General features: G+C 43.7%; 5 protein-coding genes and 1 pseudogene across 5 annotated transcripts; all 6 read left to right on the top strand.

Moving 5' to 3' along the window:
* Positions 1 to 73,238: 73,238 nt before the first annotated feature.
* LOC146050041 (C-reactive protein-like) lies at positions 73,239 to 78,043 on the top strand. The gene is made up of 3 exons (XM_083166819.1): positions 73,239 to 73,334; positions 74,592 to 74,650; positions 76,548 to 78,043. Exons 2-3 carry the CDS (start codon positions 74,596 to 74,598, stop codon positions 77,216 to 77,218), a joined length of 726 nt encoding a protein of 241 aa, XP_083022945.1. The 5' UTR covers positions 73,239 to 73,334; positions 74,592 to 74,595; the 3' UTR covers positions 77,219 to 78,043.
* A 3,745-nt stretch (positions 78,044 to 81,788) lies between these two features.
* Positions 81,789 to 95,590, top strand: LOC146050039 (C-reactive protein-like). Its single transcript, XM_083166817.1, has 3 exons — positions 81,789 to 81,843; positions 90,408 to 90,466; positions 94,472 to 95,590. Exons 2-3 carry the CDS (start codon positions 90,412 to 90,414, stop codon positions 95,140 to 95,142), a joined length of 726 nt encoding a protein of 241 aa, XP_083022943.1. The 5' UTR covers positions 81,789 to 81,843; positions 90,408 to 90,411; the 3' UTR covers positions 95,143 to 95,590.
* Positions 95,591 to 97,149: 1,559 nt separating this feature from the next.
* On the top strand, positions 97,150 to 102,770 carry LOC146050042 (C-reactive protein-like). Its single transcript, XM_083166820.1, has 3 exons — positions 97,150 to 97,305; positions 99,150 to 99,208; positions 101,661 to 102,770. The coding sequence occupies exons 2-3, from the start codon at positions 99,154 to 99,156 to the stop codon at positions 102,323 to 102,325; spliced, it is 720 nt and encodes a 239-aa protein (XP_083022946.1). The 5' UTR covers positions 97,150 to 97,305; positions 99,150 to 99,153; the 3' UTR covers positions 102,326 to 102,770.
* A 1,279-nt stretch (positions 102,771 to 104,049) lies between these two features.
* Positions 104,050 to 108,518, top strand: LOC146050040 (C-reactive protein-like). Its single transcript, XM_083166818.1, has 3 exons — positions 104,050 to 104,124; positions 106,140 to 106,198; positions 107,765 to 108,518. Exons 2-3 carry the CDS (start codon positions 106,144 to 106,146, stop codon positions 108,433 to 108,435), a joined length of 726 nt encoding a protein of 241 aa, XP_083022944.1. The 5' UTR covers positions 104,050 to 104,124; positions 106,140 to 106,143; the 3' UTR covers positions 108,436 to 108,518.
* Positions 108,519 to 127,801: 19,283 nt separating this feature from the next.
* On the top strand, positions 127,802 to 128,767 carry LOC146049522 (olfactory receptor 6N2-like). Its single transcript, XM_083166059.1, has one exon. It carries the CDS (start codon positions 127,802 to 127,804, stop codon positions 128,765 to 128,767), a length of 966 nt encoding a protein of 321 aa, XP_083022185.1.
* A 13,602-nt stretch (positions 128,768 to 142,369) lies between these two features.
* Positions 142,370 to 144,179, top strand: part of LOC146049521 (olfactory receptor 5AR1-like) — a 6,068-nt pseudogene continuing 4,258 nt past the window's right edge.

Raw genomic sequence — 144,179 nt, 5'->3', positions numbered from 1 at the left:
CCCACGTAGTATAAACCACATGGACAAGACAAAACATATACCACGTACCTTGTGTCGCAGATCTTTCTAGTGTGTGGGCACCTTGAGAATGGCGTCTTCCTCTACAACCCAGCTACATATAAAATGAACTACATACAGTATATGAAATAAAAAAATAACCCCCCCCCCCCCCCAACAAAAGCTCTATATTTCATGTCAGAATATATTTTAATATCACAGCAAACTTTTTGGTTAGCATTATACAGTACTATACAATTTAGCTGAGAACTTATACAGCAGATGCAGTGGAAAGTATGACATACTGTATTAAGCAGTGTGTCCTGAAGCTGAAGGGTCCCTTAAGGTTTTGGGCTGTTCTTTATACTTTTCTCAGCAACCTTCGCCAATCAGCCAATGGATCTTTGAGCTCCTCATCATGTGTCTTCAGCCGTTGCTCTTTCATGTATTTCTGAAAGACAGTAAATCTATCAAGTAAAGTCTCTAGATTCCATTGGGAACAGTAGAACCATTGGTGTATCCCACAGCAAACAGACATTTATACATAAAGACTACTCAAAGGGCATTATTCTGCTCGGAGCGGCCAAACGTGCGTACGTTCGCCATTACCGCACGCTAGCCGTACGCGGCCGTTAGGGTTAAGTCCACCCACAAATCAGCCGCTTACGTACGGGCAGAAATAACGTAGAAGGGGAGTGGCGTACAAATGAGCGTACGGCAACGTACGCGGCCGGCCCAGCCCTTACACTCCGACAACTGGCGTACAACTGAGCGTACGGCGCCGTCTACGGCCATCTTTCCTCCGTCTCCCCACCGACTTCTTGCGGAGATCTGAGCGTACGCCAGTTTGCACGGACGGGACCCTATTGTTTTCAATGGAAAACTCAGCTTATGTCACCGCTCGTGAGAGTGAGCGTACGTCCGTGCACGCTGGCATACCCTTCACATATATGGACCTGCAAATCTTGCCTCTCAACTACTAATCTGACAATTGATTAATTAATCTATTTGTTATTCAATTATTGTTTTCTATTAACTCAATTGTCTACCTTAATAAAGACCTAATAAAACTACATTTTAAACCACATTACATGTATATTTGTGATGTTCTAATGTGGCATTTTAATCACTATCTATGTGTCCCCATATTGCTGTTATTTTTACATCAAGTAATGTTGGTGTTTCTGTATATGTACAAAATTATGTCCATAATTACTTTGTCCACAATGTGTAACATGTATACCTACCCTGATGTTATGTGTGATGTTGTAATCGAAAAACATTAAAAATTCATGCATTTTATTCAAAAACACACACATTCACACATCAATCATTACCCCTCACCTCAAATTACAAGTATAACTTACAGTACACATCTGTATGTACCTACCCTTACAAGCCCTCTAACATATTTCTGATTAAAAACAAAGGCAATTTCGAACTGTACATAAACGTTTATTTGGCACAAAAATAATAAGGGGGGGGGGGATAAAAAAAAATTAAATTCGGGCCTCCAGAAGGCCAAACAGGATCTGGAGGTACAGGAGGGTGAGGACAATCTCCCGCATTAGGGCTGCCACCTCCTCCTGCTGCTGTCCAGTGTCTGTAGGGAAGGGATAAAAATAAAAAAATAATATATAACATACACAAATGTTTGTTGTATTTGTACCTAAAAATAAGTTGAGAGTTATGTGTGAAGGCCACATACATTTTTAAACTACATTGAAGATGGGTCTGCTGTAAACACAGTACTACAAAATAATATACTTAATTAACTGCAGGGGATATATATATATATATATATATATATATATATATATATATATATACATACACACACACACACCACATGAAAAGCCTGTGTTTGTCCCTCTGCCCCTTACTCTGGTGGAGACCTCACAGTCCTAGTGCTGCCTCTGATTAAAATCCCTCCCATGACTAAGCTGCTGCTGCTGTTCTCCATGGACCTGAGAAGCATGTAATGAGCTCCACCAATCAGAGCTCAGCACAAACTTCTCAGCCTCTGTCCTCTGGTGCAAAGTGTCATGGGACTTAGTCAACTCCCAGAAATGCACTGCACACTTGTGCAATCAGTGTGCCTTGGCTCCCGATGCTCAGCACCATAAATCATTGTCACATTGGCAGATAGGTGAAGCTGCAGCACTACCCCACCCATGCACAAAACATTTAGCTAAAAAAGAAAAAAAACAACTTACACATTTTTTTGGTCAAAAATACATGACAACCACAGGGGGCCCCTAGCTAGAGGGGGGCCCAGGGGCACTGACCCCTTGTGCCTCCATTATAATCCGGCCCTGTGTTGCACATCATGCTGGGAACTGGAGTTACCCAACACCTGGAGCCACATAACTACCACACCACTAATGTCGGATATCTCATTGGATGTACTGTTATGTCAATTATTCAAGGGGTGAGGCATGGCCACACTCCAAAAAACCACCAAGGGGACCCTTGTTCCTGGAGAAGGACAGGACACACCTCATGGTCGCCCTGCAGTGATATGTTGCAACTAATGTTGATGTTGGATACACATATGTGGTTGTTGTGATTGTTGATGTGTAGAAATGTGTAGGTAAACATTAGACAAATTATTTACTTACGGCTACTTGAGCCATCCTCGTCACCGCTGGTTGGCTGTGCGGTGGTTGGGGGGGTCTGGAGCAACGACAATGATGGTCCCGGAGTCTGGACCACGGTAGTGGCTGTTACTGGGGAGTGGAGAGGTTTGGGGGTGGGTGGTGGAGAGGTATAGGGGGGTTGGAAATGGGGTGGGGAGGGGGGGGGGGGGTTGGGGAGGTGGTGGGGGTTGTGGAGGGGGAAGGGGATGGGGAAATTGTGTGGGTCCAAACAGCACCCTGTGTCTCTTCCTCTTCCTCCTCCTCCTCTTCCTCCTCCTCCTCCTCTTCCTCCTCTTCCTCTTCCTCTGGCTGCTCTGGGGCTGCCTTGTCCCGGCGTGCCTGCTCCCGGGCTTCTCTGGCGGCTCTTGCCCGTGCTGCAATGTTCATGTTGATGGCATAGAAATCGAAGATTGGGATTCATAAAAAAGGGGGAAAGAAAAATTCACATTAGTCATGCTCATAACCTTCCAAATGATCATTGCTGTGATATTTCAGACATTTATCATGCTAACTATTTGATATCCTACACCAAAAAACTGAGCAACTACTTAAACCCCCCCCTATACCCCCCATATACACCCATATACACCCCCCTATACCCCCCATATACACCCCCATATACACCCCCCTATACCACCCATATACACCCATATACACCCCCCTATACCCCCCATATACACCCATATACATCCCCCTATACCCCCCATATACACCCATATACACCCACATACTCAGCAACCTATTTTTAAAAAGTACACACAACATTGCTAAAAAACGCAGACATACTAGTAATCAAAACTTACATCGGGCAATATGGCGGCGAAGGCTGCACAGTAGAACGGGCTGCCGCCGGCGCAGGTCTGACCAGCGCCGCTCAACCTGCCCCAGGCTTCTGCGGACGCCGGTCGTGGAAAATATCAGGCGGCGGGCAGCATTATACGCCCGCCGCTTGTCCGCATTTGAAACATATGGGCCCCTGGGCCCCAGGTGACGGTCCATGACGTGGACCAGGGCCAACAGCTCAGAGTTCGAGAATGGCCTAGCTCTGTTTGCTGTCATGGTGGCAATGGCGCAGTTATTAATTGCAGGTACATATATCACTTTTGGTGCTTGCTGATTGGTTGAAAAAATGGTTTGTTTGGTATTAACTTTATTAATCCCTCTTACATTAACAAACTGGATGCGAATAGAAACTTACGCGGACCGTTCCGATATACACACCACAACCAACAGCATGCATTCAATGTATAGAGAGGAACTGTATATATACAGTGTGCGGAAAATAATACACGCACCCCATCTACTCATAACTACGCTGCTTAAAGGGGGCTCAATACACCGATTGCCATGAAGAGAAAAGTACTGTATATATAGTATGCGGAAATTAATACACGCAACCGTCTACTTAGAACTACGCTGCTTAAAGGGCCACAATGCAACATGTTGCTGTATGACAATTGCATAGACATTACATATGCAAGGCAAGCATTATAACGTGATGTTTTGAAATGTGACTCACAAAGCATACACGAACTCCAACAGATACCAGCTGACAACACTCATCATTGGAATGACAGGTGCACACATTTCACGATGTAGCCCACAATGCTCCACAACCTGTGTATATACATATACGGGTGATTGATCAGGTGCATTGAGACCTGCGTAATTTAAGCGGCAATTATCGGCGGGAAATATCGGCGTAAATTTGCATCTACCTTGCGGGGAAAAATATACGCCCCCTTGTTCGTGGCGGGAGATTAACATATAAATATTCAGTCAGATGCAGCCCACAATTGCTGCAAACATGTCTGACTCTGACGATTCAGCAGCAGAGGACGCTCTGCAGAGAGCACAAGCAGAATCCCTGCTTGAAGCATTACAGAAGAGGGAACAGGAGCGGAGAAGGAGGGCCCAAGAGAGGAGTAGCCTGCAAGATCAAGCGGGCCCCTCAGTAACAGGCCCTGGTGAACCTCCACCAGCTCCACAAGGGCCAAGCAACCAGCCAGAACAAGAGGTTGCATCTCTCCAAACAGGTGTGACCCAGCAGGTGCATGGTGAGAGAACTGGGGCCACCAGAAAACGAGCTGCAACATCTAGGGTGAGGACTGAGCAGGATACCACCTCCAAAAGGAGAAACCCTGCATTTGTAGAGGCCGAAATGCGAATTCTAGTGCCCAGGGCACGCAAATGGATTGAATTGGCAACCAGGAAGCCGGGTGCCAGTGCAAGGAGAAACCTTTGGGAGATCACAGAGGAAGTGAACCAGGTGTCACCAGTGGTCAGAACTTGGGACGCGGTGAAGAAAAGGTTAGTGTGTTTGTCAGGGCAATTTTTCAGCAGTCTCCAGCAGGAACTGAGGCCCTTATTCTAGTTCACTCTTTCTGCCCAAATATTTCTTAGATGGACAAAACCATGTGCACTGCAGGTGAGGCAGGTGTTACTTGTGCAGAGATAATCAGATTTGGGTGGGGTTTTACACCTGCCTCACCTGCAGTGCACATGGTTTTGTCCATCAAAGAAATATTTTGCCACACATGGCAAAAAAACATAAGATCACCCACACTAGGAAATGTCACGTAGCTAGGGGTACCACATAGTCCCTTTAATTCCGGACACATATTAATTACACAGGTTCTGTGGCTGGCTGACTTCAAGACTCCACTTCACCTAATTTTAAACTGCCACAGAACCTGTGTAAGTAACATGTGTCCGGAATTAAAGGGACTAGGTGGTAACCCTACACGTAGCACAGTGGTGCACATATCTCATGGTGATATTTGTATTTTTAAACTTGTAGGTGGACTGACTTCAAAAGTGCCCTGAAGAGGAAGATGACTGACCGGTACAACCACAGCATGTCCACCGGGAGCGGTCCTATGCCTGACCATTTGGAGTATACCCCCCTGGAGCTGGACTCCTGTGACGTCATCGATGTGGGGGAGATCAGGGGGATCTCCAATATGGACAGTGAGCTCCCGGCGGAGGTCTTTGCTGCTGCTTTTGATGGTAAGTCACAGTAATGCATTGTATTTAGAAAGATAATTTTTATTGCGTATGTGATGGTGACATTGTTTTCAATTCTTATCCTAGCAGAAGCAGAAAGTCAGGATGTACCGGCAGCATCTTCCTCTGCAGAGCCACAGGTGGAGCAGGTGGTCCAGCCTCCACCAAGACGTCGCCCCCAGCCCCAGCCACAGGAGACATTGAGTGAGAGCCTGTTGGTGACGCTGGACAGGATCGAGCAGCAAGGGGTGGATGCTGCGATCCGTCAGCAGCAGGTGGCGGATTTTCTGGCGGAGTGGAAGGCCACAAACCAGCTGCAGGTTGAGGCGTTGAACCGCATTAATGAAACTCTGGCGGCTGGCATGCTAAGCATTGGCCAACACCTCAGCCGCCAGAATGAACTTATTGCGGAGCAGCTGTCCACCGCCAGGTCCCAACGGGACAATCCCCCATCTGCTGCCCAACCTTCCACCTCGGCTGACCCTCCTGTGTCGACTAGGGGAAGACGCCGAAAGCCAGCTGAGCCAAAGGCCCCTGTCCCCAAGGCCCCATCTAAAAGGGGCAAAAAAGGGCCCAAATGAGACCTGGTTCACTTCCTCTGTGGTTGGAGGCCAAAGGTTTAAATTGCACTGGACATCCGCTTCCTGAGTTGCCCATCGATCCATTTGCGTGCCATGGGCATGAAAGTTCGTATTTTGACCTCTACAAATGCAGGATTTTTTTTTTGGTGGTGTGTATCTTGCTTAGTATTCACCCTGGTTGTTGCAGTACGTATTCTGGTGTCCCCATTTCTTTCACCATTGCATTTGCAGGGTAACACATGTTTGGAGATATGCAACCTCTTGTTCTGGCTGTTTTATTATTTGTGTGTCTATTTTATTTGTTTATTTGATTTCTCACATTAAAGTGTCAAGCTGTGATGCTGAACAGCAAATAAATTTATTTTACAAATTAAAAGAAAATTGTGTTATGTGTAATTTCTTGTGTGAAACAAATACTAGATTTATGTGTACTTACTGACCAGGGTATTTTTGAACATTTGTTGAAGTATGGTGGAAGTTTCCCATGTGTAACCCTCTCCATGGCCATTCCCATGTTCCTATCCAACTTTTCCCTGCTAATTAGTTTGTGTCAGCACATGTGCAGAGCAACCTAATAGGTGAGAAAGCAGTTTGTGTGCAGGTGAGGTAGCTCCTACAGTAGTAGGTAAAAGCAGGTCCAGAACAATGCTTTCCTCATGGAGTGGGTGAGGCAGACAAACAAGGGTGAAAAGGTAAATTTCTGTAGGAATGCATATGTGTCCTCCCTAAAAAAAGATGTGTGAATGGGCCAAACATGATAAATTAGCTTGTGAACAAACATGCATAACTTTTAAAATATATATGATTTGACAGTGTCATAAGCAGATGTAGGAATCCTTTGTTAGAGAGATGAGAGTGCAATAATGTGATTGGTGGCATCTTACATCCAGAGTGTAGTGAAATCCAAATCATAGCAGATGAGATAGTGGTACAGGTCATAATTTTGGGTACTATACAAAGATTGTGTGGAAAATAGTGGTCATGGGCTTCAAACATTGCTGAAACATCCTTTGTAGGTGTTAGATGTGGTTTATGTTATTGTATCCTAAATACAAAACCTATGTTAGTATTAGAGTGAACACGTTGACACATGTCGACTTGTGTAGATTGAGTGTGCTACTGCGTAAAGTCTATGAAAGCACGTAGTGAATGTGTCTGTTTATCAAATACCTACCTTAGCGTATAAAAAGATTCTTACCTTAAATTAAACAAACCTTTAAATGTGGAGAAGTATAGAAACATAAGCTTCCAATGTGTTTGCGTGCTGCATGTGTGGCTTGCAGGCAGTGAAATCATGGTTTGGAGTTAATAGACTGCAGCATTGCTTATTACATTCAGGTGTATGTGTTTTGAGTAGTAATCAGCGTTAATTAGCCAACTCAGGCGCACGCTGGCATGCGGTATCTGTAGGGGTGGTTTTAGCTGGCGGTTGGCGGCCGCCTGTTTGGTGTCCGAAACGAACGGTGCCTTAGTCGATCGTGCGGTAGTAGCACCGCTCATTTTTGGTGCACACCCCCGTGTACGCCCATATTTACGCCCATTTTCCCTCATTATTTCGGCCGCTCCCATCAACACGCCCCTATGCCGCCCCATTACCCGTACGCTCGCGTACAGGTTTTTTCGCACGTTGAGACACCGGCCGTAAGCGTTGTGGAGTGTTCGCGCCGGCGCATTAGCGTATCTGCACATGCGCAGATCGTAAAAAACCCCGGGACGTACGCGTCTGGCCCGGACGCTCCAACCAGAATAAGGCTCAGAGTAACAGCTGTAATCTGTATGGGTACTGTAGAAGCAAGACATGTACCTCCCCATTGGCCATTTTAAAATGGAAATCCCAAACCACAAGCTGCCTTCAATATAGTAACTTAAATGCTTGTATGAGCACCTTCATCATGTCTCATGTATCAAGAGAAGCTGCAGGACAGAGCCAACAAAATCTAAAATCGAATAAATAAATAAAAAAACAAAATGCTAAACCCCCCCAACACCTTTGCTTAACTTAAACCGGGAATACAATTATAAAGGGTGGAAGTCAGTTCTGCCCCAGTGCAGTCATAGAAAATATTTAATGCACATTCCACAACCAAACAACTGGGGGACACTGGCAGTGGAAGCTCCTACCTTACAGTAAGAGGGAGCTGTCCACGACGCTGGCACATGCCCCCGCTGTTCCTCCTCCTCATCCCCACGAATAGACTCCAGCCGCTGCAGTAGCAGCTTCTGTACGACAGGCACCAAGATTAGCGCATGCTAAGTACCAACCTCTGTACTGCACATGCGGCCCGCTTCTATGGGCTGCTTTGGTAGCGACCCATAGAAGTAAAAATCATTGTCCCGGAGCCTGTACAATACAGATAACGGGCACTGGGACATGTGCAGTACTGACATAGCTACTGTGCATGTACATGCATCAGGTTCATAGAAGCATCCTGGGAGGGACGGATTACTTCCCAATGGGACTGGCAGGTGGAGAAGGAAGTCACTGCCAGTCACAGTAAAGCCAGTCTCACAGACTGCACCTGGCTTCACTTAGGCAGAGCAGTGTGGTGGATTTTACCTGGACAGGGGGCTTCAGTCCACAAGTAAAAACAGACACTGGGCCATTACAAGGAAGTTGGCCCATCCTCTGGAGGGGGGGTGTTTGTACACTTACAGAGTGGCGGAGAATTACAGGATCAACTGGAATAGTAAACGCCACTTTTACGTTTAAGTTGTTCAAATTGACATAATCAAAATTAAAGTGACAAACTGTAATTACCAGACTAGTATCTCACCTCCCAGATTCCTCTCCTTTGATAACTAGCCGAGCATTGCGCTTATGAGCACCACAAGTTTGAGACCAATGAAGCCAGAATTTCCATAAACATCTATATCTAGAAATAAATAAATATAAAATACATAAAAAAGGAGGACATGTAATCTCATTATTTACCTTCATTAATGGCTATTTGGTATCGGCAGATACTGTGCTAATTGTAAATTAACGCCAACCCCTATCAGTTTCTGGAAAGTGACAGGGTGGGATGCGCTAAAGGAAAATGCCTTAAAATCTGCAAAAGCTGGTGTTACCCTATAGAATCCTAGGGGCTTCACTGCATCACGGATCCCCCCAGCATCCCAGTGACGGGGCTCTAAAGTACAGCTCTTATTGGAAGAGCGGGTTTTGCATTAATAATCATGTTAGTACATATACGATTATTAACAATGCGAAACCCTGCAATGTTTGACGGCATGCACAGGTCAAGTTCAGTGCATTCTGCCCACAATGTTTGAGATTCTGGATTTTACAGTTTTGGGAGATGGGCAAATGCAGCATGGCAAACTGACCACCGCCATATAAGAGCAGCATCAAGTAGGTAAAACAAATAATGGTACTTGTTTAGATTCACGGCAGCAGATATATCGCATGCGATTCGATTTTGTACCGGTTCATAACCCCACTATCCACTACGCATGGAGTTTATTTTATAAAGTGTGGCGAGCGCAGCGAGCCCCGCGAGGGGACGCGGATTACTTTACATGTATTCCGTGCCAAGCGCAGTGAGCCCCGCAAGGGGATGCGGAATACATGTAAAGTAATCTGCGGCCGCTCGCCACACTATATAAAATCAACTCCATGCGTGGTACAAAATCGCATCCGATCACATCGCATGCCATTTATCTGCCGTCGTGAAACTAAACAAGTACCCAAATAGTAAATATAAATGCGAGTAGAGAGCCAGCCCAAATGGCACCAAGTCCCTGCAGGATGAGGGCACAGAGGAATGAGAATCTTTAGAGGTTTGATTTTATTTAAGTAACACCAATGTTCAGCATCTCTGAAAGAATTCGTCATATGTGAATGGCCACACCTTGATCACACCAGAATATACACCATTATATTTAGCTTTGCAGCACAGCTAACTGTAAGCTATTGTTATCAGCTGCCTCACTCCCAATAGTGAAGAGGCGGTTGGCTACATAGTCCTCCCTTTCAATCAAAGTTTGCTCAGTGTAAGCAAAACAAACAACAAAAAACATGAAGTTCTAGATTTCTTCTAGCAATAATGATTTTACAGTATTTGCCAAATATCACATCACAACCATAGCAACAGTCACGTGACATGAGGCAGAAAGCAAAGCGGCTTTATCAACATCCTATATCCAGGTTGCATGTACCAGACACAATTCTCCTCCTAATCATACAACCACTCGGTAACATCCTGTGCAACTCAGATTTCGGATACTTACTCACAAAGGACATACAAGCTTACATGATCCGGATGAGGGACTGGATCATGCCTTATGCTTTGGAGTAGAGGGAGGAATGGGTTAATGTGAGGGTGTAGATGTGTGCAAATCAAATTAACTCACGGACACCTGTGCAGCTTCAAACAGGTGCGTCTTTATTCAAGCTCCGGCTAACACTGACTGCCCGGCCAGCCGTGTGACTGGAAGTTACATCACAAACTTGGTACTACAATTACAGAGGACACAACATGCATAGACAATACAGGTTTCAAACAATAATAAAGAAGAATGCAGGGAAAGACTACATAGCAAAGTCTTGAAACTTGGGATTGGGCTTGGACACCCGCCCGGACCTGGTAATGGTGTGCTGAGAGTCCATGGGATTGTCCTCTACAGTTTGTGAGGGCTCTGACACTGGTAAAGTCTCTGGAATGGGATTGTCCAGATGATGTGAACCATCACTAGCATTGGTTGCAGCAGTGGCAGTAACTGATGGACCCGACTGTGCAGAGTCCTCTTCAGCTGTACTTAGCAGGTGCCGGCAGTTGCGCTCATATAGGGCATCATCAGACTGCACCACATAATGATTGGGACGCTCTGCTGTTCTGTCAAAACCTTGCTCAGTCTGTATGCAAACATGTTGGCCTGGAGAAAGTGGTGGCAGGCGATGTGCAGATCTGTTGTAGGACACCTTGGAGCCTGCTCTGCGTCTGTTGATGCAAATCACTCACTTGGGATTCCACTCTGGGCTGCAGGAGCGGTTTTGCCATGGGGAGCACTGTACGGGTGCGCCGTGCCAACAAACACTGTGCAGGGGAGGGTAACCCGTCTCTGGGTGTATTTCTCAGGTTGAGCAGGGCTAGGTTTATGTCTGAGCCATCTCGTGCACACTTCTCCATCAAGTGCTTTGCTGAGCGCACTGCTCGCTCTGCCAACCCGTTGGATTGTGGATAGTGAGGACTACTGGTGACATGCTGAAAGTCCCAAGTGTTGGCAAACTCTGCAAATTCTCTGCTTTTGAATTGCATGGCATTGTCGGTGATTAGCTGCTACGGAGTGCCATGTGCTGCAAAGTGTCTTTTTAATTTCAATATTACCATCAAGCTTGTGGTGGTGGTGAGGTAATTGATTTCGAACCAGCCTGAGTAAGAGTCCACAAGTACCATGTACTCCTTCTCCCTCCATTCAAATAGGTCAGCGACCAGGATGGACCAAGGAAGGTCCGGGATGTCGTGGAGCAGCATGGGCTCCCGTGGCTGATGTGGGCGCAGAGCATTGCAGGGGGCACAGAGAGATATGGCTTGTTCAATGTCACCATACATAGAGGGCCAGAATGCAGTTTCTCGGGCCCTGCGCTTGGTGGCTTCCAGGCCTGCATGGCCTTGGTGCAGTTGCTGGGTGTAGGAGGACTGTAGAGCGGCTGGGATCACGAAGCGGTGACCTCGCATAATGACACCATCAACTATGGTGAGTTCATCCCTCATGCAGAAGAAGGGACGTAAGCAGTGAGGCAAGTCTCTGGATGAAGGTGGCCAGCCATTGAGGATGACGTCAGCAAGATGCTGGGAGAGCTCATCTGTGCTGGTGGCTGCACGCAGCTCCTCCATCCGTTTGGTGGGAAGGACATCTATAGCCATGACCTCAAACTCGTCCTCAGGGCTGCTCAAGCCAGTGGAAGGCAGGAATGCCCTGGACAATGCGTCAGCAACATGCATTTCTTTACCTGGCTTGTAGACAACGTCCAAATTGTACTTTTGTAGCTTAACCCCTTCCCGACATTGGACGTACATTTACGTCATGGTCGGGAAGTACTTCCCGACACATGGCATAAATGTACGTCATGTGTTTAAACTGTCACTGCGTCTAGAGACGCAGTGACAGTTAGGTGATGTCTGCTGTCCCTGACAGCAGACATCCCCCCTCGTCGCCCAGGGGGGGCAGGGGTGCCCCCCCCGGTCGGCGTTCGCTGTGATTGGCTGTTCAAATGTGAACAGCCAATCACAGCTATTTCCGTGTTACCGGCGGCTATGCCGCTCGGTAACACAGAAATCGGTGGTGATCGGTGCAGCACCGATCACCACCGATCCGCAGACACCCCCTCCCACCCCCCCGGCAGCTCACCGTCCAGGGCAGCAGCACCCGGCAGTCGCAGCCGGAGCGCACGCAGCGTGCGCTCCCCCCGCCCACCCCCGTACCCACAGCAGCAGCAGCAGCAGCAGCATGAGCTGCTAAAAATAAAATAAAATGAAATCAGCTGAATTTTATATATATATATATATATATATATATATATATATATATATATATATATATATATATATATATATATATATATATATATATATATATACACACACATATATACACATATATACATATACATACACACACACACATATATATACATAGATATTCCCGACATATGACGTATATATACGTCATGGTCGGGAGGTACTTCCCGACCGAAGACGTATATATACGTCATGGTTTTACTGTCACCGCGTCTATAGACGCGGTGACAGTTTGGAGATGTCTGCTGTCCCTGACAGCAGACATCCCCCCTCGCGGCGATCGCTGCGATTGGCTGTTCAAATGTGAACAGCCAATTGCAGCGTTTTCTGTGTTACCGGCGGCTAAGCCGCTCGGTAACACAGTGATCGGTGCTGTACAGCACCGATCACCACCGATCGCCAGCCCCCCCCCCCCTCCCACCCGCCAGCCCCCCTCCCTCCCACCCACCCGGCTGCCGCAGCGCCAGCACCGCTCCCACCCCCCCGCCAGCCGCAGCGCCAGCCCCCATCCCAAAGCTGGTGACCAAAATGGGGTCACTTGTGGGGGGGTTCCACTGTATTGGTGCTTCGGGGGTCTTGCTAATGCGACATAGCACCCACCATTCATTCCACCACCAAAAATCACTCCTTCCCTTCTGAGTCCTGCCATGCACCCAACTGGCATTTTTTGGTCACATGTGAGGCATTGCCGTACTCGGGAGAAATTGGGGCACAGATTTTGGGGTGCTTTGTCTCCTTCATTCCTTGTGAAAATTAAAAATTTTGAGCCAGAACTGCATTTTTCTGTAAAAAATTACATTTTTTTACAGAAAAATGCAGTTCTGGCTCAAAATTTTTAATTTTTACACCGTCCAGGGCAGCAGCACCCGGCAGTCGCAGCCGGAGCGCACGCAGCGTGCGCTCCCCCCGCCCACCCCCGTACCCACAGCAGCAGCAGCAGCAGCAGCAGCAGCAGCAGCAGCATGAGCTGCTAAAAATAAAATAAAATGAAATCAGCTGAATTTTATATATATATATATATATATATATATATATATATATATATATACACACACATATATACACATATATACATATACATACACACACACACACACACACACACATATATATACATAGATATTCCCGACATATGACGTATATATACGTCATGGTCGGGAGGTACTTCCCGACCGAAGACGTATATATACGTCATGGTTTTACTGTCACCGCGTCTATAGACGCGGTGACAGTTTGGAGATGTCTGCTGTCCCTGACAGCAGACATCCCCCCTCGCGGCGATCGCTGCGATTGGCTGTTCAAATGTGAACAGCCAATTGCAGCGTTTTCTGTGTTACCGGCGGCTAAGCCGCTCGGTAACACAGTGATCGGTGCTGTACAGCACCGATCACCACCGATCGCCAGCCCCCCCCCCCCTCCCACCCGGCAGCCCCCCTCCCTCCCACCCACCCGGCTGCCGCAGCGCCAGCACCGCTCCCACCCCCCCGCCAGCCGCAGCGCCAGCCCCCATCCCAAAGCTGGTGACCAAAATGGGGTCACTTGTGGGGGGGTTCCACTGTATTGGTGCTTCGGGGGTCTTGCTAATGCGACATAGCACCCACCATTCATTCCACCACCAAAAATCACTCCTTCCCTTCTGAGTCCTGCCATGCACCCAACTGGCATTTTTTGGTCACATGTGAGGCATTGCCGTACTCGGGAGAAATTGGGGCACAGATTTTGGGGTGCTTTGTCTCCTTCATTCCTTGTGAAAATTAAAAATTTTGAGCCAGAACTGCATTTTTCTGTAAAAAATTACATTTTTTTACAGAAAAATGCAGTTCTGGCTCAAAATTTTTAATTTTTACAAGGTATGAAGGAGAAAAAGCACCCCAAAATCTGTGCCCCAATTTCTGCCGAGTACGGCAATGCCTCACATGTGACCAAAAAATACCAGTTGGGTGCATGGCAGGACTCAGAAGGGAAGGAGTGATTTTTGGATTTTGCAGCACAGATTCTGGTTGAATGACCCCCGAAACACCCATACAGTGGAACCCCCCCACAAGTGACCCCATTTTGCTTACTACACCCTTCAGGGAATTCATCAAGGGGTATAGTGTACATTTCAAACCCCCCGGGGTTTCAACAATTTTGATACAACTGAGCTGTGAAAATGAAAAATTTATTTTTTTCATTTTCACTGCCCAGTTGTACCACAATTGGTGAAACCCCTGGGGGTTTGAAATGTACACTATACCCCTTGATGAATTCCCTGAAGGGTGTAGTTTGCAAAATGGGGTCACTTGTGGGGGGGTACCTAACTTTTAGCATTTTATGGTGCCTAGAAACCTACATGGTGCCTAAAAAATAATCTCATAAAAAGGAGGCTCCAAAATCAAGTAGGTGCTCCTTCTATTATGAAGCCTGTGGTTTGGTCACCGTGCATACTAGGGCCACATATAGGATATTTATGAAAACCAAAGAATTGGGGGAATCAATTTTTAGTCACATTTCTCTAGTAAAATCTACTGTGTTCCTTAGAAAAATGTATTAAAATTGAAAATCCGAAAAAAAAATGAAATTTTGAAATTTCACCTACACTTTGTTTTAATTCCTGTGAAACACCTAAAGGGTTAACAAACTTCCAAAATGCTGTTTTGAATACTGTGAGGGGTGCAGTTTTTGAAATGGCATCATTTATGGGGGTGTCTCACATACAAGTCCCTCAAAGTCACATCATAACTGACCTGGTCCCTAAAAAAATCAGTGTTTGAAATTTTCTTGAAAATTTGAGAATTTGCTATTCATATTTTAAGCCTCCTAGTGTCCAAAAAAATGAAAATGAGGTTGAAATAATGATGGCAACATAAAGTAGACATATGGTCTATGTTAGTTATTCACTATTTTGAGTGGTAAGATTATTTGTCTCACAAGCAGAAAATTTAACATTTTGCAAATCGCAAAATTTTCCATTTTTTCACGATATTTTGGTATTTTTCACAAAAAAACACAGACTGTATCGACGAAAATTTACCACTAACTTGAAGTACAATGTGTCACGAAAAAACAATCTCAAAATCACTGGGATAAGTAAAAGCAAAAAAAAGTTATCCCCACTTAAGTGAGACATGTCAGAATTGAAAAAAAGGGCTCTGTCAGGAAGGCAAAAACAGGCTCTGTCGGGAAGGGGTTAAGCATCATACTTTGTATGCGGGAGGAAGCAGAGTGGATGGGTTTCTTCAGGATGGTGATTAGAGGTTGATGATCTGTTTCAATCACGACAGGACGGCCATAGATGAAGTCATGAAAACGTGTGCAAGCAAAGACAAGCGCCAACAGTTCTTTTTCTATTTGTGCATATCTTGTCTCCGTGTCAGTGAGGGCGCTGGATGCATATGCCACCGGCCTGCAGAGTTGAAGGCAAACAGCCCCGAGGCCACTCTGCGAAGCGTCAGTAGCAAGGACAACAGGATCATGCATGTTAAAGTGCCCCAAAACTGGCGGTTTTGTGAGCAAAGACTTCAGTTGGTTGACAGCAGCCGTGTGTGTGTCTAACCAACACCATTCAGAGTTCTGAAGCAGCAGCAGGTGTAGTGGTAGTGCTGTAAAGCGGAAGAAACTTGGCTAGGTGATCGGTCATCCCCAGGAAGCGCTGGAGTGCCAATTTGTCTGCCGGGAGGGGCATCTGCAGGACGGCAGAGACCTTGACGGTGTCTGGCAGGACGCTCTTGTCGGTGAGAAGGTGGCCCACGTATGCCACCTCTGTGATTCTGAACCTGCACTTGTCAGGGTTGAGCTTGAGGTTGAGGGCGCGAGCCCGTAGGAGTACCTTGTGCTGTTAAAGATGTGTCTGTACATAATGACATTCTTTACCGGCATACAAATCTCCTCAAACTTGGCAAGCAGGACCTCCGGATCCTCTCTGCTCTCCATATTCGCGTAGATAAATGCCTCTGATTTGTCCACGGCGTCTGTGCCTGCGAGGTTCAGCAGTGTATATGCCTGTACCTTCTTTGACTTGTCTGATAAGCCCGCGATGCAGTACACGTGCCACTCTTTTGAAGCGGAGCCAGTTGTCAGCGATGTGTTTGTCGAAAACCAGCGGGTCAATCTTCCTCAGCCCATGTGCCATGTTGATCCCGCTTCTGACACCATGTAGATGTGTGCGAATCAAATGAACTAACGGACACCTGTGCAGCTTTAAACAGGTGCGTCTTTATTCAAGCTCCGGCTAACACTGACTGCCCGGCCAGCCGTGTGACCGGAAGTGACATCACAAACTTGGTACTACAATTACCAAGATGCATCTACAGAGGGCATCCTGGAAATCTGACCATCAGCTTCATGCTACAAAGTTTGCCTGAGCTTCTGATCAGTTTATCCATCCCACCATGTGCTCACAGTCATGGAGTGGTTCCTCGCCTCTATAGCATGCCATATAAGATGCTACCTTTAACCACTCTGGACATTTTATTGACCACTTGTCTCATGTCCGCTTCAGTCTGGTGCTCAACAAGTTGCAGCCTAAGGAGATAGAAGAACATCTGAGTAGAAGTCTTTACCAAGCATCCACTGAGTTTCTCTGACAGGACAAGTATTACTGTTCAAATTGTATGGATCTTTGTCAATAGCTATATAATTAAAATGTAGTCCATCAATCCCCAACAAATAGGAACATTATGCCCACAAACGTTTCCATCTAAAAAATTGGCCCAACTGAAAGCTTAAACTCAAGAAGCAACTCCTCACAACATTGGTCAGATTTGGTGTTCAATTTTGGGACAAGCAGTCAACCATTAGCCAGACCAGACAGTGGCACAAACCAGCCACAACAGTCATCTTCTTACAGCCTACACCAACATGCCCCGGCGGGAAACGGTCATCTATTAGACCACACTAAAGGCCCCCTTACATTTGTCCGACTTGTCATAACGACAAGTCGGACCCGATTGTCCCAGCAGCTCCCCGGGAGGGATCACATGCGATGGCACTTCATGTGCCAAGTTTTGCATGTGATAAATCGCATGCATGCAGGGAGCCGGGCAGGAAGCCGCTGGGCAGGGAGCAAGGGGGGCGGCGGCACAGAGTACCAGGGAGCCAGGCAGGAGAAGACGCTGCAGCAGCAGCACTTCAAAAAAAAAAGGGCCATACAAACGAATAGGAAGCCATTGATTGGCTGAGACCTCTCTCAGCCAATGAGCGATTGGCTGAGAGAGGTCTCAGCCAATCGCTCTTTGGCTGAGAGAGGTCTCAGCCAATGTATGGCTTCCTATGCGTTTGTATGGCCCTTTTTTTTTGAAGTGCTGCTGCTGCAGCGTCTTCTCCTGCCTGGCTCCCTGGTACTCTGCGCCGCCCCCCCTGCTCCCGCTGATGCTGCCCGGCTCCCTGCGCCTGACTCTGGTAGGTCCCCTGTTGTGGGGGAGCACGGCTCCGGGCAGCACATAAGATTTAGCAAATGTTATGTGCAGCCCGTCCGACCTCCCATCTCCGATCCGATGCGCACGGGGCCGCGCATCGGGTCGGAGGGGATGTCACAATATGCGATTTGGGACGATTTCACGGCCCGATTCATCCGAATCGGGCAAAATCGTGCCCAAATCGCATAATGTAAGGGGGCCTTTAGGTCGACAGTCATTAGGTCGACCACGTTGGGTCGACATGGGGCAAGGTCGACAGGTGTTTAGGTTGACATGGGCTTTTCACAGTTTTTTGAGCCAACATGTGCCGACAGGCGGAATTTCATGCCCTACCATCCACTAGGGCGTGGTGGGAGAATAAAATAGTGTGCCGAGCGCAGCGAGGCACCGTGCCCAAAGCATCGCGAGCAATGCCAGCCTCCAACTGTGTCCATGTCGACTGTCGACATTCGGGTCAAAAAACAGTGAAAAACCCATGTCGACCTAACGACTGTCAACCTAACGACTGTCGACCTAAGTGTGGTCTAATAGATGATCCACACCCACCCCGGCAATCCCCACAGCTGTATAGATTAGTTATGAATGATTGAGACATTTAGTTGCATGTTGTTAGGAGTTGCTAGGACAGCACGACAGAAATATAATTGCTGGAGGCACAGACGGACAGAGGCAGGCTGGATGGAACTCACTGCTTTACTCAGGAACAGGATGCATACAGAAACGAAATCAAAAGCAAGATAACTGACTCAGGAACTCAGGATACATGGACTCAGGATACAAGGATTCAGGATACAAGGATTCAGGATAATGGCAAAAGAAGCTCTTAGCAAACAAACATGAAGCTCACAAACCAAAAGCTATCAAAGGCCCTGAGCTCAGGGCCAATGCCTCTTTTAAAGCAGCTCAGACCAATAGCTGCAGCACATGGAGACAGGCCCACAATTACTCACATGTGCTGCAGCTGGGTATAGCACTCCGAGAACAGCCCAGCTGATTACACCAGCTGGGACTGTCCTCAGAAAGCACAACCCTGCATGCAGGGCCCAACAGCAGCACCTCTGGCCACACAGAGGTACTGCAGGATGCAAAAACCAGCAGCAGCACCTCTGAGTAACCAGAGGCACCGCACACAGACCAAAATGGCAATGCTGCCATAACATAATGCCCCCCTTGATAAGGCGGATTCCAGACGCCTTAGGAAAGTTCATGACGATGCCTCTTTTAATGATTTTGTTCAGTTCCCAAAATTTTTTTTCCGGAATGACGGCCACCGTGACGGCTCTCCAGAGAGACGGGATCTCGTGCCCGTAGGCAAGAGCAGAAAGAACCCCTCCTGGGTCAACGATGCAAGGACCCCCTTCTGGGGCTGGATCATCACAGACCTCTGGCACATCGGGTGGACCCTCACGGACCTCTGGCACTTCGGGTGGACCCTCACGGACCTCTGGCACTTCGGGTGGACCCTCACGGACCTCTGGCACTTCGGAAGGACCCTCACGGACCTCTGGCACTTCGGAAGGACCCTCACGGACCTCTGGCACTTTGGAAGGACCCTCACGGACCTCTGGCATGGCAAGTGATAGTGTACTAAAAGAAAGGACATTGCGACTGACAGCCGACACGGCGGCTCTCAATTTATGCTCCATAACATGGGCATTAACGGACTCAGGCCCGGAGGCCACGGAGGCCACAGACTCAGGCCCGGAGGCCACGGAGGCCACAGACTCAGGCCCGGAGGCCACGGAGGCCACAGACTCAGGCCCGGAGGCCACGGAGGCCACAGACTCAGGCCCGGAGGCCACGGAGGCCACAGACTCAGGCCCGGAGGCCACGGAGGCCACAGACTCAGGCCCGGAGGCCACAGACTCAGGCCCGGAGGCCACAGACTCAGGCCCGGAGGCCACAGACTCAGGCCCGGAGGCCACAGACTCAGGCCCGGAGGCCACAGACTCAGGCCCGGAGGCCACAGACTCAGGCCCGGAGGCCACAGACTCAGGCCCGGAGGCCACAGACTCAGGCCCGGAGGCCACAGACTCAGGCCCGGAGGCCACAGACTCAGGCCCGGAGGCCACAGACTCAGGCCCGGAGGCCACAGACTCAGGCCCGGAGGCCACAGACTCAGGCCCGGAGGCCACGGAGGCCACAGACTCAGGCCCGGAGGCCACAGACTCAGGCCCGGAGGCCACGGAGGCCACAGACTCAGGCCCGGAGGCCACAGCGTCCTCCTCCTGCGGCTGGACAGACGGAACCCCCTCCTGGGGCTAGACAGACGGAACCCCCTCCTGGGGCTAGACAGACGGAACCCCCTCCTGGGGCTAGACAGACGGAACCCCCTCCTGGGGCTAGACAGACGGAACCCCCTCCTGGGGCTAGACAGACGGAACCCCCTCCTGGGGCTAGACAGACGGAACCCCCTCCTGGGGCTAGACAGACGGAACCCCCTCCTGGGGCTAGACAGACGGAACCCCCTCCTGGGGCTAGACAGACGGAACCCCCTCCTGGGGCTAGACAGACGGAACCCCCTCCTGGGGCTAGACAGACGGAACCCCCTCCTGGGGCTAGAACATCGGGCTCCTTGGCGGGGACCAGAACATCGGGCTCCTTGGCGGGGACCGGATCATCGGGCTCCTTGGCGGGGACCGGATCATCGGGCTCCTTGGCGGGGACCGGATCATCGGGCTCCTTGGCGGGGACCGGATCATCGGGCTCCTTGGCGGGGACCGGATCATCGGGCTCCTTGGCGGGGACCGGATCATCGGGCTCCTTGGCGGGGACCGGATCATCGGGCTCCTTGGCGGGGACCGGATCATCGGGCTCCGTGGCGGGGACCGGATCATCGGGCTCCGTGGCGGGGACCGGATCATCGGGCTCCTTGGCGGGGACCGGATCATCGGGCTCCTTGGCGGGGACCGGATCATCGGGCTCCTTGGCGGGGACCGGATCATCGGGCTCCTTGGCGGGGACCGGATCATCGGGCTCCTTGGCGGGGACCGGATCATCGGACCCTCTGGCGGAGACCGGAACATCGGACCCTCTGGCGGAGACCGGAACATCGGACCCTCTGGCGGAGACCGGAACATCGGACCCTCTGGCGGAAGCCCGGACATCGGACTCACTGGCGGAGACCTGGACATCGGACTCACTGGCGGAGACCTGGACATCGGACTCACTGGCGGAGACCTGGACATCGGACTCACTGGCGGAGACCTGGACATCGGACCCTCTGGCGGAGACCGGAACATCGGACCCTCTGGCGGAGACCGGAACATCGGACCCTCTGGCGGAGACCGGAACATCGGACTCACTGTGATACACGACATCGGCCACCTCTCCTGGGAACACCCCATCAGCTACGGGATCGGCCACCTCTCCTGGGGGCACACCATCGGCTGAGGCATCGGATGCAGCTTTGCGGAAGTGCACATTGGACACCGCTCTGGGGGGCTGCACCCTCCGACACAAGTCCGACAGGGCACGAGTCAAGGCCATGATCTGATCTGCCAGGACTTGATTGCGGTTAACAGGCTCCATAACAAGATAGGGCAAAAGTTACACTGTTCCCCCTCCAGCAATTCGGTATGGCCTTTGATAATGTTAGGAGTTGCTAGGACAGCACGACAGAAATATAATTGCTGGAGGCACAGACGGACAGAGGCAGGCTGGATGGAACTCACTGCTTTACTCAGGAACAGGTACAGGATGCATACAGAAACGAAATCAAAAGCAAGATAACAGAACTCTAGATACAAGGACTCGGGTTACAAGGAACCAGGATATGGCATAAGAAGTTCTCAGTAAACAAACATGAGGTTCACAAACCAAGGACTATCAAAGGCCCTGAGCTCAGGGCCAATGCCTCTTTTAAAGCAGATCAGACCAATAGCTGCAGCACATGGAGACAGGCCCACAAGTGCTGCAGCTGGGTATAGCACTCCGAGAACAGCCCAGCTGATTACACCAGCTGGGACTGTCCTCAGAAAGCACAACCCTGCATGCAGGGCCAAACAGCAGCACCTCTGGCCACACAGAGGTACTGCAGGATGCAAAAACCAGCAGCAGCACCTCTGAGTAACCAGAGGCACCGCACACAGACCAAAATGGCAATGCTGCCATAACACATGTTTCATATTGGACCAACTTAACCATTCATAACGGGAATATAATGCACAGTGATCCCCTTCTAGCCTCCACCCCTACAAGACCTACTAAAATGTATAGCTAGGTGACGACAGAACATAACAGCAGAACATAATCCCTCACTTTCTGCTCTATTTGAAGTACAATTGATCCCCTATTAGATGCATTCTCTCCATACTCACTCCACTGGGCTTTGAGGGTCCTTCATGGCTTCTTTAAGACTTATTAATGTCAGATTCCAACAAGTGGTGATGTTTCTCCAAAGACGATGTCCGTGGTCCATCTCTTATTCGAATCAGCTTCCTGAGAGCAATACACAGGTCAGATGGTAAAATATGGTCTCCCTGCACCTGGCATATTAGGGCTGGAGCTTCAGCTTTTCTTTCTGAAGAAAGAGCTCACCCATCCTCTTTGCCTCCAACTTTGACTTCTATTTTATCATTATTCTCTGCAATTAGAGAGTGATAACCCCCCCCCCCCCCCACACACACACACACACACACACACACACACACACACATTACCTTTACTAGAAGGTATGATCACATTGCTGTACAATTAATGTTTTCAGTTAGTCATAATGCCCTCGGTGATTACACTGTGCACTGCATACATTGAGCTGTACAGCTAAGGGTACTGCTAAGTACATTTTGCAGCCTGGGATTCATGGTCAAAACCAAATTAAATGGTACTTGTGTATTAGCACGGCGCCCACTAAGCAAATAGCTGAGTGGGCTATTCTGCATAAGAAAATCGCATAATCATCCGATTATTGTGTGGCATGCGATGCGATTTTCCTATGTAATTTATTCACTGCTCTCTGTCAGCGTGGAGTAGATTTTATATAGTGTGGCAAGCGCAGTGAGCCACGGAGCCCGAAGCGTGGCGAATGCGCGTGTAATACATGTGAGGTAATCATCGTTGCCACTCTTCGGGCTCGGTGGCTCGCTGCACTCGCCACACTATATAAAATCAACTCCATGATGACGTGGATAGTGGGGGTATGAAAAGGTCAGGAGGACGCATTCCACCGCCCCTCGCGGGGCTTGCTGCGCTCGCCACGCTTCGGGTGGCGTGGATAGTGGGCGGGGTGCATAAGTCACATTAATAAATGACATTGTAGGTCATCTCATTGTACAGTACATTAAATGCCATAAAACCATGTAAAATCGGTTCCGATATTGGATACGATTTTTGTAATGTATTCACTGACAGAGCAGTGAATAAATTACTACGGAAAATCGCATGCCATACAATAATCGGATGCAATGCGATGCGATTTCACTACGTTAGCGTACGTAGAAAATCTAGGCGCTGTGAGAATACACAGGTACCAAATAAATAAATTGTGCGATTGTACTGTTGGATGAGGTGGGTGCATCCAAACTAAGGGAATATTCTGTTCAGAATGCCACAAAGAGTCTATGTGCGCAAGGGTGAACCAAAGATTCATGGGTCAAAAAGGTGATTAAGATTTGGGAAAAAAAGGGGGGGGGGGGGGACTATAGTATACATACACTGAACTGTCAAGTGCTGCTTCATCACTTTCAGGGGTATTGGGTAGTCACCTTAAAACTCAGATGACTGCGAAGTTGGTGCACTTAAACAATGTGCAGGTGGAACCCGGATAATAAAACAGATGATAACGGTAGAGATTCCATCAATGATTCAAATACTTTAAACGTGACAATGGCAGAGATCTTATCAAGGTTTCCAATATTTAATCACCCGGGTGCTGCCTGCATGTTGGTCTATCTAGGATCCCCTGGTGATTCTTAAGAGGGCGCCAGAGCTACTGTACTGCATTAATCACAGGTGTAATGTTCATTTTGATCTATATCTATCTTACAGTATGTTGGTGGCTCTTCCCTACACAACATATACTCAACATTGGTGCAGATCTTGGTTTCAGATATAAGCATATACCCCAGTTCTCGAACAATCTGGGTATTTCTTCTTAATCTTAGAGCCTGGAATCGCAGAGTCTGGGCAGAGAAAGCTGTAGATGACTGAAGATCTTCAGGAAGTCCTTATTGGAGGGGACCAGTAAGGCCTTCACCGTGAGGGTTTGTGAGTAACCCTTCTCATTCAGAAACTGCAGGGGACAAAGCGGTCAGTCAGCAACGCAGATGGACCACACATAAGATGCCAGTTTATAATATCCCTGAGCACAATGAGGAATGTGAGATCTGGGCAGGACGCACCTCATACAGATGGCAGATACACTGCTAGATAAAGGCTTTGTCATGTAGAGGTCGGGGGTCTTATCTTTTCAGAAACCCCAAATCAGTGGGGTCAAACTCATGGCGCTCCAGCTGTTGTGGAACTACACATCCCAGCATTCCCTCCCACAGTTTTAGCAATCCATTATATAAAACCTGTGGGATGTGTAGTTCCACAGCAGCTGGAGGGCCACGAGTTTGACACCACTGTTTCAAATACTTCACAGAGCGCTCCTGGCACTGCAGGAAAAAGTGAGACATTAAAATAAGTGCATATGTTTGGGTGATTGGTCAATAACTGCAGTTGCTCACTTTTCAACAGAGTGGAGCAGGCCACTATGTGAGGGGTACTAGTCTATCTCTCTCCCTAGGAACCAGTGACCTCACAGAAGTGCAGCCTATCCCCTGCATAGGAACCAGTGACCTCACAGACGTGCAGCCTATCCTCTGCCTAGGAACCAGTGACCTCACACACGTGCAGCCTTTCCCCTGCAGCTGCGCCCCTGGATAATGGATCTCGAGGTTACTGACACCACTTCGGCAGTAGTGACCCTGGCTACACCCCGAATCCATCCTAAAAATAGAATTTTGCAATCGATTATACACCCGAAAGATCAACCAATAGTAAGACAAGCCAATAAAATCTGGCAGGAGGTAGTTAAACTGACCAAAACGCAGGGGATCGACCCATCACATCCAATAGACGACCCTGTAACTTTTAAGGAATTAACAACAATCCAGGTCCGAGAAGTCTGGAATAGTTACTCAATTACAACTATTGGACAAGTGTACTCCTCTGGTCGTATAAAAACCTTTATAGAATTGAGGGATGAATTAAATCTCCCCAAAACATACTTCTATCAGTACCTTCAACTGAAAGCAGCACTGGAGGCTCAATTGTTAAGTGGTTATCTGGAGCTCCGTGAGTCCCCAATTAAAATAATAAGAGCTGGAGATAAAAGAAAGTTAACTAGCCGAATCGATAAAAGACTTAATCAAGAAAAAGGCGGCGACACAATGGAGCTGTTAAGGAATAAATTGGTGCAAGATCTAGGGCCAATAGAGGAAGAGGAATGGTGGCACGTGGTTGCTTCTATTGCTCAATCCACAAGCGCTTTACGGATACAACAGGTCCAATTTTTTATACTACACAGATCATATATGACAGCAACATGCCTGGTTAAATTTAAGGGGTGAGCAACGGCAGCATGCCCAAAATGTAGTATCAATATTGGCACGTTTTTCCCTCTCCTATGGCAATGCCAATGTGTTGCCGATTTCTGGGGGGGGGAATTATCCAAATATTAGTGGACTCTGGCATTCCTAGAGAAATTCTTAATGCAAGAGGTTGTCTTCTGAATATTGTAGAAACCAGGAAGTTAAAACCCGGAGATCGTCAATTCATTAATAATCTGTGCTCCTTAGCAAAAGTTATCATTGCGAGAAGTTGGATGGCAAACAACGGTCCTAGTTTAGCATGCTGGAAACGGTTGGTAAATTACACATGTAAGCACGAGAATATATATATATATATATATATATATATATATATATATATATATATATATATATATATTAGGGCGGAGTGAAAAAACTGAAATTGAGAAATTCAAAATCGGCTAGTGTGGAAAAGTTGTGACTTGACTTGAATAAGAAACGTGCAAAAGCGTTTTGATCTGAGTCAACATCTTCTGTTCTGGCAAGAGGCCTGAAGTTTCACTTTTTTGGTGAAAATGACGAAAACTATGAAGATGCTCCGATCTAGTTAAAATTATGTCAGGATGTCTTAGAGTGGTTCATTAATATACTTTAGCATAGTAAAAGAGAGTACGAGCTTGTCCTAGTGCAAAGTGAATGACTTTGGTGGGAGAAAAAATCCCTAATAATTGACCCATTTTCATGGTCACAATTGTGAATATTGTGTGTTTTCTCCTGAACGTGTTTATAATAGAAGAAGCACAAATACTCTAAATGGAATTTCGGTGACACTGTGTGAAATATAACACTGCATAATAGCCCTTAATCAGACCTGATCCCAGTACAAATTTGTTCTCAAAATGGGCAAAACAAATGCTGCATTGCAGGTGGGGCAGATGTAACGTGCTGAGAGAGTTAAATTTGGGTGGGGTGTGTTGAAACTGAAATCTAAATTACAGTGTAAAAATATTGCAGCCGGTATTTACCTTGCACAGAAACAAAATAACTCACACAAATCTAAAGGTGGCCATACATCTACAGATCGATTGTCAGATTGGGCCGGTTGGAACAAACAGCTGGTAATATCTGAATGACAGTTTTTCAGCATTTCAAAGCAAATGGTCAACTGTCATTTGCTCTCTTTTTTTACCAGGATTTTGTTCCAACCAGACAGATCGGACAATAAATCTGTAGATGTATGGCCACCTTAAATCTCTCTGCACATGTTACATCTGCCCCACCTGCAGTCCAGCATTTTTTTGCCCATTTTGAGAACAAATTTGTACTGCGATCAGGTCTGATTAAGGGCCATTATGCAGTGTTATATTTCACAGTGTCACTGAAATACATGAAATTGGATTTATGCTGCTCTCTTTGCAGTGCATATACAAAGATAGACAATCCTGTGTATATAAATAAGAAATAACTGTTGCAGTCTGTTATTGAAAAACAGTAACTGTTACAATAAGTATTACAAGTAAGTGTAAATTGTCTAATGTATCATTTTACATATCACTTCTGTTTATTGACAGAAAAACAGTGTTGCATCCCCTATACTGGGAACATGATTGGGCTGCATTACAGCATATAATTATGCCAAAGATAAGCCAATATATTAACTGTTAAATACGTTGAAGTGTATTATGATGTAATAAATTGTAAGCTTGCAGCAGGGCCCTCTAACCCCCAAGTCTGTCTGTCATTATCCAGTTTGTTTTATCACTGTCTACTATTGTAAAGCGTAAAGGAATCTGCTGAGATATATAAGAAACTGTAAATAAATAAATAAACAAATACATCTAATGTTTAGGGGAAAAAAAACAAGAACATTGATTAAAAAAATAACAGGTTAATCATTCTATGAGTGGTGTCCAGCAGTACATATATGCCAATCACTGTGTTCATTTCTAGGCAGCAGGGCCATCTTAACAGCAGTGTGGGCACCTGGGCAAAGCAATGCACTGGGGCCCTTACCCATTCTCCCCTCCTAGGGGTGGGGGGTGGTATCAGCAGCAGCTTTGATGTCCCACGGGTGGCAGGGGGTGCTCTATCTTCCATTCAACATGTAGGACCTGGAGCAGTAACTTCTGCTAATTACTCCTTTACTGCACAGGTGGTAGGAGGGTGAACACTAACGTGTGGAAGGGGGCACTGAGCTGTATAAAGGGTCCCTTGTAAATGACTTCCAGGGAGGAAGGGGGTGTTTTATACACAGAGGACGGTTGGATAAGGGAGTGGGCTTAATATTCGTCATTTTCCGGAGGAAGGCCAGCTTGTTTGACTGCAGATATCGCCATTATCTCGAAATAGATTTCTTAGCCTAGTATAAAAACCTAGAGTCCCAACTTTCAGGAGGTGCTGGGAACTTGGGGATCAGAGATCAGGAGCCAGTGCAATCCATTGACAAAAATATAAAACTACACCAGACGTTTGGAGCTGGAGCAGGGACCGGCTGCTTGAAGGCTGATATCTCTGGTTCTGGGCATGATAGAGACAAGCCGCTAGTGTCAGAGAGAACCTGAGAAATATGACTGGAAATTGTAATTAACAGGTCGGATGTGGACTGCTGCTTTGAAGTTGGATATCTGCAGTTCCCCAGGGCCGATTTTCTAAATTTTGGTATCCCTGGAAAAAGGGGATCCTCAGCTATCAACATACAGCCCTTATACGCCGGGGGCCCCTGGGCAAGTGCCCATTAAGCCCATAAAAAAAGACAGCCCTGCTAGGCAGGATTGGTCAGCAATACTTATTACAGCATAATGCACTTTAATGTATTTAACTGTTAATATATTGGCTTATCTTTGGCATAATTATATGCTGTAATGCAGCTGCAGGTGGGGCAGATGTAACATGTGCAGAGGGAGTTAATGTGGCCATACATCTACAGATTTATTATCCGATCTGTCTGTTTGGAACAAAATACTGGTAATGGATGAGAGCACTTTGCTTTGAAATACTGGAAAACTGCCAAAAACTGTCATTCAGATATTACCAGGTATTTGTTCCAACCAGCCAGATCTGACAATCGATCTGTAGATGTATGGCCTGGCCACCTTTAGATTTGTGTTGAGTTATTTTGTTTCTGTGCAGGGTAAATACCTGCTGCAATTTAGATTTCAGTTTCAACACACCCCACCCAAATTTAACTCTCTCAGCACGTTACATCTGCCCCACCTGCAATGCAGCATTTGTTTTGCCCATTTTGAGAACAAATTTGTACTGGGATCAGGTCTGATTAAGGGCTATTATGCAGTGTTATATTTCACACAGTGTCAATGAAATTCCATTTAGAGTATTTGTGCTTCTTCTATTATAAACACGTTCAGGAGAAAACACACAATATTCACAATTGTGACCATGAAAATGGATCAATTATTAGGGATTTTTTCTCCCGCCAGTCAGTCACTTTGCACTAGGACAAGCTCATACTGTTTTTTACTATGCTAAAGTATATTAATGAACCACTCTAAGACATCCTGACATAATTATAACTAGATTGGAGCATCTTCATAGGTTTCGTCATTTTCACCTAAAAAGTGAAACTTTAGGCCTCTTGCCAGAACAGAAGATGTTGACTCAGATCAAAATGCTTTTGCACGTTTCTTATTCAGGTCAAGTCACAACTTTCCCACACTAGCCGATTTTGAATTTCTCAATTTCAGTTTTTTCACTCCGCCCTAATATATATATATATATATATATATATATATATATATATATATATATATATATATATATATATATATATATATATATAAATTCACAATTTCAGTTTTTTCACTCCGCCCTAATATATATATATATATATATATATATATATATATATATATATATATACAAAAACAAGAAGAGGTGCGCCTCATAGTGTAAAACCGTATTTATTTTAAAACACAGACAAGTGCAGGTACTCAGATCAATAAAGACTCGTACCAGGCGGATAACCGCTGTGGGCTGGTTACCACAAGGTTTGACATAAAACTCCCAGGCAATAACTCCTACCACCTTCCAAGGCGCCGCTGGATCTCGAACAGACTGCTGGCTAGCCACCAAGACAAGCAGCGTATCAGCGTGTAGGCGAACGTGGATGGAGCAGGAGAAGCCGGGTGCAAGGAAAGCTGTCGTCACTAGCCCTGCCCTAATGCATTTCGTATCCAAACTTCATCAGAGGGCGTGGCTAGTGACAGACAGCACAGGACTTAAAAATGCACAGTGACCAATCAGATTTAACTGGGGTGCGGCAACATAATTGATCTACAATTCAGCAACATGTGCAACTTTAAAGATACATTTAAAGACACAGAATATTTTTTTCAAAAGGTAACATAGTAAGCCGATTTGGACAATGAAAGTGACATATGTCGACATGATGTGTTACATACAAGAACATACACAGATATACAGTTCATAGTACATAGAAATAAAGGCAATTTGTTTGAGTAAATTAAACAAACAATATATTGCAGATAAAAAAACATTTTAAAACGGCGTATCAAACAAAGTGCCGTGGAGACTGTATATACAGAAGGCTTTTTCAGGTAGATACAGATTCCATTATACGTGACCTAAAAAGTATATATATATATATATAAAAGAGACAAAAATGGATATGAATAAAAGGACATAATACAAGTACAACAAATTGGCATAATTAGAACATTTTTAGAGCATTTTTAAAGCATCTTTAAGGCAAAAGAGAGCATAAATACAGATACAGGCACATATATAAAAGTGTCAGAGCCGACAAATAAAAGATATGATGGTACTTCAACGGTTAATGAAGGGGGTGATCTCGTACCCTTCATTAAGCCCCAAAGGGGTGAGGCTATTCATGGTGAGGATCCAGTAGGTCTCGCGCCTTAGAAGCGCTCGATCCCTATCACCGCCCCTTTTGTTGGCAGGTACCAACTCCAGGGCCTTGATCTTAGTACCAGCAGGATTACAACCATGGGTGTCCTTATAGTGCCTCGGTACACTATGGTTCAAGACACCATTTTTTATGTTCCTGAGGTGTTCAAGAATCCTCACCTTCAGGGGACGTTTAGTCTTTCCGATGTAATTATAGCCACAGGGGCAAGTTAACAAGTAAACAATATAAGGAGTATTACAATTAATATATTGATTAATTCTATGTGATGTACCATCAGGTGACAAGAAAGAGGAACCTTTCTGAATATAGGGGCAAACTTTGCATCTGCCACATGCATAGCAGCCTTTTATGCTATGCATGTGGCAGATGCAAAGTTTACTTGTTAACTTGTTAACTTGCCCCTGTGGCTATAATTACATCGGAAAGACTAAACGTCCCCTGAAGGTGAGGATTCTTGAACACCTCAGGAACATAAAAAATGGTGTCTTGAACCATAGTGTACCGAGGCACTATAAGGACACCCATGGTTGTAATCCTGCTGGTACTAAGATCAAGGCCCTGGAGTTGGTACCTGCCAACAAAAGGGGCGGTGATAGGGATCGAGCGCTTCTAAGGCGCGAGACCTACTGGATCCTCACCATGAATAGCCTCACCCCTTTGGGGCTTAATGAAGGGTACGAGATCACCCCCTTCATTAACCGTTGAAGTACCATCATATCTTTTATTTGTCGGCTCTGACACTTTTATATATGTGCCTGTATCTGTATTTATGCTCTCTTTTGCCTTAAAGATGCTTTAAAAATGCTCTAAAAATGTTCTAATTATGCCAATTTGTTGTACTTGTATTATGTCCTTTTATTCATATCCATTTTTGTCTCTTTTATATATATATATATATACTTTTTAGGTCACGTATAATGTAATCTGTATCTACCTGAAAAAGCCTTCTGTATATACAGTCTCCACGGCACTTTGTTTGATACGCCGTTTTAAAATGTTTTTTTATCTGCAATATATTGTTTGTTTAATTTACTCAAACAAATTGCCTTTATTTCTATGTACTATGAACTGTATATCTGTGTATGTTCTTGTATGTAACACATCATGTCGACATATGTCACTTTCATTGTCCAAATCGGCTTACTATGTTACCTTTTGAAAAAAAGATTCTGTGTCTTTAAATGTATCTTTAAAGTTGCACATGTTGCTGAATTGTAGATCAATTATGTTGCCGCACCCCAGTTAAATCTGATTGGTCACTGTGCATTTTTAAGTCCTGTGCTGTCTGTCACTAGCCACGCCCTCTGATGAAGTTTGGATACGAAATGCATTAGGGCAGGGCTAGTGACGACAGCTTTCCTTGCACCCGGCTTCTCCTGCTCCATCCACGTTCGCCTACACGCTGATACGCTGCTTGTCTTGGTGGCTAGCCAGCAGTCTGTTCGAGATCCAGCGGCGCCTTGGAAGGTGGTAGGAGTTATTGCCTGGGAGTTTTATGTCAAACCTTGTGGTAACCAGCCCACAGCGGTTATCCGCCTGGTACGAGTCTTTATTGATCTGAGTACCTGCACTTGTCTGTGTTTTAAAATAAATACGGTTTTACACTATGAGGCGCACCTCTTCTTGTTTTTGAACAGATTACCCCTTTCACTCCCGGAGTCCGGAGTGCTTCTTGGAGGTTGCTGCAGTCTCACCACAGACTTAGTGTTTTCTACAATCAGTGGACTGTCTGATTAGTTACAGCTGGTGGTTGGCTATACACTAGCGCAGGTTTACCTATACCTTTGTGCTTATATATATATATATATATATATATATATATATATATATATATATATATATATATATATATATATATATATATATATATATATATATATATATATATATACACACACACACACATATACATACATACATACATACATACACACTATCCAAACACCAAAAAATTTGACACCGTTGGACAGAGCAACACCCTAATTTAGAAAGTTAAAATGTATTTATGTAAGATAACACTGGTTGTAATCACGATTTGTTTGTATACACCAAATTCGTCGGAGTATTTACAGTAATAAATCCTAATTTAGAGAGGAATTAGTCATAAAATAAGGTAAATAAATAAATAAATACTTACCTGCACCTTGCACAGAAGAAAATGGCACCTCTTTATGACTAACAATAATTGAAGCACTTTACTTTACAAGATAATTTAGCATAAGAAAGAGCACTTTAGAAAAAGGTAGCCACCCTACAGTATCCAATAAGACGTAAATAGACTATAAAATCTAAAATAAATAATGAAGACCTGAAGTTTGCCATAAAACTAGGAGTAGCTCTAAGGCACAGGGATGATTTTGGGATGCGATAAAACAAAAGTAGAACATATACTGGAATAGAATAGACTAACCAAGCGGCGGGAGGGGGGGGTGGAGGGTCGGGGGTGATTTATATGTGTTAGCTCCTTATTTGTGTATTCATGTTTGATATAAATGTTTTTGATATATCCTGAAATGAAATGAAGGAAAATGGATGTTATGTGAAAATTGAATAAAGATTATACTAAAAAAAGAAAGCAGTGTGGGTTTTTTTCTTTCAGAGGGGGAGGGGGGATTTTGCCTAGGGTGTTGAGAAGCCCTCACAAGGGCACAGAGTATTTGCCCAGCACTATTTGTTTACTTGCCTACATTACAAAAACTACTTTCACTGAGATTCTGAATAGTATAAGAGTTTGCACAGCGTTATGCTAAGAGGCGTGGCATTATAGTTACCCACAGCAGATATATAGGGACAGATTCAGTGAAGGACAAAGTTATGCCCCAGTCTTTGTTCTCCTGGGTAAGGTACCCTGAAAGAACCAGATAACCCTGTGACGACACCTCATCTCGCACAGTGTTCGACGACTGCGGCTACTTTCATAGTCCTGGTCTCGCTCATGGACTCCACTTAAATATAATAGGTTATTAGTTATATTCTGTATAATATTATATTGTATAGCTATATTTTACCTGTTATATTTGGAATATGTACTTTAATTGGTTATACTGTGCTTAATGTAATTGTTAATATGAATAAGTCCATTGTTCCAAGTCCCCTGACTATCGGATGTGATTAACATAAGTAGTAACCAGTGTGTTGGAGCTACAGGTAATCTGATCGTGTACACTCCATTGTATGCAGGAACCCAGACAGTTCGTCTCTGCATCTCATCAAACTCTAACATCCTGATTGAACTGCCTGGGTTATGAATAGACATGGCTGGGTACAACAACAGGAGTGAGTTCTACTTGGGGAAATTAGCACAGGAGGTGCAGAGAGAGGAGTTGGACATCTGATGTACAGAAGCAGACTAGGCATTGCGGTGCCATCAGTGCGGACAATTCAGGGTGAAGGGCGCTGTGTGAGCTGGTATCCCAAGCCAGGGGACACAGAAATACTGCCAGCTTGTAGTAGCAAAGGAACGCAAGCACCGGTAATCATATACTACTGTGGGGACTTAGTAAGTAAGATACCTTCCTGGCTGGTAATTGTTACTGTTATAGTGCACTGTGTGTATATATTTACAATAAAGGACTTTTGCCATGTTACTAAACGGTTTACCTGAGTGATCAGAGAATCCATATAGTCACAAATGGTGGCAGCGGTGGGATCACTCAGTCCCAGTTTACCCTGGGTAAGGTTGTGAGAGGGGTCAGCGAAGGACACCCAAGAGCCTTGTAAACAGTTTGGCATACAGTAGCCAGGTATCTTGCAGAAAAAACATTGGGAAGAATGCCACAGTATGTTTGGAATGCCAGCAGTATGGAGGCAGGAACAGAAGCCTACAAAAGCCTGAAGAAGCGTGCCCTACATGTAATCTGTCGAGTGAGAGGCAATAAGTGGAAGGCAACGGATTTAAGGGGATCCCTAATTGCAAAATTGGTGCTATGGGATCGAGAACACCCTTATAATGATGAGGACTCTGAGGATTTGGACAAGGAGGAACATGTGACGGAATGGTTGAGACCTGCAGCCGGGACATTCGATGCCAAGAACCGCAAGAGCGGAGGATCAGAGGAGAGATCCCGAGGGTCAGTGCAACTCCACCTGAAAGCCCTTGGAGAAGGAAAGGTTGATGAACAGTTTAAAAGGACCCCAGAGGTATCACATGCCTGTCTAGAGGTGCTGGGAGATGACGCAACACCTGATCAAATGCGGGTAATAAAAGAGGTCCTGTGATTACCAGACAACACATACACAGTGCAAACTGTTGCACCAGCAGCTACCATTCTACAAACCCGCCTGGCCCACCAGAAAGTACGTCAGGGAAGCTGCCAGCAAAGCACTATGGCATCTGAAGTTTCCTACAGAGGAGAGGCGCAAGGCCAGCGACTGGGTCAGAGGATGGAGAGCTTGAGCAGTCGGCTGATGGAATCTACTCTAAGGTGGCATGAACAGACCATGAAGCTGGTTATGTTGGACCCCCACAGGAGACAGGTGTCTGGGTCCTACAGTACAGATAAGTGCAGAAAATGCTTCCCTTCACAAGGAATTTCTGAGGAGCAGATGAGTTGTGCATCTGCCATGCCCTCGGCTATACCGAATATAGTTGAGTCGCTGCCAGTAGGACCGGTGGACCAACTGGAGAGGATGAACCTGGAAGAGTGGTTTCAGAGTGTGAGCTGCGAGGTATCGCTTGCCAACAGCTAGCATGGGATGAAATAATTATTTGCCTCATCCAGGATCAAGAGAATCCCCTCCATGCTCTCAGTCAGTACAGGAGCTGGGTGCTGCTCCGGGGATACCAGGAACAGCTGGAGTGTCTGGAGGAGTACTTTGGTTTTGCATCGGAAAAAGCAATGGACCAGGGGTTGTTTGATACTCTGGAGTGGCTAGACCAGTGTTACCAGGTGAATATGGAAATGCAACACCTAAAGCAGCTTCTCCAACCTCCAAGGTTAGCAGCTGTCCAGTGTACTTTACTGGGGGAGACTACTGAAACTGAGAAGGTGGGAGCTGTCATTCAGATACCCCATGAGGATATGCACTACGTCTTCCCATTTGTAGATGTAGGAGATGAGGAAATGGTGAATGAATGTAAGTACCAAGAAGAGGTCAGTGTTATGGGTACCAAGGAGTCTGTAAGGGTTGGGGGTTCTTACCCCTGCAGGGGGTACCTCTCTAATATCCTGATTGAACTGCCTGGGTTATGAATAGACAAGGCTAGGTATACCAAGAGGAGTGAGCTCTACTGGGGGAGATTAGCAACATAGGTGAATCTAGGGGGTGGTCCAGGGGTGCACAGGATGGAGCTTTCTAACGAGCCCAGCCCTGTGTCTCTAGCCCCCTGGGAACCGGAGATACGGCCAGGCAAAGCTGGAACGTTTTCCCTATAGGATAACATAGGACCCGATAATTCCGACCCCCACCCAGTTCAACGGCTGCCAGTTCCCCCTTTGGCATCACTGAAGCTCGAGGTTGATCTCAGTCGAACCCAAATCGCTGGGCCTTCAATCTGATACCAGACTGGATCCATATGGGTTAATTGGTTCCAGGGATATTGAGGTTAAACCGTTTTTTTTTTTTTTCCTCATTTCTTAAATGTAATTTCATGACTGTTTATGTTCTTTGAGGGCAGATTTCTCTGGAACCAAACAGCCCAGTTTCACGGGACCAAAATCATTCGAAGCTAACTCAAAAGTTCTTTAATATGATACTGGTCATATGTAAATGGGTCAGTTGGTTCCGAAGATATAGCTGGTTGGTTAAAGGGGGGTAGGGAGAGGGGAGTGGTTGTGTCTACCCCTCACACCAGAAAATGCAGGGACTAGGCTGGTGTATAAGGGGTCAGCCTGGGAATGTCCCTGCATGATCCTGGGACCATATTCCCGAGTAAATCCCTGCATTTTCTGTTGTGAAAGGGGTATTATTTCAAACAGCCGTGACCTGCAGTGCTCTGAATACAGCCGGGCACCCCCCTGCTCTCTGCCCAGCTGTCAATGACTGTCTCCCCTGCAGCTTCCGCTCCAATTCTTCTCCCCGCTTTCACCTCAGCCCACCCCCCCTTTAATCATGTGGTGCCGGCGCCCGGCGTGCTCCCCCGACGTCACGCACAACAACAGCGCGCACAATATTTCAAATGTCCACTCGGCTAGAGGGGACACCTGAAGGGGAGTGGGAGCGTGCTCTGCGCTGCGCTCTGCTCCTCTCCCCATAGAAGCAGCTGCACCGCTCTCCATCTCTCCCTGCAGCAGCAGCGAAGGCTCATATAAAAATTTACAGTAAGTGGCACTTTTGGGGGCATTGCTTAAGGGACGCTACAAGTGGCGGTATGTGGGGGCATTACGCATAATGTGTGGCTTAATGTGTAAGGGGAATTACGGTGTGCAGCATCATGTGTAAGGGGCATTATGTGTGCAGCATCACGTGTAAGGGGCATTATGTGTGCAGCATCACGTATAAGGGACATTATGTGTGCAGAATCACGTGTAAGGGACATTATGTGTGCAGCATCACGTGTAAGGGACATTATGTGTGCAGCATCACGTGTAAGGGACATTATGTGTGCAGCATCATGTGTAATGGGTACTATGGTGCACGGCATCATGTGTAATGGGTACTATGGTGTGCGGCATCATGTGTAATGGGTACTTTGGTGCCATCAAGCAAGAACCCCCTAGCAATGAGCACGTAGGTAAGCAGCACTTATGTGGCAAATATGTAATGGGCATTACGGTTTGTTATATAGTGTGTAATGGGCATCATGATGTGTGGCCCAATGTGTAATGGGCATTATGTTGTGTGGCCTTATGTGTAATTGGCATTACGGCGTGTGGCTTTATGTGTTAGGTATTACGGAGTTTGCTAAAATGTGTAATGGGCATTACTGTGTATGGCCTAAAGTGTAATACCACACCCCTTTTTGTGATGCCACACCTCCTTCCCATGAGGCCATGCCCCCTTTTGCAGCGAGTATTGTGTCTAGATCTGGGACCTCCCATTAAAATAATTCTAGATTCGCCTCTGATTAGCACAGGAGGTTCAGAGACAGGAATTGGACTTCTGATGTACAGAAGCAGACTAGGCATTGCCGTGCAGTCAGTGCGGACAATTCATGGTGAAGGGAGCTGTGTGAGCTGGTATCCCAAGCCAGGGGACACAGAAATTCTACCAGCTTGTAGTAGCGAAGGAACGCAAGCATCTGTAATCATATACTACTGTGGGGACTGAGCAAGTAAGATACCTTCCTTGCTGGTAATTGTTACTGTTATAGTGCACTGTGTGTATATATGTACAATAAAGGGCTTTGGCCATGTTACTTAACTGTTTACCTGAGTGATCATAGAATCCGTATCTTCGCAGACCCCACAAGTGCCGATCGCTGCTTGCATCCACTGAGGATTATTTATCACTGTGGGCAATCATACATTCTCAATAAGAGTGACAGAAGAGATCTACCATGGAAAGGGTCCAGCCGTTGACTGGAAGTGCATGCTGGTGCTTGTGGTTCAGTGAGAGTCACATCAGCTATCTGTGCGGACCACTGCCTGACATTTCCAGGATAGAAGGATTTAACCCTTTGAGTGCCAACCTTTGTGAAAAAAAAAAAAAGGAAGGAAGAATAAGAAGAATGTAGTGTAAAAATAGATTTCCTATATAAGGTAACATTACAGGTCGTGATGATGAAAACAAACGTTTGTTCGGCAATTTCCACACTTATTTTCACAAAATTCCTTAGCACTCAAAGGGTTACGCCCTTGCGGTTGATTTTGACATCAGTTTCCAGCACTTGTATTTTTAGCCTGTATGTTCTGCATTTAATCACTTGCGGAGTCATCGATGGTAGAGAACCATCAATTGCAAAACCACACATTAGTTGCTAATACTTTATCTCTCTCAAAGGCTTAGTATATACAGACAAGATCATTAGAATGATGTTACTTTCATGCCTTCTCCCCCCCCCCCCCAAAGCCACAGATACAAGATACACATAGATATTGTATATTCAGCAGGAGAGGTGCAGAGCCTATTAAAGTAGATGCAGAGCCCCACACGTGCTTCCTTCACTCCATTACCTGGACCCATACAGTCCATGCACATCAGAGGTGTGGGAGCACCCAGCCCTCACTCACCTGTGCAGTGTAGGGATATACATACTTCCCAACTGTCCTGTTTATAATGAAACTCTCCTGCTGTCCAACCAAGGACCAGAATAAGCCTTGGTGATCGCCAGGACACAGTGGAAGGTTGTGCATCCCTCCTAAAATGACCTATACCAGGAGAGCCAAATGCTCCCCCCTGACTTCACTCCTAATATATGATTGCAATCACCTGTCTTAAATTATTTAATTGATAAGAAAGGTGTTTCACCACAGGTGATGGCAATCATACATTACCAGGGAAGCCCAGGAGCAGAGCATTATGTTCCTCCTGGAATGGGTTATGTTGGGAGGTACAGTGTTGTATGCATACCTCCCAACACGACCCTCTCCAGGAGGGACACAATGCTCTGCTCCTGGACTTTACTCTTAATGTATGATTACCATCATCTGTTTCACACAGGTTAATGATAAGAAAGGTGCTTCAACACAGGTGATGGCAATCATTAATTAAGGGAAGTCCAGAAACAGAGCAATGTGTCCCTCCTGGAGAGGGTCATCTTGGGAGGAATGTTGTATAGGATTGTATATATTCAATTTAAACTAATGGTGTATATTCAATTTAAAGCATTAGTCTTGTAATGCCCAGACCCAAGCGGGGAGGAGGAAAACACCTAAAATAGGTCGACATGGCTAAGGTCGACAGGGTTGGAAAATTGACACAAGCATTAGGTCAACAATGGCAAGGTCGACAGTCAAAATGTCGACATGAGTTTTTCATGTTTATTTTGAGCCAACTTATGCCGACAGGCGGTATTTCATGCCCTGCTATCCACTACAGCACAGTGGGAATAGTGTGCCGAGGACAAAAAAAAACATTAAAATTGCATGTCGACCTTGCCATTGTCAACCTAATGCTTGTGTCGACCTTACAACCCTGTCGACCTTAGCCATGTGACCTAAATTGGGTTGACCCACTGACCCATATTCCCGAGGAAAAGCGGGATCCCTGTGTCACTTACAGCTTTCTCCACCCTCCTATCTCTCCTGTGGTGAGGAAACTCTGGGGGTGATTCAGGTCCATTCAGAACGGGGGGAATTTATCCCAGTTCCGATGGTGGTGTGGGGCTGCACATTCGCTTTTTGTGCATATGCATAAGCAGACCCCCCCCCCCATTTTTTTTTTACCCTTATGTCCTAGTGCAGTGGTAGCCAACCCTAGCCCTCGAGAGCTACCAACAGTGCACATTTTCCAGACAACCTAGCTGCTGCACAGCTGCACTCATTACTCACTGAAACATTTTAAAAGATCCACAGGTGGAGCTAATTAGCTCACTTGTGATTCTGTGAGGAGACCTGCAAAACATGCACTGTTGGTAGCTCTCGAGGACTAGGGTTGGCTACCCCAGTCCTAGTGGATGGTAGGGCATGAAATACTGCCTGTCGGCACATGTTGTGTCGACATGGACATCAAAATATACCACTACGTCCCCTCTCATAAATCGCTGCTCTCACCATGTTTCGGGCACACTATTTAATTCTCCCAACACGCCCTAGTGGATGGTAGGGCATGAAATACCGGCTGTCGGCACATGTCGGCACAAAAAAACAGAAAAAAAACCCATGTCGACCTAATGAACCTGTTGACCTAACCCCTGTCAACCTAATGACCCTATTGACCTAACCCATGTCGACTTAATGACCCTGTCGACCTAACCCATGTCGAACTAAAGTCATGTCGACCTAAACTCATGTGGACCTATCTGCATGTCGACCTAGTGCTTGTCGACCTACTTGGTGGTGACCCAATGACCATATCCTGTTCCACCCATGGTCCACATTGTTCCATGGTGGTGGGGAAGTTGGGAGACTTGTGACTTGGGGCTCTGCATGTGGGCAGGTGGTGCTGGCCAGGAGGCTTGCATATTCTTTGCCACCTAATTTTAATTACACAAGTATGGAATGGGGGAATACCAGCAGCTCAGAGAGCACTGGGGACTCCCCCACATTGATGAGAAGGAGAGATGTGGCTCATAATCGTGGCACTTCCATGAAGCCAAACCCTTTTTGCAGAGGTCACACCCCCAGACACTTATGATGCAACTCCCAGGCCAGACACACAGCACTTAACCCAGGAACTCCCAGCATGCAGCTCCCAAGCCAGACACACAGCGCTTACCCCAGGAACTCCCAGCATGCAGCTCCCAAGTCAGACACACAGTGCTTACCCCAGGAACTCCCAGAATACAACTCCCAGATCAGGTACACAGCGCTTACCCCAGGAATTTCCAGCATGCAACTCCCAAGCCAGAAACACAGCGCTTACCACAGGAACTCCCAGCATGCAGCTCCCAGGCCAGACACACAGCGCTTTCCCCAGGAACTCCCTGCATGCAGCTCCCAGGCCAGACACACAGCGCTTATCCCAGGAACTCCCAGAATGCAACTCCCAGATCAGGTACACAGTGCTTACCCCAGGAACTCCTGGCATGCAACTCCCAAGCCAGAAACACAGCGCTTACCCCAGGAACTCCCAGCATGCAGCTCCCAAGTCAGAAACACAGTGCTTACCCCAGGAACTCCCAGCATGCAGCTCCCAAGCCAGACACACAGCGATCCATCATCGCAGTATGGCCTTGCAAATGCATACTGTGACACATACGTATTTGCAATCAATCAATAATCGATACTGTGTGAATTCGCAGCCATGCAATCAGGTCTAAATTACTCCCAGTGGTAGGAGTTGGGTGATTCTTTGTAACATTCCATGTAGCACCTGGCACCTGTCGCTGTGTAGAAGCTGGCACTGCCCCTGCAGCACTGCCAAGAGCCATTCTCCCTCCGACCAGCCTCGCACCTTCCTATGAAGCCACGTCAGGTGTCAGTCTGTCACACATGCGGCAACCTAATTAATTTACTGTGCACCATGACTCTGGGCACCCTTACTGGGAAATCCCCCCCAGTATGGTGATCTGTCTGAATCTTGTTTGGTCTACAAGCCTATTCTGCCACAGGTCCTTAGAAACGGATCCATGTCCAAGAGCTGCCTCAGAAGGGAAGCACACTGAATGCTGCTGTACATGAACCCAGTCTCTGGGCTCCAAGCTTTTTCTGCCATAAATCCATTATTGGGCTCCATGACCCTGGGCAGCCCTGCATCAATATCCATCTTCCAATTACCTAATGCAAGCTATTACTCACCACCCTCTAATATGGAGAACCATACCTCTGAGGGAAGCCTGGCATCATGCATGTTTGAAACCTAATCACTACATTATCTATAAAAATTGTAATTAAATAAAATCTCCTTTATCAGAGGTGGCCAAACTGATCCTCAAGATCTACCAACTGTGATAAGGATCTACCAGGACCAAGGAGCCTGGTCTAAGGATCTGATTGATGCTGCCACATGGTCTATGCTATGGCATTTCCTTTTTTTTATTTATGTTATTGCTGTCGATCTTTGACTTTCCGCTAGATTTTGTTTAGGACATGTCTTCTTTAAATATGGCAAAAACTATTAATTCATCTATTCTGTGCATAAGGTGAGGGAATGAGTTGTTTGTAGTAATATTTTTTTTTTTGTATTGTAGATTCAAAGCAAGATTACTAAGTCTCTCTGTGCGCACTATAAACTAGATGCAGCTAAACAATCACTGGTTACAGGTGATATCCAAAGACACCTTGAAGAAGAGCAAGTAGTAGTGAAAAAACAGGACAGTTCAGCGCTTCTAGCGTTCCCTTTTAGAAGATGTTTTTATGCACCATGTGTTTAATTATAGACAATAAAGTCACCACTCATCCAATGGCAAAAAAATGGTGCAGTGGTCCTTTAAGGATTGCCTCGGTCAATGATACAGCAGGGGTACAGGTCGCTCTCCTCCTCCAATAATGTTATACATGTATATATGGAGAAAAGAGAAACAAAAAATAGTGCATAACATTTAAAAAGATTAGCTTTAATAAAGGATTGCACTTACAATAAACATGAATTGGAAAGTATAGATCCATGGGGCGAAATGTAATAGGGTGCGATTTTTAGACTAAAAAAAAATCGCACCAAATCGCACCTTTAAAAATCGCGTTTTTTGCCGCGAATTCGCATATGTAATGAGATGCGAATTAGCGGCAAAAAATGCGATTTGCCGCGATTTGCCGCGATTTTTAGTCATGAAAATGTGCGCATTTTCAGTCATGAAAATGTGCGCATTTTCATAAATGCGATTTTGTTCCAAAAAAAAAAAGTTAAAAAAAAAACGGCGTGGGGTCCCCCCTCCTAAGCATAACCAGCCCCGGGCTCATTGAGCCGGACCTGGTTCCAAAAATACGGGGGGACAAAAAGCATAGGGGTCCCCCGTATTTCTGAAACCAGCCCCGGACTCTTGGACCGGTCCTGGTTCCAAAAATACGGGGGACAAAAAATCTGGGGGTCCCCCGTATTTTGAAACCAGCACCGGGCTCCAACAGCCCGCGGTGTCATGCCACAGCCGGGGGACACTTTTTATACAAGGTCCCCCGGCCAAAACATGAGCACCGTGGCTGGTCAGCCTTGGACGGGGTACCTGGAGGAGTGGGGACCCCCCCAATAAAGGGGTCCCCCCCCCCCAGGCTTCACCCGTCCAGGGCTGAAGCCCGGGGCTGTCACCGGCGTCCGTGGCCAGTGGACGCCGGCCTGATAGGGTTAAATTCATCATACATATCATTACATTGCTTTTTACCGGCGAACTACAAGTGCCAGCAGACCTCCCCCGCATGCTGGGACTTGGAGAACCACAAGTCCCAGCATGCGGGGCATTAATGGGCCCGCTGGGACTTGTAGTCCACCTGTAAAAAGAATGTTTATAAAAAACACACACACAGAGAAGTACAAGTTTATTACACACACACACCTCAATTTTACACCAGCGTTACTTACCATTCCTGGATCCAGCGCTGGTCTGGCTGCTTTACAGTCGGCTCCCCCCGAACTGACAGGCAGCGGGGAGAAGCGGCTGTCTCCGTCGCTTCTAACAGCCTCTGTAGCGCTGTCCGAGTGCTACAGAGGCTGAGAGCGTGATTGGCTGAGCTACAGTATGCGTCTCCATGGAGACGCATAGCTCAGTCCTGATTGGCTGAGCTATGCGTCTCCATGGAGACGCATACTGTAGCTCAGCCAATCACGCTCTCAGCCTCTGTAGCACTCGGACAGCGCTACAGAGGCTGTTAGAAGCGACGGAGACAGCCGCTTCTCCCCGCTGCCTGTCAGTTCGGGGGGAGCCGGCTGTAAAGCAGCCAGACCAGCGCTGGATCCAGGAATGGTAAGTAACGCTGGTGTAAAATTGAGGTGTGTGTGTGTGTGTAATAAACTTGTACTTCTCTGTGTGTGTTTTTTATAAACATTCTTTTTACAGGTGGACTACAAGTCCCAGCGGGCCCATTAATGCCCCGCATGCTGGGACTTGTGGTTCTCCAAGTCCCAGCATGCGGGGGAGGTCTGCTGGCACTTGTAGTTCGCCGGTAAAAAGCAATGTAATGATATGTATGATGAATTTAACCCTATCAGGCCGGCGTCCACTGGCCACGGACGCCGGTGACAGCCCCGGGCTTCAGCCCTGGACGGGTGAAGCCTGGGGGGGGGGGACCCCTTTATTGGGGGGGTCCCCACTCCTCCAGGTACCCCGTCCAAGGCTGACCAGCCACGGTGCTCATGTTTTGGCCGGGGGACCTTGTATAAAAAGTGTCCCCCGGCTGTGGCATGACACCGCGGGCTGTTGGAGCCCGGTGCTGGTTTCAAAATACGGGGGACCCCCAGATTTTTTGTCCCCCGTATTTTTGGAACCAGGACCGGTCCAAGAGTCCGGGGCTGGTTTCAGAAATACGGGGGACCCCTATGCTTTTTGTCCCCCCGTATTTTTGGAACCAGGTCCGGCTCAATGAGCCCGGGGCTGGTTATGCTTAGGAGGGGGGACCCCACGCCGTTTTTTTTTTATAAAAACACTTTTACACATTTTTATTAACAGAACCATGCACAGATCTCAATGATCTGTGCATGGTTCTGTCAAAATCGCCTGTCAGAACCTGGTCTATTTTTTTTGCGATTTTTGGTAACATTGACCAAAAATCGCACCCTATTACATTTGCGAGTTGTATACTTTATAATGGGAAAACATCTGGATGCGAATTGAAATGTGACTAAAAATCGCACTTAGAAAAGTGCGATTTCGCGGTAAAAAGTGCGATTTTTTACCGCGATTTTCAACCTATTAAATGTGCGATTTTCGGAAAATGTGCGATTTCGGCCGTTTTTGACCAAAAATCGCACATGTCTAAAAAATCACACCCTATTACATTTCGCCCATAGACTTCTTGTCCTACGGAGAACCACTTGGATTAGCTTTAGCCCTAGCAGCCATTGTTCTGTCCATCATTACAGCATTCATTCTGGGGATATTTATTAAATACAGAGACAGCCCTATAGTAAAAGCCAATAACCAGGAGCTTAGTTATATTGTACTTGTGTCTCTCATGCTGTCTCCCTTCTGTATATTACTGTTTATTGGCCGTCCTATGAAGGGGACATGCCTACTAAGGCAGGTGGCTTTTGGTACCATTTTTGCTATTATTATATCATCAATGCTCGGAAAAACAATCACTGTTGTGTTTGCATTTAATGCTATAAAACCCGGAAGCAGATTAAAGAAATGGATCGGATACAAGATTCCAAGATACGTTGTTCTCATTGGGAGAAATTCTAATATGTTCTGTATGGTTACTTTAATCTCCCCCATACCCGGACCGTGACACTAACTCTCAACCATCTGTGATGATATTAAAGTGCAATGAGGGATTTGCCCCTGCATTTTACATAGTGATTGGATACAACGCCTTATTGGCATCGGTTTTCTTTGTTGTAGCTTATTTTGCCCGGAAGCTGCCAGACATGTTTAATGAAGCTCAGCACATCACCTTCAGTATGTTGGTGTTCTGCTCTGTCTGGGTATCTTTCATACCGACCTATCTGAGCACAAAGGGAAAATACATGGTAGCCGTTTAAATATTTGCCATCCTGGCTTCCAGTTCTGGACTATTGGGCTGCATATTTATCTCCAAGTGTTACATTTTGTTTATATTTTTCCTGATTTGCAAAAAAATTGTGAATTAAAAGATAAGCAAATTTGCTAGATTCTCACCAGTTTGGCAAAATCGCAACCTATTACTTTTCCCAAAAAATTATTTATACACTGGTTTGGTTAAATTATTTTACAAAAATATGTTTTGACAAAATGATTCATAATGTTCTCCCAACTCTACATGAGCACTATCATTTTAAATTAACTCTAATAAAATCCCAATAACATTATTATGCCAGAGATTACAGATCAAATGCATATTTTATGCCAGGATAGAGCACACAGAATGATGAAACTGATTTATTTTTTAAATTATAACTCTACTACAGGTTGAGTATCCCTTATCTGAAATGCTCGGGACCACGAGCATTTTGGGTAAGGGAATTTTGCGGATTTCTGATTTTTTTCATACTTACCTGGTCCCTTGGCATTGCCCCAATGGTCCCCCTGCGGTGCCCTTATGGTTCCTCGACATCCACAGTGTCCCCTGGCATCCACGGAGGCCTTGGGATTCCTCTTCAGTGGCATCCCTTGTCCCAAGGATGCATTGCGTGGGTGCACAATGCATCTTTGTGACCGGCGATGCTGCTCTGAAGAGGAGTCAGATGGCCGCCATGGACACCGGAGGACAAGATATGTATACAAAAAGGTGCGGGGGGAGAAAAAACAACAACAACAAAAAAAGAAATATTCTGAAAAGTTACGGCTTTCAGAATATTTCGAATATGGGATATCCAGAGAATGGATACCCAACCTGTAATGGAATTCAAAGTATTTTTAAATTCATATAATTATATTAAAGTTTTATAGAAAACAAGGTAACCATTTGTGCTTCTTGGGGAAAAGCAGCTCTATTAATATACTAGAATTCGGTTTAAACTGAAGAGCACTAAATATAAAAAACCCCACAAAGAAAATAAATATAAATAAAATAAATTAAATAAAAACCCCACAAAGAAAATAAATATAAATAAAATAAATTAAATAGGGCAAGTGCAGTATCTCCAAATTCTCCAAAAAAAGCTGTAAACATCTGTGCCATGTATTTCATTTTATTTCATTTAATTTTGTTATTTTAATCTTATTTTCATTGTGTTGTTTTTTTTACATTTATTCTTTTTTTTATTAATTGTATTTTATATTATCTGTATTGTCTTTATCTATACCTATTTATTATATTATCTTTTAGTGCTCTTCAATTTAAACCTAATAATAAAGATTCAGTTATCTCAGCCATGAAACATAAAAAAGAAACAAAGGTATTTAATGCCAGTAACAAATGTTCAATTTGTACTATCAAATCTTCATTAATGTACTATCCTATTTATATGATTTGTTTTACATTTTTTGTAATGCTTTTTTAATATTTATCTCTATAATTATTTGCTATTGTTGTTTTATTAAATGACTTAATTTATATTCACAATTTTTGCATCAAACTTTTAGATTGTTTGTTTAAGTGCTAATAATACAGATTATTAGCTTGCCAAGATCATTTTTGGAATGTGCAGTCCACATTTCAGCTTTATTGTGAAATACCGGGCAAACATAAGAGACTTTACTGATGGCACAATCATTGCATATGTTGTACAATAACTGACACTTCAACACTGCAGCCAGCAGTTCATCATAATAATGTTGTAGAGGGGGTTACAATCAAATAAACTGGCCAGGCATTTAGATTTGACTGTGTTCTGGGAACATACTGTACAAATTATTACCATTGTATGCAATAAAAAAGCTTTTGTTGCGCTTCTCTGTTGTTTAACCTGAATATTAATATTAAGTAGGTTTTTACCTGTAGACAAAAAATGGTGTCTGCTAAGCCAAAAATATATTTTCGATCTTCTGACACCCCATCTTGTCACACACAAACTTTAACTTAATTGTAAGTGCACCCCAAAGTAGTCTTGGGCAAGACGATTCGTTGGAATGAGTTGAGCCGCACGGCTCAGCTCAGCTCAGTGTGTTGAGACAGTGACTCGGCTCTCGAGTCACTACTCATATGTAATTACAGGCACAGGGAGACAGTGCACAGCTCACAGCACACTCAGGGAGTAGCAGAGTCTCTGTCCCTCAGCGTGTGCTGTGTGCCGGCACACAGGAAGTTAGTCAGTGGCTGGGCTCATGAGTAGTGTAGAATTGCAGGCACAGGGAGACAGTGCACGGCTCCCAGCATAGACTTAACTTGGACTCAGCTGTTACTGCACTCTCCTTTCTCCTGCAGAGCCTGACGATTCAGAGAGGAGGGGCTGAGCTTACTATGCTATAATGCTGCTGCTGCTGTCTCGGCTCTTGCCACAGTGACTAACTCGAATCATGTATTCAGCTTAATGGTTCGAGTCACTGAGTCGAGGCAGCGATTCACTAGCCATCTCTACCCCAAAGATCATTTCATTATCCTAAAAAAAAAACAAATGTTTCATAAACATTTACTATTTGTGTTATGTTTGTGAATTAAATAGTCTCAGGTACAGTTTCTTTCTATGTACTGTGTTAGTGCTAGGGAACTCATAATATTATTGGGTGTTGAACAAATCTTTGCCTCACAAAATCTTACTCTACACAAAATAGGAATTATCCACTTATTGCACTATTAGCCAATAGCTACCATGCAAATATAATGTAAAAACACCTATGTTTCATTAAAAAACAAAACAAAAAAACAGCAGATCCAAATATTTTCTAAGAAATAATACTGGTTCCAGTGGCTTGGAAGCCAATCTTGCCAATGGTAAAGGATGTGGTGGGACCAAAACCACCCCAAACCTTTTTCTTAACCCATTGAGTGACACATGGCAGCTGATTGGCTGGAGCACCATTTATCATATGCAACAAGTGTTATCACTCACAATTAGTGTACGTACTGGTTGATAGATCTTGAGAATTGGCCCAACAAAAAGATACAAGAGTTATCGGTCTACTCCAGTTTTTGGGAGCACTACTGGTAGAAACAATTTCGATAAATATTGGGTCATACATGAACCAATAGTATTTATACCATTAAATTATCTATATATTACAATCCTTATACTCGGCACTCAGTCCTTAGTAAATAATTTATATTCCAGGTGCCCTCCCAATGGTTAGATAGATAATTGGTGTTATAGACGGCACTCACGGTCTTTCTGATGATTAACCCACACAAGGCATAGATAAGTTCAATGTTTCAGTTTTATTCAAACCTTTGTTGTTTCCAAACGAAAGTTTGAATAAAACCGAAATGTTAAACTTATCTATGCCTTGTGTGGCTTAATCATCAGAAAGACCATGAGTGCCACCTATAACACCAATAACACCTGTGACGTCATTAGCAGCCAGGCGTGAGGGCTGAGCGGGACACCATTACAAATGTGGATTGTTATATAAGGTATGTCTGCATTTGTAATTTTTGTATCCTGACGATAGTGCTAGTAAAGAGCACTGAAACATTGATCACCTATCACACTGTACTGTCGCTATTTCGATTGATTGAACCGAGTGCCGCACCTTCCTATTGTTTATACTGCTTTACCTCTAGAGCTGTGAAGGCACCGGACAAGCTGTTCCTGTCTACTGGGAGTGCCGGTCCCCCACCTTGCTATGTACTAACTGCTTTTCTAAAGTACCGACAGGGCACCCATTGTTGAAAGATTGACACCATTGTGGTCGGATTACCATCACCTATGCACCTTTGCCTCACTTGGGACATTCACCCTGCACCTGAGACTGGATATCAAAGCACCTGCATTGCCAAATCATCATGGCTAAAAATGCTACGGTCGATGCTGACATTCCGTTTCAATCCTCCTCTCTTTCTGGTGGGTGACATTTTTAGTTACACAGACACCGATGCTGAAGGCATACTTGAAAAGGATTGCCTTGAGGAATTACCTGAATCTGCTGCATTGGATATTGTATATAGAGATTTATAACGTTTAGAAAAACGTGAAATAGACTTTGAACTACATGGCATTTGTTTAATTTTCTCTAATATTTAAAACAGTGCTGTGAAACAATTGACTGTTTTTGCTTTTCAGTGTTCATAGCGTTAGCAAGCCCTTTTCATTTCACTTTCAACCTGTTTTCTGTTTATTGAGCTGCTATCCTCTGAGAGGCATCCAAATGGATCACTCCCAGCACCCCAATGGCAAGTGCATCACTTTCCGCATGCACAGATAGGACACCTGGCCCTATACCCAGAGGTCCAATTTCGTCAAAGGACAGCTCATGTATATGGTGGTAATGAACACCAATATGCATGGGGTGAGTGGTGGGATGCATCCCTCCCACGGTATGTACAGATCAGTGATATCAATGGGTAGTATTACAGCCAGTATAGAAAAGATGGGACCCACGCTTCCTATTAGGGAATGTATGATGAATTCCAAAATGTCCAAACATGGCTTAAATTCTGAATGTCCAATGAAATTCACTGATCCATAAAGATGTACCTCAAAAACAAAAATAGAAATAACTCATGGTGCAGAACTAGATACTTATATGGTAAATACATAAGGTGGGAAAATGATTGAGCTTCCATACTGTACCTCTTTAAGGCCTCACTTAATCCAAGTCAAGCAGCGTAGAATGGGCGTCATTTTTATTCAAAGAGATACAAACTGACATAATAATAAAAAGACTGGTACAGTACCTGGCCGTTTAAACATAAAGGCTTGTGTGTTGGCATATAGGAGATAGATGTAAAGCCTGGGTATTGCTCCATATAGGCCTCCAAACTTCCTAGTCCTAATGTTAAGTTCAGATAATTAAATGGCTGGAGGTACCTTATACCTGCTTATCTGGACCATTAAAACCTCATCTTTAGGCAGCCTAATGGCCCCCATACATTATGCTGACTTGTCCGATGGACAAGTCGGACCTAATTTCCCCTGAGATCCCCCAGCAGCTGCGCAGGAGAGCTCACTATGATTTGACACTTGATGTGTCAGTTTTTACATGGGATGAATCGCATGCGGGGAGCAGCGGGGGCAGGATAAACAAAATACCTGGGCAGGGTGGGGTCCAGGTTGCGTGAAGCGTCTGGGGGCTGTGGGTGCAGGGGTAGGCATTTCCTACTGTCTGGGAAGTGCGGAGTGAGCTGAAACTGCGGACAGTGGCGGCAGAGTTTTAAAAATTTTAATATAGGACGGCCGCTGATTGGCTGAAAGTGTTCTCTCTCTCCACCAGCCAATCAGCGGCTGGCCTATCTTTTGAATTTTCAAATTCTGCTGCCGCTATCCACAGAGTCCGCTCACTCAGCACTTCTCAGACACTGAGGACTTCCCGTTCCCCCTCTGCAACCACAGCCCCCAGGCGCTTCAAGCAGCCCGGACACCACGTTGCCCAGGTATCTTTTTTTTCCAAGCAGACTGCCCGCCCTACCACTGCACCCACAGCCCCTGGGCGTTTTGTACTGCCCACCCCTTCACATAGGTGTGTGCCAGTGGTGCATCCTCCGACAGATTGAACCTGCAGCAGGTTCAATCTGTAGGGTTAGACCCAATGCACAATACCGATGGGATTGAAACACATTCCTGTCAGATCTGTCAGAATTGGGCAAAATCAGCCCAAATCAGATATGGGTATGCGCATCTTTATCTTCTGATCTCTCTGGACCTTGTCTTTGGGCTCAAAGATTAAACTGCTTCAGATTCTTAGACCAGGCTCCATGGGCCTCCTCAGAAAAGAAAAAAAAGCAGTGTTGGTCCTTATGACAGTTGGTAGATCTTGAGGACCAGTTTGGCCATGCTTGAAATAGGAGATTGTATTAAATCACAATTTTTTTAGATAGTTTAATGATTAGCTTACCAACATGGAATGCATGGTGCCAGGCTTCCCTCAGAGTTATGGTTCTCCCTGTAAGAGGTTAGTGGGTAATATCCTGCATTAGGTAATAGGAAGATGGATATGGACCACGGGAGGATGGATGTTGCCAAGTGGTCCAGGCTCTCGTGTCTCCTTTTTCATAATTATCTTATGGCTTTCTATCTTTCACTTTCCACTAGATCTTGTTTATAATGGTTTTTCTTTAACGGATTTACATATGGCAAAAAAAGCTTTATTCATCTTTTCTTTGCATAAGGTTAGGGAATGAGTTGCTATATATAGTATAGCTGTTTTTGTGTATAGTATAATTTTTATGCTTAACCATTTATGTTAAGCCATACTAATATTTTGTATGGTTATAAAAGCCTTTTTGCTTATATTTATGAACTGTATATTACCTATTTTACACATTATTTATTATATATTTTTTGTTTTCATGTATAATTTGCAATTTTCTTTATTTATAATAATAATAATAATAATAATAATAATAATAATAATAATAATAAAAAGTAGGAGACGTTGGTTTACCAATAGGAGGCAGAAATGAGCTTACATATATGTGAAAATTTCCAAATTTCTTCTTTAAATTTTAGTTACCTATACAAATGTATACCTGCTATAAAAGAAGATGGTTGTGGTGCAATAATTTTCAACGGAAGGTGGAATTGTTTTTGACACATATGTAAAATTCCAAAAGTTTTGCAATTTCTACCTGAAATTTAGTTACCTATCCAAATCATCCAAATCATATCACTGTATCGTATGATAGGCATTTGAATTAAACAACATGAACAATAATATTAGTAGAAATGCATAAAGAAAAATACGTGAAACAGATGTTCCCCTTGGTGCAGGAAAGCATGTTTCTCATATTTTCTGTTAATAAACTCTGCTCTTTCATTTACACACGTGAAAATTATTGTTTATCATGACCGTAAATATAGTTTTTGCTCTCTCTACTGTATTCTCTATAAATGCAGACACTAGATACTGGTTTAACAGAGCACATTCTGTTCCTTGTGTGTGTAGCTGGCAGCAATTTCACTTCTAGACAGAAGAGGCACAGAGTTTCCGTTGTAGGGTATATCCACCTAGCTCGATGTTTTTGTCAGTATTTTGTTATATTGCACTCTGCATTTTATTTATCAATATCATTGGTAGGTCATGCTTTAATACAGTGGTTTCCAAACTCAGTCTTCATAACAGTCCATGTTTTAAGGATATCCATGCTTAAGCACAGGTGGGTTAATTTGTACCTCATGCTCTGGGACCCCATCAGTGAGAGGCAGAGGGAAGCATAGGATGAGGGGGAGGCAGATGCTAGCATGGGGAGGCAGTGAGTGATGGGGATGGCAGAGGTTGACTAGGGGTGGCAGTGGGTGGCATGGTGCTGTATAGGATGGCAGTGGGGGAAAGGTTAAGGCAGTGGCTGCATGGAAAAGCTGAGAATGACAGGGAGAGGCAGAGCGTGACAAAGGGAGTTATAATGTAGGTTGGAAGGGGGACTTTTCAGACTGCTTAGCTCACTGACTGAGAGACAAGAAAAATCATCAGCCTCACGGCCAGCAACATGGAGTCGTGACCTCATGCTGAGACGGTTGTGACCCATGCTGGAGTTAGAACCCACAGTTTTAGAACCACTGGATTATTCAATTTTATTAAAAGACTAAAGGCCCATACACACTGGGTGACTTTGAGCTGAAAGTCGCTCAAAACAGCAGGTTTGGGCGGCTTTCAGCTCAAAGCCGCCCAGTGTGTATGGTCTGGCGGTGAGCGCTGCTGCGCGCTCCCACAACATCGGTGGGAAAGTCGTTCATCTGCTAGTTATACCAGCAGATGAGCGGCTTTCAGGACGGCTTTGCATAGTGCTCTGCTATGCAACGCCATCCTCCCCCCTTCCGTCGACGCTGGGCAGGGAGAAAGCCGCTCAGTGTGTATGGACCTTAAGGAAAGGATAAAAAAAGCAGCACAATTTATTTATCTATCTATCTAGAATCCTTGCAATAATGTTTTTATAATTTATAATATATCGCTGGTCACCAATGAATATGTATTTTATGTTTCATGTCTCAATTGCTGAAAGTTTAGATTATTTTCCTAGCAAGACTTTTATATACTTTTAAGTAACACCTTTATTTCGTCAATGTTTTACCATTATGTTCCTTATTCCATTTTGTATATTTTATTAGTATTGCTTATTAGCACTTTGCACTTTTTCCCATAACCCCTTTACAGAGGGGTGGGATGACGGCTAACCTTAGACTTTTCTTTAAAGTGCCAATCATTTATGTTTTGCCACTTTAAAAAAACATTAGAGATCGACCTAAGACCCCATTATACTGTATATGCCCCTACATATCAATCTTGACCAGATTAAATTGGAGATTTAAAAGTAATGTGCACAAGGAATACACTTAAACATTCTATCAGCAGATGTGAGACCCATAGCATGTAAACGGTGTGCTTAAACTCTAAATAAACTTATCTAAAATAATGACTCGGAGACATAGGTTTGGCAGAATTGTTAGCTGAATTTTATTTAAGATGTTTAAACTAATTTTGATTTTGAATATTAATTAATTATTTTAATGGTGGCCAGAAAGAACGGCTTAAAGGGCAAATGAATGGCCTACTACCCACACCTTTAGATTATCGCTGCCAATACCTGAAGGGAAAAAATTGTGTAGAGGAATTAATATTGATCTTTCAAAAAGGGGGGACAGGTAAGTACATTTTTGGGGAGGATCTGCCAAAAGAAAAAATGTATATGTTGCACAAATTTGGTGCGTTAGAACTGCTTCAATGCCAATTGAAGCCACTCCTAGACACAGAAGGAAAGGCTACTTACAGGGGGAGGGAAGGGGAGTTGGAAGGGTATCGGTAAGAAAGGGATTACTCGGCCGGAGAAAAAACATCTGAACCTGCTGAGGGACTCTTAATTGGAGCCAAATTAGCCGAATTACATAAGCCGAATTCAGTCCGTCAGGTCAGGCAAAAAAGCGTGAAAACTCCGGACGCTGGCCCAACAACAGAGCGTAGCTAATCCCCGAGTAGGAAACAGGCGGTATGGGGGTAACACAGGAATACAACCAAACAGCTGGAAACCAAACACGCACAGACTAACAGGGCAGGAGATGTGGACGAATGTACTTTTTGTAACTCGCTGAGCGCCATCTGCCTAAGGCTTTAATGTCCCTAATAGGCCAACCTGCTCTAGCCGCAGATGTTGCAGCGCCAATTCTGAAGGAATGGGTGCCAAAGTCGCCCGGTGCCAGGCCTAAACCTTCCAAGCAATGCCGGAGCATCCAACAAAATTGGTACCTAGTCAGAGGTAACCCATTATAGTGCAAAAGCCACGATCCATCAGAGTCTGGTCTGACCAGAGCATACTGCCTTGCGAGAGCCACTGGGCAGATCGACACAGGCACCACAGCAGACATTGACACCCAAGTTCCTTTTGCAACCTGATCCATTTTTGAGCGCCGTATCCTACACCAAAGCACCTGAGCGTCCACACGAATGTCTGAAACCAGCATACTAGAATCTCTATGTTTAGAAGGGGCAACCAGCTCTAATACTCTCAGGGCCCCATGAAAAGCGACAGTGAAAGCCAAGCGGAATAACAAAGTCTCAAACGCAGACTCAGCCAAACTATGAACCTTATCTAATAACGCAGGAAGAATTGACGCATCAATGGGACGCCTACTATCGGGAGCTGCCGGAGCTTTGCGCGACCAGCCTTTCATAGCCCTCCGCACAAGGAACCCTTTGGTGAAATCCGTTTGTCCCTTTAGCTGTGCAAAGAACGCTATGCCGGCTAAATAACTAGCTGCTACCGCCCTGGATTTGCCTGCGTTGTAAAGTTTCCAGAGAAAAGATAGCAGAAGTTTTTGTCCTCGCCTACCTTGCTGCGCAGACCCTCCAGCAAAAGCTTCCCACTCCGACCAAGCTTGGCGATACTTCCCCAACGTAGCTGGCGCCACCGACAATTCCGCTAGCCCCTCCATTCCGGCCTGATGACCTGCCAAACATAAAGAGGGCACGAAACCCCAACAGCGTCAGCCCCCGGAGCTAGCCTCCTGAAACGTTCCCACTGAAAGCGAGAGAGCGCGTCAGCCACCTCATTCTGCACGCCTGGAACATGCTTTGCCCTAAATAAGATGTTAAATCGCAAGCACTGTAATGACAGTTGCCCCAGAACATGCAGAACTATCAGAGATTTCGCCTTCTGATTGTTGATTGCATGAACAGCGCTATAATTATCGCACCAAAAGAGGACGCTGCGATTCGCCAGGTGGGAGCCCCAGATCTCCATAGCAACCATGATAGGGAAAAGCTCGAGAAGTAGCATGTCCCTGTTCAGGCCTCCCCGAGTCCACTCTTCCGGCCATGCTTCTGCGCACCAACTCCCTTCCAAGAAGCACCCGAAACCAGTAGAACCCGCTGCATCGGTGTAAAGTTGCAACCCAGAGTTATCCACCACCGGAGCCAACCAAATCCGAATGCCATTGAAATCCTCAAGGAAAGAGGACCATATGACAAGATCACGCCTAACTTCGGCTGAGAAGCGCACCAAATGATGAGCTCTCTTGACTCCAGCAGTGGACCGCTCCAGCTTGCGACAAAACAACCGCCCCATTGGTATAACCTTGCAAGCAAAGTTAAGCTGTCCCAGAAGCGATTGAGACTGACGCAATGTCACCTTCCGTACCGTAATGCAGTGTGCAATGGATTCCCTAAGCTTTTGAACCTTCTCAGGGGGCAAGCAACAACAACCAGCTTCCGTATCAATCTGGATCCCCAGAAAAGATAGGCAGGTAGTTGGACCCTCAGTCTTCTCCTCCGCAATGGGTACACCAAACTTTGAAAACAGAGACCGCACGCTGGACAAGATGCGCTCACATTGATCCGAGTCAGCCGGCCCCACACAAAGGAAGTCATCAAGGTAGTGAGCGATCCCGCTCACTCCCGACAATTCCTCTGCGCACCAATGCAAAAAGGTGCTGAACCTCTCAAAAAACGCACAGGACACTGAGCACCCCATCGGCAAGCATTTGTCAATGAAGTACTCGTCCCCTATGCGGAAGCCCATGAACCTAAACGCATCTGGGTGTAGGGGTAATAGGCGAAAGGCCGACTCCACATCAATCTTAGCCATAAGCGCCCCAGCACCGAATGACCGGACCATTGCCAGTGCATCATCAAAGGATTGATAGGTCACCGAACAGCACTCAAACGGAATGGCATCATTGACCGACAAACCAGCAGGGTAGGACAAATGCTGTATTAGCCTATATTTCCCTGGATCCTTTTTTGGCACAACTCCTACCGGCGAAATAACCATATCAACCAGCGGAGGAGCCAAAAAAGGACCAGCCATGCGACCTAAGCGAACCTCCTTCTCAACCTTCTCCCTTAAAACAGAAGAAAGGGATCTGGCTGACTGCAAATTCCTAAAAGATCCCCCTTTAACTTCGCCTTGAATAGGCAACTGAAAACCTTCGGAAAAACCTTTATACAAAAACATAGCAGCTTCCCTATCAGGGTAGTCTCGAAGCCAAGAGGACATGGCCTCGATATTAACCGGGGTTACCGCCCTAGCGAGCGGGGCCTGTGGAAGAGGGCCTGGCGGTAGCTGAGTTGCCCGCCCCCCGAGAGGGGCGGCCACCTCGAAAGCAACTGGATGAAGGATGGTTGCCAGAGCAGGTGATACAGATGTGTTTATACCTGCAGCGCTGTCCCTGATTGCAGAAGGAATTGTTAAAGGCATAACACTTCCCTCTGGCCGAACCCGGTGTGAACTGTTTCCCGCCAGCAGGGAAACGCTTGGCCGCCGAGCTATCCGTGATAGTTCGTTGCGTTGTGTACACCGCAGGAACCGCGGCAGTAGCCGGGCGCACATTCTCCGCTACCTCAGCATGAAGTCTGGCAACCTCCATCCAAACCTCAACATCCTTGCAACCAAAATCAATTATGTGTAAGCAGTCATGCTTACGCCTGAACTGCTCATCATAATTCCTCCAAGCGACACCCCCATATTTCCTACGCATATCAAGGATCATGTGAATATAGCGAATGATATTCAAATGCTCCTTAGGCCTGTCTTCCAGGTAGCATGCTGCAAAGACACAAAAACCAGCCAACCAATTGTCGTATGATCTAAATGCCTCCGACCCAATACCACCTTTTGCCTTAGCAGCCTTATAAGCTTTCTTGGCTTCATCTGTCAGGCTAAATAAATCTACAAAATCACCCTTTTTGATTTTTCTCCTACAACTCTCCCTAAGACCGCGCAAGACGGCGGTATAGTCACAATGCACAACGCTTGGTAAGTTTTTACGCTTCCTTTCCCTCCTAGACATAGAAACCACCCGCTTGCGCTTACCGCTCTTAGCTCGCCTACCCGCCTCCTTCTTTGCATATTTTGCAGCCCGCTTGCGGGCCTTAGCCGTACTGCCAACCTCGGAACCCCCGGCAGAAGAAGAGGAAGAAGAAGAGGAGTAGCGTGTAGAATGCGAGCCCTCATCAGAAGAACCAGCCCTAGACCCCTTAACCTCCTCAGAGGAATCCTCACCAGCCGACCCGGGCACATCCTCCCATGTGTCATCATCGTCGTCGTCGTCCACATTGGTGTCATCCTTGTCGACCTGTGCACCTTTCTTCACATGGCTCCCACCAGCAGCCTCAGCACCTGTGGGCGAATAAGAAGGGGGCCCAGGGGAACGCGGGCGCCTATTGCGCCTTGGCCTACTGTGACTAGTGCCTGGCACTTCATCCTGCTCCTCACACTCAACTAAAGGGGTTTGCCTGTCCCTGAATGCATTAACAAATTTGGAGCAGCCAGGTATAGGCTCAAAAATCCTCTGTCCACTGCTACCTGCAACCCCTCCCCCTGTAGGCCCGCCCTCAAGCAAGGGAGCCAAAGCACCTGCCATAGATGACAAGGCAGCTGATAACATCGCCGGGTCAAAACCAGTAGCAGAGGGCCCACTACCACTAGTCACCCCGGCAGCTGAATCAGCCCCATGGTGACCTCTGCGAGATGATGGTCGCCCTCTGCCCTGCACACGCCCGGCTGCACCCGCCGTCCTGCCATCCCTCTGCCTTGGTGCCGCCTGCCTCTCCCAGGAGGGCCTATAGCCATACATTGGGGTCTCAGGGTCAGGATAGCGTTCAAACCCCTCAGCAGGGGCACTAGCAGCCTCTCCCTGCCTGCCTCTAACTCTCCCTAATGCTGCAGCACCAGCACCGCCCCGCCCCCTCGCGCGCGCAGGCCTAGCCGCCATTGCACCGCGCCGACTACCTGACGCTGTAGCGGGCAATGGCTGCCTCCCGCCTGCGGCCGTACCCGACCTGGCAGCCTCCGGAGCAGACCCTGAGCTTCTCCGACGGGCGCCTCTAGCGTCAGTGCGCCCGCTGCGTGACGCGGTCGCACCGCGACTTCCACCCAGGCCTCTCGCGGCGGAGGAAGCAGCCGCAGCCCCTCTCCGGGTACCGTCAGCCGCTGCCCGCCTACCGCGCGAGCCTGAGGCGGCCACAGGGTGCACCGCCTCCAGCACAGATGCCTCACCCCCGGCAGGGCCTACCTCGTCGTCAGCCGCGAAGCGCGCCGGCCGCCTGGCAGCACGCCTGGGACGCTGAGGAGCGGACCTGGGCATGATGTGGGTAATTCTTGTCACAAATTTACCTCAAACTAAGAAAAAGGGGTAATCAGCGCAACGATGCACGTCCACTCACCTCAATTTTTTCAGGAAGAGAGGGAGACTCCTCCCCCTCGCACCAGTAAACTCACAGCTAACTGGCCCATAACCTATGCCCCCTATTGGGTCTCTCCGAGTCACATGGTCTCCTTGAGTCTACACCCAGCTTGGAATGTTTAACTCACTGCATGTCTATGCAGGCATTCCGTTGTTCTTTTTGAAACTTTACAATTTATGCAAATTGAGTTTAGCTTTTTGGATTGATATGTTTTTGTGTTGCTATAATGTATTTTTGTTTGAATAATGATAACAATTCACAAAAAGAGCAAATATTGCATAATATATTCAAGCGCTTAAACCGATGGTTATTGCAGGTTGTAATGTCATAATATATATTTATATAAATGATGGCCATAATTGCGCATTTATTTATTTTATGTCAACTTTTATTATTACATATAGTATTATAGTTTTTAAAGATAACATTAGTTGTATTAGTTTTATTTAAATTAGTATTATTTTATTGAATGTAAATATGGCAAAAAAAATTATCCTCATCACCTGGCTGTTGCTTTTGCGAATGAAGAGACCAAACAAAATCTTAATCTCTTGCCCAATGTGTCACTTGGTTTTTACATTTATGACTCATGCTCCTGTGAGCGAAGGTTAATGGCTAATACAATGAGCATAATGACTGGAACAAGATCATTTATCCCCAATTATTCTTGTTCTCAAAAAGAGAGACCTGTTGGATTTATTGGTCATTTATTATCATCATCAAGTTATGTCATGTCAGAGATCACCGTGGTGTACAAGTTCCCCCAGGTAATTGTATAATAGTGAAAACTTAACTAAAATACTAATTTAAAAAAATGGATATATTTTTCAATGTCAAAGAAATTTATAAAAAAAAATGTAAAACACTCGTGATATTGGGATGAGCCTTTGTAATGAGATAATCAATGTTATTTATTTAATCTGTTAGTGGTTTAAGGGGGGTATTCAATCTGGGATTACAACTGTTGGAACGTCCCAACAGTCGGAATCCCGGGCCATTTTTGTTTCACCCGACTAACTCGGAATTCAATGTTCCAGCTGTCGAGTGTCGGAAAGTCCATGGATCAGTGAAAACAGATGCAGGTTGTCGAAAAATGTCCTTGAATTCGACAATCTGCAGCCTTTTCCGACAAAACAGATCTGACTTTTTAAAAAGTCAGATCTGACATCTTTCAATGGTGGCGCTAACGGCAGCATTGCATAGGTGAGTGTTGACATTGCCCCTGTCTGGAATTTGCTTTATCGGTTGTTGTTTTTTTTAACCAATGTCAGTTAGTTCTTTTACTACCATCTTTTGAATATTTTTCTTGTTTGCTCCAGAAAGGTTGACACCTACTTACATCTAATGAAATTCAAAATATTACCTCTAGAAATTTGCAGGTGAATGGAACATGTTTTTTATTACTTCAAACAGTTACATGCATCAATGGTGACTGTGATAATGATCTTTCTCATGATTCATGATGGTTATGGTAACATCTTACCATCTGGCTGTACCCTGAGCGAGCAAAGTGCTGGGGGCTTTCTACGAGAAGGAGATTATATCTTTGGAATAGTTTTACAAATATTTCAGCAAAGAACTAAAAAGATTGTCAATTTTAAACAGGAACCTTCCGCAGTCATGTGTTATGGGTGAGTAATGTAGCAGTGAGCGATACCTCTTTTTAATGAACTCATTTGGGGCGAGGTGCATCTTGGATATTTGACAACTCTACCAGTCTGATAATTCATGCTTCATTTATAATTTTCCTTATAGTTTTAGTAATAATGTAATACTTTACTTTCAACTTAAGACTAGTACTCCAACTCCAATCACATGTACTGGCCTCAGGCCTGTGATTTGCTGGTTGGAAATGTTTGTTATTAACTTATGAATTAATTATCTTTTATACTGTGCAATTACTTTGGCTTGAATCAGCTGTATTGACCTGATGACTGTGATTTGCTTCTTCATGAAGTTTGATGCTAATACTGTATATTATATTTTCTGTGTGGCTTCTGCTTGTAGTCTTCCATTCATTAACAAACATTTTTTAGGGACATATAGTTTAATAAACTGATATAATATGTGCCAGTTCTGTGCTACTATTTTCATAGATTTGCTATATAATTTTAAACAGAAGAGAAGAAAAATATTAGAATATTCTAGTGTTTTGATATATTTTGTTACTGCATAGTTATACTTTATTCTGAGTACAAGAAAATTGTTCAAAAATAAATATTTAAATGAAAAGTCCATTTGACTTTTCAGTTTTATATTAACATGTTGTATTTGCATCACAACACTGATTAAATAATATACATTGATTGCATTGTTGTCTTCTATCATTATAATAGCCCATCTCTTAGACATTATCGTCATCACCTGGGGGTTGTTTTTGCCATTGAAGAGATCAACCAAAATCGGAATCTCTTGCCCAATGTGTCGCTTGGATTTCACATTTATGATTCATGCTCCTGTGAGCGAAGGTTAATGGCTAATACAATGAGCATAATGACTGGAAGGCCATCATTTATACCCAACTATTCCTGTTCTCAAAAAGAGAGACCTGTTGGATTTATTGGTCATTTATAATCAACATCAAGTTATGTCATGTCTGAGATCACCGGGGTGTACAGGTTCCCCCAGGTACTTGTATAGAAGTGAAAACTTAAACCTAAATTAAAAAAATAGTAATTGAAAAAAATTGATTTATTTTTCAGTGTCAAAGAAACTTATTAAAAAAATTGAACACACGTGATATTGGGATGAGCCTTTTTAATGAGATAATATTATTTATTTAATCTGTTAGTGATTTAAGGGGGCATTCAATTCAGGATTACAACTGTCGGTACGTCCCAACAGTCGGAATCCCGGGCCATTTTAGTTTCTTCCGACTCCAACTCAGAATTCAATGTTCCAGCTGTTGAATGTCAGAAAGTCCGTGGATCGTTGAAAATAGACATAGATTGTTGAAAATGTCCTTGAATTCGACAATCTGCGGCCTTTCCAACAAATCAGATCCGACTTTTTAAAAGGTCGGATCTGACACCTTTCAATGGTGTCATTAACAGATTGAATACCCCCCCCCCCCCCTAAGTCAGTTATAGACAAATAAGATAGCAGCAAGATATGTTTTATGTAACTGTTTTTGATATACCCCTGATGAATTGTTATGAACAAAACCCATAGGATGAAGGTGTATATATTGGCCATCAATGAAGGTGGCCATCATGAGCTCACATCCCAGTTGTGTGGTGAGGAAGAAGGCTGATGACCTTTACCATAGAAGTCCGGTCAGAATAATCTAGAGTGTTATATAAGTTATTTTATGAATTATTGTGCAGAACAATAAAAAAGTATTGTTCTGCACAAGTCAGATCTGTTTGAGTGTCCATTGGCTCTTGTGTGCTATATCGGTGTGAGGGTTAAATTCAGGAGCTACAAGGGATGGTTCTTCATTATATGGTGACTACCTGGGAACTCTAAGGAGAATATGTAATTTAATAGAAGACCTGTGAGCCTGTGTCCTGTGTAACAGTGGTGGCTGCTGATTCCAGGTAAGGCAGCCAGCACATATCTTACATACTGCTTTACATGTATGTTGATATGTGCTGCAATTTGTGCATGCACAGTGTGCATATTAATTTGCAAGGCGGGATTTCACTCTAACGGGGGAATGTCTTAACTGGTCTGGGTTGGGTGTCCAGGAACAATTTATATAATTTATAGTACATGTAATAGGCAAAATCAGTGCGCGTGCTTCCAATACTAGAATATGTGGACAAACAGAAGCAAACCATGTCCCTCACCACATAATTGACCCTAAGGATGACATATAAACCCAATTTATTTAATTTGGTAAGTTTTCAGCATTTCAAAAAAATTTATTTTTGACCTATGGGTGTCAATATAGATTGATTAATATTATGAGGCCCTAGTTTAAACTTTTAATCATTCAAATGATTTAACCCTTTGAGTGCCAACATCTCTGGGAGAGATGCTCAAAAAATCCACTAAAACTACAGATGTCGCTCACATTTGTTATATAATTTCAAATAAAAAAAATGTTGTGTAAAAAAGATTATATTTCCTACATTATGTAATCATTACAGGTCATTATGATGACTAGAAATGTTTGCTTGACAATTTTCCTATTTTGACAAATTCACTTCGCACTGAAAGGTTTAAGAAAATTATGAGTAGTCTTTGTTTTTATATTTAGCATTAATATTTATTATTTAACATAATTATTTATATTTTTTAAATTGCATTAATATAATGAATTAAATAAAGTATTTACACTGCACAGAAACAAAATAACTTACACAAATCTAACTCTCTCTGCACATGTTACATCTGCCCCACCTGCAGATGTAACATGTGCAGAGAGAGTTAGATTTGTGTAAGTTATTTTGTTTCTGTGCAGTGTAAATACTGGCTGCATTATTTTTACACTGCCATTTAGATTTCAGTTTCAACACACCCCACCCAAACTTAACTATCTCTGCACATGTTACATCTGCCCCACCTAGAGTGTACATGGTTTTTGCCAATTTTGAGAACAAATTTGTACTGCGATCAGATCTGAATAAGGGCCTATGTTTTGACAAAACGATTCATACAGTTCTCCCAGAGTGCTTTCATTTTATAGTAACTTTAATAAAAGCCCCAAAACCTTATTATGCCAGAAATTACAGATCAAATGCATATTTTATGCCAGGATACAGCACACAGGACGATGAAACTGATTTTTTTTAAATGATAAATCTACTAAAGGAATACAACATTTTTTTTAATTCATGTAAGTATATTAAAGATTCAGTTATCTCAGTTAGACATGAAACATACAAAAGATACAACTGATATTTAGAGCCAGGTCCAAATGTTCAGTTCAGTTACTTTTTCATTAATGTAATACCCTCTTTATATGATTTAAAAAAAAAATTGTAATGCTTTTATTTATTAAATCTCTATAATTATTTGTAATTGCTATTGTTGCTTTATTAAATTACTTAAAATATAGTCATTATATTATGCAGAATGTTTTGGGAGTGTTTGTTTAAGTGCTACTAATAAAGATTATTATCAACTTGCCAAGATCATTTTTGGAAGGCGTCGTCCACATTTCAGCTGTATTGTGAAATACCGGGCAAACATTAGAGACTTTACTGATGGCACAATCATTGCAAATGTTGTACAGTCATGCAAAGAAAATTTCACTTAAAACCCGCTACCTCCAATCCTAAATAAATCACACCATGCACGTTAAGATGTAATACAATACATAACTTGTGAAACAAGTGTCAGCTGTTCCATGTATCCCAATCGGGAATCACTTTCACAAATCTGTAAAATAATCCCCAAAAACTCCACAATTGTAGTGTGTAACGATCAGATCAGGTGATCAATCAAATTAACGTATGCCTCCTGTTATGATTATCTGTCCGGTCAATGTATGTCTGATATTGGTGTAATAGTTATGTCTCCTGTGAGTATTGGAATCAGGACATGTCTTGTATGTAAACTGTAGGTGACCCTGGTTTGAGTTTGAGGCCTGTATTCCCTCAGTGTGACATCTGTGGACTCCTCCGGAGTTAGGATGTAAGATAAGATCTGAGCCCCTCATAAACCATGGTCCAGAAGAAGAGGTTAGAGTTTGTCCCCTTCCTTCACATCTCTTATCAGTGGGTCTGCTAGGCAAGGAAGGAGGATCAATCACTTTGAAAACAGCAGACTGTAGATTGCCAGGGACCTTCCACACTCCTTCAGCATGGAAAGAGTGGAATCCCAAGGGTGGGAGGAAGGAGGGAGTCTGCAAGGTATAACTAAGACCTTTCTCCCTATAGTCAGTGTCACTACCTGGGGGTCTAGCAAACAGGCTGTAGGCGACGAGAGATTTCTTGTGGAGAACCCCCCCACTTCAGGATTGTAAGATACGGTTCTGTCTTTTTTCCCTTTTTATTTTATTTCTGAAATTTGCATTTAATCGTTGTGTGTACTTTTAAAATCATTGTAAAATCTTGTAACTATTTTCTAAAGCTCTGTAGTATTTCTAGGAATAAATAATACATATTCTCAGTCCTGGTTCTGTGTTCTTAAGACTCATTAGCCTCAGAAGAGAAAGGCTGGAAAGCGTTACCATTGTTATCTTGTATTGTGTGGTCAGGGGCGAGCCAAGCCGCCCCTTGCGCAGTTTCAGGTGCTAAAATCAGGTTTTGGCTGGTGGCAGTGTACCTCAAGGAAAGGACCCGAGTGTCCTGAGTGAACCCCAGTCACGGCCGGCGCTGCTCAGATTGACGTATCGGAGCAGGCGACCGGTGGGTCCGTGACATTTGGCGGCAAGCGGTGGGGTGGAGAATTAATTTTTCTCTTTAAGAACTTAAGTGAGTGTGGGTAGAATTTTGTGAGAAATACCCACATCACCAGAATCAGAACTCAGAGCTTTACTATAGTTTTAAAAGTCACACAGTGGATGCAATTTCTGTTCCCTCCCTTCTCTTGGTTTTCTTTCCTATCATTTTATTTGACAAGTGTGAGACTCCGGATGGCTGATTACCAGCAGATGAGGAGAGATGACCTGGCGGTCGTGTGTGTGCAGAGGAATATCCCTTGGTCTGGCCAGAGTAGAAAACGTATGATTCAGGCACTAGTGGATGCCGATCGGACTCTAGCTGCTGGAGGAAACCAGTCCATGGACAATCCTACCCCAGGGGCTCAGTCAGCACTGGACAGTACAAACGATTCCGCGCCAGGGTCAAACACTTCTGCTGGACCCAGCAAGTCTACACTGCAGAGCGACCTTCTAGCTGCTAGCAGGCAATTGAAGAATGTGAACCCCGTATTCGCTTTGCAGCTGGTGCAGTTCTGCCAAGGCATTGTCGACAGAGAGGCTGCGGAGCGCAAAGCCGTACTAGAGGCTGAGGCTGCAGAGCGTCAGGCTGAGCGTGAGCACCAGTTGGTGCTGGGGAGGCTCAGAGGCCTGATAGCTGTTGGTGAACCAGTGGAGAATGATACAGGGCATCATGATGGCGAACCTTTACGTGAGACTTTATCTGCCGTGGCTACTGAGTTAGCAGGAGATGGGCTTCGTACTGAACTTTTACTGTCTGCGGAAGTAAATAATGTGTTGGATCATGGTGTGGACTCTGTTATCAATCATGGGGAGCCTAACAAGGGACAGAGGTCCCAAATGACCGCTGACGCGAATTTCACCGGACCGCGTCATGCACAGTTCCCTGTCTTGGAAGCAGACAGAGGAAGCCAAGTGAGTGTCAGCTTGGTTGTGAGTAATGAGCTGGCCCTGGACACTACAACCGATGCTCAGAGAGGTGACATCTCTGCTAGCACCAGGGAGACTGTAGGATGTATGGCAGTCAGGGAGACTGCAGAGTACCAATCCCCTACAGCACCAGAAGAGCCCAGTGGGTATATTGACCCAGTGGAGGATGATGATATGTTTACCCTACTGAGCACAGAGGAACTAACGGAAGAATGCCAGCTGCAAGGTATCTCCTGCCACAACCATACTCGTGGGGAGATGATCATGCAGCTCACCCAGGCCAGGGACGATGAGTGCAATGCCTTCAGCCAGTATCGTGCAGCATTTCGTTTCTGGGGTCCATCCGCGTCTCCTTGGGTGCTGCTGAGAGAACTGGGACAATGTTACAAATTTGCGCAGCAGGAGGTCGATGCTTGGAGAAAGCTGGATACCCCATTTTGGGGAGATCAGTGCCGCCGGATAGGTGTGGAGTGGCGTCGCCTAGAACAGCTGCTGTTACCAGCTCTGAAAGCAAAGTTCCAGTTTAAACGGTTGAGAGAAGCAGAAGCTGAGGATGTCAGCAGCTTGCTCTCACCAGGGGTGCCCCACCAGGGCAAGGTGCCTCTGCCTACTACAGCAGTCATGGAACCTGCTCAGGAGACCTCACATCACAAGGCCCAGTTTAAACTGCTGGAAGATGTGAGCAGCATGTTCCCACCCGTTGCTCCAGATTTGTTGCCGGAAGAGGCTGGCTGCATAGTGAAAGTATGCAGGGGAGAGATTATGTCGGAAATAGGAATGGGACTTTCTGACTGTATGCACACAAGTATGTGTGGGACTACTGATGTGGGACTTTTATTAACTCCACACATATCTGTCGCTAACCCTTCTGAACCATATGATGCATCTCAGGTAGTATGTAACCATGCTGAACATTGCAATGTTGTTATTTTGTGTGAAGCCCCTGGGATGATCTGTGATAGTGCCGTACCTTCGGTAGAGGTGGAGGGTGAGTTAGAGACAGGTATAGTGGGTAATCCTTGCCAGTTTGTGGGGTTAAATGAATGCCCTAATCTAGTTGGGAATGAGACACCCTCACTCACCAGTGGTAGGAGTGCTGCTGGTGATGTCATTAAGGTTGCTGTGCTAGAAGTTAACCATGTTCCTCCAGTGATGTCTGGTTGTGACATCGGGCCAGGGGATGCTAACTGCAGAAATGGGACAGATCTGAGTTGGTTGCAGGCAGAGCATGTACCTGCCAATAAGTTACTGGTGACAACATGCTCAGATAACCCCATCCCTGCTCAGACACAATGGGATCCAGATATAGCCGGTTTGCCATGGTGCAATTGTAAGCCAGCAGGATGGGCCCCATGTGTTGTGGAAGATGCACAGGCTAATTTGCAGGTATTGCAGGATGTCTCCCCAGGTTATGATAGTGATGTTGCTGTTGATAATGTGATGTCTTGCGCTACTGTGGGAAATGTGGTACCAGGTATAATAAGTGACCCGGTGGGTCCTGTGTGCACTGTAGACCTGTCAGATAGGGAGAGAGTGTCCCTTACTGCAGCTTTCCCCCCAAAACCCCCTCCTTACTGTAGCCACACAAGAACAGATACAGGAACACAGCAGGGGTTCCCTCCAGACACTGAGAATCCTCCAGAGAGTGCATTTTTCCAGCATCACTGGATAATGGATGCCTCTCCTGAGAACCTCAGTGGCACCACCCCAGCCACAGAACCTGCGGGTCTGGGAGGGAACGTCAGGCTCAGGAAGGTGTCCAGGACTGCCATGGAAAGCTTAGCTTTCCACAAAGAACTGAGACCCAACGCTGCACAGGCTGCCCCATACCTGGGAAGTGGGAAAGATACCCCTGGGTACAGTGAGAGGGTGGTTTCAGGAATAGAGCCAGTGGCTAGTAGGGAAGCTGCTGTGTGTAACCAGAAGGGTGGGAGGTAAAACTCAGCACAGGTAAACTCAGCTTCATTAACCTCGGAAAGGCTGAGCTGGGATGTTCCCAGGACAGGGGACAATGACCTGCTGGTATTCCCCCTTGCAGAAACATGCCCCCCCTCACAATTCACACACACAGACACAGAGAGCGAATCTCCTCACAAAAGGATGAGGTGTGAGGTGTTGAGTGAGTGGACCTTCCCCCCAGTGAAGGGGAGGGGGGGTCCGTCAGCTCAGGAGAGGTGCTGGGAAGACATTTTTAAGTCTGTATATAGTGCTGGGAGAATGCCCCACACCTGTGGTATAGTTAAACGTGCTGAGTTACGAGTCCCATGGGGATGGCCGTTTGGGGTGTGGCGGAATGGTCTGGTACTGATCTCAGTGAGGCCAAACTGCCAGCTGCAGGGGAGAATCCGTGTCCAGGAGTCCGACGCACAGCTGTGGTGGGCTGTGTCAATACCAGCCGGGAAGGGCACAGCTCCCACTATATCAGTGTGCTCACAGACTATGGGTTCGAGGACACCTGTGTGCTTTTAGTTTGCAATCTCCTGCGAGAGGGACAGGGACTATGCCCATTGCCCACCCTAGCCACGGCTATGGCGTCAGGTGGTGCCATGACAGACGTCAAGTATAGGGAAGTGTTAGTACAGATCCCGCAGAATCAGTGGCAGTCTGTCTCAGCACAGAAACCACTGCTACCTGTCCAGGTGATGTAGTTAATAGCGCACTGATGAGACGGTGACGTGGGTCACCGCCTCTGTGCGCCATTTTAAAAGGGGGAGGTGTAACGATCAGATCAGGTGATCAATCAAATTAACGTATGCCTCCTGTTATGATTATCTGTCCGGTCAATGTATGTCTGATATTGGTGTAATAGTTATGTCTCCTGTGAGTATTGGAATCAGGACATGTCTTGTATGTAAACTGTAGGTGACCCTGGTTTGAGTTTGAGGCCTGTATTCCCTCAGTGTGACATCTGTGGACTCCTCCGGAGTTAGGATGTAAGATAAGATCTGAGCCCCTCATAAACCATGGTCCAGAAGAAGAGGTTAGAGTTTGTCCCCTTCCTTCACATCTCTTATCAGTGGGTCTGCTAGGCAAGGAAGGAGGATCAATCACTTTGAAAACAGCAGACTGTAGATTGCCAGGGACCTTCCACACTCCTTCAGCATGGAAAGAGTGGAATCCCAAGGGTGGGAGGAAGGAGGGAGTCTGCAAGGTATAACTAAGACCTTTCTCCCTATAGTCAGTGTCACTACCTGGGGGTCTAGCAAACAGGCTGTAGGCGACGAGAGATTTCTTGTGGAGAACCCCCCCACTTCAGGATTGTAAGATACGGTTCTGTCTTTTTTCCCTTTTTATTTTATTTCTGAAATTTGCATTTAATCGTTGTGTGTACTTTTAAAATCATTGTAAAATCTTGTAACTATTTTCTAAAGCTCTGTAGTATTTCTAGGAATAAATAATACATATTCTCAGTCCTGGTTCTGTGTTCTTAAGACTCATTAGCCTCAGAAGAGAAAGGCTGGAAAGCGTTACCATTGTTATCTTGTATTGTGTGGTAAGGGGCGAGCCAAGCCGCCCCTTGCGCAGTTTCAGGCGCTAAAATCAGGTTTTGGCTGGTGGCAGTGTACCTCAAGGAAAGGACCCGAGTGTCCTGAGTGAACCCCAGTCACGGCCGGCGCTGCTCAGATTGACGTATCGGAGCAGGCGACCGGTGGGTCCGTGACATAGTGCTTTGGAGATATAAAGAAATAAAAATTGATGCACTCACATACATACGATGTATATAAAGCACATTATTATTCAATAGGCAATCACAGCTGGGCTTTCCCTCCATTTCAGATGTGGCAATTCTGAAATCAAATAGATCTCCAAGGCACCCAAACATCAATTTTTAATGGGATGGATTGGAGACCAAAAAATAGAAAAACAATTGGTGCAATATCTCAAGATAAACAGTAAAGGTTTATTAAAAAAAAATGCAGTCACAAACTTGGAAGAAATATAAAAGCACAATACATGTCCAAATGGCAAATACTGCTGGGCCACTCTTACACTAGACTTCTCAGCCACGATGGAACCAAGGGAGATCACTGGAATCCAAGTGCCGGCTCAAGAATCCGTACGTCCAGGGGAAGGAGATCACCAGGCAGCAAAACCACAATGAACCTTCACACACTTAACGCGTTTCGGACATTAATGTCCTTCATCAGAAGTGTGTGTAATGCCTTCTCTGGCATATATTTATGCCCCTCATCATACATAAAACACCTAGAAATATCCGGTACAGATAATTAGCCGGGTTTCCCACGGCAAAAGATTAGTCCATACGTCTCTAGGAATGCCGTGTACCGGAAGCGCATCATCCACTACATCCGGAAATAGCATCTGCGGTTCACTTGCGTTCCACCGTCAGAGCTGGATGTGACCGCTTCCTGTATCATACAGGAAGTTCTTCTTAGGAATCAACTTTACGTTCCACTATTCATGAATATAGTTAAATGTACATCGCAGCACATAAATATAGGAGGGGATGTCGCTAAGAGAATGTGTAACCAGAGGGCATAAACATATAAGAAAAAATTAATGTTCACATAAATACATAATTAAAAAGCAATAAACGGTGAAGAGCTCTAAAAAAACAATAAATAATTTAGGTTAAAAAACACTTCAGTTCAAAATCATTATTCAGGCCATTAGGAATAAGAGATTTGAGTTCATAAATCATTTAATTTCTGCTTGGGATAGACGTTTCTCCGGATCTCGACTTCTAGTTTTTGGAAATAATTGTTGAATTCCAGCAAAATTAATTATGGAACATTCCTTTTTATTGTGAATGGCCTTAAAATGTGCAGACACAGAATGTGTATCGACACCTTGCCTAATATTGTAGATATGCTCGGCCCATCTAGTTTTCGCATTTCTAGTAGTGTTTCCTACATAAAACAAGTGGCATGAGCACTTGATAAAATAAACAATATTCCTAGAACTGCAAGTAATAAAATCTTTTATGGAATAAGTCTGTACATTTACCGTAAAATTATTCATTTTAGACACAGAGCTCTTTACCGTTTTACACATACCACACCGGTGGAAACCCTTGGTTTGAATACTTTGTTGGATTTCTGGTTCCACACTGCTATGAACAAGTTTATCCATAAGGGAAGGTGCTTTTTTATAAATAAATGAAGGGTGAGATGGTATAACGGTTGCTAAAACAGGGTCTTGTAATAAAATATTCCAATTAGATTTAAAAACCTTCTCACCATCTTTAAAATTTGAACTAAAACTAGATATAAAAGTCCATTGGGCTTAATCAGTTGATGTTTTTTTATCCCTTGGTACAAGGGACAAAAGCCTTTATTAAAGATACAGGGGATGTCCTGCGGAAAACAAAAAAACAAAAATTGGAAACAGGAATGTTTATTGTAGTGCTGATGTGAGCACCCTATATACTATTATACTATTAAATCATTCCTCCTACGGACCTTTCTAGACCTGCATAAACTGCCATCATTGACCGCTCCTGCCAGAGGTCCACAGCTCAATTAGCCGCCACACTCTCATTGCTAATAGTTACGGACACCATGGTGATTTCTAACAACCACAGAGAGGTAAAAAAGCAACAGACTGGGCTGGTTAACTGTCTTCTCACTGGTCTTTCTAGTATAAGTAAACTGACCGCATCCCTATAGAACTTAGCTACTGTACTATACTATAATAAATAATATGGGTTCAACATATATGACTACTTCATACACAAGTTATTTTGCATTCAGCTTGCATTAATAATGTGGCTCCTAAAATAGTCAACCAGTTCTTATTCAAAGTTTTTTTCAAGAATAGAATAGATAACAAAAATATGGGGTACAGAAATAAAAAAATGGGAGGGGAACAGGGGAAGGGGAAGCACACAATTGGAAATCATTGCACACAAATATATTCATATTTGATGTAAACTTCAACTAAAACATGATAGGACATTTAAGTGATTTCAGTTTCATTGGGCCTTATTCTGATGGGTGCGGCCGGATCCGAATATGCGGCCAGGACCGTGCGTCCGAAACCCCGCCTTCCATACGGATCGCCAACTCCGTCCGTACTCGGTAAGAAGCTGGCCGAACGGACCGCACGTGTATTTTTCATGGAATACGCCTCCTCCATCTCAGGGAACCTCCCCCATCATTCGATGGTCGCAGGACCGAGTGATCCACCAGCTCCCGCAACCTCAGACCACACGGACACTTTTCCGTGCAAAAGCAGGGATCTGGGCGGGCAGCTGACATCCGGCGATGTCATATGTCCGCCCCCTACACGTGTGTCACGACTGCATTACTATACGTACGCCCAGCGTTTGCATGGGAACGCCCATGAAACGCGGGGCGTATGCATATGGTAATGAGCCCAAATAGCCCTTCACGCCCCTCTCCACCCCCTGTTCGGAGTGTTCACATTTCATGCGGAATTTGCCCGTATGCCCCGCTCGCACATGCGCAGAGACGCCTCTGCACATGCGCAGACACAAAACATCGGCGGCACGAACGCACACGGATATTACCGCACCAACCAGAATAAGGGCCATTGTTTGGATAGTTGTAATCTTTAACCTAAATAAATGGTTAAACTTTATTGTTGCACGTGATGTTTGTTTTCCTGAAAGCTGAACTGATCATTCCAGTAAATCTGTTGCAACACTAAATCCTTATTTGGCAGGGCCGACATTTAGTCTACACAGTATATAAACAAAACAATTGTGTTGTCTCCATACAGAACTGATAAGAGCCTGGGAATAGTTGAATTTCAACCACCACCAAAACAGGTAACAACTGACAAAACAAAATCAATAAGTTTGCTTTCTTATGTTTGTAATCAGGCACTAAGCAAAAATGTAGCTGAGACAAAAGTTGTAGATATTGCATTTATGCAAACTATCATACAATGTATGGAGATACAGAGGCAAATGCAAGGGGGGGGGGGGGGGTGGTCTGGTGCCCAGAAACCCCCTCCTCTTGGCAAGTGCCTTTAATTTTGTATTTATTTATTGTATGTTTAACCTTTTCCTGACCACTTACAACATCTTATTTAAATGTTTAAACAGAATATTCCATAGGTACTGTTAAATGTTAAAACTGTATTCCATAAAGTATCCAGTGTATAAAAAGATACATTTTCAGGGCTGTTACCGCTCCCCCAGACTCCCGTACTATGGGAGATTTTGGATTACATTTGGAAACCCCCCTCTAAAAATCCTGCGTTTGCCACTGGGTTATAAGAATTAGACACTTTAGTAAAGTGAGTTCTGGAAAATTAATTTTTAAATTTGTTTTTTTGTTATGTTTTATTTATTTATATAATTTCATGACTTTGTTCCCTCTTAGATATATTGGTCTTCATCAGCAAATGAATGCATAAAATATACAAAATACAGTTTTTCGCCTGCACAATATATTTCAGGCTAGCTGGTTCCCCCACTAGGTGTGTTTAGACAGAGTTGTGCTTATATACTGTACATCAGGCAGAATAAACCTTTTCTATTTCAATGGTAGATTGTGTACTCCCTAAAATGAGTCAATTTTATTACAAATAAACTATGACATATGTATAGATGTTTTCACACAAAACAATATACTGTAAGTAACTGGCTGAACACTCAAAAAATAATTCCAACATGTATCCCAACTAGTAGTCTATATATGTAAAAGTTCTCAAAGTCTGTGAACCACACTGTGGTTTCCTCAAGGCAGTGTCTTCGTCTGTCCATAGTATCTCCATATGCACAATGTATTGACCCCATGTCCGAGTGGTCAGAACTCTTTAGAGTACCAGGGTCTAAATATTGTCCTGACATTCTTGATAACCTGGAGATGCAACACTGTTTTGTTAGCCAAATAAAATTATTTAATACTTTTTGGGCTTTTTTTTAAGTATCCAACTCAATTGTAAAAGTGATGGAACAATCGGAGATACATGTGAAGGACAATTGTATAACATAGACCTGTAGATTAAGTGATTCTATAGTAAAAGCATTGTAGTTGTGATGACAAACTAAATATACTTACGTCTGTGTTTTATACAGGAGCATGGCACTATATGTTACACTGTTGCTGCTTATCACCGGATCCGCTGCACAGCAAGGTATGACTCTGAAATTGGTGCAGAGCTGATTACAGTAGTCTACAAGTCCACTTTATGGTTGGATATCGATATTTATCAAGTGTGCACGTCTTGTATCCTACATACACAACTGTGGCATCTGCGGACAAATTAGAGTCCTCCACAACTTCCTTTGTGGCTGCATAGGCATAACCGCAGTATTTGGCAGAGGTGTGGTATAGGGGCCCAACAGTAGGGATTCCGATGGTCAGTATACCGTCATCGGAATCCCAACTGCTCGTACTCCCAAAGTAGGGTGAGTGCAAAGAAGCCCCTCGAGGGGTCCCTGCGAGTGTCACAATGTGGGCTTGATGGCTCACTCAGGGCCCGCAACAGAAATCTTGGGGCCCTGTACAATGATATTTCTGGGGCCCTCCCACCGAATCCTAAATCCATCAGCTGTGGACTTCTCTCTTTCTCAGTCCAGCTGGTCTGGTTCCTAACTGCTACTTCCTGCTGGCTCCCTCCTGCTGCTGGCCTGTCACTTTCACAAAAGAGAGCCGAGAACTACAAGCAGGCAGGGCATGTCGTTTGCAGAGTTCAGAACAGATGACCCGCGTATGTGCAGTAAAAGTACAAGATACAGAGACTGCAGCCCCAGGCCGTGCGCACAAACAGAGTAGACGGCTCTGAGCGCTGCGTAGATGGCAGTAGCACACAGCGAGTCAGTCAGACTCAGCCACACAAGTAGACGGCAGGGCCACGAGGGCCAAAGCATGGAAGCCCTGGGGCCCTTCAGATCGCCGGGGCCCATCACATTTGTCCCCCTTGACCCCCCCCCATTCGCCTGCCCTGGGCTCACTGGACCCCAAAGATGGAGAATAGCCTTTGCAAATTGGGATCCCAAATGTCTGGCTGTCATCTGGCACCCGGCACCCATTTGGCAGTATGCAGTACAGTAGGCAGGGCCAGTGCAAGGTACGGCAGCTCCCCAGGTGCGGGGGGGGCACCCTGACGACCACACGCCTACCCACCACTCACCTGCTTACCCGGGGGGGGGGATGATGCGCCCACTCAGTCACTCCACGACAGGGGGGGGGGAGAGAGAGGAGGAGAGTTGCGGTGGGTCGCTCCACCTCTCACTCTCACACACTCTCCATGAGGGGGAGAGTTTGCAGCCTCGGCGGAGGAAGAAAAAGGGGGGGATGCGGCCACCGCGGCCGAGTCGCTCCTCAAGGGGCAGAGGTGGGGATGGTACGGGCACCGCTGTGCTCACCTGGCTCCACGGGGTGGGTATGGTGTGGGCGCCACTGCGCTCACCTGGCTCCATGGCGGGTGGGGATGGTGCGGGCACCGCTCACCGAGGGGGGCTCCCAAGTGCCGCCCTCCAGTGGCCGGTGCCCCAGGCAAATGCCGAATGCTGCCTAGTGGTGGCAACGGCCCTGACAGTAGGTGTGCCATGGGCTAGTCGTGGATTTGTTGGATGGATTGTGGTCCATTCACACTTGCTTAACTCTGTTGACTGCATTTCCATATGTACTAAGCTGGCAACTCTGGTTGGATAATGCCCAGGCCTTAAAGTGTGTGTGTGTGTGTGTGTGTGTGTGGGGGGGGGGGACTGAGTTCCACCACCTGTAATGGAAAGGGAAACTAGTTGCACCTGCACCACACAGTAATTCCAACTGAAATCTGGTCCCAGCAGCTTTCTTTTCTGGCACGGCATGTGTGATGTCATTCCGTCACCGCCGCTGAAGTGAAGAAGAGCCACCAATAGGAGCAGGTTCTGTGCATGCTTAAGACAAGGTGAGAGGGGGCGGGCAAAGGACAGTTGCGCTTGTGTTATTAATCGCATATGTTAGTACATATGGCTATGTATACATGAAAACACTGATGTAAAAATAAAAATCTTATTTTTTCTTTATAATTAATTTTGCTTTAGATTTGACCAACAAAGTTTTCCTCTTCCCGAAACAAACAGCAACAGCACATGTGGTCTTGAAGCCTGACATAGAGAAACCATTGCAGAAGGTCACCGTTTGCCTGCAATCATACACTGAACTTACAAGTGATCATAGTCTTTTTTCCTTAGCTATGTCTGGTCCAGGACAGGACAACACTTTTCTTATCTTTCCGAAATCACCGCCCTACACTGCTGTGTATATAAACCAGGAGGAAATCAACATTAAGACAGACCCTGAGGTTTTAGACTGGAAACTCACCTGTGTAATGTGGGACTCTGATTCCGGAGTAGTCCAGCTTTGGGTAAATGGAAAACTCTACCCAAGAAAATTTTCAAACAAAGGGTTTACTATTAATCCTAAAACATCGATTATTCTGGGGCAAGAGCAAGATTCATTTGCTGGTGGGTTTGATGTTAATCAGTCCTTTTTTGGTGAAATAAGCGACGTGAACATGTGGGATTATGTTTTGTCACCAGGAGACATGCAAAAAGTCATGTCTGGTGATCACAATGGAAATCTGATTAACTGGAGATCTCTACATTATGAGATTAAAGGGAATGTATTAGTCCAGCCGAAGCTTCAGTGTAAGAATTGGTGGTACACACAAAGTTTATATTCACAATGCAATGAAGATAAGGCATTCAACTGATAATTGGGATCAGTATGAAATCCCGGTGGTCAGAATCCCGACGGTCGAAATACTGATGCGGGAATCCCGATGGCCGAAATGCTGACATCGGCCATCGGGACATCCATAGAGGGACAAAGTGCCGGCATTACAGCATTGCGGCGGTCGGGATTATGGTGTCAGTATTTCAAACGTCGGGATTTCGACCGCCAGGATTTTGACCGCATCCCTGATCTTATATTGCTCACTGTTTATCTTTCCATTTCTTTCTCCTCGCAGTCATCTGCTACTTTGCAGATTAATGAACCAGGCATGATGTCATAAGTTACTAGCAAATATATCCCTCCTCCTCCTAACTTCTTTTGCTCCTCCTATCCTACCCATCCATCCGTTCCCATCCGTTCCTACGTTTTTCATTTGTCCACCCACCTCCTTTTAGTCTGTTTACTCTTATGAGTAGGGCCCTCCTTCCTCATACCTCTTTACCTCACCAGTGCTCCTGCCCTGTTCTTCCCTTCCTCTACTTCATCTTCAGTCTCCTCAACAATTTCGACACCTACTTAGGAACTGATGCTGATTTTAGTTCTAGCAGCTATACCCCTATTTATGCTGTATTTTATCAACACACCCTGTACGTTACCTTGTAATTTGTTTTTTGTTTGCTATGTACGGTGCTGCGGACACTTTGTGGCGCCTTATAAATAAACGTACTACTACTACTAAATATAGAACCAGATGTGATTATTATTACCCATGCATCACAAAAGGTATATATACAGATGGAGCCATCCTCATGTAGCCCTTTAATAGAATTAAGTGAGTAATAGGATTACTCTGTTTATCCCCTACTGAGTTGTTCTATGTATTGTATTGCAGCTGAGAACAATAGGCCTTGAATAACCATGGCTATCCAGAGATGGCTACATGAGGATGGCTCCATCTGTAGGTAAAGTAAGTATAGACAGTTCTTGCGTTTGTGTAACTATGTTTGTTGGGGGCAAGTAGTGTGTTAACTAACACAATAAACAAGAGCAATAAACTCTGATGGAGAGGTCTTTCTAAATCTTGTCTATCTCGAGTTTGATTGGACACTATCATTTTCCCAATAACATAGTAATGTTTGACTACAAGTATTATTTGTAAATACAGGGCCGGCCTTAGGCATAGGCAAACTAGGCAATTGCCTAGGGCATTTGGAATGCCTAGGGGCATCAGCAGCTTCTGCTGATTAAAATGATATGCAGCATTCCTATATTCTGTGTGTGAGTGAGGCTGTATCTGCATATGAAATAGTGTATTCATGGAAATCACTGTAACATACCATTCCGTATGCAGGTACAGCCACAGTCGCACACAGAATATAGGCATGCTGCATATCATTTTAATCATCGGAAGCTCCTTGTGTGTGCTGGTCATAACAATGCAAATAAGATGAATTTCAGCAAAAAAGGCACCCAACGTTAGCAGAACTGGCCAGGAGCTGCATGGCCAATTGAGGCAAGATGTACGTATGAGGAAACATCTGTATCCAAGCAGAGGCAGAGGTCACAGTGTTAGCAGCTGTGCGAGTGCTGTCTGTGTGTGGGTTGGTTGTGCAATAGTGTTCGGCATATGTGTAAGGGGCATTATGTGTGTCATGTATAAATGCATTAATAATTAGCGACATTTGTGTAACAGGCATTATGTGTGTCATGTGTATAAGGGCATTAATAATGTGCAACATATGTTTAATGGGCATTATGTGTGTCGTGTATAAGGGCATTAATAATGTGCAACATATGTGTAAGGGGCATTATGTGTGTCATTATGTGTATGAAGGGTATTAATAAAGGTTGGCATAATGTGTAAGGGGCATTATGGTTATAAGGACATTAATAATGTGTGTCATGTGTAAGGGGCATTACTGTGTGGTATTATTAGGGGTGCCGAGAGAAAGGGGTAGGGGGTACAAATTACCCAGGACAAAGTCTGATGGGATGGCCTAGGTGGGAGCCCCGGGCCCCCTCCCCTTAAGTGACAGCAGCAGCTGCAGCTCTTCTCCCCTCCTCTGCCCAGCACACACTGCTTTGTGCTGGGTTGCAGTGTGGCCATGGAGATGGTTAAAATACAATATTTTCTCAGGATTTTTTTCTAAGGGTATAATGTGAATAATGTGAGGAGTAATGTATATAAGGTAAAGTGGTACTACTGTGTGATGTAACGTGAATAAGGGACACCTTTGCATGATACTGTATAATGTGAATAAAGTTGCACTACTGTGTGGCATAATTTGAATTGGGGGTAAAATTGTGTGGCCATGCCCCTTCCCAGCAAGAACACACCCCTGTTTGGGCTGCGCACCAAATGTGTGCACTGTTTCTATTTAAAATATTGCGGGTAGGAGCACCAAAATGATGACTGCTATGATGAGGGTTGATAGTGCTAGGAAAGGGGAGCAAGGTCAGAGGCGGAACTAGTGGCGGTGCTAGGGGGCACCAGCCAAAATCTTGCCTAGGGCGTCATTTAGGCTAGGGCCGGCTCTGTGTAAATATAAACTCTGCGCTTATATTAATAGAGTAAGACTGGTATGTATTAAAGGGCAACAACTTATATACAGAGAGCAATTATTTAATAAACTGATTAAAAAATATAATTACAGTATAAACATATATTAAAATATGTATGTGGTATAAAAATTCTACGAATATTCTATAAAAGAGGTGGATCATAAAAAATCTTCGTGTGATGAAGAAAGAGTAAATCGGAAGGTCCCCCTTAATTTAATCCTCCTACAGACCTTTCTAAACCTGCATAAACCGCCATCATTGCCCGCTCCTGCCAGAGATCTACAGCTCAATTAGACGCCACACTCTCATTGCCGAGGACAGTTCCGGACACCACAGCGCTTACGGTTCCCCTCTCTTCATTGCTGACAACCACTGAGAGGTAAAAAAGCAACAGACTGAGCTAGTTAACTGGTCTTCTCATTGGTCTTCTCATTTGTCTTCAAAGTATAAGTATACTGACTGCATCCCTACAGAACTTAGCAACTGTACTATACTAAATAATATGGGTTCAACATGTATGACTACTTCATACACAAGTTATTTCGCATTCAACTTGCATTAATAATGTGTCTCTTAAAATAGTCAACCAGTTCTTATTCAAAGTTTTTTCAAGAATAGATTTTTATTAGAGCTATACAACAAATTATGGGGTACAGAAATAAAAAGGGGAACAGGGGAAGGGAAAGCACACAATTGGAAATCATTGCACACAAATATATAAGACACACACAATACTGCCACAAACAATATAGAATACACAGAATCAAAGGAAAAAAAAATAACCTTAAAAAGAAAATGGGAACATTAAAATCAAGGTAAAATCAGATTTTTCAAAGTGTTTAATGTATCAACTTATGCCCCTTTCAGACCGCACTAAAAAACCGGTATCTTGCCGATTTTTAACCGTTTTGAAACGCTATTCTGTGCAGTCTGAAAGGTTCTAAGTGGTTTTTGGAAACGGTAAAAAAGCAGGGTCCTACCCGTTTCAGACCCGTTTTTTTTTGGTGTCACAACGGATCTGAAACGGGATTCCTACCCCCCCTCCCCCCTGGGCAGCGCAGGGAGGGTAATAATCGCGCTGGGGGCAGGGGGTCCCTACAGTGTATGTTATATCAGTGGCGGGGTCCCTGCAGCTACTAGTTCCCATACGCTGCAGGGATCCCGCCACTGATATAACATACACTGTAGGGACCCCCTGCCCCCAGCTTGATTATTCCCTTCCCTGCGCTGCAGCTGCCCACGTAGGATCCCTGCTGTTGGGTTGTGGGGCTGGCTGCTGCTCTTCCACCCCCCCCCCCTGTCCATACCTCCGGAGTCTGTATCGCCGGAGACGGAGTGCTGCAGTGTGCAGATAGCCGACTCCTGTCCTGCACCCAGCAGCAGTGAGCGTTACGGGGGAGCCCTGCTCCCAGGCTTACAATCATTCAGTCCTGTGCTCCTCAGTGCACTGTGGCCGGTCCGGGGCCTGGGATCCGGGGGGTGGGGATTTGTGGGGGGAGAGAGGCCGCTGCCCAGAGGTTCTCCTGCAAAATAGATTAATTGGGGGGGCGCGAGGCTGCCCAGGTGTCCGGGGGGGAGGAAGAGTCTGCCCGGGGGTCCACTCCGCCACACTGATTCATGGGTGGGGGTGCCCACAGTGAGTAAGCCCGGGGGCCCTAATGTTAACATGGCGAGGGGGGGGGTGCAAAGCTGCCCAGAATTTACAGTTTTCACTATCGCTTTCACACCGCAAACCTGCTTTAGACGGTGTGAAAGGGTTAAACTTGCTCTGACCCCTTTTAAAAAACGTTTTAAATACCTGGTCCAAAGCAGGTTTTGCGGTGTGAAAGCAGCATTAGTGTAAAAAGCCACAAATTCATATTTGATGTAAATTTCAAATAAAACATTGTAGGACATTTGAGTGATTTCATTTGTTGCACGTGATGTTTGTTTTCCTGACAGCTGAACTGATCATACCGGGAAACCTGTTGCAACATTAAATCCTTATTTGGCAGGGCCGACATTTAGTCTACACAGTATATAAACAAGCCACTTGTGTTGTCTCCACACAGAACTGCTAAGAGCCTGGGAATAGTTGTATTTCGACCACCACCAAAACAGGTAACAACTGACAAAACGAAATTTAAATGTTTGCCTCCTTATGTTTTTAATCAAGCACTAAGCAAACATATAGCTGAGACGATAGTTATAGATATTACATATAGGCAAACTATGATACAATGCATGGGGTTACATAGGCAAATGCAGGGGGGAGGGTGTGGTTGCCCAGAAACCCCCCTCCTCTTGGCAAGTGCAATTTTGGCAATTGCACTGGTATATACTGTAATATGATCATTAGAGCTGCCACCACATCATGCAGTGTAAGGGACAGAGCAGAGCTGCTGCACATGCCCAGTGTACAAGCTACTTCTACCACATCTACTGTATGTGTGGATCTGAGAGTAGCTGCTAGGAGAAAGAGACAGGAGCCTTACCATGAAGTGGGAGATTGTAAGCTTACAAAGTGAAGTACTGTTTCTATTATGTTTGTGTATTTATTTATTATATGTTTAACCTTTTCCTGACCACTTACAGCATCTTATTTAAATGTTTGATACAGCCTATTCTATAGACCAGGGGTGGCCAAACCGGTCTTTAAGATCTACCAAAGGTCCATGTTTTCCAAATCACCTAGCTGGTGCACAGCTGTAGTCATTACTGACTGTCACATTTTCTTTTTTTTTTTTTTTATTTCAACCATTTTTATTATTTTTCACATGTATACAAGACAGTGATTATACAAAGCAATTATACAATCTGTTATACAATATAAACCCCCCCCGCTCCCTCCCCCACCCCTGACCTCTATTCATGGTCTCTTCCATCTCCTTCGTCCCAGGTCGGGTATAACATATATTTCATACAGTAATCAGATCATACCATCTTATATCCCTCTATTATTTGTTTAATACGATTTAACCTTCAATAAAGTGCATAGTGCAAACAGTAAACAATAAAAACAGTACATTCTATCTAGCGTCATATATTATCAGCTTCGCATCCCTAAATCTGAGTGTCTATTATTCCTAGTGCTTGTTACTCTTAATTTATCTTTTAATAACTAAGTGCTGTGAGTTCCTGAGTTAATACTATCCATTTGACTATCCGCCACATTATCCTCCGGTGGGGGAGAGGCTAGTGCCACTTATATCGTGATATATTCATTCAGTATATATTATCACAGCAAAAGAGAAAGTGCTCATGTGCGTTTTACCTAAACTTGTGCTTACCAACACCCAAAAAAAAGAATTCATAAGGACTAAACGATTACTATTCCGTCTTCTAGAACGTATACCCATAGTATATACTTGGTTTCATATCCCCACACTTGGGGCAAAAGGGGTAGAAATTGACTCATATATCTTATTTAGATGGGGCAAGAGGTCCCTTTAACCCCCTACTCCATTGCAAGTTTATCCCCCTACCTTCTCTTACCCTTAAGCAGCATCCTTTTTTAAGAATACTAAATGTACCCAACTGTGTCAGATCCTGATTCACTTCGACTACAACTTAACTTTACCCATCTATCCCAAACCGCGTGGAATTTGTCTTCCCTTCTCCTGATGAAGGCTGCATATCTATCATGTTCCATGACCATATTAACTACGGCCAACCAACTGCTCTCCGTGGGCCCATCAACCGCCATCCATAACCTTGCTATGCATACTTTTGCTAGCACACACAGAGTTACTGCTAGTATCCACAGATTTTTCTGGATCCGAAGATCCCCCTTTACCATCAGGACACAAAGCTTAGGGGTGCATCTATCCCTAGGGATACCTAATGCTTCCAGTTTATCAATTATGAAATCCCAGAGATCCTGCACTCTGGGGCAGCTCCAAATGAGATGAAAGAACCCTGCTCCCTCTGTTTTACATTTCGGGCATAGTGTATCTTCCCTCCCTCCCATTTTGACTAACTGGCGTGGGGTGAGATATGTTCTGTGTGTTATAAAGAATTGTATCTGCTGGAACCTAATTTGAACTGGGACCCATCGTATACCTTCCAAACTTTCTTTCCATTCTTCTCTACTCATGTCCCCTACGTCTTCTTCCCATTTCGCTTTTAAGGGAAGGAGGCAATCCCCTCTGTTTATCTCTAATATCCTTCTATAGCATTTCGAAAGGAGATGGCCAGGGGGGATTGATCTCAAAACTCTCTTTGTTTGAGATTCCTCTATATGCGGGGGGTTAATATCAAATTGGGTTCTTAAGGCTTGCCTTATTTGAAAATATCTAAATCTATAGGTATTATCCAGTCCGAATTCATGTTTCAGCGATAAAAAGGTTCTAAATCCCCCTTGATCGTATAATTGCCCAATAGACAGCACCCCTTTTTCCCCCCATACCTTTTGTACTTCCAATTCGCGCAATTCCCCTAAGGCCTGAGCACGATGAAGGGGGGTTTCAGGATCAATACCTTCACTTCCCATTATACACTCAATATGCTTCCAGGCTTTTATAATTTGATTGACTAGGGGGGGTAGTTTAGGGGGACGCAGCCCGGATAGTAAAAATTGGAGTGGAGTATGTCCCGGTGAGATCGTATCTACTATTGCCTCGATGATCTCGGAGTCTTGCCCTTTCCTGACCCATGAAGAGAGAGCTGCCATCTGTGCTGCTAAATAGTACAGCCAGAAGTCAGGAGCCGCCAACCCACCTTCCCCCTTCCGCCTTGATAATGTTTTATAACTCACTCTTATTCTTCCCTTATTCCAGACCAGGGATGTAATCAGGCCTTCAATTTTCCTGAAGATTTTCCTGGGTAAATAAGCGGGGGAGTTCTGTACTACATATAGCAATTTCGGTTGGATCACCATTTTCACGAGGTTGACCCTCCCAGTGATAGAGAGGGGCAATCTCGCCCATGTGGTGATTTTGGTCTTAATATAGTCAACCACAGGTTTAATATTGAGTGCTTCAAATTTTTTCGGGTCCCTGGTAATTCGTATCCCCAAATAGGTGAATTCCTTTACTGTTTTCAGTGGGAGGAATGCCAACTCCGAAGACTTATCTGGCATCTGGAAGGGAAGTATACAGGATTTCTCCCAGTTTATTTTCAGCCCGGAAAATCTTCCAAATTGATTTACCATATCGAAGACACTCGGCAGGGCAGCGACAGGATTATCTATAAATAGGAGAACGTCGTCTGCGTATAACGCAATCCGATCCTCTCTCTTACCCAAGCCCAGTCCCTTCCATTTCTCAGTGGTTCTTATTAGGGCTGCCAATGGTTCCATAGCTATCGCAAAAAGCGCTGGTGAAAGGGGGCAGCCCTGCCGAGTGCCCCTCTCAATGGGAAAACTCGGGGAGATGTATCCGTTTACCATCACTCTGGCCCCAGGGTTGGAGTATAATAGTTTTACCCAGTTAATGAATACCGGACCTACCCCAATCCATTCGAGTGCCCCCCACAGGTAGTCCCACTCCACGGTGTCGAAAGCTTTGGCAGCATCAAGTGAGACTACCGCGGGGGCAACTCCCTCTTGGTGCTCACTCTGTAAGTGACAATACAGTCTATTTAAATTATTAGATGAAGATCTCCCGGGGATGAACCCAGTTTGGTCTCTACCTATAACATCTTTCAGGACTCTATTTAACCTGGTTGCGAGAATTTTCGCCAGAATTTTAACATCGTTTGCTAGCAAAGAAATGGGTCTGTATGAATCCTTTAGACTGGGGTCTTTGTCTTTTTTAATGATGTTGATTATTAGTGCCTCAGACATAGACGGTGGAAGTCTTCCCTCCTGATAAAGACTATTAAATAACTCCAAGAGTTTCAGAGCGAAGAATGAGGAGAAGGATTTATATAGGTCCTGAGGCAGGCCATCGGTCCCCGGGGCTTTTCCACCTGGGATCGTTCGGATAGCATTTACAACCTCCTGGATAGTAATTGGAGCGTCCAGCATATCTTTTGCTGGTGCCGTTATCTTGGGGGCCTGGATCTGATCTAAAAAGCAAGATATCTCCCCCGGGGATGCTTCTAGCCTAGTTTTATACATATTCTCATAGTACAGAGCAAAACTCTGTACTATACTAGCAGTGGAAGCTAGAGTGATTCCCCCCTCTTCCCTGATTTGTAAGACTATATTGGAGGGACGGTCGCCTTTAATCAAATTTGCTAGGAAGCTCCCGGGTCTATCCCCCCTAGTGTAAATGCTATGCCTCTTAAAGGCCTCCTTCATTTTTGCTTTCTCCTCTAGCTTATTTTTCCACGCGGCGAGAGCTTTATCCCATTTTTCCTTACTCCCCCTGGTTTTATCTCTAAGGTAGTCCCGTTCTTTATCCCTACACTCCTGTTCTAGGGCCTTTTCCTCCCTTGTATATCTTATCTTAATCCCGGAAATACCTTTAATCAGGGTACCTCGAATCCCAGCCTTAAAGGAGTCCCAAATGAATTCAATTGGGGCTGTACCTCGATTCAAGGAGAGGAATTCCTCCCATTGTTCCTCTAGATTTAGCTCTGAATTTAACCTCCCCAGCCATTTTGGATTTAACTTCCAATATACAAACCCCCTATCTCCCCTTAGGGATAACACAACCTGAAGGGGTGAGTGGTCTGATATACCCCTGGCCCTGTAGTCCACTTCAGAGATGCGCAGAAGGATATCAACTGAGGCCAGGGCTAGATCGATCCTGGAGAATGTTTCGTGTGTCCCTGAGTAACATGAGTATTCCCTTGAGGAGGGGTGTGAGGATCTCCATACGTCTTTTAGCCCCATTTCCTCAATCAATGAGGCGAAACCATTATTTTTCCCCTGATTCCCCGATTGCCTATTCTTCCACTTATCCATAGTAACATCCATGACATGGTTAAAATCCCCCATCATCAAAATTGGGACCCCTGGAAACTTTGCTAGGTATTCAGCTGCCTTGTGCAGGATATGATAGTTGAAAGGTGGAGGAATATACACATTTAACAATAAGAACACATACTCATCAAGTCTACATTTTAAGAAGATATACCTCCCCGTCGGGTCTATAAGGGTATCTTCCACCCCGAAGGGTATACCTTTACGGACAAGAATAGAGACCCCTCTGGAGGATGATGTAAATGTCGAGTGAAAATTCCACCCAATCCAGGCCCTTCTCATAGATAATACTCTTGCTCCCTCCAGATGGGTCTCTTGGAGGCAGGCAATGTCAACCGCCAGTTTCCTAAGCTCCCTTATTACTAGGGACCTTTTCACCTTATTGTTAATTCCTCTCACATTCCATGAGAGTATATTATATTTAATTTCCCCCATTCAGTCCTACCCACTAAGTCTTAGCGTCATGACACGGTACAGAGATTCCTTACGGGTGCTGCTTCCTCCTCCTCGTCTCCCTGATAAACTTGCAATGCTTCCTACCCTCCCCAACCCCATCCCCCCACCCTGCATGCCTACCCTTCCCCCCCTGACATGCCTAAACCCTCCCCTCCCCCCTCCCCCCAACCACCACCTCAGCGGCTTCCCCCGGAGACAATACATTTAATGACCACCCGATAGGGTTCCCCTCTCCCTCCAACCCCGGACTTATCACCACATAATTCAATAATGTATAAAAGAAAAGGAACGCCCCCCCAAGCCCCCCATGCCCCCCCACCTTCCCGCCAACCCGAACAACAATACTCGAATATAATAAACTTATTCCTTTTGGGCGGGACAAGAGTAATTGATAAACCGTCCATCATCTCGCCTTCAACCGAGCTATCAATCAATAACTTCAGTAACTTCCATAAGGCCCTACCTATTGTTGTTACCATCATACAATAAAAAAAAAAAAAAAAAAACACCAGAATTTAACATATTATTCACCATTCTTAATAGCAGGCATACTCAGTGTCCCCCTCATTCAATTGCAGATTGTAATGTGCCTTGTTCTTAATAATGAGCCTTATGTTGATAAAGAAGAAAAAAAAAATTGGAAGTCAAAAAGAGTGTTGCCTATTGTGGAGCACTTAAGGAGTGTCTCGCTGGGTAATTCCTGTCCAGCCAGTCCTTTGCTTCAGGTGGGCTAGAAAAGAAAAATGTCTTTCCCTCCGAGATGACCCTTAATTTAGCTGGGAATGCCATGGCATACTTTAGCTGTAGCTCCCTCAATCTCCTCTTCACCGGTACAAACTGTGCCCTTTCTCTTTGTACCCCTCGGGCATAGTCCGGGAAAATTGAAATTCTGCTGTCATTCCAAGTTACTTGGCCCTTTTCACGACCCAGTCTCAGTATCAAATCCCTGTCTGGATAGTAAAGAAATTTAGCGATTAAGGTTCTGTCTGGAGCTCCAGGGATGGGAGGTTTCATTGGAACCCTGTGAGCCCGTTCGATACCAAAATACTTTGAAAAGGATTCACTCCCAAAAGTGTCCAGTAGCCATTTTTGAAGAAACTCAACGGGATTGGAGCCTTCAGCTTTCTCTGGGAATCCCAGGAATCTTAAATTATTTCGCCTGAGGCGCCCCTCAATATCCGTTACCTTATTGTCAAGGTTCTCCATCTGTAATCTCATACTTTCCATTTTCTTTGACAGGGGGGGGAGTATATCCTCAAGTGCTGAGGTGCGCTTCTCAATCTCAGAGGTGCGTTCATTCACTTTTTGCACCGCTGAACGAATGCTATCCAAGTCATCCTGTACTTTTTCTATTTTTTGCGCCAGTCTCCCTTCACTGGCAGCTAGAGCATCAAGTAACTTTTGAAAAGGGTCCTCAGAGGGTTTATCTGGAGCTTCCGGGGGGGTGACTGGGGGCGACCCCCCTCCTTTGGCAGAGGAGGTGGGGGTGCGAGCAAATTTGGCCAATTTATTGGCTGCGGAGGAGTTTTGTGACTTCCCCATATTGACCTTCTGATGACTGGATCTCAAATTCCGTACTTGATCCTCCTTCCACTGGCCAATATCAATTAACTCATACCTTCCCCACTAGCCAAAGACAATGCAGCGTTGTTTTAGGAGCGAGAAAAGATAAAGCTCGTACAACATACAGATATAACCAGGCTCTGCCCCCCAGATATCTTACCCCCTCCTCTGCAGCATTAAGATCAGGCTTGCTTTGAGTATCCAGAAGCGTGCACTTGCAGAATCCTGTTATGAGGGGCGCCACCAAGGCAACTTCTCGCCGGTCAGTCCGCGCAGCCGCCTCTCCACGTCGCCAGCCGTCACCCTCGCTAGGACGCCGGAGCGGGGATCACACTCTGGCGGCTTCTCCCTCCGTCTGGGCCAGTCACCGCGTCACGCTCCACGTGCAGCCGCCGGCCGGATTGGAATGTGCTGCGGGTTGACAGCGGCTCTCTCTCCTCTCAGCAAGCGATTCAGGGGGGCAGGTAGTTGCCGGAGGTACTTCGGCTTGTTAAGCCCGGCACAAGGCTCTCTCAGCAGGGAAGGCGAGACTCATCAGGAGGGCATGGGAGTCCGGAAGGGACGCCGCTTCACATCCCGGAGCAGGAGGGAGAGGAACACACACACGTGCTACTCCCTACGTGCCGTGGCCACGCCTCCACGACTGTCACATTTTCAAACATGCTGCATTCATTCCTGCTATAGACCCACAGGTTGCCTGAAAAACATGAACTGTTGGTAGATCTCGAGGACAGGTTTGGCCACCCCTGCTATAGTTAAATGTTAATACTGTATTCCATAAAGTATCCAGTGTATAAAAAGACCAATTTTCAGGGCTGTTAAAGCTCCCCCAGACTCCCGTACTTAATGGGAGATTTTGGATTACATTTGCAAACCCCCCTCTAAAAATCCTGCGTTTGCTACTGGGTTATAAGAATTAGACACTTTAGTATTTTCGAGTTCTGGTAAATTAACTTTTAAATTAGTTTTTTTGTTGTGTTTTATTTATTTATATAATTTCAATTTCATGACTTCATTCCCTCTTAGATATATTGGTCTTCATCAGCAAATGAAACTCATTTTTTTTTGTAGTCTGTATAGTAGTTTATTGAGCGGTATACAATTACCCACTCAATAACATGCCGTAACAATTAGATAGGTCCTATATAATAAAAAATGCATAAAATATACAAAATACAGTTCTTCGCCTGCACAATATTTTTCGGGCTAGGTGGTTCCCCCCCTAGGTGTGTTTAGACAGAGTTGTGCTTATATACATCAGGCAGAATAAACCTTTTCTATTTCAGTGGTAGATTGTGTATTCCCTAAAATGAGTCAATTTTATTACAAATAAATTATGACATTTGTATAGATGTTTTCACACAAAACAATATCAGTAACTGGCTGAGCACTCAAAAAATAATTCCAACATGTATCCCAACTAGTAGTCCATATACTGTAAAAGTTCTCAAATACTGTCAACCACACTTTGGTTTCCTCAAGGCAGTGTCTTTGTCTGTCCATAGTATCTCCATATGCACAATGTAATGACCCCATGTCCGAGTGGTCAGAACTCTTTAGAGTACCAGGGTCTAAATATTGTCGTGACATTCTTGATAACCTGGAGATGCAACACTGTTTTGTTAGCCAAATAAAATGATTTAATACTTTTTGGGATTTTTTTAGGAGCCCCACTCAGATACATGGGAAGGACAATTGTCTAACATAGACCTGTAGATTAAGTGATTCTATAGTAAAAGCATTGTAGTGATGACAAACTAAATATATTTACTACACATGTCTGTGTTTTATACAGGAGCATGGCGCTATATGTTACACTGTTGCTGCTTATCACCGGATCCGCTGCACAGCAAGGTACTGTATGACTCTGTGAGCAGAAATTGGTGCCGAGCTGATTACAGTACAGTAGACTACAAGTCCACTTTGTAGTTGGATATCGATATTTAGCAAATGTGCATGTCTTGTATCCTACATAAACAACTGTGGCAACTGCGGACAAATCAGAGTCTTACACAACTTCCTTTGTGGTTGCACAAGCATAACCGCAATATTTGGCAGAGGTGTGGTATAGAGGGCCGACAGTCTGGATTCCGAAGGTCACTATACTGTCATCGGAATCCCAACTGCTTGTACTCCCAAAGTAGGGTGAGTGCAAAGAAGCCCCTTGAGGGCTCCCTGCGTGTGCCACAATGTGGGATTGATGGCTCACTGGACCCCAAAGACGGAGAATAGCCTTTGTAAATTGGGATCCCGAATGTCTGGCTGTCATCCGGCACTCATTTGGCAGTATACAGTACAGTAGGCATGGCCAGTGCTAGGTATGGTAGCTCCCCAAGTGGGGGGGAAGCACCCCGCCAACCACGCGCCCACCCACCGCTCACCCACTCCAGGGTGGTCATGTGCCCACTGAGTCACTCCACGACAGGAGGGGGGAGAGAGGAGGAGAGTTGTGGTGGGTTGCTCCACCTCTCACTCACACACATGCTCCACAAGGGGGAGAGTTTGCGTCTTCGGTGGAGGAAGGGGGGATGCGGACGCCTCTGCCAAGTCGCTCCACAAGGGGCGGGTGTGGAGATGGTGCGGGAACAGTTGCGCACACCTGGCTCCACGGCGGGTGGGGATGGTGCGGGAGCCGCTGCCACTACCACTCACCTGGCTCCTCAAGGGGGTTCCCAAGTGCCGCCCTCCGGTGCCCCAGGCAAATGCCTAATGCTTCCTAGTGCCGGCCCTGACAGTAGCTGTGCCATGGGCTAGTCGTGGACATGTTGGATGGGTTGTGGTCCATTGACAGGTGGGCATTTGCAGAGATTGGGATGTTTTCTGATGATATGGATAAGATAGATGGTTCAAATACCCAAAAAGGAATCAACCCCATTTCCATCCACCTTTTGTTCACATGAATCGACGCAAAACTGTTTCCGTTGTAACAATACATAATAACAATGAAATGTATCATAAGATGAAGGGGTCTTAAAACTAAGATACATCCACACCACTCACAACGAAGAAGACATTGGGGGTCATTCAGCATTGATTTCTTATTATAGACAATGCAGTGGACTGTGAGTAGAAAGGTACCATCCAGACTGAAAGAAAAAATGAACCATGTAAATTTGCAAATGCATTGCAATCGCTACCATTTGTGGATCCATTCGCAAATCCTAACACCTCAAAGGGTCTTTGCCATCTGAGCAAATGTGAGTAGATCGGAGGCTGCCTCTAATCTGCAAGTGAGACAGGCTGGAAGGGATCAGTGCTGACGTTAGAGAAATATATAAAAAAAAATGCCTGGTCACACCCAGAAAACACCAGATTTCTGCCCCCAAATGCTGGCTTCCTGTAATTCAAACTGTAATTGCGTTGTGTTCATAAACCTTGTGTATTTTTAGTTGCTAATTTCGCTTGCGCAATGCGAATGCCTCGCATGCACAGTCATCAGATGATCGCCCTATTTACAAATTCTCTAATAAATGCTGAATAACCCCGGCTATATCTTATATATAGTTTTAGACAGCTCAGTCAGGACAGCTTCATCTTAGGAATTTTGGTACTTGTTTCATAGCAGGGCGCCCGTCGGTCCCATCGCATACCATTACATAAGGTATGCGATGGGACCCGATCAGACCCGATTTTCGGGTTTTAAGAGGTTCACATACAATTTTAAAATCGCGTCGCATCGCATGCCATTACAATGGCATGCGATGTGATGCGACGTGATTAGACCCGATTTTACATTGTACATTGTACATGGCTTATGACAATGTTAAATGCACCCACACACTCGATTTTTAATTGTACACACACCCTGATGGGTAATTATTATGTCAAATGCCCCCCATAGTTAACACCACCCCAGTATCAACGCCAACCCGAAGCGTGGTGAGCGCAGCGAGCCCACGAGGGGTGGCGGTACGCGTTCTCTGTCCTTTTCATACCTGCACCATCCACGTCGGCGTGGAGTTGACTATATATAGTGTGATGAGCACAGCGAGCCACCGAGCCCGAATCTCGTCGAGCGCACCGAGCCCCGCGAGGGGATGCGGAATACATGTGAAGTAATGCGCGTCCCCTCGCGTGGCTCTTGCTTCGGGCTTGCCACACTATATAAAATCAACTCCACGCCGATGTGAATAGTGGGGGTATGAAAAGATCGGAGGACGCGTACCGCTGCCCCTCGCGGCCTTGCTGCGCTCGCCACGCTTCGGGTTGCCGTTGATCTGGCAGGGCGTTAACAATGGGGGGGCGTTTGACATACTAATTACCCATCAGGGTGGGTGCACAATTAAAAATCGGGTCTGGGGGGGGCATTTAACATAGGAATCAGCCATCAGGGTGGCTGCACAATTAAAAATCGTGTCTAATCGCGTCGCATGCGATGCGATGCAACCCGATTTCACAGACCCGATGCCATACAATGAAAATTGGTGACGCCGTGCTAGGAAACAAGTACAGGAATTTTATATCCAGGGATGAACTGAGTTACACCTCAGTGGGCACGTTCTACCCTCTATAGGGGGGAATGTTACGTGGCAGAAAGACAGACTGCCTTTGAGCAGGCTCTGTGCATGCTTAAGACAAGGTAAGAGGGGTCTGGCATAGGACAGCTCTTATCGGGAAAGCTGCGCTTTAAGTTACTAATCGCTTATTTTAGTACATATTCAATTAGTACCACAAATGGTTGGTACACACAATCAAAACACTGGGTACTCTTTACCTAGCACGGCGCCCACGATTTTGATCGTGGGCATCGCAGGTAAAAAAATTGCGGGCATCGCGGCCATTGAATGCACTAAAAATCGGGTGCGACGCGACCGACGCGATGCCCGCGATTTCCCATAGGGACCAATGTTAAATTTCTCAATTGACCCGATTTTACTGTTCAATGCCTCAATTGACACGATTTTTCCATAGGAAACAATGTTAAATGGCCCACAGAGGCCAAATAGGCACCCTGAAGTGGGAAATGGCCCCCACAATTGTTAACGCCACCCCACGATTAACGTCAACCCGAAGTGTGGCGAGCGCAGCGAGCCCGCGAGGGGCGGCGGTACGGGTCCTACGACCTTTTCATACCCCCACTATCCACGTCGGCGTGGAGGTGAGAATAGAATAGTGTGGTGAGCGCAGCGAGCCACCGAGCCCGAAGTGTGGCGAGCGCAGCGAGCCCCGCGAGGGGACGCGGATACCTTCACAGGTATACGCGTCCCTTCGCGGGCTTCACAGGTATCCTCGTCCGCTCGCCACGCTTCGGGCTCGGTGGCTCGCTGCGCTCGCCACACTATTCTATTCTCAACTCCACGCCGACGTGGATAGTGGGGGTATGAAAAGGTCGTAGGACGCGTACCGCTGCGCTCGCCACGCTTCGGGTTCACGTTGATCGTGGGGTGGCGTTAACAATTGTGGGGGCCATTTCACACTTCAGGGTGGCTATTTGGCCTCTGTGGGCCATTTAACATTGATTCCTATGGAAAAATCGTGTCAATTGAGGCATTGAACAGAAAAATCGGGTCAATTGAGAAATTTAACATTGGTCCCTATGGGAAATCGCGGGCATCGCGATGGTCGCGTTGCACCCGATTTTTTAGTGCATTCAATGCCCGCGATGGGCGCCGTGCTAGGTAAAGAGTACCAAACACTGTGCTAGAATAATTACAAAAGTTGATTGGTACTTTATCTCCCTCCATACATCTCCCCTTATATGTGCGAATGTGATTGCGGTCATATTGATGATCGCTTGGTACAATGATCTATGTTATTTTTTAACTTTTTTTTAAAGATAAAATAGGGGGCTGTGTATACATGAAAGCATGTGGGTGTAAAAAAAATCTCATTTTTTCTTTATAATTAATTTTGCTTTAGATTTGACCAACAAAGTTTTCCTCTTCCCGAAACGAACAGCAACAGCACATGTGGTCTTGAAGCCTGACATAGAGAAACCATTGCAGAAGGTCACCGTTTGCCTGCAATCATACACTGAACTTACAAGTGCTCATAGTCTTTTTTCCTTAGCTATGTCTGGTCCAGGACAGGACAACACTTTTCTTATCTTTCCGAAATCACCGCCCTACACTGCTGTGCATATTAACCAGGAGGAAAGCACCTTTAAGACAGACCCTGAGGTCTTCGACTGGAAACTCACCTGTGTAACGTGGGACTCTGATTCCGGAGTAGTCCAGCTTTGGGTAAATGGAAAGCTCTACCCAAGAAAATTTTCAAAGAAAGGGTTTACTATTAATCCTAAAACATCGATTATTCTGGGGCAAGAGCAAGATTCGTTTGCTGGTGGATTTGATGTTAATCAGTCCTTTTTTGGTGAAATAAGTGATGTGAACATGTGGGATTATGTTTTGTCACCAGGAGACATGCAAAAAGTCATGTCTGGTGATCACAATGGAAATCTGATTAACTGGAGATCTCTACATTATGAGATTAAAGGGAATGTATTAGTCCAGCCGAAGCTTCAGTGTAAGAATTGGTTGTACACACAAAGTTTATATTCACAATGCAATGAAGATAAGGCATTCAACTGATAATTGTATTGCTCACTGTTTATCTTTCTGTTTCTTTATCTTCGCAGCCATCTGCAACTTTGCAGGTTAATCAACCAGGCATGATGTCATAATTTACTAGCAAATATAGAACCAGATGTGATTATTATTACCCATGCATCACAAAAGGTATATGTACAGATGGAGCCATCCTCATCTAGCCCTTTATAAGGATTAAGTGAGTAATAGGATTACTCTGCTAATCCCCTACTGAGTTGTTCTATATATTGTATTGTATTGCAGCTGAGAACAATAGGCCTTGAATAACCATGGCTATCCAGAGATGGCTACATGAGGATGGCTCCATCTGTAGGTACAGTAAGTATAGACAGTTCTTGCGTTTGTGTAACTGTGTTTGTTGGGGGCAAGTAGGGGGTGAACTAACACAATAAACAAGAACAATAAACTCTGATGGAGAGGTCTTTCTAAATCTTGTTTATCTCGTGTTTGATTGGACACTATCATTTTCCCGATAACATAAGTAATGTTCGTCAACAAGTATTATTTGAACTGTATCCGCATAAACACAAATAAACTTCAGGCGCTAATCTGATGAACCAAGTTATAGCAAAAGAAAATGTATATTATTTAACACCCAGCTGAAGAGTTTTAATATGCCTGTATGAACACATATTGAGCTGCCCACAACGGTATCAAACCAACCAAAAAACGAAATATAAACTCTGTGCCTACAGTAATAGAGCAAGACTGGTTTGTAAATAAGGGCAACAACTTATATACAGAGAGCAATAATAATATCATTACAGTATAAACGTATATTAAAATATGTATGTAATACAAAAATTCTACGAATATTCTATAAAAGAGGTGAATTATAAAGTAAAAAATCTTCTTGTGTAGAAGAAAGAGTAAATCGGAAGCTTCCACTTAAATCAATCCTCCTGCGGACCTTTCTAGACCTGCTTAAACCGCCATCCTTGCCCGCTTCTGCAAGAGATCTACAGCTCAATTAGCCGCCACACTCTCATTGCTGAGGACAGTTCCGGACACCACAGCGTTACGGCTCCCCTCTCTTCATTGCTGAAAACCACAGAAAGGTAAAAAAGCAACAGACCGGGCTGGTTAACTGGCCTTCTCACTGGTCTTCTACTTGGTCTTCAAATTATAAGTAAACTGACTGCATCCCTACAGAACTTAGCTACTGTACTGTACTATACTAAATAATATGGGTTCAACATGTACAAGTTATTTTGCATTCAATGTGCATTAATAATGTGGCTCCTAAAATAGTCAACCAGTTCTTATTCAAAGTGTTTTCAAGAATAGATTTTTATTAGATCTACAGTATATAACAAAAATATGGGGTAAAGATATAAAAAAAATTGGAGGGGAACAGGGGAAGGGAAAGAACACAATTGGAAATCATTTCACACAAATATATAAGACACACACAATGCTGCCACAAACAATATAGAATACACATAATCAAAGAAAGAAAAAAATAACCTTAAAAAGAAAATGGGAACATTAAAATCAAGGTAAAATCAGATTTTTTCAAAGTGTTTAATGTATCAAGTTAGTGTAAAAAGCCAAAAATTCATATTTGATGTAAATTTCAACTGAAACACTGTAGAACATTTAAGTTATTTCAGTTTCATTGTTTGGACAGTTGTAATCTTTAACCCAAATAAATGCACGTGATGTTTGTTTTCCTGACAGTTGAACTGATCATTCCGGGAAATCTGTTACAACACTACGGGCCTTATTCTAGTTCACTCTTTCTGACAAAATCCTTCTTAGATGGACAAAACCATGTGCACTGCAGGGGGGCAGATGTAAAATGTGCAGAGAGAATTAGATTTGGGTGAGTTATTTTGTTTCTGTGCAGGGTAAATACTGGCTGCTTTATTTTTACACTGCAATATAGATCTCACTTTGAAGTAAAACCCGACCCAAATCTAATTCTCTCTGCACAAGTAACATCTGCCCCACCTGCAGTGCCCATGCTTTTGTCCATCTAAAAAGGATTTTGGCAGAAAGAGTGAACTAGAATAAGGCCCTAAATCCTTATTTGGCAGGGCCAACTTTTGGTCTACACAGTATATAAACAAGCCACTTGTGTTGTCACCATACAGAACTGCAAAGAGCCTGGGAATAATTGTATTTCGACCACCACCAAAACAGGTAACAACTGACAAAACTAAATTAATAAGTTTGCTTACTTATGTTTTTAATCAAGCACTAAGCAAAACTATAGCTGAGATGATAGTTATAGATATTACATTTATGCAAACTATGATACAATGCATGGGGTTATTAGAATTAGACACTTTAGTTTAGTAACTATTTTCGAGTTCTGGTAAATTAATTCTTAAATTTGTTTTTTGTTGTGTTTAATTTATTTATATAATTTCATGACTTTATTCCCTCTTTGATATATTGGTCTTCATCAGCAAATGAAACACAGTCATTTATTTTTGTAGTCTGTATAGTAGTTTATTGAGTAGTTTATTGAGGGGTATACAATTACCCACAGTAATATACTGCAGGAATTTGTATTGCGGGGTGTGTGTGTGTGTGTTAATCGATAACATGCCGTAACATTTAGATAGGTCCTATATAATAAAAAATGCATAAAGTATACAAAATACAGTTTTTTGCCTGCACAATATTTTTCGGGCTAGCTGGTTCTCCCCTAGTCCATATACTGTAGAAGTTCTCAAAGTCTGTCAACCACACTGTGGTTTCCTCAAGGCAGTGTCTTCGTCTGTCCATAGTATCTCCATATGCACAATGTAATGACCCCATGTCCAAGTGGTCAGAACTCTTCAGAGTACCAGGGTCTAAATATTGTTACGAACAAGAAGAAAATAAGAACAGCGCCTCTTTTACTACAATGAAATACACACAACCAAACGGTTTAAATGATTATTTATATTAAATAGAATATACACATTAATACAAGTATACATTAAATATAATAAGACACTGATTGATAAGCTCACTCCTGGATAGGTAAAAAGTGGTATAACACTGGCTCAGTGATTAAACAAGGAATGGATGGATATTACCAACTGGCTGGATGGTGGGTCACTGTCAATGAATGGGGGAGGTGGTGAAAGTACCACAGATCCTCTCTGGTAGTACGGTCTTCAAATTTTTTACTGCTGGAGGTGACTGTGGGTTCGTCCGGATAATGAACCCCAAATTACCCACGGGTCCTCTCTGGTGATGCAGTGCCCCTGGAACCGCTGGAGGAAGCACAGGGGTATGGCACGGTACCGATGTAATGTCCTTACTTGTGAATGGTGTCCAATTTCCCTTATGGGTTATACCCAAGGATGTCCGAATGGTAATAGAATGATCAGGGGTCACCTGTGGGTTTGGTGGTGGAACTCCACGGTGGGGCAATGACCAAGTGAGTCCAGAATACAGGGTAGCAGTCCTTGAGCCTGAGAATGGGTCCAGGGGTGAGGAAACACCTGATGCGTTTCACTACTGGCTGTAGCTTTATCAAAGGTGACCTTTGATAATGTATAATTGTATTAATGTGTATATTCTTTTTAATATAAATAATCATTTAACCCGTTTGGTTGTGTGTATTTCGTTGTAGTAAAAGAGGCGCTGTTCTTATTTTCTTCTTGTTCGTGACAATATTTAGACCCTGGTACTCTGAAGAGTTCTGGCCACTTGGACATGGGGTCATTACATTGTGCATATGGAGATACTATGGACAGACGAAGACACTGCCTTGTTAGAGGATCAGCTCTTATATAGGCACCCTTGCCTTTGCCTCTGGTAGAAAAAGACCTTGTCGATATATCTAAATATTGTCATGACATTCTTGAAAACCTGGAGATGCAACACTGTTTTGTTAGCCAAATAAAATTATTTAATACTTTTTGGGCTTTTTTAGGTGCCCCACTCAATCGTAAAAGACCTGTAGATTAAGTGATTCTGTAGTAAAAGCATTGTAGTTGTGATGACAAACTAAATATATTTACTACACATGTCTGTGTTTTATACAGGAGCATGGCGCTATATGTTACACTGTTGCTGCTTATCACCGGATCCACTGCACAGCAAGGTATAACTGTGTGAGCAGAAATTGGTGCCGAGCTGATTACAGTACAGTAGACTACAAGTCCACTTTTTAGTTAGATATCGATGTTTAGCAAATGTACATGTCTTGTATCCTACATACACAACTGTGGCAACTGGGGACAAATCAGAGTCCTCCACAACTTCCTTTGTTGCTGCATAGGCATAACCGCAGTATTTTTATAGTGACCCGACATTCAGGATCCCGACGGTCCACAAACTCATTGGAATCCCAACAGCTGGTACTCCCACAGTAGGGAGAGTGCAAAGAAGCCCCTTGTGGGCTCCATATGCATGCCACAATGTGGGCTTGATGGCTCACTGGACCCCCAAGACGGCGAATAGCCTTTGTAAATTGGGAACCCGAATGTCTGGCTGTTATCCGGCACCCGGCACCCATTTGGCAGTATACAGTGCAGTAGGTGGGGCCAGTGCAAGGTACGGCAGCTCCCCAGGCAGGGGGGGGGGGCATTGTGGCAACCACGCGCCCACCTGCTGCTCACCTGCTCTAGGGGGTGATGCGGCCGCTGAGTTGCTCCGCGACAGGTGTGGGGGGGGAGTGAGGAGTAGAGTTGTGGTGGGTCACTCCACCTCTCAACCACACACACGCCCCATGAGGGGGAAAGATTGCGGCCTCAGCGGAGGAAAGGGTGGGATGTGTATGCCACTGCCACGTCGCTCCATGAGGGGCGGGGGTGGGGATGGTGCATGCGCCGCTGTGCTAACCTGGCTCTACAGGGGTGGGCATGGTGCGGGATCCTGTGAGCTCACCTGGCTCCATGGTGGGTGGGGATAGTGCAGGCGCTGCTGCCACTACCACTCACCTGGCTCCCTGGGGGGGGCTCCCAAGTGTCACCCTCCAGTGGCCGATACCCCACGCAAATGCCTAATGCTGCCTAGTGGAGGTGCCAGCCCTGACAGTATGTGTGCCATCGGCTAGTCCTGGACATGTAGGATGGGTTGTGGTCCATTCACAGGTGGCCATGTGCAGAGATCGGGATATTTTCTGATGATATGGATGAGGTAGATGGTACAAATACCCAAAATGAATCAACCCAATTTCCATCCACCTTTTGTTTACATGAATCATCTCAAAACTGTTTCCAATGTAACAATACATAATAACCATGAAATGTATCATTAGTTTAAGGGGTCTTAAAACTAAGATACATCCACACCACTCACAACGAAGAAGACATTGGGGGTCAGTCAGCATGGATTTCTTATTATTGACAATGCAGTGGACTGCGAGTAGAAAGATGCCACCCAGACCGAAAGAAAAAATGCCCAGTGCAAATTTGCAAATGCATTGCAATCGCTGCCCATTTGTGGATCCATTCACAAATCCCAACACCTCAAAGGGTCCTTGCCATCTGAGCAAATGTGAGTAGATCGGAGGTGTCTAATCTGCAAGTGAGACAGGCTGGAAGGGATCAGCTCTGACGTCAGAGATACATATTAAAAATGCCTGGGCACACCCAGAAAACACCAAATTTCTGCCCCCAAATGCCAGCTCCTGTCATTCAAACTGCAATTGCGGTGTGTTCATAAACCTTGTGTATTTTCAGTTGCTAATTTCGTTCGCGCAATGAGAATGCTGCGCATGCACAGTCATCAGATGATCGCCATATTTACAAATTCTCTAATAAATGCTGATTAAACCCCGCTATATCTTATATAGTTTTAGAGGGTAGAGTGTTCTTGCACAATTGCTTCTTATACCATAGACATATGTCTACATCTTGATGGATGGTACCATGTTAAAGCTCCATCGAGTGGAGAACTGTGAGAAAGGCAGCCATCTAGTGGATGGCATATAATGGGATGGAAACTACAGAGTAATGAATTTGCTACATGCTGGTCTTCATTTTATTTATCACCCAGCAATGAGATCATACCTGTCCCTCCAGCCATTTTTTTCCATCACCAGTCAGGAAAGCTTCATCTTAGGAATTTTATATCCAGGGATGAACTGGGTTACACCTCAGTGGGCACGTTCTACCCTCTATAGGGGTGAATGTTACGTGGCAGAAAGACAGACTGCCTTTGAGCAGGCTCTGTGCATGCTTAAAACAAGGTGAGAGGGGGCTGGCAAAGGACAGCTCTTATCGGGAAGGCAGCGCTTTGAGTTACTAATCGCATATGTTAGTACATATTCAATTAGTACAATTTATAGTAATCAATTAGTGGTTGGTACACACCATCTAAACACTGTGCTAGAATAATGACAAAAGTTGATTTATTGGTACTTTATCTCTCTCCACACATCTCCCTTTATATGTGTTAATGTGATGGCGGACATATTGATTATAGCTTGTTAAAAGGATCCTTGTTATTTTAAACTTTAATATAAAGATAAAATAAGGGGCTGTGTATACATGAGAGCAGTGATGTAAAAAAAAATCTTATTTTTTTCTTTATATTTAATTTTGCTTTAGATTTGACCAACAAAGTTTTCCTCTTCCCGGAACGAACAGCAACAGCACATGTGATCTTGAAGCCTGACATAGAGAAACCATTGCAGAAGGTCACCGTTTGCCTGCAATCATACACTGAACTTACAAGTGCTCATAGTCTTTTTGCCTTAGCTATGTCTGACCCAAGACAGGACAACACTTTTGTTATATTTCCAAGATTACCAACCTACACTGGTGTCCAAATAAACCGGATGGAAAGCTCCTTTAAGACAGACCCGGAGGACTTCGACTGGAAACTCACCTGTGTAACCTGGGACTCTGATTCTGGAGTAGTCCAGCTTTGGGTAAATGGAAAGCTCTACCCAAGAAAAATTTCAAACAAAGGGTTTACTATTAATCCTAAAACATCTATTATTCTGGGGCAAGAGCAATATTCATTTGATGGTCGGTTTGATCAGTACTTTTTTGGTGAAATAAGTGATGTGAACATGTGGGATTATGTTTTGTCACCAGGAGACATGCAAAAAGTCATGTCTGGTGATCACAATGGAAATCTGATTAACTGGAGATCTCTTCATTATGAGATTAAAGGGAATGTATTAGTCCAGCCGAAGCTTCAGTGTAAGAATTGGTGGTACAAACAAAGTTTATATTCACAATGCAATGAAAATAAGGCATTCAACTGATAATTGTATTGCTCACTGTTTATCTTTCTGTTTCTTTCTCCTCGCAACCATCTGCAACTTTGCAGGTTAATGAACCAGGCATGATGTGATAAGTTACTAGCAAATATAGAACCAGATGTGATTATTATTACCTATGCATCACAAAAGGTATATATACAGATGGAGCTATCCTCATCTAGCCCTTTATTAGGATTAAGTGAGTAATAGGATTACTCTGTTTATCTCCTACTGAGTTGTTCTATGTATTGTATTGTATTGCAGCTGAGAACAATAGGCCTTGAATAACCATGGCTATCCAGAGATGGCTACATGAGGATGGTTCCATCTGTAGGTACAGTAAGTATAGACAGTTCTTGCGTTTGTGTAACTGTGTTCGTTGGGGGCAAGTAGTGTGTGAACTAGCACAATAAACAACAATAAACTTTGATGGAGAGGTCTTTCTAAATCTTGTCTATCTCGAGTTTGATTGGACACTATCATTTTCCCGATAACATAAGTAATGTTCGTCAACAAGTATTATTTGAACTGTATCCGAATAAACACAAATAAACTTTAGGCGCTAATCTGATGAACCAAGTTATAGCAAAAGAAAATGTATATTATTTAACACCCAGCTGAAGAGTTTTAATATGCCTGTATGAACACATATTGAGCTGCCCACAATGGTATCAAAACAATGAATTAATAAACTGATTAAAAAAGATAATTACAGTATAAACATATAATAAAATATGTATGTGGTATAAAAATTCTACGAATATTCTATAAAAGAGGTGGATCATAAAGTAAAAAATCTTCTTGTGATGAATAAAGAGTAAAACGGAAGCTTCCGCTTAAATCAATCCTCCTACGGACCTTTGTAGACCTGCATAATCCGCCATCATTGCCCGCTCCTGCCAGAGATCTACAGCTCAATTAGCCGCCACACTCTCATTGCCGAGGAAAGTTCCAGACACCACAGCGCTTACGGCTCCCCTCTCTTCATTGCTGACAACCACAGAGAGGTAAAAAAAACAACAGACTGGGCTGGTTAACTGGTCTTCTCACTGGTCTTCATAGTATAAGTATACTGACCGCATCCCTACAGAACTTAGCTACTGTACTATACTAAATAATATGGGTTCAACATGTATGACTACTTCATACACAAGTTATTTTGCATTCAACTTGCATAAATAATGTGGCTCCTAAAATAATCAACCAGTTCTTATTCAAAGTTTTTCAAGAATAGATTTTTTTTTAGAGCTACAGTATATAACAAAAATATGGGGTACAGAAAAAAAATGGGAGGGGAACATGGGAAGGGAAAGCACACAATTGGAAATTACTGTACACAAATATATAAGACACACACAATACTGCCACAAACAATATAGAATACACATAATCAAAGAAAGAAAATCAGAAGCCACATTTGCCCTAAAAAAATAACCTTAAAAAGAAAATGGGAACATTAAAAAAAAGGTAACATCAGATTTTTCATAGTGTTTAATGTACCATGTTAGTGTAAAAAGTCAAAACTTCATATTTTATGTAAACTTCAACTAAAACATTGTAGGACATTTGAGTGATTTCAGTTTCATTGTTTGGATAGTTGTAATCAACCCAAATAAATATTAAAACTTTATTGTTGCACGTGATGTTTGTTTTCCTGATAGCTGAACTGATCGTTCCAGTAAATCTGTTGCAACACTAAATCCTTTTTTGGCAAGGCCAACTTTTGGTTTACACAGTATATAAACAAGCCACTTGTGTTGTCACCATACAGAACTGCTAAGAGCCTGTGAGCAGAAAAACAGGTAACAACTGACAAAACAAAATTAATATGTTTGCTTAATTATGTTTTTAATCAAGAACTAAGCAAAAATATAGCTGAGACAAAAGCTATAGATATTGCATTTATGCAAACTATGATACAATGTATGGGGTTACATAGGCAAGTGCGGGGGGGGGGGGTTAGTTGCCCAGAAACCCCCCTACTCTTGGCAAGTGTCTTGAATTTTGACAATAGCACTGGTATATAATATGATCATTAGAGCTGCCACCACATCATGCAGTGTAAGGGACAGAGCAGAGCTGCTGCACATGCCCAGTCTACCCGCTTCTTCTACCATATTTACTGTATGTGTGGATCTGAGAGTAGCTGCTAGGAGAAAGGGACAGGAGCCGTACCATGAAGTGGGAGGTTAGAAAGTGTAGGACTGTTTCTATTATGTTTGTGTATTTATTTATTTATTATATGTTTAACCTTTTCCTGAACACTTACAACATCTTATTTAAATGTTTGAAACAGCCTATACTATAGACCCAGTGGCGTAACAATAGCGCCGCAGACCCCGCGGTGGCGGGGAGGCGCCAAGTAAGTGTGGGCGCCAGGGTCTGCGGGGGCTATTGTTATGCTACTTCTACCTGCCTTATCCCGCCGACGCGTCTGTATTCGGCCGGGAGTCGTGACCGCAGTTCTACTAATCTGCGTCCCGGCGCCTGGCTCCTTATGAGTCAAATGTCCATCACAAAATGGCTGCCCCCTTAGAGCAGACCGTTTTTTTAAGATGCTAGAGGAGGCAGCGGCGGCCTCCTCTAGCATCCTTACAAACGGTCTGCTGTGATGGACATTTGACTTATGAGGAGCCAGGTGCCGGGACGCAGATTAGTAGATCTGCGGTCCCGGCTACCGGCCGAATATAGACGTGGCGGGGGAAGCAGGGTAAGTGGCAGGGTAAGAGGCAGGGTTAAATTTAGCGGGGGGGGGGGCGCAAAAATTGGCGCTACGCCACTGTATAGACCATCTGTTCTGTTAAATGTTGATACTGTATTCCATAAAGTATCCAGTGTATAAAAAGACCATTTTTCAGGGCTGTTACCGCTCCCCCAGACTCCCGTACTTACTGGGAGACTTTTATTATTTATGAGTACTGGTAAATTAATTTTTAAATTAGTAATTTTTTTTTTGTGATTTATTTATATAATTTCATGACTTCATTCCCTCTTAGATACATTGGTCTTCATCAGCAAATATAACACACTCATTTAAATTTTTAGTCTGTATAGTAGTTTATTGTGGGGTATAAAATTACCCACAGTAATTTGCTGCAGGTATTTGTATCATGGGGGGGAGGATACTCGATAACATGCCGTAACAATTAGATAGGTCCTAGATAATAAAAATTGCATAAAATAAAATATACAAAATACAGTTTTTTGTCTGCACAATATATTTCGGGCTAGCTGGTTCCCCCTAGGTGTGTTTAGACAGAGTTGTGCTTACATACATCACGCAGAATAAACCTTTTCTATTTCAGTGGTAGATTGTGTACTCCCTAAAATGAGTCAATTGTATTACAAATAAATGATGACATATGTATAGATGTGTTCACGCAAAACAATATAAGTGACTGGTTGAACATGTATCCCAACTAGTAGTCCATATACTGCAAAAGTTCTCAAATTCTGTCAACCACACTGTGGTTTCCTCAATGCAGTGTCTGTCTGTCCATAGTATCTCCATATGCACAATGTAATGACCCCATGTCCGAGTGGTCAGAACTCTTTAGAGTACCAGAGTCTAAATATTGTCGTGACATTCTTGATAACCTGGAGATGCAACACTGTTTTGTTAGCCAAATAAAATGATTTAATACTTTTTGGGATTTTTTTAGGAGCCCCACTCGTAAAAGTGTTGGAACAATCGGAGATACATGGGAAGGACAATTGTCTAACATAGACCTGTAGATTAAGTGATTCTATAGTAAAAGCATTGTAGTTGTGATGACAAACTAAATATATTTACTACACATGTCTGTGTTTTATACAGGAGCATGGCGCTATATGTTACACTGTTGCTGCTTATCACTGGATCCGCTGCACAGCAAGGTACAGTATGACTCTGTGAGCAGAAATTGCTGCCGGGCTGATTACAGTACAGTAGACTACAAGTCCACTTTATGGTTAGACATCGATATTTAGCAAATGTGCATGTCTTGTATCCTACAAACACAACTGTGGACAAATAAGAGTTGTGGCTGCATAGGCATAACCGCAGTATTTGGCAGAAGTGTGGTATAGGGGCCCAACAGTCGTGATTCCGATGGTCAGTATACCGTCATCGGAATCACAACTGCTCGTACTCCCACAGTAGTGCGAGTGCAAAGACGCCCCTTGAGGGCTTCCTGTGAGTGCCACAATGTGGGCTTGATGGCTCACTGAACCGCAAAGATGGAGAATAGCCTTTTTAAATTGGGATCCCGAATGTCTGGCTGTCATTCGGCACCCAGCACCCATTTGGCAGTATAGAGTAAAGTAGGCAGGGCCAGTGCAAGGTATGGCACCCCGCCGACCAAGCGCCCACCCATCGCTCACCCGGGGGGAGGGTGTGATGCGCCCACGGAGTCACTCCACAACAGGGGGGGGGAGGAGAGTTGCGGTGGGTCGCTCCACCTCTCACTCACACACAGGCTCCTTGAGTGGGAGAGTTCGCAGCCTCGGTGGAGGAAGGGCAACGGGGGGATGCGGCCGCCGCTGCCAAGTGGCTCCATGATGGGAGGGGGTGGGGATGGTGCGGGCGCCACTGTGCTCATCTGGCTTCACGGGATGGTGCGGGCGCCACTGCGCTCACCTGGCTCCATGGCCGGTGGGAATAGTGCGGGCGCCACTGTCACTACCACTCACCTGGCTCCCCGAGGGGGGCTCCCAAGTGCCGCCCTCCAGTGGCCGGTGCCCCAGGCAAATGCCGAAGGCTGCCTAGTGGTGGCACCAGCCCTGACAGTAGGTGTGTCATGGGCTATTCATTGACATGTTGGATGGGTTGTGGTCCATTCAAACTTGCTTAATTCTGTTGACTGCATTTCCATATGTACTAAGCTGGCAACTCTGGTTGGATAATGCCCAGGCGTTAAAGTGTGTGTGTGTGTGTGTGTGTGTGTGTGGGGTGGGGGGGGGGCGAAACTGAGTTCCACCACCTGTTATGGAAAGGGGAACTAGTTGCACCTGCACCACACAGTAATTCCAACTGAAAGCTGGACCCAGCATCTTTCTTTTCTGGCACGACATGTGTGATGTCATGCCGTCACCGCTGCTGAAGTGAAGAAGAGCCACCAAGAGGAGCAGGCTCTGTGCATGCTTAAGACAAGGTGAGAGGGGTCTGGCAAAGAACAGCTCTTATCGGGAAAGCAGCGCTTTGAGTTGCTAATCGCATATTTTAGTACATATTCATATTAGTACCACAAATGGTTGGTACACGTCATCTAAACACTGTGCTAGAATAATGATCTCTCCACACATCTCCCCTTATATGTGTTAATGTGATTGCGGTCATATTGATTATAGCTTGTTAAAACGATCCTTGTTATTTTAAACTTTAATATAAAGATAAAATAGGGGGCATGAAAACAGTGATGTAAAAAAAATCTTATTTCTTCTCTATAATTAATTTTGCTTTAGATTTGACCAACAAAGTTTTCCTCTTCCCGAAACGGACAGCAACAGCACATGTGGTCTTGAAGCCTGACATAGAGAAACCATTGCAGAAGGTCACCGTTTGCCTGCAATCATACACTGAACTTACAAGTGATCATAGTCTTTTTTCCATAGCTATGTCTGGTCCGGGACAGGACAACACTTTTATTATCTTTCCAAAATCACCGCCCTACACTGTTGTGAATATAAACCAGGAGGAAAGCACCTTTAAGACAGACCCTGAGGTTTTAGACTGGAAACTCACCTGTGTAATGTGGGACTCTGATTCCGGAGTAGTCCAGCTTTGGGTAAATGGAAAGCTCTACCCAAGAAAATTTTCAAACAAAGGGTTTACTATTAATCCTAAAACATCTATTATTCTGGGGCAAGAGCAAGATTCATTTGCTGGTGGGTTTGATGTTAATCAGTCCTTTTTTGGTGAAATAAGCGACGTGAACATGTGGGATTATGTTTTGTCACCAGGAGACATGCAAAAAGTCATGTCTGGTGATCACAATGGAAATCTGATTAACTGGAAATCTCTACATTATGAAATTAAAGGGAATGTATTAGTCCAGCCAAAGCTTCAGTGTAAGAATTGGTGGTACACACAAAGTTTATATTCCCAATGCAATGGAGATAAGGTATTCAACTGATATTTGTAATGCTCACTGAAAATGGTTCTTTGTAACGTAAATTTGAGTTTATCACAATAAAACCTAATAGACAAACATTTCAATTTCAATTTCATAATTCCATTTTCTAAAAATATAAAAATTAAATTATTAATTTTTGAATTTTCGAATTAATTTTCACATTTTAAAATTCAATCCCCGCCAAAATTTTCGGCAGGTGAAAAAACATCAGTTTTTTCGCACTTTTTTTGGCGAATTCATTTGCCTATTCAATCCCTCACAACTGATTTTTCACCTGGGCAGAAAATTCTGAATTGGCGAAAACCCACGTGCATCTGTGAAATTGCTGTGAATTCATGTGGTTTTGTGAATTTGCATCGGTTTTTGCCCGCTTTTGCGTCAATTTTTGCCCGTGCCATTTTGCCTCCCCCCCCCAAAAAAAAAGTGATAAGGCAGGGGCGAAAATGTACTCAAAAACAGGCAAAAATGCCCATAATTGAATACTGAAAAGGCAACGGATTGACTACCCTCCTAAAACTGCACAAATCAAGTAGATTACATGAATGAATGAATGAATGAATGAATATATAAATGCATGAATGACTACATGAATGAATGATTAAATAAATGAATGACTATATGAATGCATGCATTAATGAATAAATGTATCAGTGAATTAATGTTTGCATGCATGAATGAATGTATGTATGAATGAATATATGAATGATTGAATATATTAATGAATATATAAATGAATACATTAATGTATGGATGAATATTTCAATGAATATATGAATGAATGCTTGAATGTATGAATGAATAAATATATGAGTGAGCGAATGAATGATTAATGAATAAACAAGTAAGCCCAAGCAAAAAGCCCAAGCAAACTTCTGTGTTTGTGCATGTGTGAGAAATGGCAGTGGCAGATGGCAGTGTTTCGGAGACTCACGGACATTAGACATATATATAAGTGATAAAATAAATCCATTGATTAACTTTCTGAAGATCAAAAACTCTAAGACCAAGAATGAAGATGAGGAAATAGATGATTTGAGGAACCAGAGAATTAAAATGTAATGGAGGGAGGAATGGGAAAAAGACACAGGAAAGAAAGCATTTGGAAGGGACATCCACTGACGTGCTTCCACCACCAACATATTGCAGTGCAGCTAATCATTTCTCCACTGTATGCTTGTCGTAACATTTCATGAGTTTAATTTCTGCTTTTTCCAAGTCTAACAAAATATTTAATCACACTTCTCTGATGTAATCTCACAGACACATCTTATCCATTGGATATGTACGAAGATATTCAACTCGTTGCAACTAAAAAGACTACTACTGCAGTCCAACCATAGGTTCAATACCCCTTTTACATATATTGGTGAAGTTTATTTGCTGGATATGAATCCCTAGGCTGGGGCTGGACTACAATGTGGGGATCATGTGAGGCAGAGGACCATGGTACATGATGCTTTTTTGGCACTGGGACACATTCAGCAACCTAGAGCAATGGGGGAAGTCAGGATGCCCATTTCTGGCTGGAGCCCGGAGTTGACCACATTCCATTGTCTCCTGTATTTCAGACTTTGTTCTTACAAGCTTTCACTGAGACCCAAAAGAGTAAAAAAATAAAAAAAAAAATAAACACAATCTGATATATTATAAATAAATAAATAAATAAATAAATAATACATAAATAGTTTGTAAATCATTAACTGTACCAATATTAATTAACTTAATGCAAAAAAAAAAAAAAACATATTAATCTGTTCAAAAAGGGTTTTGCTGCTTCCTAACATTAATTACATTGGTAAGTGTCAAGGAAAAACACATTTGATTACCATGGACATCTTAATAATTAAACCATGTCAATTAAGTTTATTGGATAAAATAATCTCTTGAATAATTACTTATTTGGATTTCTGAGGATCAAAATGTTAATTGCAATTTTTTTTGTATTTAGGCACCTGCCACCATATCTAGGGGCTTAAAATAGATGTTTTCTTTTTCCATAGGGTATATAACATTCAGTACAAATAGCTGCTGTTTAGAAAATGTAGAACTACCTGACATTTTTTCTCAAGGAGGAAGCAAAACAGTGTGACGCTTCAAGTCAGTAATTATTGCCTTATGCGGTTAAGCTCAATGTAGCATTGTATCATTGACCATAATTAATGTGATATTCATCTTTCTCCCAGGTAAGAAGTGAAAACCAAATTTAGGGATGATAGAAAGTTTTTTGGGGATAATGAATGACATATATGTTCTTGCAATTATTTCTGTATTTGTAACAATAGATTGTAAATTGTAATTGTCCACCCCTTCGATCTACAAGTTTAGGAGTAAAACATTTTAGATGATGACTTTGATAAGTTTGCTTGTTTTAATTAACATTACTGCATATTTCATTGTCCTCATTCTTATATTAGTATAGAACCTTGGGGTTGAAGTTTCAAACAGCAAAATAAGTGGGGAAGTGAACCAACAGAGAAGTTGCACATAGCAACCAATCACCTTTGAGAAAGCATTTATCAAGTCCATTCTATAACATGATAGGTTGATGCTGATTGGTCTCTTTGGGTAACTCGTCCACCGGTCCAATTCTCCACTGTTTTCCACTGTTTTCACTGCTTGATACATCAATCCATCTCTTTATTTTTTTAGATCCGACTTAGGGGGTCAATCTAATTAGCACGGTAGGGTGTGATGCGCCTTTGCCACGACATGGCACCTGAACTCCCAAACTTTGAGGGCTAATCGAATTTGAACAAAATTGGTCGTTGCTCCTCACAGAAATTGTGAATTGTTTTTAGACATGTTTAACATCCTGATCCCCGCAGGTGTATGGGTCACTTTAAAATTGTATATTTTATGTAACACAGGTCTGCTATTGGGGAAATGTTTAAATTCATGGAGAGAGAGAGAGAGAGATAAATAATTTTTAAAACAAAACCTGTAAAATGACAGGAGCTATATGGTTCATACTTTAACTCTCTTCACTTTAACTCTCTGCAAGCTATTGTGTGGCAGAAATCATTAAAATACAATATCTACAGGCACTTATATTCAGCTCTAGGTCGGTTTTAATATTTACCAAAAATAAATGCTTGATCTATAAATGAATGTTATTATGTATTGATATAATGTTATAGTTATGTATTTGCTATGTATACTGTACATTACATCAGATCAATAATTGCAATCACTAGTAGGAGTAAACAACTGCACTTGACACGTGTAGCCAGCCATAAGACACATTTATTTAGCAGTACAGTTTATATACTGAGGAAGAGAGGGATCTTGGTGTCACTATTTCAGGGGACTTAAAGGCAGGGAGGCAATGTAACAAAGCAATGAGGAAGGCAAGTCAGATGCTTGGTTGCATAGGGAGAGGTATCAGCAGTAGAAAGAAAGAAGTAATAATGCCACTGTATAGGTCATTGGTACGACCTCACCTAGAGTACTATATTCAGTTCTGGAGGCCATATTTTCAGAAGGATATAAATACATTAGAGACTACAAAGAAGGGCAACTAAAATGGTGCATGGCCTACATCACAAAACTTACCTGGATAGACTAAAAGATCTTAATATGTATACTTTAACAAGGTACAGGTGGGAGACATTCTTCCCAGGAAGAGGAGCAGCAGAACACGAGCACATGCACTGAGACTAGAGAGAGGAAGATTCAGGGGAAATCTGAGGAATAATTACTTCACAGAAAGAGTAGTAGATAAGTGGAATAGCCTCCCAACAGAGGTGGTAGACGCAAATACAGTAGTACAATTTAAACATGCTTGGGGATAAGCATATTGATATACTTACAAAGAAATAAGGATCAAATTTGGTTTGAGGTAACATGTTTAAAAAAGGGGCAGACTAGATGGGCCAAGTGTTTCTTATCTGCCGTCAAATTCTATGTTTCTATGTTTCTATATACTAAATATATATTTTTACTTTGACACATTTTCTACATCATTTTGGGTTTAAAATTCTCAGAGTTCATAAATACAACTTATATTTTATCTTTATGGTACACTGATTGAAAAGTGTGCCTCAATATACAATACTGTGCTCATATTTCTAGAAATATTTTTTTTTAAATTAAGAGAGTCCTGTGAGAAATAGAAAGTTACATTGAATTCCGGAATTTATACCTTGCCATAACTCTGTACATTGGATATGAAATACTAAAATATCCCAGTATTGTTGGAAGAACCTAATCCTGCCTAGGCGTGATGCAGAGATAGAATATCTAAGTTATTGTACTCTACTATGGTGATCGAAATAAAAAACAAAAATTAATAATAATAACATTTCAAAAGATAATGTAACGAATAATGGGGTAAATTTATAAAAGATTCTAAAAATGAACAGAGCTGTCTATTATTTTCTAAGATGCAATAGATAGAAATGATATACCGAATCTCATAGATTGCTATGGTAAACATCGCCTCGCTTCATTTTTAAAAGTTTTTGAAATTTTACCCCTACAAGAATAATATTAGGATAGTCAGTTGTTATCAGATAGTAGTATGTTATTCAAAAGAAAATATATTACTATCAGACTCTGCGACAGATACAGTACTTATATTTATATATAAATCTATATTTGCCTTTTAATTTTTAAATAAGGTTTTCTTTTTCTTAATGAATGAAAACACCTTAAATGAATATCCTAGTAACTGCCTCTTAGCGATATAGTCTATAGTAGTGCCACGAAGCGATATGTTCGATGCAAAAATTTGAGACATAGATTTGAATTGATTTATTACTGATTGTCATGACTTCATGAATCTCATAACATAATTTTTGAGGAGGTATCTCAAAATGATTCTAGAAATTCTTCTGTATGTTGTCTGACGATTCTCATCGCTACAAACACAAAAAAATATATATTACTATGGGCTATGTATATTTTTAATGTATATTTTGATGTATACTTTGATGTTCAACTCATGTTGTATTTTTGGCAAACTATCCTAGTAGGCTCATTTTTAGATCAGTGTGACCTAAAATATAACAATAATAATAATAATAATAATACATTTATATAGCTATATAAATACTTGTGTAATAGCACGGCGCCCGGCTATGCTACGTTTTCAGCATAGGCTAAGCTACACTGTCAGCGTAGCCCAATGGCTGCCTAGCGCAGTTAGCGTAGTGACTCCGCAGCAGCTCCGCGGCTGCCTAGCGTAGTTAGCATAGTGACAGGCCAACGGCTGGCTAGCGTAGTTAGCGTAGTGACTCTGCGGCAGCACGGCTTTGTCCCTGGCGTCCACGGCTCTGTCCCGTGGCAGCCTGGCTCTGTCCACGGCATCCATGGCTCTGTCCCCGGCATTCATGGCAAGCCTACAGAGCACATCTCATACAGCGCCAGTAACCACCAGATCCCCTGCGCTGGCAGACACCGGCGGAGAGGCGCTCCATCTGTCTGAGACGCAGGTGCATCTCAGTAATTATTGCAGCAGGGTACGGCAACCCTGCCCGTATCCGCTTCAGGGAGATGGGGTTAGAGGGTTGGGTAGCACGTGCGTCTCGTTCACAAAGGGGGTATGCAGGCACAAGTGAGTCTTATGCACAATAAAGGAGGCACTTGCCAGTGCTCCATGTTACATACTGGCAAATGCCTCCTTTTCAAACCCCCACTATCCACGCCAGCCCAAAGCATGGTGAGCACACGCATTACATGTCCTCCTGACCTGTTCATACCCCCACTATCCACGTCGGCATGGAGTAGATTTTATAAAGTGTGGCGAGCGCACGTGGATTACTTTATATGTATTCCGCGTCCCCTTGCGGGGCTCACTTTGCTCACCTCGCTGCGCACACCACACTTTATAAAATCAACTCCACGCCAACGTGGATAGTGGGGGTATGAACAGGTCGGGAGGAGACGTAATGCAACATTAAATCCATGGCGCAGGCCTCCCACATAAGGCATTATACAGCACGGTGGTTTTGTTTGAGTCGCTCAAAAAAAGATATGCTTGTGAGCTCCTCTGCCCAGGAATATATAAAACGAAAGAGGGTAAGAAATGGGATACGACATCCCGGAAACCAATGTGCCCCACAGAGACTGACCTTCTTTTGGCATGTTTTAATGTGGCAGCGCCACATTAACTCCTTCATATTCAAGCGCATTGGATGGCCATTAACACAGGTTTGTGTCAGTGGCAGCAAATGGTACTGTTGGAAAAATGCCACTGACTCCTCCTCTGTCTGCGGCAGGTTAAACATCGTGAGAGGTTCTGCAGCCATTCCTAATTAACAAGGAGCTTATACAAGCATCAGAAATAATACAGCCGCAGTCACTTCAATTTCTCCTCTGACTACGGTAACTGCATAATGCTGACTGACTACGCTGGCCACGGGAACACTATGCTGAATCTGACAGGGACACTGACTATGTTAACTACGCTAAGCGGCCGCGGGAACACTATGCTACTTCTGACTGACTACGCTAACTACGCTGGCCGTGCGAACACTACACTGATTCTGACAGGGACGCTATGCTAACTACATAACGGGCGCTGTGCTATTACACAAGTACCGCTATATATATATATATATATATATATATATATATATATATATATATATATACAGTGCTCGAAGTGGAAATTTTAAAGTGGGGGTATGGAAAAATAAAGGACTTATTTATGCGCGCGCCGGGTGTTGCCACTGAAAAAGGGGGCGTGTCTTTACGTGTAGCGTACCATACCACATACCCCTTATATACCACACTAGTAGGACCCCTTATACTATCTAGTACTAGTGCCCCTTGCACATTGTGCCACACTGTGAGAGCCCAAATTCAAGGACAGCAAGGACAAACAGACAGAGTGACAGCAAAGAGAGACTGACAGCGGGAACAAAGAGAGAAAGTGACAGGGACAGCCACATATGTATATTGGGTATCACGGTGTGTGGCAAATGTATAATGAGCATCACTGTGTTTGGCATTTGCTCATTATACATTTGCCACACACCGTGATGCCCAATATACATTTGCCACACACCGTTGTGTCCAATATACATTTGCCACACACCGTTGTGTCCAATATACATTTGCCACACACCGTGATGGGTGAGAAGGAGGTTAAGCAGAGGAGAGGAGTAGTGGAAGAGGAGAAGGGGAGAGGAGGTAGGGGGAAGGGTAGGGTAGGGGAGGAGGTATGGAGGAGGAGGAGAAGGAGCGGAGAAGGGAGAGCAGTACAAGTGGGCGCTGTGTACCTCCTGTCACGATCAGCAGCGACGGTAGTTGCTCCTGTTCCCAGATCTGCTCCAGTTTTTTTCTGCTCCTGTTCCCAGGTCTGCTGCACTCCACCCCCCCCCCTCCCCGGCAACTCCTGTTCCCTGATGCCGCACTTTCTTCTTGGCACCGGGTGTTCTTCTCCTGTACCCCAGCGCAGGGTCCCTGGCAGTCTAGGAAAGAGAGAGAAGTGTGGTAAAAGAGGTGGGGAGGAGAGAGATAGAGGGGGAAGAGAGAGCAGGGAAGAGAGAGTGAGGGAAAGAGAAGGTGGGGAAATGGAGGAGGGAGAGGGGGAGAGGAGGAGGGGAGAGTAGATGAGGAGGAGGGGGAACAGAGGAGAGGAGGAGGTGGGGGAGTGGTGGAGGAAGGGGAGCGGAGAAGGGAGAGCAGGAGAGGGGGTGAGGAGGGGAAGTGAAGGAGAAGGGGAGCGGAAAAGGAGGTGTGTGGAGGAAAGAGGGTGAGGAGGAGGGGAAGTAGAGGAGAGGAGGAGGTGATGGGGGAGCTGAGGAAAGGAGGAGGAGTGGAGGAGAGGAGAAGGGAGAGCAAAGGAGGGGGAAAGGGGGTGCGGAGGATAGGGACTCGGAGTGAGTATGAGGGAAGCAGAGGAGAGGAGGAGGGGAAGCAGAGGAGCACAGGAAGGGGAGCAGAGCAGGTGGTTGGGGAGCTGAGGAGAGTAGAAGGGAGAGCATGGGAGGGGGAGAGGGCCTGAGGAGGAGGTTAAGCAGAGGAGAGGAAAAGTGTAGAAGAGGAAGAATGTAGAAGTGGAGGGGGAGGGTTGGGGAGAGGAGGATGAGGAGGGTGGGTGAGAGGAGGATTAGGAGGGGGGAGAGGAGGAGGAGGAGGGAGTCGGGAGGAGTGGACATGTGGTGGATGAGCAGATGTACCTCCTGATAAGATCAGCAGTGTCATTATTTTTTGCTCCTTCTACCGGGCTCTCTCCCCCGGCACTAATCATCTGCATCTCATTCATACATACTACACGCACTGCCGCTCCCATTCACACATACTACACGCACTGCCGCTCCCATTTAAACATACTATATACACTACCGCTTTCATTCATACATACTACACGCACTGCCGCTCCCATTTATACATACTACACGCACTGCCGCTCCCATTCACAAATACTACACGCACTGCCGCTCCCATTCATACATACTACACGCACTGACGCTGTCATTCATACATACTGCACACACTGCCGCCCTCATACATGCTGCACACACTGCCGCCCTCATACATGCTGCACACACTGCCACACTGCCGCCCTCAAACATGCTGCACACACGGCCACCCTCATACATGCTGCACACACTGCCGCCCTCATACATGCTGCACACACTGCCGCCCTCATACATGCTGCACACACTGCCACACTGCCGCCCTCAAACATGCTGCACACACGGCCACCCTCATACATGCTGCACACACTGCCGCCCTCCTACATACTACACACTGCCGCCCTCATACATGCTGCACACACTGCCGCCCTCATACATGCTGCACACACTGCCGCCCTCATACATGCTGCACACACTGCCGCCCTCATACATGCTGCACACACTGCCGCCCTCATACATGCTGCACACACTGCCGCCCTCATACATGCTGCACACACTGCTGCTCTCACTCAAACATACATACACTCACTGCTTCCATACATATATCCATCCCACCACACCACATGCCAAGACACACTGAGACCACTACACTACCTGTTGTCCTCTGGCTTCTGAGGCTGCAGGCCGGGCTCTGGCAGCTGTCTCTGTGGGCTCTGGGGGAAAATGGTAGAACCTATTGCTCCTGTATACCACAGAGGGGTCCCTACTGTGGGCGCCCAGAGGGGTTAATAATAAAGGTGCTCCTATAGCACGTGTCCAGCGATTTGTGGGGCAGCATTGGTGGGTTTGTGGAGAATGGGCAGGAGTTTTGGTTGGGGAAGGGTACCTGGTGTCTGCTCCTGTTGCAGGCTCCTGCCCGTCACTTTCCTCTCCGCGATGTCTGGTAGCTGGCTGTTCAATGCTGGCAGCGCTGTCCTCTGATCCGCCGGAGGGCGCACTAGTGCGGGCGCCGCAGCGTTGCCGCACTCAGTCGCCCCTCCGGTTCCCTGGCAGTCCAGTCTGGGGTCCTCTCTCTCTCCAGGGTGGCGGCGGTGTCCTTCTCTCGGCTCCTCTACAGTCACGTGGCCCAGCCGGCTCTGTCCCCGCCGGCTGCTTCTCCAGTACTCCTGCGCACCCGACTCCGTCCCTGTGAGGACTCGGAGGGCTGCTGCGGGTAAGCGTGCACCCGCCTAGCACTCTTCTCCTCTCGCTCGCCACGCTGCCCTCTCTCTCCTTCTCGTCCGGGACCCCCCTGACCTCCTAGCATCTCCCCTTCTCTCTCTATACGTCCCCCTGCGCTGTCAATCAGCCTGGGGACATCTCTTCGCGCCCTCCGCCGGGGATTAACCCCTTGGGTCCTGGCACCTGTCGGCTGTCCCTGCTATAACGGATACCCCAGGCTGGGGTGCCACACCCGCACAATCACTTTCTGGCTGTGCTCTGTAGCCGCCGGGTGGGGACCCCTGCAGGAGCACTGTGGAGACTGCTGTCCAAAAAAAAAAATAGTGTTCGAAGTGAAGTGCCGGTATGACATACCGTTGTATACCGGCCCACTTCGAGCACTGTATATATATATATATATCTTACAAGAGAAAATGAGGACACTCACCTGGCTTCATAAATGGATAAATATTTTTTCATTTTAATCCATCTTCAGCAGTTCACAAACATAAAGTGCAATGTGCATGACAGTGGGCCATGGGCCAACGTTTCTGTCTGCCCCCAGACCTTTGTCAAGGCCCCCACTATCTCCTCCTAAAGTGCACTTTAGGAGGAGATAGTGGGGGCCTTGACAAAGGTCTGGGGGCAGACCGAAACGTTGGCCCATGGCCCACTGTCATGCACATTGCACTTTATGTTTGTGAACTGCTGAAGATGGATTAAAAAGAAAAAAATATTTATCCATTTATGAAGCCCGGTGAGTGTCCTCATTTTCTTTTGTAAGCTATACTGGTATCTGGATTTGTCTGGAAGCACCTGAGCTGGCACCCCGGCAGTTGATACCTAGTTGGAGGAGAGTGTGATCCATACTTGGGAATATATATATATATATATATATATATATATATATATATATATAAATTCCTCTCTTTTTAGGAGACCTGGTCAAGACCATATATACTTGTGAAGGCTTAAAATGGAATGGCAATTAATTTAAGGATTTTCATTTATTTAAAAATAACATTTGTAAAATGCAAACACTGGTCTGGTAATGAATGATAGTATTCCTTATTTAGTTTATTTTCTTCTTCAGGTTTGTTGCCATCAAAGTGAAAAAAACTACATAAGAAAAAGTGAAATGAAAAATGAAAATAATCTCTATGCAACTATTTTTGTTGATCTTACTAAAGTGTATATAAAAGACTAGAATTTGTTCGCTGCTTCATTCGAGCGGATGTCTTTTGTTGCTCAGCGGAACTAATTTTACAAAGACAATAGCGCCATCTAATATTGTGATGTAGATTTTATAGTGTACACATATAGTAATTTTGCACCTTAGGAGCCAGCACTCTGCACGGACCACTGCTTTTTTCTAATTTATTCCTCCTCTTTCTGATGTCACGATCATCAAGATCCTACCTACCTCCGTTGCTTTCTAGGTCACTAAGCTATACATTAGTGAAAAACTGATCTAAATTTATCCAGTAGTTTCTGTGTGATACCGGAATGAACAAGAGACATTGAAATTCCATAGTTTATAAACGTCCCTAGAAATAGTCTATGTACTGTTCAGATAAGCCGTACGGTTTTATTAAAGGGATTGATAACACTTAGAAAAACTGTACATATAATGTGTTTTATGTTTTATTTCTTTGTTTTTTTTGTTTGCATTAGTTCTACCTACAGTAGTAATTACTTTAATTATTTATTAGTTCAGTAATGTATTTATTTATTTTATTTTATTTATTTGTGATTTTTTAATTTTGGGGGAGAATAATAACAGTCGAAATTTTTTTGTTGTTGCAATAACATTTATTAAAATATCCCAAATATTCTAGAGCATCCAAAGCAGGTAAACCATATAAAATGTTTTGGTTTTCTCTAATTAGATTGTTAAAACAAAATTCAGATTTGTACCTCCAAATACAACAATGCATTACTAATTGTAACTGCAAATAATAGTTTATTAGACCGCCTATCATCTATATATATGTCTAGTGTTTGCGAGTCGCCGAAACACTGCTATCTGTTGGCGACAGTGAAACTACATCTTTTTCCCACACATGCACAAGACGGTAGCAGACTAGCTTTCAAAGCTTTTGCTGCTTTGAGTGGGTTTACTAGTTAAAATATGTTGATAAACATTAAACATTACTCCAACCATATTTAATTAAAAAACTACAAGACATTTGACTATTTTATACATGGTGACAAATAAATTTAATTTAAATAATAAGGTACTAGATATACAAAACAGTGTAGTAAATCTAGAAAAATAAAGTGAATATAATGGAAAAGAATCAGTCCATCAGTGAGTTTATATTAGTTGGTTTTAGTAACATAAGTAGTCACCGCCATTTAATTTTCACACTTTTGTTATTAGTTTATTTTATAATTACGGCATTAAATGTTATTGTATTACTTGTGATTATTTTAGACTACCGTCTTCAGACACCTATGTATTTTTTTATTTGTACTTTATCCATAGTTCAGATAGGAATCGTCACAACAGTTTTTCCAACATTATTTACAATTGTTCTAAAAGGAAAAGCACATATTTCATTTAATTGCTGTTTTATCCAAACTTATTTTTTTCATTCGCTTGTAATAACAGAGAATTACTTATTAAATGTTATGGCCTACGATCGTTATGTAGCCATCTGCAAGGCTCTTCGTTACCACGCTTTCATGAATTTAAAGACCTGTAAGTTGCTAATATTTATATGTTGGACACTTGGTTTTATTACCCCATTACCCTTGGTCTTCATGGTTTATCGTTTGCCTTTTTGCGGTCCGAATAAAATAAAACATCTGTTTTGTGACTCCTCACCACTTGTCTCCCTATCTTGTGCCAACAGTTATACCAATATTATCATTGAATTTACTACTAGTTATTTCACATTCATTTTGACCTCTCTTTTTGCTATCGTGACATATACCAATATTTTGGTAACGATTCTGAAGTTAAAGACATCACAGGAAAGGAAAAAGGCCTTCTCCACTTGCATATCCCATCTCATTATAACACTCTTTTATTATGGAAGTGCTGCTTTTATGTACATACAACTTCAAACAAATTACTCTGCTGGGTATGACTTGGCCACAGCAATTCACCATTCTATGTTGACCCCCTTTTTAAGTCCTCTTGCCTACAGCCTTCGATATAAGGAGATTATGAAATTTCTAAAGACATTGTTTCGGCCAAAATGGATATATACTAACAATTGAAATATTGATGTTTTGTTTGAAAGAAACCCAAGTCATGATTCGTAGCATGGCCAGTGTATTGTTTCAAATTAAACTGAAACTGCCAAAAATATGTTTTGTAAATGGTAATTCTTTGTGCCATTTTGGCTTCTCTTAGTTTTCATTAGTATAATCTCAGCCTGTTAAAAGTCCATTCCATATATCCGTAGAACGTATCCGTAGAACAGCAGAAGCGGTACTTGGCTCCTTGTATCATCGTGGGGCCCTCTTATCTGTGAAAATACTCCCGTACTGTAAGGAGATTGGGGAGAGCTGTGCTAGTCGCACAGAAATCACAAACTTATTATGCGGGTGGACCCTCTTTGTGCACTATTAGTATTCAATATTTTGATATGCGAGGGTGTGCTACCATAGACACAGAATGAATATATTGGCGAGGACAGAGAAAGTGTGTCTTTGGTTGGTGCACCAAAAGAGAATTTAATAATAAAACATGACTTTTATTGGTTTCATTAAAATAGTTGCGAAGATATAAAAAAACACGAAAAACACATAGGACAACATTGAGTGATTTAAAAAGGATATAATATATCCTCACCTAGTGGGACCCCACTTCACACTGTCCCTGAATAATTTTATAATTTTATAAAGCACGGTGGTTGAAATTTAAGAGTGGAAAAGTTATGTCTGGTATTGACAGTTTTACAGTGTGTATGCTCATCCAGGATGTAACAATTATCAGATACAATGTATATATTCCTGGGGCTCACTATACAGTAGCTATAAGCGCCTGAACACGGGTGTGATCCCGTTTCAGCGCTACCGCTCGCTGGCTGGAGCCGCTTGTTCCACAGCCTGTGTGCTGACCGCAGAGCTGTGTCTGAGGTGTGCTGCTGTGCACTACCTCGCTCTTGCATGTCAGATCAGACAGGAGTGTACACGGCTCTTGCGCTAGAGTCCGTGTCACTGTACTACAGGGAACCGTGTGCTACGGATACCCTGTGTCGCCACCGGCCCAAACTGCACACCTAGTGTGTTAAAACCCCACTTCCCCTCCCCCATATGATTGTATTTTGATCTGTTTAGGCCGGTGGCAACACAGGGTATCCGTAGCTTTATTGTTAAATTCTCTTTTGGTGCACCAACCAAAGACACACTTTCTCTGTCCTCGCCAATATACTCCCATACTGTACATCAGTGTGCCGCCTGATCCCATCCGAACTCAGCAGCTAAGCAGTGACTGTCCAAATCAGTACCTTCTGGGGGACCACTAGGGAATATCCGATGCTGTATTCGTATCCAGACAGCAGAAGCACCTGATGTTCTAATGAGAAGCATTCCGTTACCCTCTATCTATACCCTGTCTCTCAACACATGATACATGACCTAAAGGATTATCGCATTTATGCAAAGAATGTTCAATTAATTTATACGTGATCAGCTTGTTTAGTGTATGCAACAATGTTTGTGATATAGCTCTATATTTGGATTACCAGTAGGGCTGCATACAAATTGTGGGTAATAAAAACCCTTTATTTTTGAACCCACCTTTTAATAATTTTCGCCGGTAACAGTGTATATCTATTGAATAAGATGTTATTATTATTTCTTGTATCTATTTAGATTGTGTATTAATAAATAAGTGACTGTATTTTATAGGTGTAATAAAAGTTACGTTTTACGCACACTCATTTTTCATTTATCTTTTCACTATACTTAACAAAGGCATGCCCCAAAAACCTTTTGGTTCTTCCTTCTGTCTTCTTAATATGTAATTTTTCAGTTATATGTGGAAAGTGGCTTAGATTCTAGAACTTGGTAAATTCAGCATTGAAGCAGCACCCATGGACACCTAAGGGGGATCAATCAAAGTTGAATGCTGGATGTATAAATATTATTCATTTATATCAATGAGCATTTGTGTGAGCATAGAGTTGTGTGAGTTGTGTGCAGATCATAGAATTGCACAGCTGCAATGATTAAAATTCAATTGCATCAAGGAAGGAATAGTTGCCTCCTATTAGCAATAATGAGGACGCAGCCTTAGATCACTATTGTGAATATCTTGACCAATGCTACCATCTCTCACGATTCATGATGGTTACAGATACCGGCCAGTGTAAGCTGACATCAGAGTCCAGAAATTTGTGTACAATGATGCAGGGCCTGGATCCCCCAGACAGGGATGAAACATGCTCCCATTTTAAAAAAAAACGGTGCTGAGATCTCCTCCCACTCTGCCCCTCCCTGCCCTCCACAGGAGGCTGCAATCAAGATCCATTTTGCACATGTGCAGAAGTGGTCCTGTTCCTGCACAGATGCTATACCATTGGCGTTCCAGCTTCTCCAAACAATGGTGCATCTTTCTTCAAGCAAGGAAACTATTTTGGTGTAATACAGTATCTTTAAGATTTCTTTAAATGCAAAGCAGAATATAGACATGTGTCCTCATATTCTGATCATCTTTACATAGTGAGACAGTATATGGCCACATGACATCTGGGTTCCTCCCCCTGGGAACAAGGGAAATGTCCATCAATTGGCCACTCAATTGCATACACTGCCAGATGTGCCCATCTTGTTACAGTATGTCTGATCAATTTACATTTTTAGATAGGTCACACATAAGCTAAACAATTATGGGTGTTGACTGCTGATATCAGATGGATATAGAATATACCCAGCTAAGTCGCAGCCAATATCATATAACAGTGTACTTGCAACATAAACTGCACAGGTGTTGGTGTAACAAATGTACTGTACAAAGTTGCAAAAGAATCACAAGAAACTTGGCACAAGGAAAGGCTGCAGCTGCTCACATCATTTTCTCTCTTACCAGGGCAAAGCAATGCATATTTGACCTCACCACACCCATTCACAGGAAAAAATAATCATAACACACCCCTCCTTTGGTTCCATGCCATCTCTCCACTTTCTACAATGAATGGCTGTCAGCACTCTGATTGGTGGATACTGTTTGGCTGCAGTTGGGAGACAGTTAGAGAATGCTGGACTCTGATTAGTGGATAGCTCCAGCCATCCACCAATCAGAATGCTGACAGCCATCCACTGTTTGGCTGCAGTTGGGAACCAGTTAGAGAATGCTGGACTCTGATTAGTGGATAGCTCCAGCCATCCACCAATCAGCATGCTGACAGTCATTCACTGTCTGGCTGCATGCTGGGAAGTGGGAAAAGAATGCTGCCTGGTCGCACTGTTTGTGTGTAATCCCCAATCATCCCAATCATTAAGATCAGGCAGAATATACAACCTCCACACAGTTAGTGGGAATCGAACCCATGACCTCAATGTTGTGAAACAATAATGCTAACCATTAAACCATCCATACTGCCAAATATTACACATCAACCTTTCATATCAGGTCCATCTTTCCAGCAATGTAGACCCTGATCCAAACAATGCACTGGGCCCTACACCCCCAATCATGGAAAACAATAAAAAAAATTAGAACATGCTTTCCTGTGGTCCTGTGCTGTCTCTCCACATTCTTCCATACAGTGACTGGCTGTCAGCATTCTGATTGGTGTATAGCTTCAGCCATTCACCAATCAGCAAGCCATTCATTGTCTAGCTGCAGGCTGGAAGGAAAGTAGATAATGCTGTCTTACCACTTTGATTGTGTGCCCAGGACCTGTCCATGTTCGGGGGACCCTAGAATTCTGCGGCCCTAGTCAGCTGCCCAGTGTGCCTATTCATTCAGATGGTCCTTTCACATCATGTTTGACATTTTTGGGCAACTACGCATATTTACTCTTATTAATGTTAGCATATTATAATCTGCATCCAACATTAACTGATATAAATAGTTAATGGCACAGATAGTGCTTCTTCACAAGGTGAACTTATGATCTCAGGGCTGTGAGCCAGCAATGATAGCCACTGTGCCAACAATGTTACACAATACTCATCATTAATAAATATACTGTATTTTAATTAATCTCTTAGAGACAGTATTAATTCCACTTGATCCCATAAATAAATAAAGTATTCCCATAATACATTTGTTCCATTAATTTCCGAAATCGACAGCTGTATTATCCCTCAATAACTTTTAATAGGAAATATACTACTATTGGCCACCTGATACTCTCTCCGGAGGATTGTTTCCTTCCTAGTTGTCGGCCCCAGAGGGCCCAGCAGTTCTGCTTAAAAGCTTTAGAAAAGGAAAATATGATCCTCAAAATTGCAATATGTCATATGATAATTGCTGCTATATTTCAGCTTTATGATTTTCAGGTGACTTTCCATGCATTGTTACGCTTTACGGCCACCTTTAAACAATACATAACTCAAAAATAAGAAAATAGTTTAGTCAATAAATTGCATCACAGGAGATTTTAACACTGGAACAATTTTATCTTTGGGAGTAACAGCTACAGGAGTCCGTATAATATGTAAAAGGTATGTACTTGAAGAATCATGTGTGAAATTGATTGTTGATGGAATTGAATACACATCAATTTCTGAAGCAGCCATCTTAAAATGATATCAATTGATAAAAACAAATCTAATAATAATTATTATTATTAGTACAATATAACGCTGTTTCTCCAACAAGACTCAAGGCGCTTGTATGGAAAGTTAGGATCTAAATATGTGATTAACTTTAAGCCATTTACAGTTGAGAATCTTTTGTTTCTTTATTTTCTTAGAATCATTTTTTTTCTTATTATTATTTTTATGATTATTAACCCCTTCCCGACATTTGACGTACATTTACGTCATGGTCGGGATGTACTTCCCGACACATGGCATAAATGTACGTCATGCCTTTGAAGTGCCACCGCGTCTATAGACGCGGTGACAGAGGGACGATGTCTGCTGTTCCTGACAGCAGACATCCTCCCTCATTGCCCAGGGGGGGCAGTGATGCCCCCCGTCATGGGCGATCGCTGCGATTGGCTGTTCAAACGTGAACAGCCAAAAGCAGCGTTAAACTGTGTGATGTGTAAAATTTAGACTCTGCTGCCCCCTAGTGTCCAAAAAAATTAAAGGAGGTTGAAATAATGATGTTATAATAAAGTTTAGATATGGTTTATGTTAGTTATTAACTATTTTGAGTGGTATGATTATTTGTCTCACAAGCAGAAAATTTTACATTTTGCAAATAGCAAAATGTTCAATTTTTTTACGACATTTTGGTATTTTTCACGAAAAAAAAAAAAACTGTATCGACCAAAATTTACCACTAATTTAAAGTACAATGTGTCACGGGAAAACAATCTCAAAATCACTGGGATAAGTAAAAGCAAAAAAAAGTTATCCCCACTTAAGTGATACATGTCAGATTTGAAAAAAAGGCCTCTGTCAGGATGGCAAAAACTGGCTGCGTCGGGAAGGGGTTAAAATAACAACAACAATAATAATAATAATCACCTTCATTTATAGGGCAACACAAAAGTACTGCGATGACTTACAGAGTACATATACCCAAAAAAAATACCACCATAACCATTAATAAAGTGCCCAAAACATTGATACAGGATAAGCTAGATAGCCAACAAATACATTGTCTGTGTTAGATGGAACCTGTAGTTTTTGGGTACAGCAGTCTGGTTCAAGGCCATTTAAGCTTGGGGGAGGGGTAATTTTAAAAGTGGAGGATGGAAAAGTATATGAAGGAAGAAGACCCTGTTAATGAGAGCTTACAAATTATATGAACAGGTGTCAAGAGGCAGGGTCAGGTTAAGGGCTTTATGGGTCTGGAGGTGACCAATGTCTCCCTAAATATCCAAGTACGAAAATGCATAAATGGGTAAAATAAAAATACAATATTAATACTTATGATTTTGGGTTGACCATGTGTCCATGCGGTGTATGTCTGGTGATCATCATGCTGTCATGATGATGGGTCTGTTTATGCGTGGAGGCCTGGAGCTGCAGCTCCATCTGCCCTATTGTTATACTGGCCCTGCTGGGGTGGATCAGTTGCTAATTACCCCCACCTTGGTCAGCTGTTAGGAGCAAACATTGTTCCCCTTTGCAGCACTGCTGTTTCGGACAAATGCTGTGTTGCTCCCCGTGCAGCACACCGCAGCCCCTCACCTGTGCCAGGTCTTTCTATTTTCTTTTAATACTTTTTTTAGAGCTAGCATGGCCACGCCTCCCTGGATTTATCCATGTAACCTCCCACTCTTGGTGGCCCCCTTTTTTTTTAAGGTAAATAATATTTATCTGAAACAGTCAAATATATTTAATTGCAAGAAAAAAAAACTGTTGTAATTTTGCTGATGATTTTTATTTATTTTAGGCCTAAATCTCATCCTTCAACACCTAAATACAAAATTGTATTGATAAGTGCTGACCTCAAGCCTCAGGATTCTATGTGGGCAATCATCAAAGGGTATACAGACTGCATATACATTGATTAAACACAAGGTTATCACACACCTCTGATACAGTATAAAGTGAATGCAACACAACTCAGTGTCAACACAGTGCCCCTTTGCAAATTAAAAAATAATAAGTAAACTCAATGTATAATAACCAGAATTTTAAATATAACCACATCTGTATTCATTCCTAAAATATAGTTTAGATTAAGTGTCAATTTTCTTGTGGAATATATTATTTCCCTTGTTTTTTTTTTATTTGCACATGGTATATCCAGAGTCTCCTTAATATTCTAATCAATGGATTTTAATAAAACTATTACTGAGTTTACAATTTTAGGATTTTCCAACCTTGGCCAATTTGGGTTTTTATTCTTCCCATTGCTGTTAGTGACTTATTTCCTGATAGTCGCAGGCAATATAACAATTTCAGTGTTAATTCTTGTTGACGCTCATCTCCACACACCAATGTACTGGTTTATCGCTATGTTGTCCTTCCTTGAGATTTGGTACACAGCAGTCACCATTCCCTGTATGCTGGCGGTTATTTGGAAAGGCAAGATACAGATTGCATTCAGTAACTGCATGATACAAATGTATCTTTTCCATTCTTTGGGAATTACCGAGAACTACTTGTTAAATGTAATGGCTTATGACCGCATGGTAGCAATCTGCAACCCTCTGAGATACCACACTATAATGACCTCTACGCACTGCAGGCTTTTAGTCTCATGTTGTTGGATATTTGGCTTCATCAGCCCCATTACACTTCTTATGTCAGTCTGCCAGTTACCGTTCTGTGGCCCTAATGACATTAATCACCTCTTCTGTGATTCATCTCCTCTTCTGTATTTGGCTTGTACCGATACCTCTTCCAACATCATTACTGATTTTACTATTAGTCTGTGCATGATTCTCTTGACTTTTATTTTCATCATTGGGACCTATGTGAAGATCATAGTAAGTATTTGCAAAATGAACTCTACCGAAGGACGGAAAAAGGCCTTTTCCACATGTGCGTCTCATCTAATAGTAGTGCTTATCTTCTATGGAAGCGTAGCGTTTATGTACATTAGACCCCATATAAACTACACTCCAGAATATGATAAATTAGTGGCACTCAATTATTCTGTGCTAACTCCGCTCTTTAATCCTATGATCTACAGTCTTCGGAACACAGAGATAAAGAGGAGCTTGAAAAAAATTCTGCAGACAAAAGAAAGTTCAAACAAATCAATTAGTGTATGCAATAATATTACTCATTAGGAAATGGACAAATCGGGACTGACATTAACAATGTGCCAAATATCATCTCTGTAATGAAGCATAAAATGTCTACATGCAATAAATAAATCAACCAACTTTAAATGTGGTTTGGAACTTCCTTTAGAATCAAATACATTGGGGTTGATGTATCGAGCAGTGGAAAAATGTTATGGGTTAAAGGGTGAACGATATCTAAGTTGACAGTCAGTAGGTCAACATAGACAAAATGTAAGCACAAGCAAAAGGTCGACATGTAAGTGATTGACACATAAAAAAATTGACATGAGTTTTTCATGATTGTTCATTCGATCACAGGAACAACAAATTAGTGTACCGCATGCGTTTTACCATTCTCCATCAGAGGTATGTAAAAAGTCAATACCTCCTCCCTAAAACCACCCCAACAACTCGATCTTTTGATGCGTTGGCCTTTACCATGTTGATATTTTGATTGTGTTGACTTTTTGGCATGTTGACTTTGTCCATGTCAACCATGTAGAGTAAACTTACTGACCTAGACACTGTTGACCTATCAACCAGATACCGTGCAATAATGGACCAGTGTATAATGTATATTCAGAACATATATTCATTTCATGTATGCACACAAACATTGTTCCATGCAAAAAAATCATTAAAAAATATTGCAGAAAATTGTCTTTAGGCTGTGTGTATAAGGAGCATATGTAACATAAATGCATTCTGGGGGTATTCAGATGAGGATTCCAACCCGTCGGAGCATTCTGACAGTTGGCATCGCAGGCCATTGTCACGTCTCTAAACTGCAACTCGATTGTTTTGAAAGTATCGACAGTTGAGTACAGGTTGAGTGTCCCATATCCGAATATCCGTTATCCGAATTATTCTGAAAACCATACATTCCAGAAAGTGAATTTATTTATTTATTTTTTGCTAAAAACTCACTGTGGACATTTGTAACAGCACTACTGAGGACATGATATGCAACTGGCACTATATATGTACAAGAAAATGATTGTTTGGCCTTCAAATTCAGTGCCTGAGATAGTACACAAATTTTGTTTCATGTTTTGAAACCTTGTTTTTTGAACAAATAAAATATATTTGTGTGCATTTCATGTGTTTGATGTGTTTATACAGCATAAATGCAAGATACTTCAAAATACATCATTGAAATATTAAAATATTCCGAAATACGGAATAATCCGTTATCCAAAATTTTCCTTGTCCCGAGCATTTTGGATACGGGATACTCAACCTGTATCAGAAAATCAGAGGATTTCCGAAAACAGCTGCAGATTGCCAAAAATAAGCCGTGAATTTGACAATCCACGGCTGTATCCGATAAAACAGATCCGACTTGTTTTAAAGTCAGATCTGTTTTGTCAGAAACTGCCTTCAATGCTGTCGGAAACGGCAGCATTGCATAAACGATGACTGCTATATTCTGGCAGCCGGAACTGAATATTGCCATCTGTGTTTAGACATTTCATTGGATGCAAGTATTCCAAAATACATAAAAATCTGATATCCTAAATACCTCCGGTCCCAAACATTTTGGATATAGGAGGCTCCGCCTTTATTGCAGTATTGTCATTTTATATTTTACTATTTCAATTTCAAATGAATTTAATATAAAAATGGGACATCAAATATATATTAAAATGGGTTGGCAGTAAAATGGAACCACTTACCGTATGGGGTTATATTTTTAGAAATAGAAGCTGGTATCAATTTTCTTATGCTTTGAATCTGTGTCAGTGTTAATTAAACAGTGATTGGCACCATATTTGTTTTAAATTACTAAGCATCACATTGTGTTCTACATTTCTAAAAGAATCACTCCATAAATTGCAGATACATATTTTACTGCTGGAATACATCCTATTCCTTGTGTATGATAAATTAGAAACAGGGCCGCTACCACCACTAGGCAGCATTAGGCATTGCCTAGGGCGGTGGCCACTGGAGGGAGGTACTGAACAGCAGAAGAAGACTCAGCAGCAGCAAAGCTCCCGCCGAGGAGAGCAGGAAGAAAGGACCTGGGAGCAGGTGAGTGAGATGAACCCCCCCCCACCCCCCGTGCTGGTCATAGTCACCATCAATCTGGGGCGGGGGTAGCGCCAGCACCAAACCCTCCTGGAGCCCAACTGGAGCCGCATCTCTAACTCCCCACCGCATCTCCCGCCACCAAATCCTCCCCCACGTGGAGCGCAGCGTCGGCAGCCGCATCATCCCCCCCCCCCCCCGTGGAGAGCAGTGGCCGCATCAAGCTCCCCCATGGAATGAGTGAGCGCCGGGGCGCCCCAGCCCCCCCCCCCCCCCCCGCGCCTGGCGCTCTATGGTGCCTTGCACCGACCTTGATTGGAAACAGTGTAAAGGTCAGGGAAGGCTTTAAAATGAGACACAATTTGACACAAATATAACCAGCACTGTCTTATACCCCTTTCCCACTGCAGCTCTTAAATGGTAAATTGCCATTTTTAAGCCTTTTTAAATGGGTAAAGCTGGAGTGGGAAAGCTCCAGGGTGCTTTACCCGTTTAACAAATACCTGTATTTGTTAAGCGGGTAAAAAGCAGTGTCCTACCCGTTTAAGAGACGTTTTTTGGGCAGTGAGAAAGTGTCTATTTCAGGACAGGCCATCCTGTGGCTATCCAGATGTTGGGAAACTACAAATCCCAGCATGCCCTGCCACAGTTTTAACACTCCCTTATTGCAAAACTGTGGCAAGGCATGATGGGATTTGTAGTTTGACAACATCTGGGGAGCCACAGGTTTGCCAGGCCTATTTCTATGGCTTTAAACGTGTTCCTTGGGGGTTCAACGGGTTGAATGTGTGAATGGTATTCCACCGCATATCTTTAAATGCTATTTTAATGCAGTTTTTGTCCTTAAACGGTATTTCAATGCAGTTTTTGTCCCTTCGCAACACTGAACCTGTTTAAACCCATAGAAAACAGTGGATGAAAAAAAAATGGGTCTGAAACGGGTATAAGCCTCTTTCAAACCCCTTTAACATTGCAGGTGAAAACCGTTTTGAATAGCATGTGGCTCAGATCCGTTTTAAATACCATTTTGAAATGCAGGGTCTTAAACGTTTAGGCAATGTGAAAGCAGCATACTGCTTTCACATTGCAAACCTGCTTTCAACCCATTTTTGTAAATGTTTCTTAAGCCCGTTAAACCCCTTTCACATCGCTAGGTTGGTATCTTTCACACTGAACCTGTTTCACCCATAGAGTGTATGTCATTTGTAATGGACTTTTATGGTTCACATTTTTGTATTATGGATAAAATAAGACTGTTTGTGGATGATTCTGTACTGGACCAATTACAAATGTCTTTAGTATTATAGAGAATCCTTTACAGTGCCAGTGATTTGCCTGGCAATGTCTGCCTCTTCTCTTGTCTAAGGATCTCCCTCCCCTCCTCATCAGTCCATGTTGCTATAACTTTGTACCATATTCTGATCCCTTCGGTCCTCCGTGCAATTGCACAGACAGGGCCACCGACAGGGGGGTGCCAGGTGTAAAGCTGTCCTTAGCCCCGGCCTCTGGAGGGGCCTGGGCAGCAGCCCACAGTGGCATGGCACCCCCCACACAATGCCACCCGGCGCCGGCGGCAGGCACACACAATACACAGCCTGCAGAGCGCTGAGCCTAGGATACAGAGGGGCTCGGCGCTCTGCAGGCTGCACTGTGCAGTGAGTGCTCCGTGCGAGTCCTGACGCCTGGAGGGAGAAGATGCTGTGCTGCCGCCGCCGCCAACGCGGGTAAGTAATAGTAATTGGCTGGGGGGGGGGTGCCGCTCGAGAGGGGGGTGCCGCCGGCGTGTGCGAGGGGTGGGGTGCTGGGCAGCCCCATTAGCATATGGGAACACCCAGAGTTTCAGGCTAATGAGGCCGTGACGGACATGCGGGGGGTAGGCAGCTGACATCACCGGAGTTTAGAGTCCCTATATAGGTGTCTCTGAACTGCGAGCGCTGGAGAAATCCTCCGATGGTCGGCGACCATCAAATGATTGCTCCCCGTCTGCGAATGTAATTCAACCATTCACAGCCGTGCGAGCAAGGGGGGAGGCCAGCACTGCGTGCAGCGGGCGGCTTCTGATCTTTATCAAATGGTCGACATGGCGTTTCTCACTTTTTTGGAGCCGACATGCGCCGACAGGTGGTATTTCATGCCCTACCATCCACTAGGGTGTGGTGTGAGAATAAAATAGGGTGCCCAAAGCATGGCGAGCACAGAGAGCCATGCGAGGGGACGCGGTGCTATGTTAAAACCTGTTGACCTAACCCATGTCGACCTTCAGTCATGTTGACCTTCATGCATGTCAACCTCCAGTCATGTTGACCTAGTGGTGTCGACCTAAAGCTTATCGACCTAGTTGCTGTCTATCCAATGATCCCATTCCCTACCAGGATATCAGTACTTCAAACAAAAGAAAATGTTGGTTCTTTGGCATTATAGAAAGTGTCCCTGCTTCCTGCTGAACTCGATGTCTATAACTTACATTTGGATGATGAATCTGCAGCTATTTACATAGTAACATCACAATTCTCTGGGTACATTATATTACATACTGTACCTGCATAGACAATGTTTGACCAACGTTAAATGCTCTGTCAAGAGATTTTGAATACTACAGAGAGATTTATGAAAGCCAGGAGAGAGAGGAAGTGGAAAGAGATAAAGTACCAAACAATCATCTCCTGTCATTTCTCCAACACAGGCTGTAAAACCAGTTAAGAGCTGATTGATTGGTACTCAGACCTGCAATGAAATCCAGCTTCTTTTTTAATGGCATATGAAAGGTGATTGACAGGAAGTCGGCGTTTGGAGGCGGTAGCCGGACGTTTTCTGGCAGTGTCAGGGATACTGCATGCGTGCCCAAGTCATGTGATGTCAGCTCTGGCCCTTATCAACCTGTTTTTATTGCACCCACCAATAAGTCATGGGCTATGCACAGACAGCACACACACTAGAAAAATCATTCAATGGTGGGCGTTTTGCACATGTAGGATTCACTCCTGATTGCAGTGATCACGCCTGAATAACTCCATTTACCTCTTTCCATTTTATTTCTCTCCAAACTTCATAAATCTTCCCCCTATTCATTTTAACAGGCATCAAAAAGAAATCAATGAATACTACTTGTCTCAAATATCTTGTTCTCTATTTTCTGAAAACTTTTTGACTTATTCAATAATACTTTAGATTATATAAAAAGTTGAAAGTGTCTATTTCTGTTAAAGTAACCCTGTACTATACTTTGATTCTTTGGGTACAACTTATGTGTGCTGTACCCCACTGCGTTCATGTCACATAAGCAGAGTGAGTGGTCATTTTATAAAAATGTTTAAGTAAATAAAAAGCACTATAGTTGTTGTTTTTTACAGCTTGTGTGTGCATTCGTCTCACATAACCACTGTGACTCTGTGAGTGAGCATTTAAAAAAAAAGTTAAATTGAACAAACAATACTAGGTACTTATGTATTATCTGGGCTCCCATGTTAAATGCACGTCATTTTTTCATACCCCTACTATCCAACTAAGCATGGAGTTGATTTTATATAGTGTGGCGAGCGCAGCGAGGCACCGTGCCCGAAGCGTGGCGAGCGCAGCGAGCCCCGCGAGGGGACTCGGTCTCATAAGAAAAACGGGAGCCCAGATATTACATAAGTACCCAATACTATTATATCATAGTTTTTTAGATCAGGTTGAGTATCCCTTATACAAAATGCTCGGGACCAGAAGAATTTTGGAAAACGGATTATTTCGTATTTCAGAATATTTTTATATTTCAATGAAGTATCTTGCATTTATGTTCTACAAACACATCAAACACATTGAATACACACAAATATATTTGATTTGTGCATAAAACAAGGTTTCAAAATATGAAACAAAGTTTGTGTACAATCTGAGATACTGAATTTGAATGCCAAACAATCATATTTAGTGCCAGTTACATTTTATGTACTCAGTAGTGCTGTGACAGATGTCCCCAGTAGTGCCAGTTACATATCATGTCCTCAGTAGTGGGTTGACAGATGTCCCCAGTAGTGCCAGTTACATATCATGTCCTCACTAGTGCTGTTACAGATGTCCTCAGTAGTACCAGTTACATATCATGTCCCCAGTAGTGCCAGTTACATATCATGTCCTCCGTAGTGCTGTTACAGATGTCCCCAATAGTGCCAGTTACATATTATGTCCTCAGTAGTGCTGTTACATATGTCCTCAGTAGTACCAGTTACATATCATGTCCTCAGTAGTGCTGTTACAGATGTCCCCAGTAATGCCAGTTACATACCATGTCCCCAGTAGTGCTGTTACAGATGTCCCCAGTAGTACCGGTTACATATCATGTCCCCAGTAGTGCCAGTTACATATCATGTCCTCAGTAGTTTTGTTAAAGTTGTCCTCAGTAGTACCAGTTACATATCATGTCCCCAGAAGTGCCAGTTACATATCATGTCCTCCGTAGTGCTGTTACAGATGTCCCCAATAGTGCCAGTTACATTTCATGTTCTCAGTAGTGCTGTTACATATGTCCTCAGTAGTACCAGTTACATACCATGTCCTCAGTAGTGCTGTTACAGATGTCCCCAGTAGTACCAGTTACATATCATATCCCCAGTAGTGCCAGTTACATATCATGTCCTCAGTAGTGCAGCTACAGATGTCCCCAGTAGTGTCAGTTACATATCATGTCCCCAGTTGTGCCAGTTACATATCACATCCTCAGTAGTGCTGTTACAGATGTCCCCAGTAGTGCCCGTTACATATCATGTCCTCAGTAGTGCTGATACAGATGTCCCCAGTAGTGCCAGTTACATATCATGTCCTCAGTAGTTCTGTTAAAGATGTCCTCAGTAGTACCAGTTACATATCATGTCCCCAGTACTGCCAGTTACATATCATGTCCTCTGTATTGCTGTTACAGATGTCCCCAGTAGTGCCAGTTACATATCATGTCCCCAGTAGTTCCAGTTACATATCATGTCCTCAGTAGTGCTGTTACAGATGTCCCCAGTAGTGCCTGTTACATACCATGTCCCCAGTAGTGCCAGTTATATATCATGTCCTCAGTATTGCTGTTACAGATGTCCTCAGTAGTGCCAGTTACATATCATGTCCCCAGTAGTGCCAGTTACATATCATGTCTTCAGTAGTGCTGTTACAGATGTCCCCAGTAGTGGCAGTTACATATCCTGTCCTCAGTAGTGCTGTTACAGATGTCCCCAGTAGTGGCAGTTACATATCATGTCCTCAGTAGTGCTATGACAGATGTCCCCAGTAGTGCCAGTTACATATCATGTCCTCAGTAGTGCTGTTACAGATGTCCTCAGTATTACATATCAAATCCCCAGTAGTGCCAGTTACATATCATGTCCTCAGTAGTGCTGTTACAAATGTCCCCGGTAGTGCCAGTTACATATCATGTCCCCAGTAGTGCCAGTTACATATCATGTCCTCAGTAGTGCTGTTACAGATGTCCCCAGTAGTGCTCGTTACATATCATGTCCTCAGTAGACCAGTTACAGATATCCCCAGTGGTGCCAGTTACAAATCATGTCCCCAGTAGTGCTGATACAGATGTCCCCAGTAGTGCCAGTTACATATCATGTCCTCAGTAGTGCTGTTACAGATGTCTCCAGTAGTGCCAGATACATATCATGTCCCCAGTAGTGCTGTTACAGATGTCCCCAGTAGTGCCAGTTACACAACATGTCCTCAGTAGTGCTGTTACAGATGTCCCCAGTAGTGCCCGTTACATATCATGTCCTCAGTAGTGCTATTACAGATGTCCCCAGTATTGCTGTTACAGATGTCCCCAGTAGTGCCAGTTACATATCATGTCCTCAGTAGTGCTGTTACAAATGTCCCCAGTAGTGCCAGTTACATATCATGTCCCCAGTAGTGCCAGTTAATATCATGTCCTCAGTAGTGCAGTTACAGATGTCCCCAGTAGTGCCCGTTACCTATCATGTCCTCAGTAGTACTGTTACAGATGTCCCCAGTAGTGCCAGTTACATATCATGTTCTCAGTAGTGCTGTTAGAGATGTCCCCAGTAGTGCCAGTTACATAAAACCTACAAAGAAATCTGTCACCATTTGGCCAGAGGGGGCTATGGTTAGACTGCAGGACAGTTTAGAATTCATGGATTGGGATATGCTGATCAAGGAAAGCAAGGTAGATGGTATAGTCCAGGTCGATCATCTAGCATCACTAGTTTCAGGCTACATAAACTGTTGTATAGAGAGTATGATAGTGAAAAAAAATATTAGAATATTCTCCAATGAGGAACCTTGGGTTAACGGCAAGGTACACTCGCTATTAAAAGCCCGGAACAGGGCTTTTAAATCAGAAGATTTAATGCTGTATAAATCTGCAAAAATTTAACTGCTACAGGGTATCAGACAGGCAAAAATTTACTATTCTGAAAAAATTGAGGCACAGAGTAACCAAAATAAAAATCCTATATGTATGTGGCAGTTGATTCAAGAAATCACTGGTTACAAAGAAAGGAAAGTGGAGGTGGGGGGTGATAATAGTCTGTTAGTCAGCAACTTAAACTCCTTTTACTCTAGATTTGACAAAGAAAATAATGTACCCATTGTGTCTAGAACTAGTTGGGAGGGCGAATCCCCCATTATATTTGATGTTAGTGCAGTGGTGCATTGCTTGTGTCAGACAGATCCGAAAAAATTAGCTGGTCCTGATGGGATCTGTGGTAGTGTTTTAACTAATTGTGCAGATCAACTGGGTGGGATTTTAACTTTTTTATTTAACCTCAACCATCATCCTGGGTTCCTAAAAAGAAAGGCCTCCCCATATGTTTGAATGACTATAACCCAATTGCGGTAACGTCATTGGTAACTAAATGCATTGAGACAGTGGCGTAAGTTTGTCGCAGTTGCCCAGAGGCAAGATAAAAATTGGTGCCCCCCCCTAACACACACACACCATCTTATATAAATATATGTATGCATGTATGTATGTTATGGATATTATGTTTAGAATAAAGAGAGTGTGACATCTATTGTCCTGCTAGGAGGAGGAGTCAGCCACAGAAGCGATATCAACAGCTTTCAATTAACTTATTCAAACTCACAGGCGAAGAGTGGTGCCCCCTTGGGAGCAGGAGCCCGGCGGCAGATGACTCCATTGCCTTCCAGAGTTCTGCCTCTGCATTGAGAGATTGCTAATAAGACAGATTTCAGTCATTTCTGCCGGTAAAATTTGACCCCTTCCAATTTGCATACAGGAAAAAACCATTGTTCAGATGATGCGGTAGCTTCTGTTATGCACTCCACCTTAACGCATTTGGAACATAAATCAGCCTACGTCAGGATTCTTTTGGTGGACTATAGTTCCGCATTCAATACAGTTATCCCAATGTCACTAGTATCAAAATTATTTGGCTTAGGTTTGAGCGGATCTACCTGTAATTGGATTTTAAATTTCCTAACTGATAGACCTCAGGTGGTTAAAATGGGGAATGCTGTATCTGAGGAGATAACAATTCAAACCGGAGTGCCGCAGGGATGTGTCCTCCGTCCCCTACTATACTCGCTGTTTACCCATGACTGCATATCGTCCTCTGAGTCTGTCAAGATTGTGAAATTTGCGGACGATATAGCAGTTGTGGGGCTGATCAGAGATGATGCTGAAACCCACTATAGAAAAGAAATAGCGAGACTGATAGCCTGGAGTGAGGGAAATTATTTAGTGTTAAACGAAGGAAAAAACAAAGAATTAGTGATGTGGAATCTGGCACACTGCGATGACTAGTGATATTAGGGTGAACAGAAAGCAATGGCTATGAGAATAGGTCTTAGAGACCTGCAGGCCTGGAGCTCAGTGAGGGGTGTCCAGGCTGTGCATTCAGTATGTGCTGGAGGTGGTGAAGTCTTAGCTCACTGTTGTATGTTGAAAGCAGTATGTTTGGGTGATATTAGAAGGTAGATGGGTGTCCTCCTGTCCTCTCCTGTTTATCTCTATATTCTTATTAATATTTACTCACACTTTACACTACCACACGTCACAGCTGCACACAACACAGCCATACACGGCAACCAGCCGTCCAGGTTCAGGTTACATAGAAATGTCTGAGTTTGTGATGGCTCTGGTGGGTCTACTTTCCTGGGCAGCAGCTTCACTCATGATGGTCAGCAATTCTGTAGGCTAAAAAAAAATTACAAATGGAAATTAATTCCCGTACAACTCTGAATCAGGCCGTAAGGTCAACAATTTACTCAACTCCACATCCTGTGACTCTATATCCTCCATACTCTTTTTAGCAGATGCCAAGAAGGCATTTGCTAGAGTGGATTGGGGGTTTTCTGATGGGAGTACTCAAGCATATGGGATTGGGTCTAAAGAGAATTACGGTGCAATAGCATTGTATATGAATCATTTTCTATTGGGATGGTACTAGGCAGGGGAGCCCTCCCCTCCCCCTCTTTTTGTTCTCTGCATGGAGCTGTTGGCTAGATTCATTAGAAGTAACTACAACATATTGGGCCTACAGCAGCTTTGTTGAGCATAAATTGGTGCCCTGTAGGAGTGGGAAGCTGCATCACCACTACCACTCACTGGCAGCAGTAATCCGATGAGACTGTCCACTCTCTGCTCCTTTGCCTCTGTTCATCCCAGCTCACCCTCCTCCATCAAGTTGCAGGGAGCTATGGATGCAGCTGAGCTGACCAGGCTGCTTTAACTCACGGCCAGAGACCGGGACCTACAGAGCTGCCTTCCTTGCTGCCTGTGTCTCTGTCTCCACTGAAGATGGCTCCTCCAACCGCTACTTCTTCAACAGTCCCCACCCCCCACCACCACTCCTCACCTGTATGGTGCACTGGCGGAACACACATCAACACCTGCTCAGTATAACAGAGTTCTGGCTCCCAGCAGTCCCAGAAACCCAGTATCTCCAGTGTGAATAGTGCCTGTGCCCCCAGTCTATAATCCAGCCCTTGTGTCCATCATTTACAGGGCTTATTAGAGTGTATTTCTTTATTGGGTTCTAGTTATTCATAAAAGTTGTATTGTGTCTTTTCAAACTTAATATTTTTCTAAGTATAATGAGATTAGAATTCATCTTTATTTTACCACTGAGCAATTGTATACAGAGCTAAACATGGGGAATTAATTAAATTAATTTAGGGAATTAAACAATAACAGTTTAGTCAAAACCTCAAAAGATTAATTAACCGAACATTTGTATAATGTATACTAACAATGATTCAACGGGATACGGTACATATAAAGGATCTGTTTTCTGTCGTGTTCTTTTAAATGCTGAAATCAGGCTTACAATACACATGCTGAAATTCTATTTAATTATTATTTAAAATACAAAGCCGTTTCCTTTTGTCATTTTACTGTTACAGCCAAGACTTTAAAGAGAACATTTTTAATATTTGACTACAGTATATTGGCATGTTATTTTTACAGGTTAACATACATTTATTATCTTGTGTCAGATATATAGTACTTATATTTTATTAACTTTAAATTTATAATGTTATATTTATGGATTTACAATATAGGTTTTTTCTTTGCCGTTTTGGTTTGTCTCTTGTTATATCATACAGGTACAGTATTACTATTACAGCTGATTTCTATTATATGCTTCATGCATAGACGCTTTAGTAAATGTCCATCTTCCTGTGATTCTTTGATTGGCTGTGGGTGGATAAAATGTTGTTTATTTAGTTACGACCTATCAGAAAATATTCACGCACGTGAAATTTTAGTAAAAGTTGCAACAAAAATGTGTGCAGTGTGAATTTGAATTAAATCACTTTGGTAATGTTGGTTCAATGCAATCTTAGTCAGTTGCTCTTGTTTCCAGAAGTCCGTGTTTCTAGACACTGTGGGTTCTGTGTACTAAGTATTTAACCAATCAGCTCCTATCGGCCGTGTTACAGGCAATGTTTAACAAATGATAGGAGCTGGCGGGTTGGTACTTTTTTCTTTCCAAGATGTATTTATTCTGCTGTGTAGAGTAGTTGGGGTGGAGAATTAATAATTTTATGGAATAGTCAAGGCCAAATTACATCAGAGGAATGCGTGAATTTCTGCACACGACTATGTATAAAGATATCCATGACACATTAACAAATGTGTTTTTTTTTTTGCAAATAGATTTTTATTAAATTTTACATAAATTTGCACAAAGAAAGGACTTTATGTGTACAATAGACAGAGACATGCGGTAAAACAAACTAAAACACTTGTCTAAATTCACACTATATAAGTTGTTTGTATAAATGCAATTTAGACTGCTCCACACAAAAGTCCATGTATAAACCAAATCACATGATACATGTCAAACAAGAAGAAGTAACAGAGCCATTGGGGAAAAAAGAAGGGTAAAAGCGTAAGAAAGAAGGAAAAAAGGAGGGTGAGGGATATGAAATAAGGAGTGTGGTCTCCTAGGTATCAAATCTCTGAGAGCAATTGACATGCAAGAATGTTAACAGTGGTCAAGTTACAACATAGTTTTATAATGTTCCGACTCTTTAAATGTCAGCCAGGGCAACCAAGTTGTATTAAAGGATACTCGTTTAGAGTCTAATAAGGAAATAAGATCATCCATAGCCATGTAATGATCCAATCGATTACACCATTCTTGTATGGACACATTAACAAATGTTGATGTCTCTAAAATTAGGAAATTACGGATTGTTTCTTGTAACAATGTACTTAGAGTATATATTGCCCAACAAAACATACTGCTGTTAATAACATGGTATAACTGTACAAAATGTGAGGCTTACAATAGTACCAATCTACCTTTTTAATTTAATAGCACACACATAAAAATGAAAGATTTTTTTATAATTTATTTAAAAAATATTTGAAATTTCTATAATTACATGAAACCTGATTTTTTTAAAATAACAAATACAATTGTACAAATGTTGGGCAGAATGTAATGCCGGAAGACTTTGGCTTCAGTGGAGGATGCCGGCCCAACTCAGATGCTTTATTTTAAAAGGGCAATCATTTACAAGGCAAAACCATGACTTGTAAATGATTGCCTCTTTAAAAAAAGATCTGAGTTGACACAAAAGGTTGACACAACCAAAATGTCGATATGGCAGTGGTCAACACATTTATTTCTGTCAACTTAGGGTCAATTGTAAGTTTCAAAACATGAAAGCCCAATTAGTGTACTGCGTCCCCATGCATGATTCATGCTTCAGACAAGGTCCACTACCCCTGTGCTCTGCTCAGGTTCCTGTACCCAGTTGTAGTCCACAATGATGGTGAAGTATGAAAACGGTATAAAAATGGGGGAAAAAAATCCCCAAAAACTTGTTTCAACTATTGTCAAAAAATTGAACTTGTTGACCTATTGACCATATCCACCATATGCATGTTGACCATATGCTGTCTACATATTGGCTGTCGAGCTATTGGCCGGAACTGGTGTGGCCATAAATGTGTAGGCAAGATAATTATAGAGGGTGGAAAACTTCTTTAAGATTGCCACAACTTCTGAGTCAAATTTGCACTAAAAAAATATGGAAAATAAAACGGTTCTTAGATATAATATTTTCTTACACGCTTATGTTCTGTTCTGTATTCTAGGTATCCCCATTATGAATCCAAATAACCAAACTACAAAAGGAGACTTTATTTTACTTGGACTATCCAATGATCCCAGAACAAAGATTGCCCTTTTTGTGACATTTACTCTTATATACATAACATCTTTATCAGAAAATGCAGTACTGATTGTGCTTACACAAAGTACCAATAAACTACTGACACCAATGTATATGTTCATATGCAATCTGTCGATCCTGGATATTACTTTTACGTCCGTTACTGTTCCAAAAATGCTGTCTGGACTCCTTGTAGATCAAAATCACATCTCCTATATCGGATGTTTCACTCAACTTTATTTCTTCCACTTCCTGGGCAGCGCGGAATGCTTTCTTTTAAGTATTATGGGTTATGACCGGTATGTGGCTATTTGTTATCCGCTCCGTTACTCGCAGATTATGAGTCGCACAGCCTGCATTAAACTGGCGTCTGGCTGCTGGATTACTGGATTCTTCTACTCAATGGTTCATACCATATTTACATCAACATTATCATTTTGTGGCTCCAGAGAAATTAACCATTTCTTCTGTGACATGCCACCATTACTGATGTTGTCCTGCACAGATACAAAATATAATGCTATTGTCATTTTGGGATTGGGTGGTCTTGCAGCTGGTGCGTCATTTTTATTGACTATAATATCTTATTTTTATATAATTTCTGCAATTGTTCAGATGCGCTCTACAGAGGGAAGACGTACTGCATTTTCCACCTGTGCATCTCATCTGACGGTTGTGATCATATTTTACGGGACAATCGTTATCATGTATCTGAGACCTCAATCAAGCTACTCAATGGAGCACGATAAAATGCTATCTGTGTTTTATAATGTAATAACGCCAATGCTAAACCCGATGATCTACAGCATGAGGAACAAAGAGGTCAAGAATGCTTTTATTAAATGTTTTAGAAGGAATTTCAAATATTAAGTAAAACAGGGGAGAGAACAGATTAGAGAAAGGAACACTTGGATTAATTGAATAATATCAGAGAAAATGTAATAGTTTCTAAATAAAAAAATTTGGAGTCTATTTTTAAAGATTAGCAATTTATCTCTCCGTGGGCCTAATTCAGCAGCATGTATAGCAAAGCCGAAAAAAGAACACAACTGGGCAAAACCATGCTGCACTGCAGGTGGGGCAGATGTAAGGCTATTATATTCTCCCTCTTTTATATTCTCTCTCTATGCCAACATGGAAGGTAAAGTATGAACAAAGCAGTTAAAAGAATCATGAAAAACTGATGTCGACCTTGTCATGTGTCTACCCTTTTAATATCAACATTTTGACCATGTCACCCTATTGCATGTAGAATTTTTCAACCCTGCTGACCTTTTGAACCTGTCGACCTATTGCATGTCAACCTTTTTGGGGAAGACCTAGTGACCTATTGTCTATCTAGACACTGTAGATCTATGAACAGGAACCAGGCTGCACTGTCTGAGAGCAGCACAAGTAGGAACATAATCAGCAATGAGGCTGGAGGGAAGAACGATGGTGGGTCATTGCTAAGAATAAAGGGCTATATTAGCATTGTTGAGATTAAATATGAGGGTGTAGATGTAAATGATATTGGCCTGCTGTGGTTGATTAACATGAAGGGTTTATTTCCATGCAACTGAATCAGATAATTTGGTCTTGTATAACAGTCAAACTGCTACTCTCTATACCAGGGGTGGCCAAACAGGTACTTGATCAACTAGCTGGTGCACAGCTGTAGTCATTACTAACTGTCACATTTTCAAACCTAACAATACACACAAATGGGGGTTTCCAACCAACAGGCGCAAAATGAAGTGGATAA

Source organism: Crinia signifera, chromosome 12, assembly GCF_055691185.1.
Source record: "Crinia signifera chromosome 12, ASM5569118v1, whole genome shotgun sequence".
Taxonomy (NCBI): Eukaryota; Metazoa; Chordata; class Amphibia; order Anura; family Myobatrachidae; genus Crinia; species Crinia signifera.
Note: the sequence above shows the minus strand (reverse complement) of the source record. Positions and strands in the feature narration are given on the sequence as shown.

Bases quoted from the DNA above. Each gene is read 5' to 3' on its own strand.
- LOC146050041 (XM_083166819.1), top strand. From the start codon at position 74,596: ATGGCACTATATGTTACACTGTTGCTGCTTATCACCGGATCCGCTGCA. The intron at 74,651-76,547 runs GTATGACTCTGA...ATTTTGCTTTAG, and splicing joins CGGATCCGCTGCACAGCAAG to ATTTGACCAACAAAGTTTTC.
- LOC146050039 (XM_083166817.1), top strand. From the start codon at position 90,412: ATGGCGCTATATGTTACACTGTTGCTGCTTATCACCGGATCCGCTGCA. The intron at 90,467-94,471 runs GTACTGTATGAC...ATTTTGCTTTAG, and splicing joins CGGATCCGCTGCACAGCAAG to ATTTGACCAACAAAGTTTTC.
- LOC146050042 (XM_083166820.1), top strand. From the start codon at position 99,154: ATGGCGCTATATGTTACACTGTTGCTGCTTATCACCGGATCCACTGCA. The intron at 99,209-101,660 runs GTATAACTGTGT...ATTTTGCTTTAG, and splicing joins CGGATCCACTGCACAGCAAG to ATTTGACCAACAAAGTTTTC.
- LOC146050040 (XM_083166818.1), top strand. From the start codon at position 106,144: ATGGCGCTATATGTTACACTGTTGCTGCTTATCACTGGATCCGCTGCA. The intron at 106,199-107,764 runs GTACAGTATGAC...ATTTTGCTTTAG, and splicing joins TGGATCCGCTGCACAGCAAG to ATTTGACCAACAAAGTTTTC.
- LOC146049522 (XM_083166059.1), top strand. From the start codon at position 127,802: ATGGATTTTAATAAAACTATTACTGAGTTTACAATTTTAGGATTTTCC.